Raw genomic sequence first — 143336 nt, forward strand, 5'->3', positions numbered from 1 at the left:
TCTAAATTAAACACAAAAATTAAAACTATCTTGTGAACACAATTTTTAAAAGGATGTCAAAATATTACACAGCCAGATGTACTAAACTGTCCAAATCCAAAATAACCAAATGAGTGTTCAGTGTCTGGTATTCGTTAAAAGCAATAGAATAGATAGAAAATAGAAAAATAAATACAAAAAAGAAGTTATCTAACAGACCTACTTTTAAACCCAGTGCAACTAATAGCAAACTATGACGTAACAGTCCAAGCAGGACGACGCTTGACGAATCTCTCACTTTTGAGTTATAACATTAACAAGTGTTGAGAGATTTTGTCTTTTATTGTATTCTACAAAACACGGTCAAATAGACTTTGCTAATCTCTAAATCTCTTTTAAGTTTGAAGTTCAGCTGCAATTGTTACCTCTCTCTGTCTCTCTCACTACACGGAAGCTCAGCTGCAATCTGAGGCACCTTGATGTTCTTCAGATTCTTAGACCCTCAAGTTTTGAGAGGAAACATTCATGCTATCCTTATTTTACTCATTGTCTGTCTCATAGAAAATGCTTTTTTTCGTAACTCTTGAAAAGATGCAGGATAGTTCTGGTCAACAGATATTTGCTGATCGCTCGTTGTTGACGACGCGATGCTTCAACCTGGGTGGTCTGAGTACGGACATGGAAGGTGTGAAATGGAGAAGAGAAGAGATGAAAGAGAAACAGCCCAAAATAAAAACCCACTCACCAGCAGTTGTGGAGGCCACTAGGGTCAGGAGCATCAGAGTTCTTGATCTACAAGTTTTTGTCATTGTTTTGTAGAAACCTTTTTTTGTTTTGATTCTTTTTGTCGTGTCCTAAAATGCTCATGTGCTCCTTGGCCTTTGGTTATGGTCTACAGAATGCTCTCTCTCTCTCTCTCTCTCTCTCTCTCTTTTTCTTTTCAGCAGTGAAAGTTCACATTGCAACAGGAAATGGCCCCAGCACTCAAGCCTCAGTCAGCTCCCTCTGGTGTCACTACAGCCTACTTCAAAGCTACTATCTCAGCATCCTTTATCCTCCCACCAACCTTCAAACCACTTCGACCTGTCAAACTTATCAAGCTTCGCTTGGCCTCTCGGCAACCATTTTAATCTCAAATTTTTATCCTCTTAAACTTCTCTCCTGTCTAGCTAATAAAACTCTAATCGTGCCAGCCAAGTTTCATTTTCTACATGACCTCTTGTATTTACTTTCATAGGTTCAGTAGTTTCACATTTGTCAGTATTTGAGAGCACGTTCAGTGTCAGTGTTAATATGTGAGATGATTTTCGGAAAAGTAGAACATGTTAAAATTGCATGTGTATTACTGATATGTTTTACTGCATTTGCTCCCAAGATATGAGCACACAGGAGAGGTAACAATTATGTATTTTGCTATACATTTAATATGCACACAAAGAACAAAACAACAAATGAGCCAAGACCCAAATCTAGTCAAAAATAGTGTAATTAATTCATTGTTAAAGAATTAACATTGCCGCTGAGGCACTCCCACTGAGTGTTGGTTTAAGAAGCTGAATCTCAATGTTTAAGGATAACTTTTTGAAATTGTTTGATCTTTTTTTCCAAAAATAAAACTCTCTCAAGGAAAAAAAAAACTGACACAAGTTGGAAATGTTCAAAGGAGACTTTGATGGAACTTTCAGTTGTGAAAACACAAACCCGTCTCCAAATGTCCCTGCTTTACCAGGGCCTAACAGTGCTTTAAATGAAAACCTGTGTCATGGATCATGATGAATGTTTATAAATATGGATGAGGGCTTATACATTATTTGCTTAGAAAAAAAGTATTACTTTAGCTACCTTAGACAATAATAAACCAATATTTCGTTAGAAATAACCTTTTAATTTAACTACTTTAGAAAATAATAAACCATTTCCTTGATGTATTTCCTTCATGTACAAACTCTCTATGTATGATGCTCTTTAAATACGAAACCCTTCTCTGTTTAGAATTCTGGACATAGTTACTCATTTGAGTCTTTTGGCATGTTTTTATGCTCTGTTTGTGGTAATGAATGCTTTTAACAGCTTTACTGAACATGACAATGTAAATCCATTTCTTTGAAACCTAAATGAAAGAAGACCACCATACAACCAGTCAGGAAATGGAGTGGCATATGCAGTTGCAAAGATATTTAGAACATAAACATAACTGCTGTTATGTTTGCATATTATAGTAATGGTTGGCAAATGTTTTGATTAAGAAGAAACTGTCATTCTGAAATCACACATCAAGTATAATTTTGATTTGCAACATAAAATAGCATTGAGTCAGTAATGGCTAGAGATAGTAGGAACAGATACATGGCATATGGTATCTATTTTAGATCTTTCGAAAACCCACTAACTGAATTCAGCGTGATCAAGGCATGGTAGAGGTAGGGTAGAAAGAAGAGGAGGAAACAACACAGCACCATAACATGGTCTTACATAGTGCTTCTATAAACTTTGTCCTTACTGATAAACTGTTTGGCTGTGACATCTAAATAATGAAATGTAGGACGTACTATCATGATTCTTCACATATTGCTCTTTTGCAACATGAACGCAACGCGAGTCAGCAGACAGGAAGAACTCCCTTAACCAACTCTGGTTGAGTCGTTACTATCAAAGATATTGCACAACAAACCACTTATAAAGAGACTTATTAGTCAAGATTTTAGGTTTATCAGTTCTTAAAGGCTTGAGGGGAACATCGATGTTTTAAACTGTTTCTTCTGTTAATGTTTTTGTTTTGCAATTGTCTCTCTGAAATAAACATAAAAAAGTGACTTTAAAATGTGAGTTTAATGTGACAAAACAGCAGGCTATATGAATCAGTAACAGTGCTTTCTTTAAACATAATTCAAGATATAAACAATATATACAAATAATGATAATGAGAGGCAACGGTGTCATTACACTCATGTTTTCACATTTCAACATTTTCATATTTCACATAAATCATTCAAATAAAACAAATAAGAAAATTAGTACCTTTCAGTGAAGTGTCTTGCCTAAAGGCACACCAGCAGCAGCCAGTGAAGATGTGGAGACAGTCAAACCAGCCACCTTCAAGCACTAAATCAGCATTCATCCTTTAGTCAACACCCCACTCTTCCCTTGTGTGGAGACCTAACTCCACTGAGCCACTGTCAGTCACACTGATCAAGATATTAATACCAAATAAAAAGAAGGATTTGTGATTGGAAGGCATTAAAAGTGTTGCCTTTGTCTACAATATGGCGCTGGTGAGGTCGGCTGCTGTCATGACTGCTCCGACCACATTTTGTGTCTGTTTATTTTTGAACCTCCCCTTTTTTCAGCCTCTTTTTCTTTTCACCATGGCTATTACCAGATACGACAGAAATACTCATTTCTATTGGTTTACATTTTTAATACTGGATTCATGCTGGCCGAGCAAGATCCTGAGGAGGAGGAAAGGACACAACCCAAACGAAGGCCCTGAGGGAAATGAGTTGGAGTCAGGAACAGGCTGAGGGCCCGCACACACCGTGTTCCCCTGCCTAGCATCCTGTCTTTGGGTCTTTCAGCCTTTGGGGACCAAGCTCGATGACCTAAGGGCCAGAGTTTAATTCCAGAGGGACACACGGGACTGCAACCTCCTCTGCTTAACCAGGACACGGCTGAACCCAGCAGTACCGCACCACACCATCCAGCCAGCCGAGTTCCTCTCAGTTTACTGCATGGACAGAACAATGGAGTTGGGGAAGTCAAGGGAAGGTGGAGTGTGTCTGATGGTAAACAGCAGCTGGTGCGACAGCACAAGCATTGTTCCTCTCACATGTTTCTGCACATCCAACCTGGAGCTCCTGGCCATCAAATGTCACCCTTTCTACCTTCTTCTAGAATTTACCTCAGTAATAGTCAGTTCCATTTATATTCCACCTCAGGCGGACACAGACACTGCCTTATGTGAACTACATGAGGCTCTCACTCAATACCAGATTCATGACCAGGACACTGCGCTCATTGTGGCAGGGGACTTTAACAATGTAAACTTAAAATGCAGTGTCAAACTTCCACCAACACATCACCTTTCCCCACCAGCGCTGAAAGGGTCCTGGAAACCAGACCATGCCACCATCTTCCTCATGCCTAGATACAAACAAAGGTTGAAACATGAAGTTCTGGTTCAGAGGGAGGTCGCACGTTGAACGAACCAATCGCTGGCTGCTTCACAAGATGCTCTAGATGATGCAGACTGGGACATGTTCAGGCGCAGCTCTGACGACATCAATGTGTTTACAGAAGCGGTTGTGGGATTTATCAGGAAAGTGGCAGATGATACAGTCCACAAAACCATCAGAATGTTCCCTGACCAGAAGCCATGAGTGGATAAAACCATTCACAACACTCTGAGATCTTGCACTAAGAGGCGGAGCCAGACGTTGTAAACATCCTGGGCTTAGCCAAAACCTAGCGGGTCTGGGGGCATTCCCTTGAAACACCGCAGATCAGAGTAAAGTGCTTGTCCACTGATCATTTACACTGAAATATTCACATTTTGCTAATTTACTTTTAAGGTCACACATTATGTACCAAAATATATATACATCCAGTGTATCAGCACGGTTGTGCAGAGGTGCAGTGTGACAGTTATACATTAGGCGCTTTCAGACCAAACAGTTCTAGGGTCTCAACTACATATGTTCTAGGGCTTTTTTTCTGTTTGCATTTGCACCGCCAGTAGGAACGCTGAAGTGACCTAAGCCGGTCGATGGTATAGCAACATCATGGTAAGAGCTGTCGTTTATGGCTAACCAGGATAGCTGTACATTTTTAAGTACAAATTTAATGACTTTTAAGACCTTTTAAATACCTCCAAAAGGAAAAAAAATACCATTACTGCCACAAAAGAAATCGACAAACTAGACAACAGTATACACAATTAATGAGTTTTATTGAATTTGAATGACAGAAATATTGAGTGCTCATTGGATAACATATGACTGCCTTCTCATTAACAAAAATAAAACTGTATGGCGATAGACCCAGTCCAATGGAAAAAAAAATGTCCCCCTGCATTTGCAGTGAATGACTCGATGGGCATAGTACTTTTCGGGTGCTAGCATAGCGCTTGTGCCTAACGCTCACAGCGTTGTGTTTTTGTTTTTTTAGGGTTTTTTTTCCTTTTTCCCTGCTGCAGCCCTCAAATGGAAAAGCTGGATAAACACATTCTTATTTTAGGTTAAAATGTGGATCACAGCCACACAGGCGGACACACAAGCACCCACCGAAGCGGACTGTACGCTACCTTTTCAGTGTACAAATATGCATTGGACGTTGCAGAAATGGTCATTGTTGGGGGATATAATATACCGGGAAAATAAAACATAAAAACCATGTCTCCCCTTCTACAATTCCAGACATTTTTAGACATGAATATCAAAAACTAAATGTAAGACGTTCTAAGACTTTATATTTTACACGGATCTTTAAAAATGGCGGTTGCAATCATCGTATACCTACGTTTGGACCAATGGCCGTAGACCTACATCACAAGGTTCCTATTGCGCTGCGAAAGTATCTACCCTGAAGTAGGAGCTAAAAAAGCCCCTCAAAACGGTGTTCTAAGAACTACGATCGTTCTAAGTTCCTGCGGTGCGAACACGCAAAAAAGGGTACTGTCTCCAACAGTTCTAATAAAACTATGAAAAAGTTCCTCTGGTGCAAAAGCGCCTATTGTGATCAGGGTTGCAAACCAGAAATTTTTTCAATCAGTTCGTTCCGAGCAGAATCGGTCTTCTAACGTTTCCGATTTCGCGTTCCACCTTAAAATTGTTGTTCCCGAACCGGTTAGAACCAAATGAAATACCAGTAAATAACGTTCCATGTAAGGTTGTTTGACATGACAGTATCTTACTTTTGGGCAGTATAAAAATGTCTGTTGATAGATATTTTACTCTATAGTCTCTATCGCTAAAGTCATCAGGAGCGCTGCACTCCAGTCTGTCCTCGGGCCAAATTAGTTCTGGCAACATTAGTTCTCTTTACTTGGTAGTCTATCATCAAACAAATTGCATTTACATGGAGGTGAATATTCCCTTAATAATCGGATTCAAGCTCAATCAGAATGAAAATGCCTCGTGTAAACACCTCAATCGGAATGAAATACCCCAATCCAATCGAGAATTCAATCAGATTTAAAGAGGTGGTGTAGATTTCTGATAATACATTCGATAGGAAAATATTTCATGTAAACGCTCAGTCTGATTGTCCTCTGCACTTGGAACTTTCTGTGCATGCTCAGTACTCGGAGTAATGATGCACTGATGTTTCACTATGCATGACAGAGTTTAAAAAGCATAATGGACAGTGCGAGAAATTTAACATGCTTGTGTTAAACATTCTCAAAGAATTTAGGATATTCGAGCGAGATGGGTGCAAATCCCGCAACAACAGGCTGTTTAAGCGAGTTAGGGACTGAGGGATCCAGCCAAGTCTCTGTGAAACCAAAGATGTTGCAGTCTTTAATGTCCCGATGGAAGGCCAGTCTGCTCCTTAGCTCATCCAGTTTGTTGTCCAAGGATTGAACGCTTGGAGTATGCTAGGGAGCGGGGAACGGTGTTGTCTGTTCCTAAGCCTGACCAGAACTCCAGCTCTTTTCCCCCTTTTCCTCCGCCAGCGACGCTTCTGCTCAGGTAGCCAAGGTAACCAAGGTAAATTAAATCCAACAGAAGGAAAGTCCAATGGTAAGGAGCTAGATTGTGGGTTTTGACTGATGTCCAGCAGAGTCTGTCTATCGTACATGATTAGCGCACTACAAGTGGTGAAGAGACTAGAGAATAACACTAAAAGAATAAGAAAAAAGCAAAGTTGAGGAGGACGCCAAGCGACAGCAGCCGTCGTCACTGGCGCCATCTTGACAAGTTTTTCAGCATGAATGCGGAGAGTGTCGGAAAAGGTAACGCTTTCATCAGCTCGGAGCACAATGTGAGGATGGCTTTCTGGAGAGTGAACACTAGGACCAGATGGCATCTCACGACGGGTCATTAGAGCATGTGCTGACCAGCTAGCACCGGTGTTCACGGAGATATTCAACCTCTCCCTGGCACAGTCGGTAATCCCCCCATGCTTTAAACAGTCCATTATCATTCCTGTCCCGAAGAAACCCCAGCCTGCCTGTCTCAACGACTATCACCCAGTAGCCCTGACCTCAGTCGTGATGAAGTGCTTTGAAAGGCCGGTTCATTATCTGACACCCTGGACCAATTAAAGTTCGCTTATCATTCCAATCAATCAACCACTGATACCATCATACACCTTCTACACCCAGCCCTGAGCTATCTGGACACCAGAAAGGGAAATTATGTTAAAATGTTGTTTGCTGATTACAGTTCAGCATTTAACACCACAATTCCCTCATAACTCACCACCGAGTTGGAGGACCTGGGTATTAGCCTGTCCCTGTCTCAATGGCCCTGTTTACACCTTGCATTAAGATCCAATTGGTGATCCGATCACAAGTGGACAGCTCTAAGCACATCTGTTCACACAGAATCCATGTCTCGAGTGACCATTTGAGATTGGATCTCACTTCTCCACTCTATATGCAAATAAACATGTAAATCTTTTCCAACACGTTGCCCCTTTCATTGAATTTCAGTTTTGCTTTTTTGATTGGAGATAGTGCTTATGACATATGAGCTGCCAGACAAATTAGGTGATAATTGATCACTGTTTTGGGACATTAAGGTATGTTAAGCTGCTTCCTTATAATGGACCTCAATGGAGAGGAAAAACCTTTACATGAGATAATGACCATACTCCTAGGATTTCGATTTCAATTTTTTGATAGGAGGAGGCGTTTCTGACAAGAGATGTCCGAGAGAAATTTGGTGATCATTGATTGCAGTTTTGGAACATTAAGCCACGTTAAGCTTTTTCATGTTAAACTTTGTTGTTTTTAATCGGCGGGAGGCATGAATGCACTTCCTGTGCCTAGTCTGCTGGAAATTAAAAGAGGAAGAAGAAGAAGAAATCAAAACAATATCCATTTTGCCTGTTGTTGTTGTTGCCTGTTGTCACACTTTGATATGATGCCGTTGGCGAGCGAATTTGTACGCACACGAATGAGTTTGTACTTCTGCATAAGCAGAGAACGTCAGTTGAGTAGACAGTCGTTCAATGTGGTCGAGTTCGCATTCGCGTTTACACTGCTATAAGAATGTGGTCGTATGTGATCCAGACCACCTCTGAATGTGACATGTAATTCTGTAATGATTTGTCTTCCATTTTTTTCCTGTGCCATAAAGTAACAAAAATACTTTGGATTCCCTGTGTTTTTTAAGACATATACTGTATCTATTTAAAGGTAAGTAATGCCACTTTTATACAATAGGCTTATTTTAATTTATAATGGAAAATTAATGTCTACATTAAACAAATGTTTAATGTAGAGATCAGATTGCATTGTATCGCATCACATCAAATTGTGCCCAATTGCATCGCACCGAATCGTTCGGCATTAAAATGTACTGTCCCCGAATTGTATTGTAGCCCATGTATCTAGATACGTATCGGATCATCTTATAAGGGACAGATGCACACCCCTAATATCTAGTACATCCTTGAACTGAGAATACACTAGTGGCACAACACATGTGGACAGCAAGATTAATAGATATAAATAATGTTTGGCTTTCATCTTTGTACTTATGAAAACTGATCTCCACCCAGACAATACGGTAAATGCTATTGTGCTAGAAGCAGTTAGTAGTTACATGCTTCCTGGAATTCCTGGGATTCAGTAAAGAAATCCCACCCTTAGATTATGTAACAATACACTTTTCTGCAGAAATATCACCTTGAATAATAACGGTGTGTGGGTGAGCGCATCTCCCATAGGGTTGTACCGAGTTCACTTGTTACTTAATCAAGATTTGTTTTGAATATTTAAATTGCTTTTCTTTTAATCACTCAGATGTAAACAAAAGGCTTACTGAGCACAACAAAACATTTTCCCCCCAAAACCTATAATGTGGAGTGCATGCAGTTTCGGTGTCCCCGTAAGTAGTGTCTAGAGGTTTCAGCCAAGAGTCACCAAGTTAAGCAAAGCTCTCACCTGTAGGCATGACTGCAACGTTCCCCATTTTCTCACTTCTTTCCAGAATTTTCTGCCATTCTTTTCCTCCTCCCGCTTGTCTTACCCACTCTCTAACAGTGCACACATATCCCCCCTGGTCTGTCAGTTGTGCCCCAGTCAAAATCAAGCTGTAAGAACCAGGCTGTCCTAGGTTCAGGCACAGTCCACCATCTGCATAGCGTTGCCTGGAGCTGTTTCCCACTGTCAAGTCATGGTCTGGCCCAAAAGTCAAGATTTCTTGCAGTGGGCCACTCTTCTTTTGGATGGACCAGGTAACGGACAGGAAGGTGTGTTCTGTAAAGGCTTTGCATTGGAGCTGTAATGGTTCCCCTTCAGAGACTACAGGCTTGGGGATGACTGGTTCAACTTTCAGAGTGTCTCCAATCACTGAAACAACAAACAAGGTTACAATAAAACTGACAGTCAGATCAATGTCCATTAAAGTGTCCAATACTGGGAAAACTGAACCATTTTAAGACCAAATGTACAATAAGAGGGAATTGGTGTTTTCTTTGTGGAAGTACACATATGAGATGCTCTCAAGATGTACTGAACAGAGTGAAGTTATCTTATGGGCTATATGCTAGTTTTTACTGAGCCGTTATGTCTTTTAGGAGGGAAGGAGAATTGTGGTCTCGAGTCTTCTTCAATGCAATGGATTTGGCTTTCCTTAAGGAGCTCCACACTGATAGCATGAGTAACAACACACAGGATGGGGCTGCACAATGATTCAATAATCACTCACCTCCCCCTGTAAGTACATTTAAACGTGTATAAAAATACAGTCAAACCAACTAAGGACCATCTTCACATTCCTGGCAGTCTGTATGAGGACCAAAAATGCTCCTCATGAGAAATAATTGCTAAGCATTCTACTGGGTAATTTAGCAGTGCGAAAACAGAACAAAGTTGGCCCTGCAGTAATCTGCAGCCATTGTGTGTGGAAGCCCCATGTGCAAAAATGGCCCCAAAACTCTAGCATCACTCTTCTCCTCCTCTTCCTGAACAATTCCCAACAAAATGTCCCTAAAATGACTACAAAGCTCCTTAAGCTCCCAGCTTTAAGATAAAAAGAAACGTTGCTATTCTTTGCGACACGTTGCTATTGGAAGTAAGTCTCCATGTTTTTGCTGAAGAACACAAGCAGATAGAAGCACTGTCACAGAATGCTAGGAGGTCATGTAAACTGTATCCTCATCCTTAGAAGGCAGAGAATAAGACTGGAATACCAACATTAAGGAGGGAGAAATGATGACATTGTTTTAGTAATGGAGAGAATTTGATAAGCTCTCACAAAACACTCCTAAAATAGTCTCATTTCAGAGACACCCAAATAATACAGGCAAGGCTGTAGTAGTAGTTGGATGTATAGTTTAACACCATTTCACACATACAGATATATCATTGCAGAGTCGGCAATACGGACACAGACCTTTCAGTTCCACGTCGGCTTCATAGTTTCCACTGGCAACAGAGTCTGTGCTAGGGGTGACGCAGCGATAGGTGCCACTGTCTGTCGCCCGCACCTTTTGAATTTTTAGTTCTGCTGCAGCATCACCCAGCTTGTTGACTGCGATGTCTCCGCTGTTGACGCGGTAAAGCACAGATTTGTCAGGGTACCTGGAGTCAAATGTTGAGACGAGCTGGATCGGATTTCCTTCTCTTGGAACCAGTAACCACTCAAAGTCCTGGTTTCTGGGACCCTCGTAGTTTGATACATCACAGCGAATTGACACGGCATGTCCCTCAACATAGACCAGTGGTCCAGGCACCACCTTAACCACCCTTCCCTCACACAAAGCTGGGGGGAGACAGAGAGAGAGAGTGAGAGAGAGACAGCTGTAAATACTGAGAACAGTCACGGGAGAGACATTTCTATCATAACTATCAGGGAATATCAAGTATGAAATTGAGACAGAGACATCATAAAACATATAATACAAGAAAGTGCCTAGACATCCATTCACCCATACACACTGTCCTGACTTTCACACTTTTGGACTGAGTTGAATAAGTACTAAATATCAGAAAGTCTTCACACCAAAATCAACTTGATTTATGGAATACATTTGTAATTTTGGATGTTACTGAAGAGAACATCGTTGCTTGTCCATATTTACACAAAATTTTGGAAGACACAAAGTATCATTTATTTAAAGTGTAGCAAATGTGTGGCCAAAAAAAGTATTCGTTATTAAGGACAGAAAAGTTGCGTCTATCACCTTTTTTTCATATAAATAAGGGTACCCTCAACTGAAAATCTACTTCTGCCAGTTTTGTTTCTCCTACAACATAAGGAGAAATGAGGGATCTACCTGTCACAGGGGGACTTAGGGCCCTCGCACTATGGTGCAAGAGTTAGCCAGGGCAAACTGCAAAATGGGTCAGAGGAGGAGCTGGATATGAATGGTTTTGGGGCAAGGTGTAGTGGGGTAATTTTGAGGCCCATCGTCCAAAGCAACACAGAGTTATTCCCACTTCCTGTTTGGCATGGAATCGTTCATCAGCAGGCAACCCTGAACAACACATCAACTGACCCTATTCAGCTTAATCTTGCACCTTAATTTGTAGGCTTTGGTGACTAAATTTGAGGCAAATCAAATAAACCCTCTGGTAAACCCAAAGAAAACCATATGGTAAACTCATATAAACCCTACCTCAAAGTGCAGTATAACTACTTCAGTATAGGTGACGCTATAACTATGACTCATAATTACCATACTGATGTAATCAGGAGTGGCCATTAGCAGCTATACACGATTTGAGGTTGATCAAGCCAAGCATCACCAAGTTATACTGACTTCCTGTTTCGGTGTGGCCTCTCAAATCAATTCTCTGTCGTTATTTCCTCATTTCAGGTATCCACTATTCCTTCGCAATTTAGCATCACATATGTCTGAAGTTCATTCAAACCACATTTCAAGGAAATCCGATGAACTCTTTAGGAGGACTTCGAAAGAGTTCATAAAAAATATGTGAAAAAATGCACAAATTCCAAAATGGCCGATTTCCTGTTTGGTGGAGCCACTTAAACCAATATTAAAAAATTCCGAAATGATGACAGTCATGCTAATGCCAAATCTAATGAATGTCAAAGCAACTGTGTCCTGATCATGAAGACCCTTGCATCTGGTGGTTTGGTATTATGTCTCAAGCAAATCAATTGTCCACCATGACATCCTCATTTGAGGCATCCACTATTCCTTCACGATTTATCATCACATATGACTGGACTTTATATCAAATACATTTCAAGGAAATCTGATGAACTCTCTAGGAGGCATTTGAAAGAGTTGTAAAAATTCTGTGAAAAATGCAAAAAATTCAAAATGGCCAACTTCCTGTTGGGCGGAGCTAATGCAAGCCAATGGGAAATATGTCTGACATGGTGAGGACAATTTGCGAAAATTGGATGAACTTTGTGGCAACCACAGCAATAAACTCATTCAGAAATGTTAGGGAGCGCTGTGGATACCACAGGCCACACCAAACTTTGATTAGAGTGCCAAATTTCCTGAGTGTTCAAGCATTCAAAAGGCGCCAGAAGGCGTCACATATGCAATTTTTAACTGGGGGCTATCAAGCCGATAAGGTACACCTATGCCGAATTGTGATATCAAATCAAAAGCTGGCCTAAGACAAATGCATGTGCAAAGTTTCATGAGTCTTCAGCTATTGTAAGACCCTCAAAACAAATTTGAAAATCCTGCATTCCATCCAACAATGCTGACTTCCTGTTTGGTGGAGTCAGATACAACGAAGTGAACTTCGTCTGATATGATGAGAGCGATAATCATACCAAATCTTGTGCACATCCAAGCAACTTCATCCTGACCATTGCTCGCGTTTGAGGGTGAGCGTGCTTAAAACATGAGTTCACCACTAGGGCCCCCAGGCCCCGCAGCGCTTCAAATGTGAGGCCCTTCAGTGCTTAAAGCATGAGCTGACCACTACAGCCCCTATGTGCTTACTGGAGGCGGGAGAGAAAAAACTGATACAGTGTAGCATTGCGATAATTTTTGGCACGATATTATATTGATACAGCAGTGCCAAGTATCAATATGTATTTATTTGATATTATTTTAGAACTTTTAAAATTGACTTAATATACTTTTATTTTGGTACATACATTTACTTTGATAATATTAGCTATTTCTCAATATGCGTTCTTGTCTCTACTTGCGTTCTCGTGGACTTGTGAAACGTCATTACATGGTATGTTGTTTAGAGATACTATTTCCTTATTTTAAGATACTGTCCCATTGTTTGGAGTTAGGCTGTGCGCATAAGAGTTTAGTGTAGCCTAAATGCGGGGCCCATACTGTTTCTGTAGAGCTTCCAACCCATGATTCCGTTGAAACTGAAGGACTTGCTGAGTGCATCGGCAGGCAGAATGAACCCGTGCCTCAACACCCGTGTATTGTGTGTACAGAATAATATCACTGTATGTACAGAGTGCACCAACCAAAGCCCCATTCAAAAACCGACCAAAGATCAAGCTGACTTGGGGCACTCTATTATCATCCTTTAATCAGTCAATTAACATAAGATTTTAAAACAAGGCTGAGCTTACCTACATACAGTCCTTCCCCTCGAACCCTCAACAGCTAATGGTGTACAAAAATCATCATTTCCACCTAAGGAGCAGTTAGGCAGTTCACAAGAATCAAATCAGCAACCAAGCCGTTCCTGGTGCTATGAGGTCACTAACCCTGCATTATGGCAAAGCACTTCCAGTGACATTGTTAAGTCAGTGCTTATTGAAAGAGGAGCAGTCCCCTTCAAAAACTTTATTGAAAAATACCCAGCTTCAGTCCGAGACGCTTGGTGGAAAGACTAGAAATTTCAAAAATGAACTTCTGAACTGTACATTGCCAAATGTGCAGAAGGTTTCCAGACAGTGGCTACTGTACTCACCCTCAACAGGTTGTGTGTACTGTTTTGCTTGCAAACTGTTCTCCAGCAAGTTTGGTGGCCTTAGTCAGGGGGTTTAGTGAGTGGAAGCAGTCTGAAAGAATAGGGGCACATGAAAAGAGTGCAGAACACAGATCATGCATGCTTGCCTTGCACCAGCAGACAAAGGGCAATGCTATAGATGCAGATCTCATGCAGCAATTTGATGAGGAACGTAAATACTGGAGGGACATTTTGAAAAGAGTTATAGCAGTGATCAAGGTCTTGGGTGAAAGAGGACTTGCGTTTAGGGGAAATGATAAACTGTTTGGGTCAACCCATAACAGTAATTTCCTTGGCATCCTAGAATTGCTATCACAACTTGACCCATTCTTAGGTGAACATATTAAAAAGTATGGCAGAAAAGGAAGAGGCATAGTGTCCTGTTTGTCATCGACAGTATGTGAAGAACTCATTGAGCTAATGGGACAGAAAACTCGCCAAACAATAGCAGATGAGAATCGGGATGCCAAATATTTTTCAATAATTGTTCACTCCACCCCAGACCTGTCACATGTGGACCAACTGAAATTCATATTCCGGATTGTTAACAGCAGCAGGAACGTGGTGGAGCGATTCCTGGGCTTTGAGCCGATTTAGAGCCGCACCGGTAAAAGTTTAGCAGACTGTCTGACTTTGATGGTGGAGGGCCTTGGGTTAGACCTCTCAAACTGTAGAGGTCAGTCATATGACAATGCAAGCAACATGTCTGGAAAATACAATGGGCTACAGGCCCACCTGACACAAAAAACCCTCTAAGAGAGTATGTGCCTTGTGCAGCGCATTTAGAGTTAACACCTTAAACGGCTGATGTCAGACTGACATTAAAACCGCTGTCCAGTACTCGGTGGAGTGCTCAGACAGAGTCAACCAAGGCACCGTGGAGAAATAACACCCACATTAGAGAGGCCTACAGTGGTATGTACAATGATGATAATGAGAAAAGAGATCCTTGAATTGAGGCCGCTGGACTATGTGCTAAATTGGACACCTTAAAGATGGTGTTCATGGCACATTTCTGGGATGTCATACTTGACCAGCTCCACGCTACAAGCATGCACCTACAGACAACTGACACTGACGTCTCTGTGGCAGCACAGCTTTTCTCTTCGTTGAGGGATTTTGCGGCAGGACAGCGAGACCAGTTTGAGGCTTATGAAAGGGAGCACCTTAAATGTGACAGGTGTCTCTCAGTCTCAATATAGGTGTCGCTCAATATAAGCCCGATCTTCCGCAAAAGAGGAAACGCAACACATTTGCAGATGAGAGCTCAGAGCCAGGTGTGACACTTGAGGGGAAGGAAAAGTTCGAAATAGAAACATTTATGTGGTCACTGATGAGCCAGTGGCATGCCTTGAACATCGCTTGGACATTACATTTGGATTTTTTTTTTTAACTTTGCCAGTGAAAAACTGCCAGGATGAGCGGACATTTTCCTTTTTAGGCAGAATAAAAAATGAGCTGCGGAGTTGCATGTGCCAAACACGTCTCAGCTCGTTGTCACCTATGTTGATAGAGTAAAACCTTGTCAGACAGCTAGATTTTGATGATCTAGTGCAGTGGTTAAATAAGACATGTGCGCAGGGAACTCACAGGACCATGATCCAGCCCTGACTGAGACAACAAAACGGACTATGTGCATTTTTAAAGCAACAGAGCAGCTACTCTTTGTCTGAGCACTGTCTGTAAAACACAAAGGTAAACTATGACTGTGAGTTAAATCTGCGTAATTGTACGTAGTTTTTGGATGAGCTTTTCTTTTCAGGGTGACCGTCCTATTCAGGTTGACTGTCCTATTCAGGCTGTGCTTGTTTAATTCCATGAGTATGACAGCCTGAAAGCAGTTTCTTCTAAATGAAATTAATGACATCAGTCTCTCTTGCAATCATTGGTAGAGCTGGCTTAACCCATGAAATGCTCGGGAGGGGACCACTTAAGGTTAAGGCATACTTTATTGTCCCACAGGGAAACTTGTCTTGGGGTCCAAGCCACTGCAACAAACAACACACTTGTCAACAATGATGCAATACACATGCATGCAAGTACATTTATCATTCATTCAAACTCATGCAAAACGTGCTTAAATTCATATATTAGGTGTGAGACAATGGTTCTTTAAAATAGTGAAGTAGTGAGAGTAGTGAAAAGTAATAAGAAATAAAACAAAATAAAAAACAGTAGTTTCAAATAATAAAGCCAGATATAATCAATCAGTGTTTCTTTAAAATAATAAAAGACAATAAGAAGACTGTAGTTTCAGATAATAAATAATAAAACCAAATATAGTCAGCCAGTGGTTCTTTAAAGTAGTAAACGATAATAAAAAGACAGTAAATACCAATAATAAACCCAGGTATAAGCAAGCCCGTGGTTCTGTAAAATGACGGAGGGTAATAAAAGACAATGGTTTCAATGAGTGGCCAAAAAAAAAGAAAAAAAATTATATAGTACACCTACTTGTTATTTAATATCTTGATTGAGGATGGAATGAATGAATTCTTGTATTGGTTCAATCTGCACTTTGGAATCCTGAACCGTTGGCCTGAGGGCAACACCTCGAATTCTGGGTTCAGGGTGTGTGTTCGGTCATTCAGAATCTTCTGTGCCTCCCTAAGCACAGATTTTTCATATAAAGACTGATGATAGTCGGGTTCTTTTTCCATATGATCTTCATGGCCATTTGGATGAGACACGTGTTGGGCATCGACGTTTTAATGTTAAAAATAGTAAACAGGCACGGAGATGGTTTTCAGTAGTAGTGTTCTTTATTGGAGTTCAATGACGATACAGCCTAAACAGGAGCAGAGAGGAGAGAAGACTCTCCTGCACACTGTGCACATGATGTTAGTCAGACTGAGTCATGATGTTACTGACTAAAGAAAGCAATTTTTCGTCCAAAGATGTACCCATGCTCCACAAGGCCTTTGACCTTGTCTGCCATAGATAGCAAATACCTTTAACCCATATCTGAGAGAAAATGAGTGATTTCTGGTCTTTGCTATGTGTGAGGGTAAAGAATTTGTGAGGACAAAGGCATGTAATTACATGTGTCTATTCTCTTGACCTTAATACCACAGAGAACGTTCTGCTAGGCCCCACACACGTGAGCTTAGACTTTAACTGTGCTGACAGGTTACCACACCGTACTTGTATGCCATATTGAATTGCACTCTCTAAAATCATTTGGTAAAACAAAGACATACGTGTGTTATTTAAACCATAAAATCTAAGCCTTCTCAAAAAGTATGTCCTCTGTTGCAGCCTAGAACAAAGGTTTTAAACATGAACATGCCATGAGAGCAAATTGTCAATGTGGACACCGAGATATCTATGTGAGGGAACCTGATTTATGGGTACATTGTGAATGAGTACTGGGCTGTGGTCACCAATTGACTTTGGATCGAATATCATCTCCTTAGTTTTATTTACTTTCACAATAAGGTGGTAAGCATCACACCAATCCACAAACTGTTTGATTTTGGAGCAGTAGCGTAATAAGTCTTGATCTCTGTGTAGCAAGCCAAGAATGGCGGTATCATCCGAGAATTTCACAGTGTAATTCTGTCAGGTTCTGCTCACGTGTATAATGTGAAGAGACCTGGGGAGCTCAAACAACTTTGGAGGGCCCCTGTGCTAACACATTTGGAGTCAGATATTGCCTTATTTACCTTTACATGTTAGGCTCTGATAGTTAAAAAAGAACAATACCATTTAATAATAAAAGAGTTTACATTCATCTGTTTCAATTTGTCCAGTAATAACTAAGGCTGAAGAGTATTAAAAGCTGAACTAAAATCAATAAAAAGTAAACATGCATATGCCTTAGTGTCCTCGAAGTGTTTAAACGACTACATAAAAGTAAAACATAAGCCATGCTTGTTATTATATTTATTATACTCACCTAACGTCAGACACAGAATGAAAATGGTAAAATGCCACTTTTGTGTTTCCATTTTTTTGAGGCTGTGTATGTTCTCCCACAGGATTTTCTTTGTCGTCCAATCCGGTCACAGACCAGCAGACATACTCTTGAAATTTCAGAGTAGTCAAGCGAAACCCTGTCTTTAAGATAAGTCCAATTTAATCCAAGTTACGTGGAACCTTGACTATTCGTCTCAAAAAATCTCTACGACACTTATGTCATTCTCTTCAGAGGATGAGGGCACGTATTCCAGAGCATGAGTGTCTGGAAGCGTGTATGTCTTCTCACTTCTGCTCTCATCGATTAAGAAAAAGGGACATGACTCAGTTGACTATGGCACAAGTGCTGTAGGGTAAGTAAGTGACCAGATACAAGTGAGAGATGGTTGTAGGAAGTGAAACGAGAAGCTACCACCCGAAAGTGGAGGTTGAAGCAGTGCTTATATCCAGGGATGCTGCAGATAATAGTTGAACAATGATTACAAAGCAGAGATGCAACAAATAATAATCAACAAAACAGTTTATCCCAGCTACACTGTGCAGTTTGAAAAAGAGTATCCCACAAGAGGGAGACAGATAATTCATATGTCAAAGAGAGCCAAGTAACACATAGTGCTGGGTAATATATGTTCTAAAGTGCTGGGTAGTAATGTTTCATAAAATACCGGGTAATACCCATCATGCACTGAAACAAGAATCATCATTTATCAGCTAGCCCAGAGGTAAGGAGTTAAAGGGTTGGAAATTAAAATTAGTCCAACTCCATTAGTCAGATTCGTTCATATTTTAGAGAGAATTTACAGGCTGTCGGTGGAGTCTTGGTCAAGTGATTGGTTCTGTGCTTTTCTATGTGCATCTGCAGTGGATCACACACAGTAGTTCCCATGGTCATTCACTTCTCCTTTTTAATATCAGCACACATTCTCAATGTCAAAAAACATAATGAAGTTCAAAAAGTGAAATAAATGCTTAAAAACTGAAAGAACTCCATCCTATCTACAAATCTAGGGTAGTATAAATATCAAAAACATCATCAAAACCCATATTGAGACTTTAATATGGGTTGTTCTGGAACATTTTGAGATGCTTGGTTTCCATCTGATCTCTCAGTATGCAGAGCTGTAGTCAAGATCACCTTTGTTAAGTCCAAGACAAGTCCAAGACCAGGACTAGTTAGGACAGAGTCAAGACCGAGTCCAAAGGGGTTTGAGTCCAAGTCAAGACCAAATCCGAATGAGAGAGTCAGAGTCAGGCGCATAGCTAACAGATGGGCCTAAAAGGCCTAGGCCCGTCAAAAAGATGCATAAGCCCAGAGTTAGGATGGAATTATTTAATTTAATAGTAAAAAATAATACGTTATTGTTTGTTAAACTGGTTGATAATACAACTAAAATATCATCACAAACGTTCCTGAAATAAAGAAAATGTGTTTCAATTTTTTATTTGTATAATGTATAATGGGTTTGACTGACATCTGTATTAGCCAATTAACAAGTTTGGTTTTGACTTTATAGTTCCAGCTATGTACACCTTCAACAGGAGATAGCAGCTGGTTTTCCACTCAACACATTCGCATGTTTTAAGCGCATTCATGAAAATTCGGCTAAGGAGATGTCTGCACATGTTTCCATCAGCTGTCTTATGCAGATTAAAAATGTACACTCTCCTCATCACGAGAGGAGTTGTGAACAGCTGTGGATTTGCCTATGCCTTTTTGCCTTTGCCAGTGTTCTCTTTATATTTAAATTTTCAAAATGGTGAAATACAGGGGCTGGGCAAAATAATGGAAACACCTTGTTAAATAACAATTTTATTAATTAATATCAAGTTGGTCCTCCTTTGGCAGCAATAAGCGCTTCAATACTTTGAGGAATAGATTCATACAACTTCAGGACAGTGGCTAAGGGAATTTTAATCTATTCCTGAAGCAAAACCTGTTCCAGCTCTCTCAGAGATGATGGTGGAGGGAAGTGGTTTGTTACTTGCTGCTCCAAAATATACCAGAGATTTTCGATTATGTTCAAATCTGGTGATTGTGGAGGCCAATCCAAGTGTTCAACTTCACTGTTGTGCTGTTCATGCCAGTCTTTAACGTGTGAATTGGCGCATTATTGTCTGGGAAGACAGAACTACCGTTTGGAAAGAGTGTTTGGACCATTGGGTGAATTTGGTCACCCAAAATTGACAAATACTCTTAAGAGGTAACCCTAACATGCAGTGCCAACACTGAACCAAGAGAATTCCACGATATTGCAGCCCAAACCATCACAGAACCACCTCCATGTTTAATGGTTGGGGTCAGGCAATCGAAATCAAGGGCTTCTTCCATACATAAATTCGTCCTGAACGAAGAGAAAGCGTGAAGGATGATTCGTCAAAGAAGATGACATTCTTCCACTGGTCCATTGTCCACTTCTGATGGTCTTTGCACCATTTTAGGCGTTTTCAAACATTGAATGGAGAGAGAAAAGGTTTGGCAATGGCAGTCCTTCCATGGCATTCAGCTGCATCAAGCTCTCGACAAACTGTTTTGCTTGCAATTTAAGATTTGAAATCTTTAAGACGAAAAAGCAAACATTTGTCTTCAGTCTCTTTTTTGATGGCCGCCTACGCAACTTACCCGTTTCGAGTGGTTTGCCATGTTCCATGTTGTTGAATGATAAGGGAATTCTTGCACAGAGTTTGCATTTAACTTTGTTAGGGCTGTCCTTCAAAAGTTCGAAATGCTGCCATACTTTAGACTTCTTCTAAGACATAGTTATTGCTAGCCTAGTTTACCAACCACTCCACCTCAGGTTTCAGCTTCTCTCATTACTTAACCAGTCCCTCCAAGATTTCACGGGTCTTTTTTTTTTGGGGATTGTTGCGGCCTAAAATGCCTGATTTCACCGCAGCTTTTCTAAAAGATGTTGCGATGTTCTTAGGCGTTTTTTGCAATAAAATTGCGGGACCAAGTGAAAATTACAAAAATAGTTTATTTATTTTTAAAAATAGCGATTTATTTTCTTTTTAATTATAAGTGGCTCCTCTGTTTACTACCTTTTCTGTCAGGAATTTTCTCAACGCATAGTGGTCAGTCTTAGAGAGCGGAATGTTGACTGCAGAGCAAGTGGCAACCCAGTCTTCACAAATCTTAAGGAAAAAGAAAAAAGAATATCATATGAAGATAGAATGCAATCACAGCTGGTGCACATTCCCCACCCCACAGCAGCCTACCCTTTACAAGATACTGTCTGAGTTACTTTCATTTTATTTCTCTCTGTCCTCTGCCTCACACATTGACGTCTCTCTCACACGCGCTCCCTGTCTCTGATTTCATCACAGGTCATACTTGATATTTTGAATAAGCTTTCACGTCATTTTGAAACATTTTATTTGAGACTTTTTTATTCCTAAACTATTTTCCTAATCACACATGCACGCAGAGTTTGTCACACAAACAGGATATCACTTCGTGATGAACTACACTAACGTTAACCATGCATGTGTAATCCAACTCACCTTGATTCTTTCAGCGCTTGCAGTAGATCTGGATGCAACAGCCTCTGTCACGGTCTTGTCTTTCTCTTGTCCCTGCGTTCCAGCCATTCTCCGGAGTGTTCTGCGGTAGAAAAGTATTTATCAATCAATGATTTCGTTTATGTTCCACCACAACGTTGCACACAGTGCAAAACAGTTTGCCGCCGCTGTCGTGCAGAACATTGGGGAATTGCCTTGCGCGATCTATAGCAGTTATTTTTGTTGATAAATGTGAGGCGTTTGTGTCACACATGTCTGCATCATCACATAAAACAAGTAAGTGAGTTTGGTGACGTATGGCTCAACGTTTTGCGCGAGGGTCTGCTATGGTTGGTGAAATTCGCGAGAAACTCCGATGATTGGTCAAATTTGCAGAGAAGTTGCAGTGATTTACTTTAAAAAAAAAAGAAAAAGAAAAACTGGTCAGAATCACGTGATAACCTGAAAATATCTTCTTAAAATATCTCTTTATTACGTTTCATGTTGCAACGTGATAACTTACATTGTTAGAACGTGAATTCGATCGCGAATTCATCCACGTGGATTTTTTTCAGCAAGCGCGCCAGCCGTAGCCCTGCTAGAATATAAAAATAAATTTATGATTCCCCTTATTTGTCATTTGTCATTGAAATGTTATCCCTGTGCATTTTTGGAAGCTTCTATCTGTTTTACCCTGTTATTGTAATGCACATTGACTGACCAAAAAACAACAACAAAAAAACAAAAACACAACTGCTCGACTTGAAGAATCTCAGTCGACTGACGAGTATCCGACAGATGATTGGACTTTCAGAGGGCAGCCCTAGTCCAGCTACTACAGCTCTGACGCCAGACGCAAGTGGAGTACATGACGCTGCATCACAAACTACAAAGGGAAAAACAGGGACATTGTTCATCCCACCACATAGCTCCTGACGAGCTCAACACCTTTTACGCTCGGTTTGATATGGACAACACAGCCCCTGCCTTGTGTCCACATGTGGGCGGGGAGGCTGCCACGCCGACCCTAGTAATGGCCGACATGAGACGGTCCTTCAAAAGGGTCAACCCCCACAAAGGTCCGGGGCCAAACAATATCCCAGGCTGGGCTCTCAGGGCGTGCACTGACCAACTGGTGTAGGTGTTCACCAACATCTTCAACCTCTTCCTGAGTCAGTCCGTGGTCCCCACACCCTTCAAGGCATCCACGATCATTCCTGTCCCCAAGAAACCAGCAGCCTCCTCTTTAAATGACTACCACCCTGTCACACTGACATCAGTCATAATGAAGCGCCTCGAGTGACTGCTCCCTGCTCCCTGCTCCTAGTGTGTGTGTATAGGATTGGTCAAATGCAAAGGTTGAATTGGTCCCACTATGCACTGTGTATAGGGCTGGGATGACAATAAAGGATTTCATTTCATTTCATTTCATTTCCTTTGTGAACAGCCAGCAGACCAAACTACAGACATTCGTATATTTTGGCCAGGCAAAACAATGCTAAAACTTGTAAACATAAGGTTTATCACAGAAATAGCCACGGCATTTTACAGCTTTGTACACGAATGTTGAATCAGTGTGACAAAACAGTTACTTTAGCAATGTACCTCACACGTCCATGTCATGCCTCTGCACTTTGTAACCAAATAATACAGCTTCATTGCATTTTACTAGTGTATTGGAGGAATAATGGTTATAACCATTGTCTTTACTTCACTAGTATGAAAAATGCACTGAACATTTCTGCCAATTTGATTCTTTAATGTCTTATCTGTGGATATCTTGATTATTCTCCCTATGAATCCCAACATTTTCCTTCTTTACTTAAAACCAATAACTTAAGAGAAGGAAGATTTGGTAGATAGGCAGAGAGGTTAGGTAGCACTAAACTGTTGAGGCATTCTAGAATACCCTCTAGAACAAAAATTTAGAACCCCCTTGTGAATTACTTTATCATGTGATCCAGTTGTGTTCATTGCCCTGTGGACCTTATCACCAAAACTCATGTGAGTGTTCATGCTTTGGATTCCAGTGCAGTGCGGGTGTGCCTCTGCTGGGTCAAGACCAGAGACAACCTCTGCCATGAGACACTGATACATCATTCTACTTTAAACATGTGCGGTGTCTTTTTAAGACGGTTGATTCAGATGAACTGTGGTGTTAATTCTTAAATAGGCCCTTGATTGAGAATTAGCAGCAGTATCACAATATTCTATTTTATTATGTGATCAAAATGTGCAGCTATAGGATAGAGACACACAAAGACAGGTTACAGATTCATATACTACAATAATAATAAGTTATCAATACAGAGCCCCCTCAGATAAAATTTTTGCCCCCTCGGTTTTAACTGTAACCTACTCATAATGTACTCGTTTGCCCCCTTGCAAATCTCAAATGCCCCCTTAGTCATTGCACCCTGTAGACGGCCCTGTATTAATATTGCGTGGTATAAATTAATACTATTCTGATAACCATTATCGAAACACAAGGTAACGTGTCAGCATAACTTTCTTCTTAAAACATGTCTGACATGTTTTTTTTTTGATGAATAAGATGACAAATAACAGGCTTCACATAAATAAATAACAAGCTTATGAGCTTTTCCAGGCATGAGTCTCACTCGTGCTCAGTTTCACGGTTGAGTGCCCACGTAGGTAGACAACAAACAGCAGCGTAAACATTTCAGATTACAGTACAATACCTCCTTGCGCATGCCCATATGCTTGGGTGGGCCAACTACTCACATGACATGTACTCCTTCCTGGTGCTGTGCGTCTCCGGCATGAGGTGGCTCAGAAAAACACTAACCGCTGTCATAGGGTCTAGCTTTGGCAAAAGTACAAGCTTTTAAAATACTGTTCACTTTAAAGACAGATAACAATCTAACCTTGAGGCATCGCGATCCAGAGAAGCTCAGGCACGTAACAGAGGACGTTTGCGCAATTACAAAAATTCTGTCGGCACATTCTGAGCCGAGTGTTTTTGTTTTCATTGCCGTCGTACCAGAAACATGACCCCTTACACCCGCAAACAACCTTTTCTCGCTGGTGCAACATTCGTAGTAGTATTAGGTAAGTGTTTCAGTGAAGGTCTCTATACGTCTCACTGTTAAGTGGCGAGAGCACATGTAATACTGCTGTAAAGTGACCCTGCAATTGTGCCAGCGAGTTAACATTTGTTTACTGTTTGTGCCGAAAGGGAGAATGCATGTGAATTACTGGGGTGCTAGCTCTGTGAAACGAAGGTCGTAGAGGATTAACTGATTTCCTTCCTCTTCAAAGTAACTTACTGCACGTAATTAGTAGTCAAACGATTGTCCTGTCTCTCTAATATAAACAAATCAAGCAACGTTTGTATTATACAAAGACTTTTTTAAGCAAATAATTTGGCCTGTACGTCACTGTCTTTTCTCAACAGTCAGTCTTTCTGGGTTGCTGTCCATCTCCCGTGCAAGCGCTCATTACTTCTCACTGTTTTCTCGATGCATGGTTAGCAACATTATTACTGTCTGTCTTAGTGTAATGTTCACTCAGATAGGGCGGTAGTGTTTTTCAGATCTCCGGTCGTCGCCTTTTACTTTTTACTAATATTTCAGTATCACGCATTACAAGAAATGAAAGTGCACTTATATGTAGCATGTATTTAAATCTCGATGGATACCAATGACATCCCATTTACATATGAAACGTTGCATCAGAGTTTATCTACTGAAGCTCTGTCCGCTGTAGATGTCCCTGAAAGCAGTGTTGCTTAGGACACTACCGTGTCTCCTAGCTAACCCGAGAGAAGTAACTACAATACGACCAATACAAACGGCACAGCTGGCTATCTAGTTAACAAACAGACAGTACAAAACTGGTGAATTTAATTTTCTGAACCTTTTTCCTACCTGGAATCAGAAGCAAACATCTATTTTGTGCGGTAAATTAGCTATACTGTACTCAGTGCATTAGATAGTAAAATCAGCCCAACTTAAGATGGCATATTCTGAATTTGGACATTTTCACTGATGGACTGTTGTTCATACGTGCTTTAACCTAGACAGAGACGTGATATATTTCAGACAGAGACAGAATCTTTCTGCATGTCACATGAGAAATGTTAGGCAATAAACACTATGTAGTGTGACTAATATCTAGTTTTGTGATGTATAGACTGTAATTTCCTCTGACACAGGCATTTATACATCTACATTGTTTGGATAACGTGAGGGTAGCTAGCTCACATTTCTAAGATGACTCATACACAGAGAAAGAACTGTGGTGTGTGTGTGTGTGTGTGAGTGAGACAGATATAGAGGTTTTGTTCATAATTCTTAAGTGTGTAAGGTAGATTTGATGTGATGGAGTGGTCATACCTAGCTAGCTAAATGACCCTAACCAACTTAGGAAACCCATTTTCAGCAGAACTGAATGTTGGTGAAGCAGCTTTGAGGTTTAGATGGCAAGATCACTTTAGCATTACAGGTGAATAATCTGACTCAATGACTTTGGTTCTATACAGGTTTATCACACCCAGGTACGGTAGAGAACTGTTAGCTCCACAAACTGTGACTTAACTATCCTCTCTATGATTTTATCTGTGGAACAGCTATGACGTTGCACCAGAGTTTTTCCACCGAAGCTCCGCCCACAGCACCTGCCTCCGTAACCAGTACCCCTCAGGTCCCCTCCGCATCTCCCAGCAAACCTGAGAGAGGCAACTACAATGTGACCAACAACAATGGCACGGCCTGTCTCATGGCAAGCATGGGCCTGCAGCTCAACGTTACCTATGTGTCCAGTTCTCAGAGCAAGGTACACAGAAACACCCACACTCTTACACGCAACTTATAGGTGTTGTTGATTCCAGCAGTATAAATTCAGTTTAAGAGTCCGGATTCGATTGTCAGCTCCATAGTGAAGGAGGGATTGAGCTGTGCCTTAGTGCATAATCTGATTTCCATAGACTTTTCTGGTCCACCATGATGGCTCTAAGATGAAGCTTAAGTTTGTAGCAGCAGTCTTCAACTGTGACATTGTTTACTGGACTCCCTAGTAGGGCCAGCGTTGGTCATGCCCCCTTTATTGACACGGTTGGTATCTGCCATTTAACTGTATGTTGTTTTGCTTATGGAACTGTGTCCTTGCTGTTTGTATAGCCTGTCCAGGAGATTGTGAACCTGCATCCTAACATGACGAAGAATATGGGGTCATGTGATGGGGACAGCGCCACCCTGATTCTGAAAGAGGAGAACACCACCCTCACCTTTATCTTTTCTCTGGTTTGTCTTTTGCTCTTTAGTTACATCCACCCAGAAATCTAGAAAGTATTTCTAAAGGAGGAGTGATGTTAGTACCTTCTGTTTTGCATTTTCAAAGGGAGTGCTTCTACTAAAGAGAGGAAAATGTCTGTTACTTAAGGACATTTGAATGGTCTTTTAAAACATATCATTCCCATATGTCTTTCTGGGATAATTGCTGACTTACCAGAAGGGGGCATTGATATGCTGTTTAATTGTGTTGCCTTTACATGATGTTATTCTCAATGTTACCTATTTGTTTCTGTCTGAGTTTGCTTTTTCATTGCTGTCTTTCACCTCCAGAATTCCACGTCTAGGAAGTATCATCTGAATGGTTTGGCTTTATCGGCATTCTGGCCAGACATGTCTGGTAAGTCGCCTCAAGTTAATACAGAGTTCTGTCATTTATGTACAGGGGCACTGAAACATATGAGTAATCTTGTCTTCAATGTGTTTCTACAGAGCCTTTTTCTGCCAGTAACACCACTTTGAACTACCTACGGGGAACACTGGGGCACTCTTACATGTGCCGTGAGGAACAGACTCTGAATGTAGAACAGGATTTTTCCCTCAACACCTTCCAACTGCAGGTCCAGCCCTTTGGCATCAACGGCGATCAGTTTGGAGCAGGTAAACGTTTTTTTCTGTCTCGTTTGCTTGTTCCTTCATTCCACTTTTCATTTTCATTCTGCCTATAGTTATCCAGTTGTCATATAGATGAATGTCCTCCTGACTGAATGTTTGCTGAAGAGCATTTTCACATCCTTTACAATCTCCTTATTTTCTCCATCTCTCTTCTTCCTTCTGTTTCTCATTCTCACAGCTGAAGAGTGTGAGCTGGATGAAGACGATATGTTGATCCCCATCATTGTGGGGGCAGCCCTGGCCGGCTTGGTGCTGGTGGTCCTTGCAGCCTATCTGATTGGGAGGAAGAGGAGCCACGCTGGATATCAGACCATCTGAACCTTCTGATGTGCCCTTCAAGCTAGGAGACATTACCCACCACCCCATCAAAACACTACACATCTGACCAGCCTCTGCTGACCTTGTTGCTGCTCATCCTTCATGCTGCCATCCATACCCCTGTTCGCTGCCTACCGTGGATTTGTGTCTCCTGGACTTCTTAATCAATTGTATAAAGAATAAAAAGGGAATATAGTATAATATGTATTCATATGACACTCTTGGCGGACTTAGGGTCTGGGTGTCATGTTCTGCATCAACATATGTATTCATATGACACTCTTGGCGGACTTAGGGTCTGGGTGTCATGTTCTGCATCAACATATTGTACTCTGCCATACTGTACTGTACTGTAACAGCCCCTACAATGCTCTGAGGTTAGGGCTGTCATGGCGTTCACTGGTGTTACTAGGTAGAATACATAGAGATATAGTTACAGTGGCCTATTTTTTTCTTTGTTTGTTTGTTTTGATCTTTGCTGTCTTTGTGTGAACCTCGGAAGATTTTTATCAACTCTAAAGGGAAAACTGTTATTGATATAGACTGCTGTAGAGCAGGTAAAGGTGAATGTAAGCTAAAGACTCTGAACTATGATAAACTGACCAGTCAGACACAGAGATTTGGCTAAACTGCTGGTTGGTAATGACACAAGGTGTAGAGGTCACAGTTCTAGGTGGGATATTACTTTTCATTGTTAAGTTTTAATGAAGTGAAATTCCACAAGCCTTCAACATTGCATTGGCTTATCCTGGACAGTGGTGGGGAATTTGCTGAGTCGAAGGGTTTAGGAAGAAGAGAGACGGATTTACGCGTGACTGATAAAAAGGGGTGTGTTTGTCACAGGACTTTGACAGAGCACAAGAGGTAGCCTTGTAAGTCGTCCTAAACAGCCTTTTCCTTACCTCTGCTTAGACTCTCATTAAAAGAACCGATAGATCAGAGGTAAGCCGATGAGGAGAGAGAGTTGGAGCAACTCTTTGGAACCAGCTTTTCGCACTCTGGTCTGGTTTCAACCATTTCTCCTCTGAAGCTAATGAAAATGATTATTTGACATATTTGGTGTGAAGACGTTGTGGAGGGTTTGTCATAGACTGACCTAGTACTGCTATGCTGATCTGTTACACATTTACATGGTGTTCCAAAGTAATAGAGAGAAACTACCTTCTAATCTTGAAAACTATAACTGTTTCACAAAGTGTTGGATTGCACAGGTAAAAAGGAAAGAATTAAAGATGACACTCCTCGTCATTCCTGTTTTACATTTCTGTGTTAAAATTGTCTCTCTTTCTCCTCAGTCTGGCAACACTATCAGGGTTTTAGAATGGAACAGCTGCAAGAAGGAGAAATAATCTAAAACCAAGGATTTGAAACTGTTACCATCCATTACTACTGATTTAAGATTGTTTTATTAGGTACATGTGTGTGTTAAAATGATGAATAAAAGGGAAGATTGGAATATTGCTTGATCTTGCACTGTTGTTTGGTCTTTGGCAAACACATTAACAAGTCACTGCTGAGCTTGTGAAACAAAGAACTGCAGTTACAGGAACACTTTACAGAGCAGTCACAGTTCCTGTGACAAATTAGCTCCTTAACAGGTATACAGCAAAAATGCTACATCTAACGTGACATACACTACAAGTAAAAGCTCTTTCATCATAACAAAACAACATGAGAAAAGCGCAAAAAATGCAAATATGGTTGATTGCTTTTATTTTTTCATAAATTATATATCATTTATACACTCAACTCACTGTTCCTGTGACAAAGCAGCTCTTAGATAAGTATACAGCAAAAATGCTACATGTAATATATACTGCAGATGAGAGTGCTTTAATCTTAACAAACAGCATGAGAAAAGGGTTGAGAAATGCAAATATGCTGGAATGCTTTTGATTTTTCACAGTTTACATAATTTTATACACTCAAAATTTTGGATGATCCCATCAAATAAAGATATATTAAAAGAACTAGAGGCAGTCCAGAAAACAGCTCAAGAACCTGATTTGTGCGTAGACGCGGTTTTGTCCACCCTGTGCAAATGAACAGCGGTTGTGATGGAATGCTTGCACACTGATCAGGAGTGACTTCCTGACTCCGCCAGTATGCGCTCTCGACATGTCTCTCTCAGTTTGGTGATGACTGCCATAGAAAGACTCCCTGGTTCCATAAAGATTTTCTGGAAAATAGGGTTAAGATAACTAATGAGATGGTGTTTTAAATACCACAGATCTTCATGAACATTCACGTGCCTCTGTAATCATAATGCGCTGCAGGAAAATTTCCTGCCTTTTCAGGTTTTAGTACTGCTAAAAGACATTTAGGATACATCATTTTCCTAAAGCTTTAGTTGACTTGACGGCTGTATCACCAGATAATTGTATCATATACAAATCCATCATTACAAATATTCGCAGTCCAAGTGACTATCTGGATTCTCTCTAACATGTTTTTACTGTTAACCTGTAGGGATGATCCAAGAAAAAAAATGCTGGGCATTGATCAGTTACTGAAAGTGGCACTAACCTCCATAAAGGTATGGCAGTCTTCCACAAACCTTCCCTGGGTAATTTGTTTGAAGCATTGGCATATTTCAGGGAGGCTCTGTGCCTGCAGTATTTGCGGCTGTAGGTGACGGATCAGTGTCAGAGCCACACGAAACAGGATCTTAGAACCTTCATAGAACAAACAGTCCCAGATCCGCAGCACTGTCTAAGATGGACAACAAAATAAATAAATAAATAAATAACAAAACAAAATGGAAAAAACACAAACACACACACAAAATGGAGATCCATAGTTTAATCTTCTCAATTATTCACTTATTATACTTTTCCCCCACTAGACTGAAACTTTGCTTCAAAACTACACTTCATCCTGATTCCTTCTCCTCGCTCCTTCTCACCTCCACAGGTAGGATGTCAATATAGAGGCAAATGAACCAACGGGAGACCACCAGAGTCCACATCACATCATGTCGTGCCATGGCCTGCCACACAGCGGGCACCTTCGCCTTGACCAGTTCCCCCAGAACCTCCTGATCTGCCTTCAGCCCCAGCATGGCTGGAGTATAATAATCTGCAATGAGCAGATCTTCACATTATCAGATTAAAAGACATTCATGTTTTTATGTGAAAAGATGGATAAATGTACAAATATAAAAAAAAAACCTGACCAGGTAAAATCCTTCTAAGTAAAGTGTCCAGCAACCAAAAGGATTTTTCCTCATCTTTTGTTATGATAAGCAGGTATCCTGCTATGAAGTTCATTCCCTGGAAAAAAAAGAAAGTTCAAATTAAAAAAAAAAGAAAAATCACACTTTTGATGCCATGTTTCGTCGAGACAAAAGATGGATTTTACAAGAACAGGTATTTGGTGGATACATAGAAAATACCACAGAATTTCCGATGGAAGAGTTTTGAAGACACAAATAAAGGACTTGGAGAACATCAGTAAAATAGGCTTACCTGGCAGTAACCAACGTCTTTGTTATGATTCCCATAAGCCAGCAACACGTTGTAAAGAGCCTTCTGCAAGCACTGATCAGAGGAGCTGCGGAACTGAATGTTGTCTGGGAAGGTTCTGTGCAAGTCTGAAAAATTGGGGAAAACCAAATAAACTCATCAAATACACCTCCCAAACTTCAAGATCTCATTTTGTGGTTGATCGAAGAGAGAAAAGAGAAAAAAAGAGGAAGAAAGAGAGAGAGAGGGGGTGAAAGAAAGTGGACAGAAGATTGTGAATGAAAGAAATATAATAAGAGGGAATGACAGATGCCCCAGTTGTAAATTGAGAAGTGAGGGGGAAAGCCCACCTGCCTGTATAATCTCCTTCAGATTGGTGTCACTCTGTGTCTGGAGTAAAGAGTGATAGTATCCAGGGTTCTCCTCCAGCTGCTGCTGAGCTCCACTGGCTGCCATCCAGATAACAGTACGATGTTCATTGGGCACACCTTTCCTAACATACCGCTTCACTGCAAAAAAACAAACAAGAGGATTAAATAGATGCAGATTCACTCTGTCAAAGAGTTTGCGAGTGTGTGTGTGTGTTTGTTGGTTGTGCTGTTGATGTACCTTTCTGGTTCTTCTCCACCTTGGCTTTTCCGTCAAGGAGTTTTGACCATTTCGTGGATCTTCTCTTAAGCACGACTAAATACTCTGACATCAATGCATCATGTGCGTCATGGGCAACATTTTCTGATCGCTCAAATCCATAGGAGTCCACCCTAATGATACAAACACATGGGTTCAAGCGAAGTTAATTTTGCTGGAAGCTTATACACGCCCTTCTAAACACACTGGAAAGGCTGGACCAGTAGCGTATTTTACGCCAAAAACTCAAGATTCTCTTTTTAACACACTTTACGCATATGACACGAAGTCGATTTGGAGATCTTCCACTTGACTACCTACAGTATACGATATAACCTTGTAAAATTGGACCTACATTTGACATTTAACAATCGTGCGTAGCCTATAAACGACTCTTATTGTCTAAGAAGCTTCTTTTAAACGAAAAGTCCTTAAAACAAGCCCATAAAGGACTTGTTAACCGAAATCGACACCACAAACATGCGTATTTGCGTTTTTCATGTAGCTAGCAGTTTATGGGATGTGTTTTCTCAGTGTTGGCAAAGTAAAAAAAGAGACGATAATACCTCCTCAGTATTAACGCAACAATCACCTGACACCCAGGTGGATGACAGCCGATGCGACCAGTGCACAACACAAAGAGCAAAGTGTCGTTCTGTCGTCAGTTAACTCCGAATTTGTTTGAAGAACTGTGCATTATTAAAAAATATCTGAAAGGCCTACCTTTGGCAGTCTTCTGTAATGATATTGGTGGTATTTAAATACTTTTCTGAAGTTTTCCCGTTCACTTGATCCTCCATTTAGAGTTCGACTTCTAGGGTTCGGTTTCATTCACAACTGCAAAGATTCTGTAAGATTCCAAAGTGATTCAAATCAAATGAAAGGTTATGTCCGATATTCCATATAATGCCCACCAGGTCACAACTTGAGAACGGAACCGAGATCCCCAGTAGGTGAGTATGGAATACACAAGAGTACAGCCTACTTTCATACCTTCAGCAAATAAAAATTAATTAGATGTGTATCCTCCCCTTCTCGGTCACTCTGCTCGAATGTAACGACGCTGTTCTTTGAGATCCCGACAGAATTTTTTTCCTAATGCCTATTAATTATGTTTCATATTTCTTGTATCAAAGCTTTTTATTACTATTACTAATGTCTACTTTTTGCAAAAACAGATCCCGAAGGTTTAGATGACACACATTTGTTTCATCGAATGTGCAACTGTAGAATTAACTCTATTCTAGAAGTAAATAATAACATTACAATATATGGATTCCCTCATATCTTTAAGTCGGGAACTCACAAGGACAGAAACTATAACAAAGTGTAGGAAAAGTAGTTTTGGACATATTATGGCACTGACATGTTTATATTTCATATTAACTTGCCCCAGCATTTGTTTTCTTTTACCGCTAGTAGCCTGGTGAGCCAACACACTTGCCAGTGTTTCAGGGCTAAACACAGCACTAAGCACATCTTTGCTTTTTCATAACTGTCATTTGTTTATGGTAAAGTCAAATGACCTTTGTTTTAGGATACCATCTTGTTGTAAATGTGTTCTCAAGAATGCGGTGGTTTTGCCTCATCTAGTGTTCCTGCTTTTGTTCCCCTCACTTCAAGCACATAGCATGGTTTCATGGATGAAGCATTTAACCACTGTAAAAAACAGCAGTTGGTAACACTGGTGAACAAAACTGGGTAAACAAAAATCGTTCATTGAGAAGTGTGGCAGTTATGCTTAACTGCTGTTTTCAAACAAAATTGAAAAAAACATGATTTTGAGTTGGCACTAAATGCCTCCAAGACCTTATCAGCGTTTTGACTTGTTGGAATTGGCCATGTTTACTTATTTATGAGACATTTGTTTCTGTGTAATAATTCATGACGTTTGTTTTTATGGTGATTCCCCTTAACCCCTTAGGCTTGGTTCGTCAGGCCGATTGGAAACGAATATGAACCATACAGCGGAAGTCTGTGGTCGATAATGCATAGAAAAGGGGCAGGGCAGCACAGTTGGGCAAAGGGGAAATTGGGCTGGGGCAGTGGCGCACCATGTTGTGTGACTCCATGTGATAAAGGGGGGATTGGTTTGAGGGGAGCCAGTGCAGTGCTCCTGTGGTGATGCCAAATGTCAGCTGTAACCAGAAACAGCCTAAACACTGAAAGGGAAATCCCTACCCTTCTGCTGTGCTCAAATGAGCACGCTGAGCCAATAATGGTAGCAGGATTTACCTCAAAGCGTGATATTAGTTGAGAATAGATGACCCCCCCCCCCCTCCCCCAGGCAATATCACCAGAGGCAGAGAAGAAGCACCTGGCATAAAATCTTGTCCCTCGCTTTTTGCATCAGTTAGGGTGGTAAATCTTCAGAATTTATTATTTTGTGTAACATTTTTTGCACTTTAGATTCAAATGAAACACTTTTGCATAGAATTCAAATGAAGAGGGTACACAGGGTGATGCAACCTCAATAGCATGCACAAGCTATGAATGCTAGGAGAAATGATCTGACAAGTTACAGGTTAGGTTTGTCTCTGTAGAAAGCTTTGAATGTACCCTCTTCCTAATGAGCTATATCATATTAAATATGGAAGGAATATATACACCCCCTGGTGGAGAACAAACAAAATTTTCCCAAATCCTAATTGTTATACACAGGAATGCTCCATGACATCCTTTTTTATTAAATGTGTCAATCAAGTAAATAAAGATGGTGAAATTACGTGGTACACGAGAGTATAATGTATACTCAACTCAGTCAGTATGTAGTGAATGAACAAAAAACAGTGTAAACTGATAATTCAGATCTACTAGATTCAGTCTGCTGGAGCAGGAAGCTCAAGATCCTCGTGCAGGTCTTCACTACAGTAATTTGCATGTGTAAACCAATAAATGTTTCCTTTGAGGATGTAAAAAACTGCCATATGATGTCAAACTCACAGTCCAGTTCCTCGACTGGAAATTTTCAGGTATAGATGAAATACAAGACACAGACATTAATTAAGCCTATCTGGGTTAAGTCATGTCAGTGTACATACCCTGTCAAATACTTTCTTGCTCCTCCTTACTAACTAATGTTGACACAATAACCATCATAATTATCCCTACAAAACAGGAAGCGATTTCTTATATTTACTCAAATGGCAATAATTTATTTTTTCAACATAAACCCTGACAGGTGGGAACGCAAAAATCGAGAAACACTGCACTACACTGCTGTCACTGAACCAAATTATAAGGATAAGTAGATGACATCATCATACACTTGACCTAAAAACAAAATCTTACATGATATTGAGGCATTACTTTTTCTTATATTTATAAATGTAACTTTGTTATATTATTTATTCATGATAGATTTCTCTCTGTACAGACCGCTACAGTAGATACAGTATTTTACAACTGTAACAATAGTGTTTGTGCTGGTGTTTTGAGCTTGCATGCTGCTCTGCTCTCCCAAAGGGTCTCTGGCTTAAAAAGTGGATTTGTTCTATGCATCCAGAAAAGCCCTGCAAGAGATTATGAACTAAACACCCAGACGAATGTCTTATGTGCTACACCATACAGTAGAAAAGGCCCACTGTATGGCTAAGAGGGATGGCTCTCTCCCTTTAAGGGTATGGCTGTAGTGTGTAGGCGGGGGGTTAGGAGGGTCTTTCCCTCATAATGAGACTGCTGTGAGGAGGTGCTGTGAAGATGAGGTACTGGGTTTCCAACGATTCCTCGTTATCCTGGAGAGCCTAAGGCTGGGATCGGTGAGCCAGTGCCAAAACGTTTGGCAAATGTTGCAGGTGGCAACTCCAGTTGGAAATCTCAAGTTGCTTTCCATACCTCTTTCTCTGTTTCACTAGCTCCTGTGTTAATACATGGTCTGAGTGTTCACTCATCCTCTTGTCTTCTTCTGATAATTGTGACATCTGGCAATTTCAAGTGTTTCTCTCTTTTTTTCCTTTCCATCACTTTTAATAAGTCTTTTTTTAAAAAAAAACAAAAAACAAAAACGAGGCAACAGAAGCACGTGACCTCCGTGGGCAAGGCCTTGATTATACTGTTTTACGTTTTGACCCAGTCACGATTGGCCGAGCAAATTCCACAAAATCATCTATGAGAACAGGCCATGCCCCTGAAAAGTGAGATAACAGTTACATAGTTAGAAGTCCACACTCATTCTATTGATCCACATCAAAGTCATCTGAGACTAAACTTTCACAGCACATCTTGTGAGCCTCTGCCACTCATAAAACCATAATAAATTATGGTCCATACATTGTCACCATCGCTTTGACTTAGCTATGTACCCAAACAGTTACACTCACCTTCCTCATCATAGTTTGACATATCATCCGCTATCATGTTGCCAAAATCAAGGAGGAGATTCCATGTGTCCTTGGGGATTGACCGTTTGTGGTGTTCCTATCCAGAATGATCAAAAGAAGGAAATCAGAAATTCATAGGCTTCCAACAAAATTTAAATAAATCTCCACCTGAAATTCACATAATGGCCCTGTGGTTACTGTGATAAAAAATAATAATGCGAGAAAATGTTACTATGTACACATTGGGTTTAAATTAAAGGTATTTTATGTTCTCTCCTTGTGAAAGCTGACTTGACCAAGACATACAGATATGAGAGTACCAGGTAATTTGTGAGTAACTCATTGTCACAAATACTGTTGCTGTAATTTATTTACTTGACTCCAGTTGCAATGTTTTATTGGTTTGAACAACTGGCACAATAAGGTAGGAGCATGCCATCAGGTCAATACATTAACCGCATTCTGAGAGCGAGACAAACCTCATGAATAACCTGACAAAGGTCAAGATTCAAAACTTGAAATGAGACAACTTACCAATAAAAACCTATTCCAGAGGTCAAGGAACTTGAAACGGCCTGTGAGAACCAGGTTCCAATAAGCTACCGCCATCTCTAAATCTGAAAAGATCAGATGACATTAATATTAATCACTCCACATTTCATCTTGCTGAATACCTTACTATATTATTCACTCTCTGGTCTGATTTCTTCAGAAATAATAGAATAACTTTTCACTGTTACCTAGTCCCTTCTGTCCAGGATTCTTGGCGAAGTTGAAAGTGAACTGGTAGAAGTCTTTAAACTTTGCGCTGTCTTTGAGCTCTTGTTCTAATCTGGGAAGTAAAGCCCTCAGTTTTTCTGGACTGTCACATCTGAGGGCAAGAGGAATACTGAATGCCTCCTTTGTCTCAAAACACAGAAAAAATGTCTCACACTTAGGTATCATTAATAGGGTATATGAAATTGGATGGCAATAATGTCAAGCTAAAGTTGGACAACAGCGTGTTTTCACTTGATGGAAGTAAGATTTCAGAAAAGACTATACTGAAAAACTTGATTAGGTGCCACTAGATATAAGGTGCCAACAAATAAGAGGATAGCCAACCCTAGCTCTGTCATGCCATCCAAGAACTCCTTCTTGCTAAACTCGCATTGTGTGGCTGCTCGGAACTTCCACGCCACCACGAGAACACTAATGCTGGCAGGGTCCAAATTGAGGTCATCACAGAACTGTTGAATCCCATCGATTCCAATCTTATTCTCATCCTGAGGATCTGAGAGACAAGAGGTGTTATTCTCACTAAATACCTACACACACAAAGAAAATATCAGACACATCACACGTACATTTTCAATGAAGCATATCCTAGACTGTATGTTTAAACATCAAAAAAAGTCATTTACATCAAAGGACACACCAAAATACACATAGGAGATCCATTCTGTATACTGTCAGACACACACACGCATGCGCGCACACACACGAGAGATCCCTTCTCTGCACTGTGTATTTGGCAAGCAAAACGTTATCCTAAACAAATTCAACACCCAGATACACTAATTTGAACAAGGCTTTTAATATCCAAATAATTTTAAACACCATAAGTGGAGGGGGGGTGAGCTTGCCTTTGTATCGGTTGTACAGCTGCTCCAGCTTCTTCCGATCCACTGAGGTTTTCATGGATTCCTTGTAGTATAAGTCTGGGTTCTGAAAGTAATTGTCAGTGGCTACCTCTAGTTTCCAGTCATTCTGAGTGAGGCAATACACAGCTGTCTTCTCCCCTGCTTGGGTGAAGGTCATGAACTGGCGAACTTTGTCCTTCTGCGAAGACTTCAGCTTATGCTGTACAGATACAGAGGACAGACCATCTTCACTAATACACTCAGACAGATGGAACAAGACGCTCAGGAGTGTGTACAAACAGAGCGTGACACAAACAAATATACACAGAGACAAAAATAAACACATTCAGACACACAGGACACAGGCCAACACAAAGACAAGGCTAGTATAATCCTGAACGCATACACATGATACAACTTCAGCAGACATTTGTAATGTGGCAGACAAAGATAGAAATGCTTTTCTGCCAAGCTTGAAGACTGTTAGCTTGTAACGCAAAGCACGTGCTGAACTTTGACAAGCCACCTGCGACAGAAACTGCTCTGAGAATGTAACATGAGAGGGCGGGCCTCTGGCTAGCTCGAGACGTCTCATACAAACAAACCATGTGGCAATAATGTTATTTGCGACGATGCCGGGTAAGCTTTTCTTGCAGGTTTATTTTTTTTAATCAGTGCCCCATTTATATGTGTTTCACGACAAATACGTGTTCCGCTTAAAATACTTCTTCTTCTTTTTTTTTTTTTATAGAGGCACATAAAATAGTGTGAAAAGTTGACTCTTCATGAAGTTTCCGATTCAAATTTTTTAACTGTGTTGATCAGTTGCACACGTCTGACAGGCACGAGTTTAAGCACAGCTCAGAAAACATTTTTTTCTTTTTCCAAATAACCAGTGGTAGCTTGGCGCATAACAACATGAGATACAATGGAGTGTGCAGAACTCGTTGGGTTTGCGCCGTTATATCTCCGCCACTGCGGCAACATGCGAACAACCTCAGAGGGCGGATGGCTGTTCCCTGTGCACCAAAAAGGGAAAGGTACGTGCGGAGCGACTGCGGACGGAGCTCCCTAAATATCAACAACTGACCTTCCTCACCGCGCTAAATTTCTAAACTAAAATCGTACTGTCAGCTCTACAGAGGCTGACAATGACTCAAGTGAGTAGAGGCGCGAGTACCCTTTTATATAGTCCACCTAAAATTAAGATGTCACAGCGATGTATGTATCGGCTTAGAATTATAATTGCCATATTACCTACCATTTTATCACCCGCTGTTTGACCAAATTGGTACCCACTAGTCCTTTGTACGGCTGCGCGGAGGCATCAAGGGACTGCGCTAGCGGGCTACTGAGTTTGCGCATTGAGGTGTTCTTACATAGGGAAGTGTAGTTTGGGTCTGATATACAAATTGTTTTGTGGTAGTTTTCATTTGTAGGCTCTAATTCTGTTTTACTTCATTCTGATTTGACGTTAAGTGGTTGAAGTGCTGAAAAAGTTCTGCTCAGACTCTAGGAACTGTGTTTATGGGATGAGAGGTTTTTCCGTCATACGGTAATTAGAAAAGCAAATTTAGGTTACTTAGGTCTGTAGAGATATGGGCCTTTATTCGCGATGAAAATGTAGTTTCCTACAAGAAAAATTATGGAAAATACTGTAATGTATTGTAAGGCACTGTAATGAAATAAAGAAATGGGTCAGTCTATTCTGCACAAAGTGAGCTAAAGACTTCATATCCCATATGACTCTTCGACTTTTTGATAAGTTTAAACTGTGTGACACGCTACTTTGTATATGGAACAAGAACACAATATTAGTTCAACTAAATCATTTTCGAATTACTTTCTTAAACGTGATTTCTTGCGGGAATACTTTAAGAATAGCTATCCGGTGTTCTTGATAGCACGCTAAGCTAAACCACAGATAGAATTATAGAGCACTTCTCGTCTCTCCAGCTACAACATACCACATGCAAAAATAGTTTACTTGGTCACAAAATGTATTAAAATATCGTACCTAGATATGTGAAAGTCTTCTCTCAAATGTGCTTCACAAGCAAGCGAAGTTATCGAATGGTTGTGTATTTGCCCTCCTTTCGGATTGGGCTCTCGTTTACCAGCCGGCCAGTGGCTGCGCTGCATTCAAGGAGGGGTGGCATCTCACAGAGGATTTGAATTCTTTGTGCATGGAGGTTTCCTTTTTTCCCCATTTTTTAACCATTTGAAACTCCACTGTGGCTGAGTCCTATTATTATTATTATTATTTATTTTTTGAAAGGTTATACAATATACCATCACTAGCCCTCACCTTTTGAGTTCTTCTGAGATTTATCAAGTCTATACACTTGTCCAGACTTTACTGGTTTAGAAGTAAAGCCAGCCGAAAATGGAGAACTCAAACTGTCAGACTCCAGAGGAGGTCCCATACTAAGTTAGGCTTAGATGTTCAGTATGGACCATGGTCACAGAAATGTATCTCAGAGATGTGACACTTTAAAAAACAATGTGATAGTGGTTTAGACATGCCCTCTCTTTTCTCAAGAAACTTACTCACCTCTGTTCAGAGCATATCAGACATTCTTTAATTTGCTATTTTGAACCATACAGAGATTCTTATGAAAGCTAGATATTTTGATCAGTTTCTCTCTCAACTTCAGCTTGTCGAGGAAGAGTGTGTGTAATGTGAAGGAAGTCTAATGGCCTGGGAGAGAGTCTTATCTCTGTCTCAAATGAACTGGAGACGCACCCTCTCAGAAGGCGTTGAGATCAGCCTTATTTTGCTATCTTTGATTAACAGGTTGTGTTCCTCTTTGTAGAAGCATACTTTAGATGACAGTTTAATTTTAAAGACAAGGCTGACACCACATCTTCATCTTAAAAAATAGAAAGCAGATGCGACAACACATGCGGCCCCCCACCCCCCAGGCTCAGTCATTAATAAAAATCAGATCATTTATTTATTTATTTATTTATTTATTTATTATTATTGTTATTAATAATAATAATAATAATAATAATAATAAAAATACTAAAGAAGAACTTCACCAGATTCTTGAATGACATCTTTTTGCCATATCCCAACAAGGAAGTGTAATGTAAATAAAAATGTTGTGTTGTTTGTTGTGTTGATCTAAGCACAAGTCTGCTGGATTAAAGTGTTTTAATTTCATTAAAGTATTAAATTGCACACTCTTTTAGTATTAGTCTATGGTAAGTATCCATTTTAGATGTTTTGTTTTGATCAATGAATACCATCCGAGCTGTCTATGTCAAACACAATTATTACTTGAAAAGAATCCTCTTTTTGCAACTGGCTACATCTCACAATTGCACAATACTCTATCATAACCAGTGGGTTCAACCACCGAGGTCTCGCTGCTTTTGAATTGGCATACACAGGGCAGATTGCTTTTACAACTAGGTGGATTGCTTTTGACAGAATATACTGTATTTGAACACTGTAAGAAAGGTCAGCGGATGAACCAATCGGTTTTTAGTAGAGGCGTGACTTAACAGCACGGCCCCTTAGCGTCATGATGAAGTTTGTCCAATCCGAGCCTTCAGAGTGTAGACACCGCCAAGCTCAGTTTGTGAGAGGACTGGAGAGGGAGTAGTTTGTACACTTTGCACAAAGATTGGACTGGGTAACGGTAATAAGAAGGGGACCATAGCAAGATCGGAATAGACGTTAAAACCTGAGCGTCGGACACCCGAATACTGAAACATTTAACCCCGTGTGGATATTTTTGGTCGACCGCTAATTAAAGAATTAAAACATAATGATACGTGTACTCTGAAACCATAAAGGTATTTCTCATTGACTTTATTAATTCGTAACGCATCTTGTGTACTCTTAGTAACCACAGTTACCTGTTAAATACGATAACGGTTGTAAGCTGAAAAACCGGACAGAATCGGTAAGGCTAGCGAGCTATCGAAGGTTAACGTCATGTACAGTTTGCTAGCAAGCGAGATATGCTAGCAAGGTAATGGTAGCTACTGCAAGCTAAGCACATTGTTCGATAGCACCTTTTCGGCGGTAATACTTGTGCATATTTTGATTGAGCATCACCAACAAATGAACAGAGCATGGGATTACAAGATTTCTTTATTTTAGTTGGTTATATTTTTGACAGTTCGCTTTGCTGCCCCCCAAAATAAGAGTGCCAGCTAGTAAACTATTCGCTATCGTAATTGAAGTGATCATTCACACAATTAGATTTAACGAAGGATATAGAGCACAACCAGATAACTTGGCGGTGTTTTCTATTTAAGTTATCCAATGTTGCAATAATAATTTGTCACTACTAAACTGACGTGTTGAGCTGCAGGCCTACCGAATGTGAAAGAAACCTGACAATTGGCTTAGCATGTAAAATGGCTGACTTTGTCAAGTGCTTTCGGCCAAGATTATTATCCTCATTGTCAAGATATACCTCGTAGTCCTTTCTCTATATTTAACTGCGATATAAAATTCTACAATTAAATATATCTACATATCAGAACCTTTATAAAGCTGATGTATGTCAGCTGTTCCTTGGCAGGTACTATTAGTAGCAAAGTTGCTTAACTGTGGCATAGTGATGGTTTTGTCGACCTCCTTGTCTTCAGTTTCAGAGATTTGTTGCATGATATTACATAAAATGAATCCGTACATTCTGAAGCATTATATGAATCAACAAGGCACGAAGATGTAATGCAGCGTCCCTATAATCGGCTAACTTGAATTAGCTAATGCTCCAAATGCATCCATTTTGTTGATGTGGCGAGCTCGGTCAAAACGACCAAAGAAAACGTTTGACGAACATTTGTCATTTTATACGTGACTGAAATGCTATTATGCATTTTGAGATTTTTTGCACAATTTTTATATTGTAATTTCCATGTTTCCTGTTTGGTAAGGGGATTTAGACCTCCTCTTCCTCCTCTGTCCTCTAGCAAGCTATGCCAACAAAAACAGGACTGGAGAAGGCAAGGTATTCAGTATTCAGCCGTAAGTGCAATGGACCAAATGTATCAAAAGTTACCCTCGAATATGAAATCTAAAACTTATATTTATTACTTGTAGAGATATAAGACAGGATTCAGTCGGATCAGCGAAATCGGATATCGTTCACTTCAGATGCTTGCTTCATTACAAAACAACGTGTTTCTACGCCAGCAAGCTAACTTTGCTAACATGCTTGGTAGTGCAATAGCTGGCATGATTGCTTTGCCTTTCAGTCGATTTGTAGCAACTTAAAATATACTTCATCTGCAGGTAATACACTGTGATTCAGTGTAGTGCTCACGTAATCCGCAGTCAAATAAGTTTTTGAATTAATTCAAAATTAATATCTAAAATGGGGGGCCCAGTAGTTCTGCATAAAAAGTTGTGCAGTGGAACTTTAAGTCAGGTCGATTAGTTCAGTTGCTGAACAATGCAAGCTAATATGGCATGAATGTTCATCTGTTTTATGAACTGGATTCGTTTAGTCTCCTTTGCATGGTCTGGCCACTGCTTTGTTTTAATGCAAGCTAGCAAAGTGCTGAGAAGATATCGGCGGGCCTCGCTCTACTAGCAGTCAAATTTGCGGCATCGTTTGGAAAGTACCTTGGTGAAAAGTTTAACTCTTTTGTTCTCGAGAAATGAACTTGGAATGACCATTTTTTCATTATTATTCTCCACTTTGTAGAAACTCATCCAGTGCGGCCTACTTTATTTACTCCTGCCTCACAGACACAGGCTTTAACTGTCAAGACTGATGGGGGGCTTATGGGCCACATCTATGAATGAAGCGTCTGTGTAACGAACGTGAAATCAAAGCAGCACACAAATTTACATCTTAACAAATGAGAATCTGGCATTGAACCAAAACCATTGAACTCTTTCTTAAATTAGAACCTTCATAGTACAAACTAAATGACGAGAAACAAAGCCGCGCCAGCAGGTGAACATGTATCCTTAGTTCCCAGATTTCAAGTACCCTGAGTTTTCAAGCCTAATGATTCTCCTTCTCCATTTCAGACATTCTGTTGTAAAAAATTGGCTCTGATTTTCAGCGTGGATTGAGCCATCATTCCCCATCCCTTAGGATCATGGCCAAAGATGTGAGTAGTTTTCGTCCCTGCACGTGTTTGTACTGAAATTATGCCATCTCTTCTTCCATGCTGATCAACTCAGACATTATGTTGATCTTGTCAGGAAGGTTTGACTCCAACCTTTATTATCTTTTCTTCTTTGCAGGCTGGTCTGATTGAAGCTAATGGGGAGCTGAAGGTTTTCATTGACCAGAATCTAAGTCCTGGCAAAGGTGTGGAAACGTCTAGGTTTGGGTTATATGGAATGACAGGGCTGTTCAGCCTTAGATGTCAGATTAGTCTTTGTGTCTAACAAGAAACTGATTTATATGAGTGAAACGTGTGTGCATTTCTTAGCTAGTTGGTAATGGATAGGTGTTAGCAGAAACCAAAAGTGGTAGGTCTGCAAGATTTGACGGCCAGAGCTGAACAATGCTGATTTATGGGTTCCTGACCTAAATCATCGCTTAATAGTTGAAGCTTGTTTATTGAAGTGATATATAGTCATTTTCAGAAACTTCAGATCCTTGTTGCCTTGAAACATGTACACAACAGCTCAGCTGGTTCCCTAAACCTTTTTGGAATCTCTGTTTATACATAGGTGTGCTGTCCTTAGTGACGGTCCATCCACAAACAGTCACAGTAGGGAAGCAACTGCTACCGAAAACACTGGGTCCCTCCAACGTCAACATAGCTCCACACATGGTAAGTGTCTGGGGAGACATTGGCCACAACATGGTTTCTCCTCTCACAAGTCAAGTATCTTAATTTGTATTTAGTATGATCTCACACTGCACCTGGCACTTGTAATGTGAGATTGTATCCAAAATAAATTGTTTGAGGTTGGACTTGCTCTACACTACACTCACTACAGCTGATTTGTAATAATAGTTAGAGGTCTTACACATTCTCAACAATTAATTAATGTAGAATCTAATTAAATTTGATGCTCTATCACCAGTACATCTCAAGCTTGTTCCCTACATCGCTCTTGACAACTCACCTCTTGTCCGTCTGCACGTAGGTGGTGGGCACGCCTCAGAGGCCCAGTGGGTCCAGTGCCATCCTGGTAAACAGCCCTCACACACCCAGCTCTCAGTTCCTCACCCAGACCCAGCCGTCCGATGCCTCGCCATGGTCCTCAGGGTGAGTATACCTCTGGATTCACAGCATCTTCAGTGTCTGAATGCGTGTCTTGTAATGTGTGTGAGTTCAGGCTGTGCTGCACCTGCAGTGAGACGTTACTTGTAGGAATGGTGGTTTTCCTACAACAACTGAAGGACAGTTTGAACCAATTGTTTGTCATACAGGGAGCTGCAAAACTGTTTTACAGAGTCACACAAGATGACTTCTGGAATGACAGCAGCGTTAAGAATGACTGCTTAACCCATGTTTTGTTATATCTGCTAGTTTCATTTGTCATGTTTTTTGACAGTATTTCCATTTTAACGTTTTAACTCTCCATCCAGTCAGCAGCCTACAAATGTCACACTTTAATACTGTGAAAGTAACACACTTATGAGAAAGATGATCTTCTGTTTTAAATATGCGTAATACTAACACATTTACAAATTTTGTTGAATTTATGACCTTTCTGTTAACCGAACCTGGAATATAGATTGTGAAATTTTAAAGATTTTAGCAGAACAAGGTGCCAGCTGAGCTTAGCCAATCACTTTGAATATTGAGGGATGTCCCACTTTTCAGTAGAAATACAGTTGGTAATATCGCAGAGATGTAAGTCTAGGCAGAGGTCACACAACATAGGATAGATAAAGTCCAACACCACTCCTCATCTATTTTTAATATATTCTCTCACTTCAGCTGATGTTTGTCAGTAAAGAGTACTTGAATATTAAGTCCCATTGTTCTTTGCTCTGTTTGCAGGAAGCGTAGTAAAAAGGGAGATAAGAATGGGAAGGGGCTGAGGCATTTCTCTATGAAGGTGTGTGAGAAGGTCCAGAGGAAAGGTGTCACCACCTATAACGAAGTGGCAGATGAGCTGGTGGCTGAGTTCAGCTCCACAGACAACCACATTTCGCCCAATGATGCGGTGAGTTCCCAGCAGTGTCCTGCACACCAGCCTGAGCTCTGTCATGCCTCACATACTCTTCTTCATTTAGTTCTAAGTGGTGTCCAAGTATCGTCCAGAACACCTAAAGGTCAATACAAATGACAGTTTTCAAAGTTTTGCACGTGCATTTATCTTCATAACCAGTCCAAAGATCAACCATAGGGCTGAAGGCTTTTGCACACCATCAGTGAAGTTTGTTTGGTTTGTTGTTGAATAGATTTATAGTTTTATTGACTCCTGTTTACACTTTCTAGCATGTGTACGATCAGAAAAACATTCGGCGGCGGGTTTATGATGCTCTCAATGTACTGATGGCCATGAACATCATTTCCAAAGAGAAGAAGGAGATTAAGTGGATTGGCCTGCCCACAAACTCTGCCCAGGAGTGCCAGAACCTGGAGGTGGGTGCCACACCTAATGCTTTGGGACTTTACTCCCTGGATTCAATATTTTTCTGACTGTAATGCTGTCAGAGAATAAGAACTTTGGTGCCTGCCATTACAATTTGGTTTAAACACCTTTTTTTCCCTGCCACAGGTTGAAAGACAAAGACGCCTTGAAAGAATCAAACAGAAACAGTCACAGCTCCAAGAGCTTATCCTGCAGGTAACAAAACTGACTGAAGCTTGATTGTCTTATGTTTCTAATTGCTCACGCAGCAGATTTTTATAGTCATTAGAGAGCAGTCATGTCTTAGGATAAAGGTTGAAATGAGGATAGATTAGGTTTGATTTCTTAGTAGCTAGCTTTGTTTGTCACGTGTGGATTGTTATCACTTTGGCCATGTGATTTTTGGAGAGAACCTTGCTGGTTGCTCAATTTGTAGATTCAAGAGGGGTTTTTTTTTCCTCCTAGCATGACCATTGTGTCCCTCTGTTCCTCTGCAGCAAATTGCCTTTAAGAACCTTGTGCAGCGGAATCGTCAGACAGAGCAGCAGAATAACAGACCGCCGCCGGCCAATTCAGTCATCCACCTGCCTTTCATCATCGTCAACACTAGCAAGAAAACAGTCATTGACTGTAGCATTTCTAACGACAAGTAAGGTCCCCCGTCCTCTCTTCAAAGTTCTTTCCATCTGATAACTGAGATTTTTACCATTTCTCAAGCAGCACAATACAGTGATGGATCTTTTGATGTGAACATTGTATCCAGAAACTTTTAGTGTTTGGTACTACTTCTCCAGTGTTTCATCATAAGCTACAGTAAGCTATTGTTGCAGTGCACAGGTTTTTCATGGAATGTTACAGAGAATTTGGACAAGCCAAGGATGATCAACCCCTGTCCACTGGAACCACATTGTATTCAGGCTTTGGCTCCAGGATTAACCCAGCACATGGGTCTCTGGTGTTTGGATACCTATCTGGGCCTTTTGATTTGCTGTGTTTTAGTTGAGTTGGAACAAAGGCCTCAGCATGTTGTGGCTTTATAGGAGGACTGCCGACCTTCGAGTCGACACAACTGCACATTCTTTTTCTTTTTTTTTTTTTTTCTTCACCTGGTGTCTAAAATGTGTGCTGACTGAAGAGTGGCCAAGGTGCTCTCTTAAACCATTTTTCTCTCTCTTTCTCTCTCTCTCTGCAGGTTTGAATACCTCTTTAACTTTGACAGTATGTTTGAGATCCATGATGACATTGAGGTACTGAAGCGTATGGGTATGGCATGTGGGTTGGAGGTGGGCAAGTGTTCCACTGAAGATCTGAAGACTGCCAGAAGCCTTGTCCCCAAAGCACTGGAGCCCTATGTCACAGGTCAGCCTTGAGCTGATGGTATTGATGCAGTGTTGACGGTTTCCAGTCACATTGTGATTTCAGTTGACCAAGCCCATGTCAGTCTTTAAATTGTACAAAATTTCTGTTTAGCAGTAGTCCAGGACTTTTTACAGGTTGTAAGGACTGTAAGAATAGCTTTAATTGAGAAAGTGATGCCTCATTTGAGCAATGGTAAATCTGGAGAGAACTTTCTTCAAGGGAAGTATTCCTTTGATCTGTTCTTCGGCTGTTGGTTTATGGTCAAAATACTGTAACTTTTTTTGAGAGTCCTGATGGTTCAGCAGCATACATACTAAATTTTAGTATGACATGAAAAAGCCTTGATTTAAAGCAGTATCTCCCTCAGCTGAATTGTCCAACTATTGTCTTCTTACCTTGATGCAGAAATGGCACAAGGTCCCATTCGAAGTGTCTACATGACCGGGGCATCAGCTGCCAATGGCGGTCGATATAATATGGGAAGGTGAGTCTCAGAGTAATTTTCAGTTACTGAAGCAAACACCGGGACACAAGGCAAGCTGTTCATTCAGCCTGTAAAGTCTCCCATTCGGCTTCCTGCTAGTACAAGTATGATCTGCATGCTCGTGATGGACAACTTGTGAGGATAGTTAAATTAGTCTGCCTTGATTTTTGGCTGAGTTTTATGTGAAAATGCTTAAATGGGCCACTCATTCCAACTTATGTTTTGTTTTTTTTTTCACCCCTTTTTTTGTTCATCCTTTTCTAGCGACAGTGGAGCAGATGGCACTATGGCATCCAGCTCCAATGACTCTCACTACAGTGGTTCACGGGTGGAGACCCCAGTATCCTACATGGGCGATGAAGACGACGATGACGATTACGATGAAAACGACGATGAAGACTAACCTCGCTCATCCCTACCCCTACCCCCGCCCTCCCACTTGTCCAGTGTGCACAGTTCTTCAAATGGCCATATCCAAGGGATGCATTTTCTCTCTCTCTCTCTCTCTCTCTCTCTCTCTCTCTATCTCTCTTTCTGACAAGGGCATTGAAGAGCCTGGGCTTTAATAGGATGTACTGTTCTCCCTGGATCCTGGATTGCCGCAGATCTTTCCTGTGCCAGGATCCTGTACAACCGTTGCCTGCTGGGAAGCGTAGTTTTTGTTCTGTTCCAGCAGAAGGACCTTGCTGTAGTGTAGGGAGTCATATTATTCCCTTTGGCAGCACTCCAGCGGGATTTAGTCTACTACTCTGCCTAGTGTGACCCTCAATGTTCCCTCCAGAAGAATCCCACCTCTCACACACAGCACACGTGCTGTTGGAGAATGTGTAGTGACCTCTGTGTGAAATAGTTCTCTTCCTTTTGATTTTTGTTTTTGTTTGTTTGTTTGTTTGTTTGATTTGTTTTTGGAATGAGCTGGCTAGTTTAACACGCTGAAGATTGACGACGGCCATCTACTCCTAGACTGTTGAATCAGAGAAGAGTGCTGGGCCAGCTGCTGTTGTTGTTGGTTTTTGTTTGTTTGTTTTGTTTTGTTTTGTTTGGGGTTTTTTTTGCCCAATGGAGGGCAGGTCTTTTGATGCGTGGACATGTTTTTTTGTATGCTGATTTCTAGCAAGTTTTTTTTTTTTTTTTTTTTTTTTTAAATCCTATCCTCCCTGTGTGTTGGGCTCCCTGCTGTTCCATAGGCAGCTGTTTTCCAGGGCTCTGTTGAGCAGTGTTTTGTTTTGTTTGTTTTTGCGTGTGTGTGTGCGTGTGTGTGTGTGTGTTTGCGCGCGCGCATGTTTTTTTTTTTTTTTCAGAGCTTTAGAGGCAAAGCCATCATTCAGACTGCCTTTCCCTGCCCTTTTTTTCGTTTACAAATAACGGGCATCAGGGAATAAGGATGGAAAATTACATTACCCACAAGCATTTTTGGGGAAAATGAGAAGCTTTGTTGTGAATGACTTATCAGGTCCTTGGAAGATTGTAGATTCTAGTATCCACTTTGGGTCAGTAATGCAACACAATATGACAAATTATTGATGTATGAAAAAAAGATGTGGGCAACAATGCGGACTTTCTGGAATCCCTTTGAAGATCTTTTTAAAACCTGAATAACATATGTATTGACTATTCCAAGTAACTTTTTTTTTCTGTAATCTAATATAAGTTTGAAAATTAAATATAGAGAATGTTTTAAACAGTTGGAACTCAATGTGTTTATTGGTGACACTAATGTAATTCTACTAATGATCACAATAAACTTTATTTTATATAGTTCATATGTGTGAGAGGATCCAGCTGATTTTGTAGGTACAGAGATTCAGAACTCATATTGAAATAATTGCATAGAGGGGTTCTGTGAAGTCATAACCAACATTTCATAGTTAATGTATTAGTAAGATTTATCTGAAGTTGTCTCAAAGATATGAAAATTCAGTCAAAATTTGTCATCTTATTTGTGTCCCTCTGCTGGAAGTAAAATGGAGGCATATTTAAAAGAGTGAGCTAGAGTAAGATTCTCTGTGCTGTTAAGAGATGCCAGGAGGTCCACACCCTACTTTGCTGTAAACAAGCAGCCATTTCCCCCCAGTGACCCTGAGTTAACAAATGGAAGCCATCTGTAAACAGAGGAGTACTACAGTTCCCAGAATGCTCTCATGTTGCTATTCTGGTCTAACATTAATAGGCAAGCATCCTATGATTGAATCTCACCCCTCCACTGGTGAAGATTAGTCTGTACTTGATTTTATGTCCAATTAGTTTACCCTTGGTCATATTGATACGATTTAAAGAGGGAGGTAAACTGAAAATTTTCATAAGTGGGCCAAATCAAGCTGCCCAGGACTAAATAACTAAATCTAAATTGAGTTTCTTGTCTCAAAATATAGTTTAAGCTGATGACCCTAAATAGAATTTGTCTTAGTCTTTGTCTCAGAAAACCAGCTCCATTTGTAATGTGTGAGTCAGGACATAAGACCTATGTAATGTCAGCATTAAATTTTCCTCAAATAATTCCACCTCTTTCTGTTTGCACTACAGATGGCAGCATAGGTCATAGTAGCTCACTGACTAAGTTAATGTAGCATTTCTTCTATGATAAATCTATTGACATTGAGACAGATGGCATTTGTGTCAAAGTCACAGCTATAAAGCCCTTTCCTCTGTCACAATCAGATTTTTCGGTTGCAAAGATTTTTCTATTCCGCTGTTGCACGGGGATGTCTTGTAATTAAATTTCCTGAACTGTTTTTTTTTTTTTCTCCCTCAGATCATTTTTATAACCGTATAAAGCCCCTATCATAGCTCTTGCTCTTTTATTTGTTCTGACAATCCATACTTTTCATTTTTAAGCATCCATCTTTTGATCGAGAATAATTTGTTCATTTTTCATGTCACTTTCATCTAACCAGTCTTTTTTCCATATGGCTGTGGAGTCCACCCTCTCTCAGTTCCGTTTATGGCTTTGGTGACTTTGGTGCCAGTACGGTGGCCTGGTAGATCTTCACATCTTCTTGTGGGATCTCAGCCAGCAGTGTGGTGGAGAAGGCATTCTGGAAGTTCTCAGTGAACTGCAGATCTGTTGGGAAACGCACCTAGAGAACAGGAAACAAAGTGACTTAAATTGTCTTCTTTTAGCCAATATTTGTAGCTGGAGCAGTTTACCATCACTACTATGCCTGCTGTCAGAAACCTCTGAAGTGTTCTTCATGCCACATGCAGGTGCACACTGGCAGTGATCTGTAAGGTTCAGGTTTTGGACCCATAAGCCTCCAGCTCCAGGGCTAATTTCCGTACCACTACATGTTCTTGGCAAGAAACCATGATTGGAAAATGGTAAAACATCACATGTGCAGCAAAATAATGTTACAACCAGATTAGCTTATAACATAGCCTTTCTAACATAGTATAAAACATTTATAAGGAGCGTTGGAGTTATGGGACACATGCTAGCGCGTAAACCCTTTTCTGGTCTCAGATCTAGCGCCTACTTTTACCCATTTCCGATGGGAATATCTCAATCCAAGGAACTCATGAGACTTCAGATTCTTTGTTCTTGTACAGCGGTAACACCCTTGACTCATCAAATCAAATACTCAGAGGAGGGATGATTTGAATGAAGTGTGCTTTTACGTATGTGTGCCAGTGTGCTGTGTGCTGGAATCCAAGCACTGGGATTAGGACTCATTCAGATGAAAAGAATCGTGCTGAAACGTGGTGGATTTTTTTTTTAACAAAGACGTAACTCTGTGTTAAGGTCAGTTTCTGACTACGTGACCGCTGTTGACCAGATATTATTTGGTTGGCAGATCATTCTCTACACGGCAGTGACACGGATATGCGGAAAAACCCCGGCAATGCTGTTGTACCTGATACACTCATACCAGCAGGATACACACTACCATGCCACTACCATGTCAGTTTCACTGCTGTCTAGAGAATGATCTGCCACCCAAATAATATCTTGTCAGCAGACACTGGTCAGACACTGACCGTTGATGAACAGGGTTAAGGACGGCTGACAAATTGTGCGTGACAAAAGATGGGCCATAGTCTCTAACTGTATGCCAGCATGATGTAGTTGCAGGGCAGATCTTTTTAATAAAGTGCCCGGCGTGTGTATGTTGTTGTGAAGATAGGGATATGTTTTAGAGACATGTTTTATATTGTAATACAAGCATTGTTGTACTTCTTCATCACAGAAATAGATTGATATCAGATAAGACAGACCGTTCTGATTCTCTGTTACAGCTGTTTCATTGCACCAATCATCTGTGATCTGTAAATATTTTACAGAATAACAAGTCTGAGATCACCTGTGAGATTTTGTCTATTGTTCATTGTCTCAGGTTTGCAGCTATCTAAATCCAATACTTGAATCTACAACTGTACATGTAAAGGCAGCGATGTCTATTCAATGGGTTGAGAAAATAACAGCTCCGGTAATGGCACTGATGTCATGATTGAAACAGAGCATGATGATCAAATGGAACATCGTCACAGGGCAGCATTGGCCACGCTTTTGGCAGCCATGCTCTTGGATGTGTTCAAAACAATTCTAATGTACAAAGCCGCTTGACGATTGGTCTCTTCAGTCACCTACTCATTAACCACTCAGATCCAGTATTTATGAACACAGCTGTTGAGGGTGGAAGCTGGAGGACTAACCTTGTTGGCCCAGAGCAGAGTGGTCCCAGGTCTGCAGAAATACCGCATGGTGAGTAGAAGCTCGTTCAGGCAGCTGTGGTGATACACAACATCAGCACACAGCACGTAGTCATAGTGATAGATCGAACGAGGGAAGTTCTCTTCAAGCTCCAGTCCCCAGGTCAGCTCGGCCACCTGGGGGGTGTACCTGCAGCGGCCACGTGTATTTCGGTGAAGGTTGAAGGTCAGGTTGTGTAGAATGTTGGGCAGATCAGTGGCTGTTACCCAGGCTCCTGTAATGCAGGATGGGCTTGTTTGTTAATATGTAGCTTTGAAAACTCTTCACCCATGCACCTCACTAAACAAAAACTGACATCTATGTCCATTCATACAAACCAGAAATGAACATTTAAATAGTTCTTTGTTTTCATCTTTTGGTCAGATCTGTTTGTCAACCTTCTTTTAGTCTCATTGTGGTCCCTATAATATGCTAAATTTGAGAGCCCAGAAACAATTTTGCAAGACTTCCTTTTTCTCTCAATATATCTGAAAGAACCCTTAGTTCTTTCCTCAATTTTGCCAAATTAACTTGTCCAGTACATAACTCACCTAGTAAACTAGCCACGATTGACACCAAACCAGTGCCTGCTCCAAGCTCCAGCACTGCCTTGTCCCTCAGATCAAACCGCTCTTGATTGTTTTCCAGATACTGACAGAGAGCCACAGCCTACACAAAGACACACACCTTGCATAAAGAGTTCTCATCATTTTAGTGGTACTTCATTGTTCTTAAGTCATCGTATGGCTTTCATGCTCTAAACTGTCAGAACACACCCCAGGCCAGATGAGGGCACCAAAGGAGTCAAGTGATTCTCGGATGTTGATCTCCCGCCCGGCAAAACAGAACATTTCCATGCCTTGGGAGTAAAAGACATTTGGCTTCCAGACATTCTGGCTCTTCTGTGTCTCTCCAACCATTGCCTCACTGTCCTGCACTTCTATAGCCACGATAAACACAAAGGTCCTCAGCACAGCAAGGCATGAGACAAATCCCATTATGTCTACAGGCAAATTCTCATCATTTAGGGCACTGTACTTATGTTGTCAACACATCACAGCTCTTATCATCAAATTAAATAGATGGCTCTCCACTGTGCAGGCAATGTGATACTTGCCTTCTTCTTTATTTGGAAGTGGTTTGATGTGGTCCGGACGCTTGATAGCTTTCCTTCTCTCTCCGTTTGCAGCTACCATTCCACCATTCATCTCTGGTATCAAATTCATGTCTGATCTCACCTTTATGGCTTCCATGGTTATACCTGGTTGATTGTGAATTAAGCTGTTGAGAATTTTATTCGAGGCTCGGCAGTAATCGCCAAAAACTGTTTCATTGTCTATCCTCAAGCAAAACTTCAGCCGTAACATGCCAGTTATCACTTTCTAAGATTAGTTTAACCAGAAATTAACTTCAAACCACTCACTTAACTTCATGAGATACTTTGCATGGCTCATCTTTTCCTCCTCCTCCTGCTCCTGTTTCTCACTGATCTCTTTTTTCCACCCATTGCTTTCTTTCTTTCTTTCTTTCTTACTTTCAGCTGAAATTGGAAAGGACTGGCTACGGCTGTCTTTTGTCCTATCTATTTCACCAACGAAACAGTCTTTTCATTGTTTTACTCATTCTAATCTAATCTGATCTAATCTAATCACCAAACTAGGCATCACCTAAAGTAAAGAAACCCATTTTTGGAAAAAAAATTAAATCTCATGGACACAAAAATAATTATGGATATTTATGTAACAATGAATAAATATAGCATTTCATTTTTCAGAACTGAAGATATAACTTTGTACTGCGAACAGAGTAAACCATGAAAATATAAAACAAGACTCACTAACCTGTATGCATCCCCCTCCTTTTCCAGCATCTTCTGTGTCAGCTCACAAAGCTAGAGTTTATACAAGAGGTCTCTCCCCACCACACCCATGGAAACACTATATTCACAGGAGAAAGCCATAGAAAACAGCAAAGCTGGCTAAAGACCACTGTCTGAAGCTGCCTGATCCATTGCATGGGAGCCAAGTCTCAAGGGGTTTGTGAAGTGTGTATGTATGTGCGTGCATGTGTGTGTGTGTGTGTGTGCTCGTGTGCATGTTTGTGTGTGTGTGAGTGTGTGTGTGTGTCTGTGTGAAATATGGGGTATGGGGTATGGGAGAGTAACTGTCATTGCTAATCTCCTTACTTTACACACTTCATCAGTCCAACAAATATGTATATCTGTGTTGAAGTGAGAATTTTACTTTATTAGAAACAGGTTGACGTGCAAATTGGCTGCATGTTTAAACTATAGTGCCTTGATAAGCATCTGCTGAAGCCAAGTTTTCCTGACCGCATATCATCTTCCCTTAACCACCTCTGCCCTCCGCCAGACATACTAATGCTGATTGCACAAAACTGCATTCCACCGGGTGCCTGCTGGATCAGTGCTTTCTGTGGTATAAGGTGGGGAGGTCCAATAATAGTTACCCCCTGAATTTGAGGAGGATGCCCATGCCCCCCTTAGAGACAGATGGCAAATTAAACCTGAGAGAATTTTCTTGCCCAGTAGGAATGTTTTGAGAGGGTTTTGGATTGAGAGCCTGAGCTCTCTTCATTTTAACGACCTGGATGGAATGAGTCATCGGAAATAAATTGAGATTGCACTACTGACCTGGCTAACATCCTCACACCCTCAATTACATCACTGTTAAATTTGGTCTGACGGAGAAAACCAGAACACGAATGAGTGAAACACTCATAATTTCGTTTCGTTGATTACTTTTTCTCAGTGCTTGGAATTTCATTAATATACCTCAGTATGATCAGGCAGGCAATTGATTTAACAGTAACAGGGGTATTTTGTTTCTCTTATATAATACTGAAATTATGGCTGACCTGACATCACCCTCCATCAGAGAGGTGATTTCTGTTGCCCTAAATAGTAAGAATGTAATGGTGAAGCCTAAGCTCATACTAACCCTAATATATTTTTCCTTTATGATGACACAAGAATTTCTGATAATCATTCCTTGGAGTGTCACATCAGGTCATCTCTGTTACTCAACGTGACATGGAACACCATGTCTGATGCGGTGATATGTGCAAAAAACCAAACAAACAAACAAAAACAACACAAACGACAAAACCTTTAGCCATTTCTTTTTGTCAGTTTACATGTAAACAACATATAAATATCAGTGAAAAATTATTTCAAAATCGAGTGTACTGTATACTGTGACACTGTTGTCATATACTAGTAGTTGGGCCCAGATATGATTTCAGAACTTTAGTGTGAACTTGGATTGGATCAAGATTGCTTTTTGAGTGGACACCTAAAATCACACCTGCTCAAGTATCTTCTTTCTGCTGACTAGTATGTATGTGTAGAGGAGCATGGTCCCCAAAGGACAGTTTATTGCTACCTTTTACTTCCCATCAACAATCTCACTGCATCTATTAATATCGGCTAGCATCACCGTTGGCAACTGATTAGAATGCAGTAATACAGAGCACGCTGTTGTGTCATATGACATGAGAAAACCATAGAATGACATAGAACAACACAGCTGTTCTACACAATAACTACTTATGAATTTGAACAATGGAGTGTATATGTATATGTGTGTATGTGTACGTGTATGTGTGTGTGTGTATGTGTGTGAGACACGAGGACAGACAGGGAGACAGGGATAGATAGATAGATAGATAGATAGATAGATAGATAGATAGATAGATAGACAGACAGACAGACAGACAGACAGACAGACAGACAGATAGATAGATAGATAGATAGATAGATAGATAGATAGATAGATAGATAGATAGATACATACATACATACATACATACATACATACATACATACATACATACACACATACATACATATCTCCGCTGACTGTTTCCAGACTGTTTCTTCCACCAGAGTTCTGACAACACATCTTACTCTTGCACTGTGAGTTACCTGCCTGTCTTTCAAATTGCTCTCAGAATCGAGTTGAACAAACTATAAAGACAGAAAGCTGAACAAGATAAAATTGGTTACGTGCTTATAGGATTGTCCCTCTGTTGTAGGATCACAAACTGATCCAACTGTAAATCATCGGTGAACAATCGTGTTGTCTGGACAGGCACCTGGTCCTAGAGCTTAGTGTTCTGTGGAGGGAGTCCCAAGGAGGGGAAATCTGAGATCCTCTGTGATGATCCAATAAAGTAAGACGGCTTGAAACAGGAGGAGAATGACTGACAGATGGCAGATATACATTGATCTGCTAAGCCTTGGTTTTGTTTGGGTTTTTTATTACTTTTTTAAAGTTATTTCTGATACACTGGAACTTCAGTTTACAAAAAGATGGGTCCAGGCATGGAATTCTGTTGCAATAAACTGTCTCTCCTGGAGGGTTCAGTCAGAGCTGAGTTGCGAGTCATCTTCTCCCCTAAAACTCCAATACATCAGAAACACAACACTGAGGAGCCCACTGAGACACCACTAGTCTGACAATACAAGACATTTTATCAGCATTATAGTTGCAGAGGATGTTGGTGTGTATGCTGGTGTATCAGTCAGTATGTTTGTGCAAGTTATTACGACTTAAAAGAATTTATCTCCTCCCAGTGACTAGGAGGCGAAAACTTTTCCATGCTGGACTTCTAGATAGGAACATAATCCACAAGACCTCAGAGTAACCGTTAGCTTAGCCTCACAACAGAACTTCCTGAAAGTGTAAACACTAGCTGCAGTGGATTTGATCCTTCTTTGATTTAGCATTGAAATCAGATGTGAAAACTGTTATGCTCCACATGATTACGTGCTCATTCCATTTATGTATGTTTATGTAGCCAAATTGTCTGTTTATAAATGTTCATACAGATATACATCTTTGAAACATACAGTTTTCACGATAGCTCATGGTTTGGGCATGTGTCTACACGTGGATTTTTTTCTGCTTATACGTGCTAATTTGTGATGGAAATGGCAGTGTTAGCAGCTGGGTCACTGCCGCTGGAAAGCTAACAAACAGCTGTTGAAATCAAATGGAAAACTGATTAAGCCATGGACAAGAATATTTTTGTGTGTCATACCAGGCTTTGTTCTAACACATGTGTGTGTGTGTGTGTGTGTGTGTGTTTGGGTGAGAGATAAATAAAGGCAGATAATGTATGTTAAGCCCCACACATGCCAATGAATGTAAGTATAAATGGAGAACAGTTGTAAATAAATGCCCACAGAGATAGATCACTCTCTCCTAAAGAAGTCAAGAAAAGGGATGTTTGAATGTACATTCAGGATCTACACAAGAGTCAAACTGCTACACTCTTGAGAGTAGCAGGCTCTAGGCTGATCCCATGGATGACACACAGAAACAGGGGATTGTGGGAATTCCAGAGTTGACTAGGCTTTGGGGAGTTGAATGTTCAGAAAGGGCTCACGGTGATCAGAGCTGACGACATGTAGCCATCGTCTTCCAAAAGCTCACATGATGCTCCAGCTTAAAGTTCCATGTGGTTTGTGAGCTAAGTGACCCTGTTCTGTCCGAATAGGCTCAGATGAACTAACCCTGGTCTCTAATGCATCAGAACAAAAGGATTAAGAAACAGAGATGAGTGAGAGGAGCTGGGGGTATTTACTAAAACCTTCCATTGCCTTAAAATAGCTCTTTAGATGGAATGACTGTAAACAACATCTCTGTATTTTTGCAATCAGTGATTTTATGTATGTACACTATTGTTCCGTGCTTAAAAGACCATGAGACCAAGTTGGACTGGAGAGACATCTTTATAAAAAGGCAACCTTATTTACAAAATTTGCCACAAGCATATTTTCAACTCCTCTGGGTGAACATGATGTTAAACGCTGAATAAAAGTTTGCTTATTGCACTGTAATACTATCTGTTTCCAGAGTTAATCAGTAGTGGTACTCACTAAATTTGTTTCCCCAAAACACAGAGTCTGTGTTGTAGCCACAACAACACTATTACAATATCACTAATATTGATTTGGTTGTACATTTATTTACATAATTACTCCACTAAAATTGCAGATTAAACATTGGATGCAGCAGACAGCTGGCAATGCATTCAGAAGAATCCATGGGTGACAAGTCATGGCTGCAGCTCCAGTGTGTACCTGCTGTCTTATTTTGCAGGATAGGAGCAGATGAAAGCACGCAGGTCCCAGCATGGCATGTCATTGAATTTCCCATTGCCTGAAACCCAAACAAATCCTTAACTGGTGACAGTGACAGAAGAGCAGGAGGGTAGTGAGTTAAACTGTATTCTAAAAGGTTATATCAAAAATGACTTGCCAGAAAGGTTCAACATTGCAAAGTATCACTTTCTTTTACAGAATCACTTCACTGAGGGCTTTATCTCAGAACAATTTTGTACTGATCTCAGTATGAGACTGTATCAAATATTCAGTCGCTTGTGACTGGTTGAACCACAGTTAAAATGTGGTGAGACAAACTGAATTATGACTGAATTAAAATGTCAGGTTTGGGTCGGAGCAAAAGACCACATTCTCTGTCCTTCTAACAAATAACTTCAAATTAAGTCTGGATATATCCAGAAGGAGCAGAATATATAAAAAATGATGATTTTAGTATGCTGAGATTAATAAAAATTTATCATAATAAAGGATCACAAATCCACAGTGAAATACTGTTAGTGGGTACAGGACTAGGTGTAGTTATTCTTTTGGCTAGCGGCAGCAGTTAATGATAAAACAAACAAACAAACAAAAACGCAAACAAACAAACAAACGAACAAAGGAACAAAAAAGCAAACTCACTGAGTAACTCAACACAGTCCTCTACTCCAACAGTGTCATTGGGCTCTCCTGGTAGCCAATCAGCATAGCTCCAGCGAGCACCATCCAACCAAATGAAACGTCCAGTCTGTAAGAACCATAATTCCATTCACTAGAATAGCCGACTCAAGTCACTCATGCAAAAGGCAAAGTGCAAAGAGTCACAAACAAAGAAATATACCTTGAGATATTTGAGTCCGCCAATCCAAGTGCGCGTCCGACCTCCATTTTGGTCCATGAGCGCCATCATGTGGTTATGAATTGCTCTGCTTGTTACTGAGGCTAAATGGCCATTTTTTACATTATTTTGGCAGAAGAACTGGCAAGACACACAAAAGTAAACAGTTAGCACATGGTAATGAATCAGGATTAATTTTTGTATGAATGTTTTTAACCATCTTTGCACCCACTACTGGATGAATATAAATTCTTATCAGGTAATACCAATCAACTGACGCAAATCTAGTGTTATAATTTATCTTCAACCTCTGCAACTTTATCTTCATATGGAATGTTACCTCTGCATCATATGCTGTTTTTGGTCCTCTGAAAAACTGATAACATCGGCCATTGAGAACCACACCACATGCTGGTGTCCCTATAAAATGATTAGTTCGACACTTTGTTAAACTGGTTGAATTACACGTTCATGCAATACATGTCATATATATGCATTACACATATGAAAGATAACAGTTTCAGATATGACTTTCTTTCCCTCAGCTTTGTGTTTCTGCATATGTTCAATGACAGTTTAACCTCATGTTCAACCAAATTGGAATTGCTATCACATTCTCCAGTTTAAAACTGACCAAGCTTTCTCTTCTAAAATTGAATCTAACTGTGTGCAACTATTTATTTTTTATATTCATCTGTGTTCTATGTGACTATATCACTCACGATAGACAGCATCCTCATTAGTTGCTCTGGCAGCCAGAGGCTCTGCTCCATATTGGTTCTCCTGGTCCTCCAAAGGGAGATCCTCTCCTAGGAGAAAATAATCATTTACATAAGGGTTTTCACCAACAGGACTTTCCCATCTGTGGTAGAGCCCTTCTTCAGGCTCCTCTTCCATCATTGCATACTCCATAGACAAATCATCCACAAGAGGTGCATCTTCCATCTGAGGGTCTTCCATTACGGCAGGCTCCTCTTCAGACAGAAGTCCCATTTCCATGACAGGCTCCTCCCCCTCCGAATCCTCCTCTCCAATCACATATTCACCCTCCATCACTGGTCCCTCCTCTCCCATGAATTCCTCTTCCTCCTCCTCCTCTTCCATCATTGGCTCATTTGGCTCAGGCACATTTGCCAACGTTAGTTCTTCCTCTGGTACAGGTCCCGCCTCTGATAGGGACTCTGACATCATTGGTTCTTCAGCTACGAAATTGTTTTTTTCCTCAGCTCTCTGCATAAGAAGTTCCTCACCCTGGAATGCCTCCAGCGCCTCTTCAGGTGCTCCTTCACTTTTAGAGCCCTTTGAATGAACCTCCTGCATTTGTTCTTCCTCATCCAGAGGTTCTGGTTTCATAACAAGTTCTTGAGCCTCCAGATATTCTTCCTCAGGTATAAGCTCCTCTTCACTGACCGATGCCTGGTCCAAGAGCTCTGACTCTGCCAATAGTTCCTCAACCATACCTGGATCAGTTTGCTGGGCATTTGCCATGTCTGAGTCCTTCTCCGGGGGCTCCAGTTCTATCACATTCTTCTGAGCAACCAAATCTTCATTTTTCTCTTCCACATGGGTATCCTGCTCCACTGGGCTCTGTTCTGCTGGCTCGTCCTCCTCCATTGGGACCTGCTCAGCTGGTTTCTTGTCCACTACTGGGGCCTGCTCAACTGGTTTCTCGTCCACTACTGGGACCTGCTCAACTGGTTTCTTGTCCACTAATGGGACCTGCTCAACTGGTTTGTCCTGCACCACTGGGCTCTGTCCCACTGGTTTCTCCTGCACCTTTGGCTCTACTCTCACCACTGGTTTGGGGTCTTCCTGTATTACATGACCCAGTACAGGTAGCATATCTCCAAATACTGGATTTATGTGATCCTGTGGGAACTTTTCACTCTGCACTGGAACCCAGTCCTGCACTGGCAGTCCAACCGCCACTGCAGAGTAGAAATAAAACATGAATTAATTTTTAAATGTAGTATAAGCAACCCAATAACAACACAATCTCATCAAGCCATTAGGTGATCATCCAGGTGTTTGTTGATCTTGTAATTCTTTTCACACACTTGATCTGAAAATGATCAGCTCTACAAGGTTTACTACAAGAGAGCTGGAAGAAAGAGAAATAACATAATAGCCTGGAAGTAACATTTCTAATTCAAAAGTATGAAAAGTAAATTATAATCAATATTTTGATATGTCACATTGTATATATTTTATTAAAATGTGTTGTTACCGGTCAAAGTCAACAACAATGAAAGAAAGGCCCTCATCTTTCTTCCTTCTGGAAAACAGAAAAGTGATTTTTTCTCTTTTACAAAATATGAATGTAGATTAGCAGCAGTTGTGTACATGAAAAAGAAAAGAGACAGCAAGTCACTAACAATTGTCGAAATGTTCATCAGATACGTTTTTGTACCATTCAGTGCAAATGCTGTGTGATATTTGTTTAAATGAAATAACATAAAAGGAACCAAAGCCCTTTGTTTCCCCGCCTTTCGCCCTATGTGCGCTGGGATAGGCTCCAGCACCCCCCGCGACCCTAATCAGGATAAGCGGTTTAGATAGTGAGTGAGTGAGTGAGTGAGGTATTCCACAGTACTAACCTTTTTCTGACAGAAATAAAAGTGAAAACATGTAAGACATGCCTCCCTATGAAAGAAGCTATGCCTACTCTCACAAGGACAAAATGAAATAATAAAAGATGAAACAGAAAGAAAACAATACAATAGAGAGAAAGATGTTGAAAAGGAAAAAAAGTCAGTGACTTACTTGTGTATTAGTGTCCAGAAATGTCTCCCTGTGTGTTCTCTATTTGGGGTATTTTTTTGTCCCATGTGCTTTTATAGAACATCTTGTGGCCTTTTTTTTTTTTATGGTGTCTGTCACGTGTTCAATATTGGGTCATCCAATAGCGTAAACAACCACTAGCCTTTGAAATCTCTGTTTTTATCAAAGTAATAACTAACTGTTTTCTAGTTGTTGCTTCCAGGTAGCACTTTGTCCCGCAATCTAATCTCAAAGTCCAGAATATTTAGAGTTTAAAGCATAACACAAACATCTCATTTTGTCTTAGTAAAGAACTGTTGGTGTTATTGGTTCTGAGTGGTATTCTAGATCATATATCTGAAAACAGGCCTTTGACTCGGAATCATATGGCATAAGAGGTTTTTGCCTTTAAACCATATGATACTCTCTGGTTTAAAATGTGTTTATGAACAAGTGTAGCACAAACAATTAGTGAATAAGTGTAACACAAACAATTAAAAGTTAGATATTTTCAACACATAACCATTGATTCATACAATTTGACAGCCTTTCACTTGTAATTTCGTGATAAAAGTCTGCGTAGAGCAGTTTTTATCCCACTAGATGGCAACCATGTCAGACTCCAGACAGGCTTCACAGTGGCTCAGTGGTCAGCAAGAGGGCACTGAGTTCAAATCCCTGCTGTCCCAGGTCCTTTCTGTGTGGAGTTTACATGATGTCCCTGTTTTTGCGTGGGTTTCTTCTGGATAGTCCGGTTTCCTCCCACCAAAAAGACATACATGCTAGGATTAGTACTCCTGTCAGTGACCTTGACCAAGGCACTGGCAAAAAGACCGGTGGCAGCAGTGGCAGCCCACTGCTCCTAGCTCATAGTGTGTGTGCTCACTGGTGTTAGGATGGGTTAGACGCAGAGGCTGTATTTCACTGCTCAGTGTGTGTGTGACAAGTAAAGTCCTTCTTCTTCTACTTCTTCTTCTTCCTCTCCCTCACTGTGAAATTAACTCAGAAGGAAACACCTCAGCACCTGAAGTCACAGTCTTTGGATGAGGAATTACCTTGAAAATTTGGTATCCACTGGCAGCGGCAGTTCTAGCTTGTATGACGATCTTGGGCGATCTTGGGAGCGAGAATGTATTTCTGTTCATTCTATTTCAGAGTTTATATGGATCAACTAAGGAATGGCCAGTAACCCCCCCTCCCCAACATTTGAAATAAATCTATCTGCACAAATCGACGAGACTGTACTTTAGAAGCTAGCAAGGTTACCGTTGCAATGGTTGACTTCTCTGTCTTTTCTTTTGGCATAACGTGGACGGTGCTGATTAACATAATCTGAGAGCGAAATGTCAGCTTTCGGCGCTCCAGGTGCGGACTGCTTTTACATTATTCTTAACGATTTCGCACAAACCAGAAAAAAGGCAACAGCATCTCTGTGAAACTATATATTCATAGTATTATGAATGAATTGTGGTTTCGTAGTGTGACTGATTTTACCAATTGCATTAGTACTGTACAAAGTTAGAGGTGCGCTTTTTGATAGATTACCCCACTCGCCCCACCTCGGGCGTCCAGTGGTAGGCTACCTAGTTTACAAACTAGAATCGGGGCGCCCACTCTTACAAGGTTAATTGGCCGACACTATGACACGATATCACTGACGTGACGTGCAAATGAGCGATAGAGAACTGATAGCGCAAATGTCACAATTCTGAATTTTTTGTGGAGGCGATCCGTGCCGCCCCCGGCAAGATGCCGACACGGGCGGCTGCTCATGTCTAAATCCGTCCCTCTCCACAGGCCTAAATAAATAAATAAAATTAACAAACAAACAAGAAATACTGTTCTCTATTTATACTGAAACTTTATCATCACGACTAGAATAATTAGCTTTGTACTTTGCACTCATGTAATGCACAATGAACTACAGGCAAAAAAGTGTGTTCATGTGTCTGGGGGTATATGCCTCTGTTATTGACTGGAAACATGTTTACCAACTGGTTAGCAACAAATTGAAGCATGATTCACAAGAAAGGGAACTCTTTTAAATGTGTCATTCACAATGTAACACATGTCAGTTATCCGGTATGACCCCTGTGGCAGCATATGATGTGTAAATGTGTGAGCTTCTAGGTTCTCCATAACACAGATGTACAGATTTGGGGGGAGGGTGGGTCAGTTGTTGAGCCTATGCTTTAGGGATGTGTGCAGACAAATGGACAAATGTGTGTAAGTGTGTGTTTTATGGGAGAGGGAGAGGGAGAAAGAGAGAGAGATAGATAGAGAGAGAAAGAGAGAGAGAGAGACTGCATAGTGATATGCAGAGATGTATATACCATGATTTAACACATTACATATTCATCATACTAAGAAAAGCTGGTGAAATCATATTGTTTATTCGAATATTTCATTTTACATTTACTTGAGTATGAAAATGGCACCTCTTAGTGATTAAATGTCATATATGCTTGCCATTGTATCCATCAGATCATAAATCAAAAAGGAACATTTTTGTGCATTTGTTTATATTATGCGAATGTTATGCGTATGTGTATGTGTTTGCCTATGGGTATGTCTATGTGTATGGGTTTGTTTATGTGGATGTGGATGTGGATGTGTATGTGTAAATCTTCCACAGGGGTTGCATCTTCCATCTGAGGTTCTTCTTTTACAGCGGACTCCTCTGCAGACAGAAATTCCGTTTTCACGACAGGCTCCTCCCCCAGGGGATCCAGTTCTATCACAATCTTCTTACCAACCAAATTTTCATTTTTCTCTTCCACAGGGGTATCCTCCACTACCGGGACCTGCTCAGCTGGTTTCTCATCCTCAACTGGGGTGTACTCAACTGGTTTCTCACCCACTACTGGTACTGGATTTATCAGATCCTGTGGGAACTTTTCACTCTGCACTGGGACCTGGTCCTGCACTGGCAGTCCAACCGCCACTACAGAGTAGAAATACAACATGAATTAATTTTTAAATGTAGTATAAGCAACCCGATAACAACACAATCTCATCAAGCCATTAGGTGATCATCCAGGTGTTTGTTGATCTTGCAATTCTTTTCACATACTTGATCTGAAAATGATTAGCTCTACAAGGTTTGCTACAAGAGAGCTGGAAGAAAGAGAAATAACATAATAGCCTGGAAGTAACATTTCTCTCAAAGTTAAAAATTTTCTGTAGAAATCAAATTTGACTGCCAAAATATGTTTTATGAGTAGACTTTTCCAAGTGAAATATTTCTAGGGGCATGAAAAGTAAATGATATTTGATATTTTGATATTTCACATTGTATATAGTATATTTTGATGAGTTGTTACCGGTCAAAGTCAACAACAATGAAAGAAAGGCCCTCATCATTCTTCCTTCTGGAAAACAGAAGAGAAAAGGGGAAAAAAAGATTTTTTTCTTTCACAACATATGAATACAGATTAGCAGCAGTTGTGTAAGTAAAAAAGAAAAGAGAAAGCAAGTCACTGACAATTGTCAATAGGTTCATCAGATACGTTTTTGTACCATTCAGTGCAAATGCTGTGTGATATTTGTTTAAATGAAATAACATAAAAGGAACCAAAGCCCATGAATATTGCCTTCCTTCCTCCAACCACCTGCTCTCATAATGTTTTTTTTCTACAGCATATTTAAATAAGTGGAAGTCAATGAGCTAATTTCTCAGTGTTAATTTAGACGTTACACTGCTGAGATTAATAAACCATGGTATTCCACAGTACTAACCTTTTTCTGACAGAAATAAAAGTGAAAACATGTAAGACATACCTCCCTATGAAAGAAGCTATGCCTACTCTCACAAGGACAAAATGAAATAATAAAAGATGAAACAGAAAGAAAACAATACAACAGAGAGAAAGATGTTGAAAAGGAAAAAAAGTCAGTGACTTACTTGTGTATTAGTGTCCAAAAATGTCTTCCTGTGTGTTCTCTTGTTGGGGTAATTTCGTTCTCCTTGTGAAGTCTGTATTTTCTTGTCCTGTCCCCTGTGCTTATATAGAACATCTTGTGGCCTTTTTTTTTATTATTACGATGTCTGTCACGTGTTCAATATTGGGTCATCCAACAGTGTCAACAAACACTAGCCTTTCAAATCCCTACTTTTATCAAAGTAATAACTAACTGTATTGTAGTTGTTGCTTCTGGGTTGTAGCCTACTTTATTCCGTAATCTAATCATGAAAAGGAGCTCTTCTAAATGTTTTGTTCACAATATAAATAAGAACACATGCCAGTTATCCAGTATGACCCCTGTGGCAGCATATGATGTGTAAATGTGTGAGCTTCTAGGTTCTCCATAACACAGATGTACAGATTTGGGGGGAGGGTGGGTCAGTTGTTGAGTCTAGGCTTTAGGGATGTGTACAGACAAATGGACAAATGTGTGTGTGTGTTTTCTGGGAGAGGGAGGGGGAGAAAGATAGATGCATAGATAGATAGAGAGAGAGAGAGAGAGAGAGAGAGAGAGAGAGAGAGAGAGATACTGCATAGTGATATGCAGAGATGTATATATCATGATTTAACACATTACATATTCATCGTATTAAGGAAAGGTGGTGAAATCATATTGTTTATTTGAATATTTCATTTTACATGTATTTGAGTGTCAACATGGCACCTGTTGGTGATTAAATGCCCTCTGTGCTTGTCATTGTATCCATCAGATGCTAAATCCAAAAGGAAAATGTTTGTATCTTTTTTATAACAAAAAGATGGAGAAGGCAGAAACCTTTAACAGTGTGAAAAAATAAAGTACCATGACATTTGTTCTCTCGCAGAGAGACAACCTCTGTGTATGACTTGACCGCGCTTTCCCGCGCCGAGAACGCGCGTATTTAAGAACTTCAGAAGACCAAAAATGTTATCAGTCTTGTATTCACGCTTCACGGAACCCCTCTACAGAACTTTGGCTTCAGAACTTTGACAATGGCCAGAACTCGGCTGTTCGCTCTACACCTTTTTCTAATGTTGCAGCGTAAGTATAATGGTAACAATTTTATTGTATTTCGTGCAACAGGTTAAGAAGTTCATTGTATTAGGAGATTATTTGTTTATCTTCTATAGACTTAGAAAGCTGCCATAATGTCAAAAACACCCTGAATATGTTTCACAAATGCCTCACGATTTGCAGACAAACAGAATGATATTTATAAATGCCCCACGATCCGCAAATATGCACACCATGCTTTACAAATACAACATACGCCTCTCAAACAAACACAATGTGCTTTACAAATACAAAACATCAAAAAATACAATGTGTTTTGCAAATACAAATGCTACCTACTAACAAATAGGCTACTTATATATCTGTATTCTTTATTTCCGTTTGTGGAACCTGACCTGCATTTGTTGGTAAGTAGCATTTGTATTTGAAAAACACATTGTTTTTTTCTGTTTGTTTGTTTTTTTGATAGCCGTATTTGTGCTTTGCAAATACAAAACGCGGCTATCAAAAAAATATATATTTGCCAATCGTGGGGCATTTATAAATCCCATTCTGTTTGTTTGCATTGCGCATTTATAAAACATTCAGTGTGATTGTGACATTTGGGCAACTTTCTAACTCCATAGTTTGAGAGGTGTTTGTTGTATTTGTAAGGTATGGTGTACATATTTGCAAATCGTGGGATCTTGATACATCATATTCTGTTTGCTTGCAAATCATGGGTCGTTTATAAAACATATTAAATATCTTTGTTACATTTTGGCAGCTTTCTAACTCCCTAATCTTCAATCAATTTACGCACCTACTTATGCGCACAGTGCCAGTTGCAAATGATAACACACGGTAAGATTATACAGTGGCTATGGAAATCTGTGTTGTAAATTCACCAAATTTTGAAATAAATTATATGTTATTTTGCTTTCAAGCGGAAAATATGCTTGAGGAACGCACGTAGAAAAGAGGCTACATGCACGTGTCTGGACAAAGTGTGGACATAGCGGAATGTAAAGCACAGCCAGTTATAATATGAACTGCTTAGCTTTCGGAAGTGAAAATTTGAATTGTCCATCATTTTAATTTTCATATTTTTCGTAACTTTTGTAACTACTTTACCACAGTCAGTAACCGATGCAATTTTCCAAATATAGCGATCGCCTTAGTCTGCTTTGGAAACTACATGGGCATGGTCACTAACCGACCTGATAAGTATGAGTTTAGTTGTATCACATTATAGCCCAGAATAGCGTTTATGTTCCTGTACGAATTTTAAGTACTACACGAGACCACATAATTGTGTTTAGGGGCTGTTTGTGTTTGAACATGGTCCCAGGGGTGAATGCTTTGATGGACAGCGCTGGGTGGGGGCCTTAAGAGACTGTGATAAAACGATGTTCTGAAATGATGTTTGAACTGCGGAGATCCTGTGAGTGATGGGAACGGTTCTAAGGTTCTGCGGAATTTCCACTCACTCTGAAGCAGAGGCAGATCGCATCGTTTAATGTGGTTGATGCCCTCTGCTTGACTCTTTTGCGTAACAAGTCCGCGAAAATAGTTCACAATTCATTCTCATTATCTGAGTTATTATTCATTCACCGTTCGTTCGTTGTGAAATACACAGTCTTTGCCGAGAGTTCGGCAATTTTAGTATTTGTGTTATCTGACCCCATGGAATGGTAGGCTAGGATAACTGCTGTTGAGATTTTGTTAACCAGTTGTTCTCTATATTTCTGGGTCATTCTTTCAATGGCGCGTGTGCTGTGTTTTAACGATGCATTACTCAGTTTTAGTGACACCAAATGGTTCCTTTAAGAAGAATATTATTTCATGGAGCCGTGTGTGATTTTAACTAAACCTCAGATCCATCTGTGCAAGGCTTGGGTTACGGCATACAGAGGGAGGCTTTGTCTGGTGTGGAGGAGGGATCCCCATTAAAACACACACACACACACACACACACACACACACACACACACACACACACACACACCACGCAAATGAGCTCTGTTTCACTGCACACATACCACTGAGATTAAGGACAGAGACCTTAAGTGATAATGGAGAAACTCCAGTTTCTCTCCTGTAGTGTCTGTGCTTGTTGAGACAAAGATAGAAGGAGTTAAGAAAGAGAGAGAGCGAGAGAGAGAGAGAGCTTTGTCAGAAAAATAGTCAGGTCTTGAGTCATTTTCTCTCCTAGCAACCTGGCCCTGACCCATCCATCACCTACATTCCTACACATCCCTGTTCCTGGCACAGCTAGGGGGAAACATAGATGTTTGTGTGTATATGGGTGTGAATTGTACCCAGGCTTTACATAACCATTTTAATGATACTGAGCAGTTTAATATACAAATAATAGTAAATTCAATACTTTCCTTTTTTATATATATGTAAGTTTTTATAAAAATGCTTCAAACATTTGTGCTGTGGGATAGGATATGATGGATAATTTTATATGCCTGATTTACTCTTTTGTCTTAAACTGCTGTTAACCATTTTAACTTCTGTTTTGACAGACCTGTTTCAATGCTTGTTTCCTTTTTCTCTTTTTGTTTTTCAGTTCCATGTGCTATTTCTGTCACTGTGACAACTAGCAAATCCAAAGTAGTGGTTCACGAAAACTCAAGTAAGTGTTTTGAGACAGGAGTGGAATGTAGGCTGGGTTAGCATGGCAAGGTTATTTACCCGTCTTCACTGTCTCTCTCAGATGCAGTGCTACCTTGTGAGTTCAAGACAGAGAAAGATCACAATCCTCGCATTGAGTGGAAGAAGAAGGGAAAGGAGGTTTCCTATGTTTACTTTGAGGGCAAATTCAGAGGTGGGCTGAGACCACCATCCCCTGTCTACAAATACTCTTCCTTCTTTTACCCCCCCCCCCCCCCAACTCCCTCATTCATAAATTCTTGTTGTATATGACTAACCTTTAATATTATTGATGATAAATGACACCCCAACTTTTTTGTTGAGACAAGACTGTAGTTGGAAATATTTCAGCTCCATATATGTTAAACAATGCAGACAGCAAAGATTTACATCATAAACTATAAACTTTTCTTGTATAACCCAGAAAAGAATTCTCTGTTTAATTTTTCTTTTAATTGGTCGAAAATAATTAAAGCTATGTTTATTCGAACAAAAACATTCTAATTGTTGGCTTTCTGCTTTATGTCACAATTCTGAGCTAGGATTTGATGTCAACTTTGCACTTTGTGATCTTTCCATACTCTTTGCACAGAACTGAACCACTGTTTAAACTTGTAGGGTCATTTAAAGACAGGGCCTCGATTGATGGTGCTACGTTGACCCTGCGTGGTGCCACTCCAAAAGACTCGGGGGTGTACCGCTGTGAGGTCAGTGCTCCTCTGGATCATGTCATCCTGGGGGAAATCAACGTCACTCTCACTGTTCTGGGTAAGTGTGTGATTGTGCTCCAGAGCATTTAAAAACCGTTTGAATCATATAGTTTTATCATTTATCAACATGTTGCCTGCCCTGCGGTACACTGGCGACACGTCCAGGCTCCAGCATCCCTCGCGAGCCTAATTAGGATAAACGACTTAGAAAATGAATGAATGGATGAACATGTGGCCTCATTCATATCTCTTACAGAATGATAAATTCCCTGTCATGACTTTTATTTTAAACGTGTTTTTGTATTTACATCTGAGGAGAGAAAAAAAAAATCTAAATCGTAACAATTTGTATTACATACCTTCATATCTATGTGTATACCACAGATGATGTGTTGATAAGATCAGTACATGTATCTGTGCTTTCTCCGGACAGTGCCTCCCCACACGCCTGCTTGTACTGTTCCTGCCACAGCGATGAGTGGCACTGCAGTAGAAATGAGCTGTAAGGACAAACACAGTGACCCTGCCCCCACTTACAGCTGGTACAAAGACAACAAGCCCCTGAGTACCTCACACCCCTCCGACATCAACTACAGCTTCGACCCCAAAACAGGCACTCTGGTCAGATCCTGGATCAGTTCTTGTTCATTCCTTCTTCCTGTCTCACTTCCAACAAATTACACACAGATGTTAACACACAACTAACTAACTACCTTTTTGTTATTTGCTGGTGCTTCAATGCTTGTACTTTCACGGCATCAGTTCCACATAAACACCTATACAATATGCTATTGTCTTCATGTACTTGGAGTTCCTGAAGAGGTATTGGTCATTGCTGGGTACAGAACATATTCATCCTTGTACTATTGTTTGTTTCTTCTCATGACCAACATAAAATGACAGCTAATATGTTGACTGATTTTCAGATAAATTAGAAAATGTTCTCTAGCTACTGGTCCTCTCAACACTGTTTCACCTTGCTATTTTTTGTTCTTTTCCTCATTTCCTTTGCTCTTGGACAGAAATTCAAAAGTGTGTCAAAAGCAGACGCAGGGCAGTACCGCTGTGAGGCTTCCAATGGCATTGGGGCGCCCAAGAGCTGTCCTGGGCAAACTATGAAGATTACAGAGTGTATGTAACATGCATGTTAGTGTTCTGTAAGTGTGTAGTCTACAGTAGATGTAAATGGGCCACACCCTCTCTTTCAGTTCAGCTGAACCTGACTTTAGTGAGTGTGGTGGGAGCTGGTGGTGCCCTGTTCATTCTCTTGTGTTGTTTGGGGATTTGCCTGTGCTATCGACGAGGCTGCTGTTGCTGCTGCCGCCGACGCAGTAAGTATATGTGATGTATGTGCCAATGTATGAATTTAACACTCTAATACCGGCAGCTGTTCCATTAACTGTTTTGATGTGATATCACAAGCTCAGTGGTCATATTACTCAATTACGTCTGTTATCAAAAAACTGTCCTCTAATCTTTCACTTTTTATTTGCTTTTCAGGAAAAGAGATGCAAAAAGAAAGAAGGTAAGTGCTTATTTATTGTTTGAATTTTGTCTTAAAATTAAAAGTAGGGTTAACTCAATCTTCTGACTTATTTGTATCACTTTTTCAGAAATAAGACCAACCACAACCCCACAGTAGATGTGAGTACCCTGCCTCCTTTACAATATTTGAATTTGATTGTTTAAAGAAAGTAGTTGTCCATCCTTAACCCCACTAGGACAACTTCAAGTGAAATGTAATCCAGTTCAAGTTTCAGCATCTTAGACTGATTAATTCTATAATGACTTGTGAATCTGTGACTGATTCAGTACAATTTCTTTCCCTAGCCCCGCCATTATAAACACACCCAGTCCTTCATGTTATAAGAAGGTGAAACCTCATGAGTATAAAGGTCCTGTTTGCTTCATAACAACTGATTTACATTAAAAGGCAGAGCAAACCTGACCTTATTATTGAGCATGGACACTGCTCTGCCTTTTGGACCAAGACTGTGGAAGACTGTGAAGAGAAAGCCTCAGGGGACCATGCTGGCAGCACTGAGAACAGGATCACATCTTAGCCACATCTTATGTAGTCTGTCTACTAGTGCCTCACTGACCCTCCCTCCTCTTTGTGATGTTAGTTCTCCCTCTAGTGGTAAAATGCTATTAACAGCTGAAGTATTCACTCCCTGCTGAACGTCTGGGATCCATCACTCTTAAGCTCCTCCTTTAAGTACCCTTGTATCCAGTTCACCTCATCATGATATGAACTTCCATGTGTGTTGTGTATTTTGTGCAGGCAAATGTTGTAAACTATTCATAACTCTTTTCTCAGGAGAACGGTGCCAAAAGAACACACGTGGTTTTCAAACTGTGGATGTGAAGCAATGTGTGCACTTATTTTATTACTTTACTGTTGTTTTGAACTTCCCAGATGATGAGTATAATTGTTTGTAAGTGTAAGTGAATATATATATATATGGAGTGTTTCACACTTATGCCAACACGATGCAGATTTATGATTTTTAAAACCAAGAAACAGCTTTTTGACAAGATTGTTCTCTTGTTCTTTTAAACATGTTGTTCACAGTAACATACAATACTCATCCTACAAAATGCACTAAGAAAGAAATGGACAAAGGTTGTAGTTATCAGATTCACCGTCATAAAACCACAGAAATGTATGTCTATTAATGGCTATATAGTATTATAACTTTGATAACAATATTTGAGAAAACAACTTCAAGTCAATAACAATTCACAGCACTTCACAGATGTAAAAACAAACAAACAAAATGAAATTCAGAAAAAAAAAATTAAACTCGACTTTACATACAAAACGCCTAATTGTCATTTTCCCAAATGCACTAGTTGAAATTGGATTTTGTTGGCCGCAGGGGCAGCTAGGCCTCCTCCACATCCCCGCCCCCAATGCAATGTTCACCAAAAACTAGCATGAACATTTAGTCAAGTTAGCCCACACTAGCTAGCTACTGACTACAACCATTGCATTTATTACTCTTCGTAAACTGTTTGATCGGATACAGAGGTATGTAAACTACTTACGTTCATTCTTAAATATATTCTACTCTTCGAGAGCAAAAATACATTTTAAGAAGTAATGATTTTACCATCACATATTTGCTTGAGCACTGTTCCCGCTTTTTGGTGGGATTCTAGCTAACCTAGTGTTAGCTGGTTAGCTACTAGCATCTTACCATCGCATTGAAGTGTGGAAAAAGGAACAAACTAGCAAGCTAAACACGCGCCATCCACTAGCCGCTTACTCTGAGCTGGCTGGTTTTTACACAACTTTGATTGTACAGTCAAAGAATTCAACAAAATCAAAGCAGTCAAATCCTGGGACATTTAACAGATAACTGTCCATCTATCCTCCTAGTTTGGTATTTCAGCGTTGCTAACTGGCGAAGTGCCTTGACTCGAAGTTATTCTGGGTGGACAGCTAAGTTGCCCTTACTTAGCTTGTAACGGTCGACAAGCTAGCAAACATTGGACAGTTATGCACTTTACTCATCTGAAAGAGAATTACCTGAGCTAGAAATACAGTTTAAACCACGCTTAATCCAGTCATTTACAACGTTGTTCCGTCCATTTCTTCAGCCCGTTTTTCGGAAGTCTGACTGCACCGTGACTTTCGCCAGGATTTCCGGCTGCTTTTACATTGCCCTTCTGTTGTTTTGTTTCCGTTTCTTCCATTTCCGTTTTAACTTTCCACAATCAAAAGTCTGTCAAGTAGCGATCATTCAAAAGTTTCTAAAGTTAACAAATGTTTTCTCGATATTATTTATTTGGTATGACACGGAACTCTAAACGAACCCCCATACGGCAACGGTGTTTCTGTCGATTGGCGTCTCCTCCCTCTTTAGAATGTCGTCAATTTTAATATTATTTTTCCACATAGAGCTAACTAACCGACGGTATCGTTCAAAATATGTGTGGCTCTGCGCTGTTAAACAATATTTTACATCCGGTGGAATAACAATATTGGCTCATGTATTGAAAAGTTCACCGTGGGCCTACAGTCTTGTCAGGCCTCGGTGTTGCGTGATGTTTGTATGGGCCTGCAGATCACTGTCGTTAGCCTCAAAATCTCTCTGGAGCTGACAAAGGGCTCAAGCATCAGATGTTAAACGACAGAGGTATCAAATCTAAGGAATGCTTCCTTAACACGAGACTTGGCAGTGTCTGTGAAATTTTGGCCCCCTTAATTTTCTAATATATTCTGTTTAACTTACTCACTTATTACATGTATTTCATGTATTGTGCAAATTGAAATAAGCATGGACTGTTATGACTATAAGTGTAATTTAGCTTTTAATAATGATTCTTTCATCTGAGTATATTCTCGTGAAAAATTTTAAATAGAAAAAAAATAATTTAAATAAAGATAGTCGGTGTTTTCAGTGAGTTGTCTGTGGATCTGTTGTGTAGGTGGTTAAAATAAAAAAGGAGGGATGTCTAAAAGTGAGACTGAGGAGATGATTGAGATTGAAATTGATGGCCAGGAAAAAACAGAATGCCTGGAGGAAGGGTAAGTTTCTTTGCATTTTTATTTCTTTCACTGTTTTTTGTTTGTTTGTTTGTTTGTTTGTTTTGCTGTCCCCTGTTTTATCCTGTTTTTATAGCTGGGTAAAGACATGATCTATGTAGACTCAATGGATTCTCTTGTGTTCTAGCCATGCTCTCTTCACCATCAGTGCGTTTGTGTTTTTTTTTCCCCCTCAGGGTTGAAGAACAGACCATCACGTCAGCGGAACTGATCACACAAGACATTGATATCAATGAGCCCATTGGCAACTTGAAGAAGTTGCTGGAGCCCCGTCTCCAGGTTGCACTGGATGGATATGAAATCTGTCTGCAGGACATTCAGGTACATTATCCCCTGTCCCAACTACAGTATGTACTACCATGTTACTGTAGCTGAATCACAGTTATTGGGTTAATAACTTGCCTTCTTTCCGCGTGTGCAGTTACATCCTGATCACAGCCTTTTTGATCAAGGAGTAAAGACAGATGGCACTGTGCAGCTCAGTGTACAGGTTATCACCAGACAAGGTAAAAACATTTACATACACATACACACAGACATACAGATAGACAGATGGTGATACATCACAAGCAAGAAACAGTGTGTGCTTCTGTGTTACCAAAATGGTTTGTTGGTGTCGTAGATTACAACTGTGAGTATTTGTATAGGACAAAATCACAGAGATGCAGTTTCCTTACTGTAATCCTCAAACATACCTTCTACCTTGTGTAGAGATATTGCAGTAATTGGCATTATTTAGCATTAATTTGTAGCTAGTGTCGTGATTGAAATAACATGCATTAACTGCAGCACGTTTGGCATGCCCAAACACTGTATTAGCAAATTCACTGTATCTTTCAACATCAGGGACATTTAACTGTTCTAACAAGGATAACAAAAGATATTTAACATCGGTGTCTGCTTGAATAGCAGGCTAGTTTAATTGTGTTTGTACTCTCTCACACACAGTCAGGGGTTAGTTATGATCATTATTAGTCAGTCTTTAAAAATGCCAGTTGCCCTTTGAGAAGTCAACCAGACGGTTTGACAGGGAGAAAAAAACAAACAAAGGAGGTCTGGTTAAATAAGCTCAAAGCTGAGCCATGTACATCAAGTGGAGTGTGCATTTAAGTGGTGCTTATTTTTAAGATGAATGTTCTGTGGCCTCTACCTCAATGCGCTTTACACAAGGGAGCATTTGAAATGGTTTGTTCTGCTTAGGGCACAAGTGGCGATTTCTGTATGTGATATGTTGCATAATTAAGTCACAGAGAGAGTGAAGATCATTATCTTTGAGTGTGTGACTTATTTTGTTCTCTTACCATGTTAGCTTCTCCCAAAACTGAATTACACATCCACAGGCCTTGTGCTGTTTTGTCTACAGAACGACTTTGTTCTTACAGTTCATCCAGCATTTATGTACTGAGACGTAGTCTTAGTTTTGCAGATGCAACATAACATGGACTGAAACATTGCCAGCATGCAAAGGCAGTTTTAAAGAAAGAGGTTAGGGCACTGATTGTCATTGTTAGATATCAGTGAGATGGTATCTAATTTAATATACCTTTACCTCATAACTAGTTCTCTGGCAGTATCTCCAGGTCCCCCTTTTTTCTTATTTTGGAACCGTATGTTTTTCTCAAACTCCAGAACTGATCTCTCTGTGCTTGCTTTGTGCTGTGCAGGAGAGGAGAAACTGAACATCTTGGAGATAGTGAAGCCAGTGGAGACGGTGGAGGTGGTGATTGATCCGGATGCAGCGGCCGGAGAGGAGGCCCATCTGGTGGAGGACGGGCAGGTGATCGCCGTCGAACGTTCGGCCATCTCTGATGACACGTCAGAACAGGTGACCCGCTGGGCAGCCGCCCTGGAGGGCTACAGAAAGGAACAGGTCCGCTTAAGCATTCCCTACGGTGAGCAGTGAACGAATGCCAGTACTTCATAATGAATACACATACAACACGTGTGCGCTGATCCACCCCGAATACAGGACTACACTGTCAAAATAAATCAGTTTTAAGTTGTCTCCAACGTGGGTAACTTTCCCGTCAAAGATCCTCTCAGTTACCAACCTATGTCTACATGTGTCTCAGTATGATCTTTACGTGGCATGCAGACATATGATTGTAAAAAAAAAAAGCGAAATTATGCGTATGGACTTAGTGGTTTCTTGTACACCCCTTCTTGCCTAGACCCTGTACAGTGGACAGCAGACCAGGTGATCCACTGGGCCGTGTGGGTGATGAAAGAGTTTGGCATAGAGGAGATGGAGGTGGGTGGCATCCACATCCCCGGCCGACAGCTCTGTGCATTCACCCAGGAAGAGTTCCTCCAAAGAGTGCCCAACGGAGAGATCCTGTGGAGCCACCTGGAACTCCTGCGCAAGTGTGAGTCCAACAGAGTGTGTGTGGTGTGTGTATGTGTGTGAGTGTGTGGTGCGGGCTTTGCTTGGTTGCATTGTTGGGGTGAATAGTTTCTATGAACTTAGAGTTTTTTTTTTTTTTTCATGATATTAATGTGCCGTGTTCATTTTTTGCTGAATGTTTCATGTAGATGTATTGGCCAGTCAGGAACAGGGTCAGGAGGCCACAGTCACTATTGACCAGCGTGAGTATCTTTATGCTCTCAGATCAAAAACCTCTCAACTCTCACTACCTCCCAGTCTTTTTTCATTTTATTTCCTCTTGTTTTTATGTATTTTTTTTGTGTATCCTTCTTTAATTACTTGTAAAATTATAGCTAATCTCAAGTGACTCTCTTCCTCAGTATCTGTTCATCTTTTTACAGTGAGCATTTGCTAATACTCTATATCTGTTGACATTGTTTTCCAGCGGTGCAGATAATCCCCGCCCCTGTTCAGCAGGCCACGCCCACAGCCATTAAAGTACTAAAGCAGAATAGAGCTCCAAGAGCTCCTCGCATCTCTGGAGAGGAGCGCAGTTCCCCTGGCAACCGCACAGGTACCCACACCGCACGTTTATTAATAATGCCTCCTTTGGCTTTTTGTATGTGGAAAGATGAATAATTATACGTGCGTATTAACGAAGTGCAGGATCTTTGTAATTTAACTGATCAGTGTGATCATGAATATCTGGTTAACACCATAAATGACTTTGACACGAGATGTGTGAGTAAGAGCTTTTTTGAAGGCTCGGCAATGACAGTATCAATGTTTTTGTTTTTTTTTGTTTTTTTTTTAAATTCAGACTTTCTACATAGTGCGGGAGGGAGTTGATTTACGGGCTGAAAGCCCATAGCTTATGATTCCATGATGACTAAAATGATAATATGTGACAAAATAAGATACAGAACTTAAAGGAAAAAAAAACAGCTGAACTGATATACATTGGTTGTTTCAATCAACATCATCAATTTCAGTTTTTTTTTTTTTTAAATGCAAACCAGTGAACATGACAAAACATGCAAAAAGCCAACAAAGGTTATTTGCCAGAAAAACAAGTCTGTGGAAGTCACATGAAACCGCATATCGGGTTCATCTAAGGATTCTCTGGTGTTTAGAGCACTGGCGGCCTATTGTTCTGTCTCGCTTATGATCGAAATCTGTTGGTCAGACCCAGCTGTTGTGTTTATGAATTTGGCAGGATCACACCATGCACATAAATCATCTTTTGTGAAAAATATAATTTGGATACTGATATGACACTTTTCTTATCCTTCTGCATGTTACGGCAAACCATGATATTTCAGCCCATCATATTGAATTGCTTTGCATATTTCAATATCTTTTTTCTCTTTCTCTTTCTCTGTTAGGTAATAATGGCCAGATCCAGCTTTGGCAGTTCCTGCTGGAGCTGCTGACTGATAAGGATTCCCGAGACTGCATCTTCTGGGTTGGAGAAGAGGGAGAGTTCAAACTCAACCAGCCTGAGCTGGTGGCCCAGAAATGGGGCCAACGTAAGAACAAACCCACCATGAACTACGAAAAACTCAGCCGTGCCCTCAGGTGCGTTTCCTTGTACCGCTTCCAATAATTGATTAATTGTGCGTGAGAGTGTCAGCCTCATCTGAGGATGTCTTTTTGTGTAACCACATCTTAGGATGTCTTTTTGTGTAACCACATCTGATACTTGTCTCCATACATAAATGCCCCATCTGGAACCAGTATTGTAAAGTACATCTGTTCAGTTGGACACAGAATTTTGAATGTGTATGTTTCATTATAATATGTATAATATTAATGTCTCTCAGTGTTATATAAGAGTTAATTTCCCAGATCATATGTATGTCTACTGTATATTATGCATGCCTTTCATCATCCACAGATATGGGTCAGTATTTATACAGCTTATCTCTTGAAAATACAGGTCACAGTAACACGTCATTTCAAAGACATTGTTCCCATGATTATTTGTCCTCTTATGAAATATTTGTACCCGTGGTTACGTGTACTCTTATCAAATATGCGATTAAGAGTTCACACCTTTCTTCACATCCGATTGGGTTTCAGTGTTGCTGCATGTCTTGGTATTCAACCCTGTGTCTTGTCACCTGTGAGACGGAGCAGAATTCAGATAATAGGCTATTTTAAACCGAAAACTTCCCCTTATCTCCACAGGTACTACTATGATGGTGACATGATCAGCAAAGTGCAGGGCAAGCGCTTTGTCTACAAGTTTGTGTGTGACCTGAGGACTCTGATTGGCTACAGCGCTGCTGAGCTTAACAAACTTGTAACTGAATGCGAGCAGAAGAAACTTGCCAGAGTGCAGCTGCACGGGATTGGTCAACCCGTCACCACGGTGACCCTGGCCACCGCCGCATTGGAGAAGGATAGCTGAATGGTTGGAACTAGCTCCTTTAAGCCAATCAGACGACGTGGCTGAGTCGTTGGAGAATGTTGGGATAACAGATGTGACTTTGGGCAGGGTGGCATTCAAGTGAGGTTATAAGCATCTGTTTGCTTTGTTAATGAGAAGTGTGTGAGAGCGTGCGTTTGTATAAAAGTGTGAAAGTTTCAGGGACGTCATAGTAAGTTCCCTGAGAGAGTGAGTGTGTGGATCCTGAGTGGGAGAGTGAGAGAGATTGTAGATGGTCATGTATGAGCTTTCTGTTTTTGTATGCTTGTTCTCTAACTGCAGGGTAGTGTTGGCTGCATTTCCATTGTATATACTCTATGTTTTTGATAGCCACAAGGGCAGTGTATTTTGATATTTTCCATTTGTAAAGGATCTGGTCTTTTTTTTTTTTTTTTTAATTTTGAGTGTCAGATTCCCTCAAGATGTGGTACTTTTATCCATCCACCAGGGGGCAATAAAGAGACAGGTGGTTTTTGAACAGCAGTGTCTTTTGGGTCTATATGCTTGCATACAACACACACACACACACACACATATATTCACCTTCTCTTTTTAAAGTAACACAAAACAAGATAGCTGTATGTACATTCAAAACTTTATTCATGGGATACAGTGTAGAAAGCTTTTCCCCAGTCTAAGCCAATGATTTTGTACAGATACACAGAGATAGGAGAGGTCACAAGAAATGGAGAACCTTCACTTTCTCCACTGCCCCCTACTGGCCAAAGCAGACGCTCATATGTGAGTGTCCTAATTGTGAGACCATGGCTGACTTATTTAAAGACCTTTCTCTTTGTCCACATGGAGAAGGGAGTGCATGTAGTGTCATGTAATATGTCTGATAATTGCACATAGTGTGGGTCACATTCATTTTGGCTGTAGGTTAAGTCTTGTCTTTTGTGAAGTATTTCCAGGTAAGACATTTTCCGTCCATTCTCTTTCTTTTTACAACCTAGCTCATGCTGAATCCTGAATCCTGTTTTAAATCGGGTTGGAGACGGAGAGGCAATGCGCGCCGTAGCTGAGAGGCGGACAGACCCGCTAAGAGCAACGGTGCACGAATGCTGCGCATCTTGAGGAGAGAGGGAGTGAAGGAGAGAGAGTGTTGCTGTATGTGTGAATGAAAAATAAGCAAAGAGGTAACGGAGCAGATCTGAACGCTATGTACTGTAGTGTATTCATCCCAAGTGACAATAGATTTGTCACTGGACACTAGCGTTCCGCCTCTGTCAGCTTGTCCCGTCTCACAGTCTTCATAATCACCAGCTATGCAGGCTGCACACCATGGCCATAGAGTCTGAGTGAATAATGACCTCAGAGAGACACATCGAATAGAGAAATGAGTAAGAGAGGGCTTTTCTGTCCCGTTTTGTGCATGTGAATGTCACAGACGTATGAATTCAAAGCAAAAAGATGAGATTATAACTCAAAATAGCAAAACAAAATTTCAATAATTAAAATCCCATCGCTTCCATTCTCCTTCATCTAAATCCAAACCCCATCCGGAATCCCAGTAAGGAAGGAAACTAACAGAGCGTAGGGAACAGATTCACTGACAATGAACGCAGAGTGCATAGGATGCCGTAAAAGGAAGAAAAAAAGGGCTGATATTACACATCATATTACTCTTCATACAGCTTCTCCAGCCGCATGCAATCCGTGTGTCTATACACGTGTCTGTGTGTGTGTGTGTGTGTGTGTGGCATGGTCTGAGAAAAGGAAAAACAAAACAAAACAAAGCACTTCATTTAAAGCACGTGAGTGTGCAGACGAAGCTGAATGAATTTTTGACTTTCTTTAAAACCACGTGATCACAAGGACACTAAAATGTACAATCCTGCTAAATCTCTACAGGAGAGAGAGAGAGAGAGAGAGAGAGAGAGGTGGGGAAACCATGTGCGAATCCAGAACCTTCCCTCAGTCATATTTGCCATGCACTAAATAGGTACAGCTAAATTTTTGCCTTATTTCATTACAATATTACACACAAAATAAAATAAAAAAAACATTCATTTCTCATTGCTGTAAGTGTTTAGTTACTTTCTTTTTCTTTTCTTTTCTTTTTTTTTTTGTTATTTTTCTCTTTTTCTTGGAAAAACAGACCTTGTTTAACATATTCTGAAACGAGAGCTCGGTGACTAGACCATTCCTCTGCTTCTTGCTGTCTTAACATTTGGTGTGTTACATTTATCAAACACGGTATCACTGTCATCAGAATGAAAAAAGAGATGGGGGAGGGGGGGGGCGCAACGCTGGGACGAAAATGGGCAAGAAATGACAGAATCTAGGAGGCAACGGGAAGATAAGACGAGAGATAGAGAGAATGAGGAAGGGGACAGAGGGATGACTGGGGGGAGAGAGAGAAGGTCGGAAGAAGAAGTTGTAGCTGACAGCAGTGTGCTGTGGCGGTCACTGACAGATGCAACAGCACAGATGGAGAGACAGAAAGACAGATGGTTTGGATGAAGAGCAATGTGACATCGCTTTTTATGTGCAGACGACGTGAGCACTCATCTGTGATTGGATGAGATGATCAGGTAATGGAAGCCACACTCATCTCCGTAGCAACAGAGCTGACCAACAGTGTGGATGATGGATCAGTCTATGAGCTCTGTCCTTATGTGGTGGAGTAGAAGGTGCGGGGGGGAGGGGGGGGGGGGGGGGGGCAAGGGAAAGGGGGTGGGTGGGGGGTTCACAAGTTCTGATATGGTTCTTTAGTTCTGCATCTGCTCAAAGAACTTGTAAGTAGGGTTCTCATAGCCATTCTGCTGCATCCTGGTCAGGTGACGTTCCTCTGGGGTCACTGCAGCGTCCACCTAAGGAACACAAACATACTTTAACATGCTGTGCACGTATGCATGTATATACTAGATGTGTTCTGATACAAACCCACAAAATTACTTTAACAGGCACCATGGACAGCATTATAGTACTGACGCGCGCGCGCACACACACACACACTGACCTCTATGACACCATGGTGAATGGATGTGTACTGCTTCTTCCTCAGCATAACGAGAGTAATGACGATGATTGTTGCTATTACCACGCCACCCACCATCAGCCCAATGATCGCTCCCTTATTGGTGCTCACGTCCTCAGCAAAGAACACCTAGTCCAGACAACGCAAGTCAATAATCTGAGCGAGTTAAAACCGAGAAGTACGCACAAACTTGACTTTCACTAACGTTCGGATCTCACATAGCTTGTTTGCGTAAAACAAAGTCTGAGACGTTATTTCAGGTATGTGCATTATTATATAAATGTGAATTATCTCTAGTAAGTGACACTGTCGCATTCCATCCTCTGTTAGTTGTATATGCGTGTGTGTGTTTGTACCAGTTTCTGGTGATGAACTTCATAACCAGCGCTGTGTCTTTCCTCGGTATCCATCCGCACCTCCGGCATCTCCTCTGGCTTTAACCCAGAGCCTGCACAGGGAAAGGCTGATATCACACCTGCACATACTTATGTGCCACCAAAGCACAAGACACACTATCACAGCAGAGCGGGGAAAGTGATAGTGTATGAGGAAAACACAGGGACGTATGAAGACACACTCATACTCACCAGGACGAGTCGGGAGCCCTCTGTCTGGAGCGGGACGGGCGTCGACTGGTTCAACTGAGGAATCAGAGTCCAAATGGTAATCAGACATGTTTCAATTCAGCACCGACTCGATATCATAAAATCAAGGGGGGGTTTTTGTGTTGATTTTGAAGGTGTTGCTGCTGTAGTAACGGTTACCGTGGTTATCGGTGTTGGCCTGGTTGAAGCTCTCAGGGTGGATGAAACCCAGGCCGTCCTGCTCTGGGGGCAGCATATCCAGAGGGGTGGTGCTGTCTGGCAGATCAGGCATCAGAGCGTCATTCCCGTAGCTCACCCTCATGTCAGACTGCAGAGAGGACAGCTGCTGAACCACCTCTGCCTGGTCCCTCTGGATTAAAGCCTCTGGACAGAGAGAAAAAAATGTGATACATACATCTATGCATCTTGAATTTGGTAAGCTGGCCTCAATGTCCCCTACACTCTAAATAATAATAACAGCAGCAACAACAACAACAATAATACTAATAATAATAATACCCAGATATGGATATAGATGTTAAGTGCTGTTTACGTGTATAGAAGGGGAAAGAGGGCCTGTATGTAGAGGTTTTCTTACCTACTTGGTCTTGGATTTCATTGGCCACTCTAGGGACCTTGTAGAGGAACCCAAGAGATTGGTTCATACGCTCCTCAATCACACGCAGGTGGGTCATCACCTGAGTGCAGACAGGTAAGAGATACAGGGTTATCATTCAGACTCATTTATCACCCATGATCCTTTCTGATGTAGTTCACATAATGTTCTTTAATAATCCTGTTACAAATGTATTATAAAAATATCATACCAAATTTAACAGCGTCACAATCTTATCAGAATATTAATATTTAAGACACAAACATTTCATTCTGCTGTAACTACCAGAATGACACGTGAAATGATAGTGACCGACATAGCTGGGGTCCCTTTTATGAACCAGTGCCTGTGATACGTTCGATAGCTTGGTGGAGTATAATTTGCTCTGTTCACCTTGACTGGCCAGTTTCAGAAGGATGTAGCTGCACACACGTACCTGGGGTCGAATCTGAGCCGCTTTCTTAGGATCGACCATGCGAACGTGCTCAAAGTGTTTGAGAGTGTGTTGTCTGTCCTTCTGCTCGGCGCGGACGTACTTCTTCAGCAGGCTGAAGACCTGACGAGGCTGTGGAAGAAGAAGACCAAGAGAAAGGGTGTTTAGGACGCGTGCTGAGAGCACATGTTTAAAATGTTACGGGCACTGAAAAAGAATGGTGGTACACTAAAACACGAAACTGCCTGGACAAAAAAAAGATCATATATGATATATGTTTGTCTGAGCATGCTGGGGAAAAAAAAAAAGTTTTTTGGTCACAGATACAATAAGAAAGTGAAAGTGTTTGTTTATGACTGTGCTTATGAGTGTCTGATACCTAGGGTTGTTTGTCCTGCAGGGCTGTGTGTGTGTGTGTGTGTGTGTGTGTGAGTATGTGTATGTGTGTGTGTGTACGTGTGTTACCCGGGGCTGGTCTGCCTGCAGGGCGGTGAGGTAGCTCTCTAAAGCCAGGCGACGGCGGTCATTGAGCAGAGCCTCTACACGAGCCATGTGAGTTTCTACCAGCTGCTGTCTCTCATTGGCTGCCTCCTGTTCCAGAGCCTCCACCTTCTCCTGGAAGTGCTGCCCATCCACAAACACACATACATACATATATATATATATATATATACACAAGTTACAGTCACAGCTCATTTCATGACACGCCTTGCTATGTCACAATCACACTGGCCTGCTCTAATTGCAAAACACAGGCATTCATACAAACCCTGACGTTTAGCCCATGTTCCCATGTTTCAATAAAACCACTGTTTGTGGATGCATACTTCATATTGGACTTGATTGGATGACTGGACTTGATTGATTACCTGGATGACTGCTTTCTTGTCAGCATGAGGAAGACTCTTAGCCTGCCTCTCTGCCTCCTCCCATTCTCTCATCACCTGGACAAAAGAGAGAAAGAGAGAGTGCATGTGAAATCGCCATGGCCTACGCTACATTACATCAATATCAGTCTCTCCCTCCTCTCCTTTGGTCGGGATAACTTGCTTCTGAAGACCTTACTCTCTCCTTATCGATTTCCTGTCTAGTTATTCCCAATTTGCTGTGATATCATGTCACAACTTTGACAGCTCCAATCATCTGTGCCACATGCTTCATAATCTCCTCTCTGCTCTGGTTCTGACCCACAGTGTCCACACTGAGAAATTCCCTGACCGATGCTGGCCTTTCAGGCTTCTCAGAAACCCAGTCTCTCCTCTGGTCTGGTTCTTACCTGAGACATTCTCTCTCTGTGCTTGGCCTCAAGACTTTCCTTGGCCTTCTGGAAGTGGGTGTGCTCGTTCACGTCCCCTGGGGCCTCCAGGTACCGGTCCACGGCATCGGGAGGGCTGGGTGCCATTGTAGGTACTGCAGATCAGTGGCGGTGAGGATGGGAAATGAAAAAAATGGGTCCAAAGAACAACGACAAAGATATTACTTGCTGATCTTCAGCTAAAGAACTAGATTAAGTGTTTTCAACAAAAGTAACAAACTCCAAATGCCAAGGATGGCCTACAAATAAAAAGGAATAAACTTAAAAAAAAATAGTAAATATTTACGCTAAATGAACACAGGTATACTACATTAGTACAGGTAAAAACACTTTGTAAATCAGGTTCCTATGGAACCAACCCATGTCTGAATCCTTAGTAAGAGGATGTAATGGTTAGACATGCCAGCTGCACAGTGGTTAGTTTAACATGAATGCGGGTGCATGCAGGAAAGAGGGTGTTTTGAAGGGGTGCTTATGCTTATAGCTCCAATATTTAAATTGATTTCGGTGAAAAATTCTGGTCTTTTTCCTGAAGTGTAAGAATGGCTTTGCAGCCATGGAATATAAGGCAGGACAGATACCAAAGATGGTAGATTTTTATCTCAAACACAGGTTCACCAAGCGTTTCAAACAGGAAGTAACAAGTCCTACAACCAAACACAAAACCAAAAACAAATATAAGGCGGGGAAACACCCTGGATAGGTCACCAGTCCATCGCGGATCAATTTAATGCTTATTTTATTGATGTTTTCTGTAGCAGATGCCGCCATTGCGGTTTGTGTTTACCCCTGTTCGTCTGCGTGTTGCCATGCCGTGCAAACAGACGTCTTTTTAAACTAAGCAGTGAGTCATTAACTTATTAAAATCATTCATTTATAAAAACAGATGGTAGCTTGTTACATAAGGAGAGAAAAAACCCTTCACACATTACTCCAAAATCCAGGACGATAAACCAAAATATACACTGAAATACAATTGTGCTCTTTACAGGCACTGTGAACCAAATGAACCATTGCAAAAACAGTATTCCAGTGAAATGAGACTGAAATGAGACGTTCATGGGAAAATGAGACTCTGTGCTGGCTGTGACTGGTTGTGTGTCTAAATACAGCATGTACACATCAGCAGGAAGGCCGATCAGCTCTGGTCCACGCCTGATGGGAGCACACGTATGACTTAACGCGTATGTTGCACTTGTAATTGCATGAAAGGCGATGTGTTAAACCTGTGATTTATGTGTCTCGTCCTGTCCGCGTTAAAAGCAGCCAGCTGCTGGGATGTGGAGAGACAGAGATCAGATGGAGAGATAACATTCGGTCAGGATGGGGGCCAGTAGCTGTGCCACTCTCCCACAAAGCTGCACATTGTGCTTAATTGAGCGGAAACTGCAGGCCTGCAGGCCTCTGTCACATGCTGGTCAAACAGCCCAACCCCTCTCTAACCCACAAACAGAGAGAGAGGTGGAGAGGGAGGAAAACAGAGAGGCACTGACTCACTGCTCAGTTCAGCAGGTCAGCAGGTTCAACGGGTTAAGCTGTGAACTTAACGGCATACAGGTGTGCTCAGATTGCAAGGTCAAAGGAACAAAACCACGAATGTACACGCCTCAAAACACAAACACTTGTACAAAGGTGTCTCAGTTATACATTTGAGATGTGGTTGAGGTTAACAAACATGCATGCACGCGCGCACACACACACACACACACACACTACCCATGGAATTCTTCTGGACATATTGTTCATCTAACATGAACAACAAACAGTTCTATTCAATTCACTTAAACACACTGGCATCCAATTCTTACTCGCACAGACACAGACACACACACAGACACACACACACACACACACACACACACACAAACGCAAACACTACTTAAAGGCAACAGATCAGAGATAGTTAGTGATAAACACAGAGCTCAACAGTGCCTCTACGAGTAGCCTGAGAGAGACCTGTAATCCATGCAGACTAATAGATCCAGCCATCTGTTTGAGCTCGAGTGAGTCAGGCAGACAGCGAGAGAGAGAGAAAGTGAGCGAAAGACTCAGGCTCTCAGACGAAAGGAGAGGAGATAAAACAGCGAAAGTCTCTTTCCGACCCTCCATTTAAACGTACCACTGCTGCCGCACACGGACATGCAGTACTCCTCCGACTCAAAGTTATTGCGGTTGCCCCCGCAGCCCCCAAAGGTGAAGGGGGCGCAGCGGCCTTTCCCCGCCACAAAGTACCAGCGGGGCAGCTTGGCCCGACACGGCCCTGTCCTAGCCGGAGCCCAGCACACCGCTGCCAGGAGAAACACATAATGTCGGTGGGAAGGTGATCGTCTTCTCACACATACACGAATGTGCTCAGACACACAAGCTCTCACACACACTCTCATTCACACTCTCCCTCACACACACACACACACACACACACACACACTCTCTCTCTCTCTCTCTCACACACACACACACACACACACACACACCCTCACGCACAAAAGACTGTGTACTGCTCATTTCAGTGTGCCTCACCCTTTGAAATAAACCATCTCAGGCTATTCTCAAATGATTGTAGAGTTAAAAGTACACAAAGCAGCCTGTTATTTTGTGAATAGATATGGGTACTGAGGTGAACCGCGGCTTCAAACAGCATAGGGCTTTGATTAAAGGTTTCTAAGACTGTCTGAAAATGTTCCTTTCAAATCTTCTTTACAAATGATTCCAAGGCAGTAGGTTGAATTTTCTGCTGTAGTAAATAGAGACGTGTAATATTACGTAAGATGTGGTAAAACCCTAGATCGTGTGCACGATGAGATAAACATTTATTCAGATTATTCGAGTACATGCTCATCACTGACCACTGACTGTGGTCAGTGATGAGCATGAGATAAGCTGACTGATACTGATTTCATGATCAGAGCCCATTTTTCAATTAGCTGAATTTTTCACAAATCAAATGATATTTTTCAGAAAAGAATACAAGCATAGCTAACTTGTGTATCTTTGATGATGCAAATCATTTGGGAACATTTCGAGATGACTGGTGTGATAGTACGTGATTAGAGATGGAATCACCCTTATAAAACAAGCTGCTCTGGAGTCAGCAAATATTTAAAAATGAAAAAAGAAATGAAAGAATCTATGAATGTCCTTAATGTGCGTGTTTGCATGTACTTGTGTTGTCTATGTAAACATTCGTTACCTCGCACAACCTCCTCGACAGACTCTGTGGTCGTGGTGGTGGTGGTAGTCATGGCAACATTGGAGGTTTGTTCGCTGGTGTCGTGTTCGCTGGTGGTGTCTTCGTCCTCCTCCTCCTCCTCATCATCATCAACTTCATCTTCATCCTCCTCTCCATCACCGTCCTCATCGTTATCCCACTCCTCTTCATCATTGACGTCCTCATCATCCTCAATCACGGCAGGCTCCTGTTCGGCGGGTTCTGTGACTGCTGGCTCTTTGGGCATGCTGATGAAGACAAGTGTGTGTGTGTCAGAAACTGCACTCATACGTCAGCCAATGATGACAGTGAAATTGTGTGTGTGTGTGTATGGGTACAAGTTTCGGTTTGTGTATGCACTAGAGTGTGAGAGGGTGTGCGTGGTGTATAGGTGTATGTGTATTTATGTGCGACTGTAAGTTTGAGCATGTATATGTGAATGGACTTAAGTATAAAAATATAATTTGATCTGCGTTTATGTGTTAGTATGTGTATGTGTGTCAGAACTTGCTATGAATGTGTGTTTGTGAACTAGCATTTCTGAAGCATGTGAGTGTGTGTGCATCAGTGTGTTTATATGTCAGTGCCTTTTGTGAATGGATTTGATATTGTGTTTGTTTGTGTGTGTGAGTACCTGCTGTCTGCGTATTCAGCCTCCGCACCTCCCCACCACACATCTGAGTTGGCCTCCTCCAGCTCCTCACTGTCTGATTCCCGCTGCGCCTCCGCTGGGCAGCATACAAACTCAACTCCCCGGAAACGGTCTATGCCGCATGGCAACAGCATCCCATAGTCATGGAGATTCATGGAGCGCTCCCCACAGGACTGCACAAAATGAAAGGGAAAGAGAGAGAGAGAGAGAGAGAGAGTGAGAGAGAGAATAATGAGTCATCACAGATAGAACCCAAAGCTGTCAAAGGCAGATGAGAATGTTTAATATATGTGGACTCTCTTGGACAATGTGAGATTTGACTCTGTATATACTGGGTATTGGAGTACTGGACTCTTACCTCCTTGGCTACTGTGTGCCAGTGCAGGTGACTCTCACACATGTCCATACGCTCCTGATGCAGAAACTTACACTTATCAGGGACCAAGAGGGCATCGCTCACAAATTCTCCAACTGAAAAAGGCACACACACACACACACACACGCACACGAACACAAACATACAGACAGGTGTATTCTAACATTAAAATGTACCAGTACAATGCTTACAGATTCTTACTCATTGCACAAGATATGAAACACGTCACAGTTCTATTAGGAATACCATAAGCAACAAATATACCGCACCCATAACCTATTTGTATGCACACTGGCACGTAGCCCTGGGCTATGAAATGTAGCTGAAATCGTTTTGAAACATTAAAATGAGACAATTTCACAGGCAAGTACACACAGGCTCACATATCATAAATCCCCTCATGGACTTAAAGGCTGATGCACTCTGACCAATATGTCCTAAAGCACCTATCTCCACCCCCCCCCCCCCCCCCCCCCCCCCCCCCCCCCCCCCCTTTATCAACATGCCTCACTGTACAAAGAGATTCAGGCTAAAACTTAACGTCCATCAGACCACAGCATGTCACGCCGGGGCACGCTTCTTACATAAAACCATTAAACACACACACACACACACACGTTCCATACCCAGACAGCGGTAGGGCACTACAATGTGTACATGACTGCGGCACTGCCTGGGGCCTTTCTTGCACCAGTTCTGGATACTGACGGGCTGGTTGGCCTCCACCACGTTAGTGATCTGCAGGTCAGGATAGACCTGAAGGAACAAGGAAATTAGATCTTCATTTCCAAAATCGAGGAAGTACGCTCTGCACATTGATTCGATAATGAAGTGCTCTTTCTTAGTTTGCCAGCTCAACCCGCTTTTATGAAATTCAATCATGTGCTTTTCCTTTCATTTAGTCATCTTTCTCTCTTTATCCTTCTTCCTCTTATTCTCTAAGCTGAGTTCTTACTTCACTGTCATTCTTTTCCCTGTTCTTCCCCTTGCGTTTCCACTCTCACCTCCTGGCAGTAGTGCAGGATGCCTTCCTTGGTGCCAATGCAGCTCTTGGTACCAGAGGGGTCGGGTTCCCATTTGCCATTCTGGACGTTGATGTGCATGTTGAGTTTACCACAGAACATGGCCACTTGAGGTTCCGCCAGCAAACCCACTGAGTCATCTGATGGCACCTGACAAGAGAAGAGGGATGAGCCAACTATTTGCAATCCAGTGGTATTAAAAGGATTTGCTGGTGGAGCATTTTAACTACCCACTGATTTACAGAATCTGGTTAAGTATTTCTCAGGAATGATCTCTGAGGTCTTTTAATGGAGCACTCTGCTCAAATACGTGTGAAAACAAATCTTCCTGTTTCAGCGTAATTGGTCTAAAGGTCTATAATAGCAGGAAGTTTAACTTGGCTAGAGAATAGGGATTTTTGTGAGGTGACATATTCTGATTTTTGATAAACCAACATTTTACTCAGTGCTTACAACACAATACACATTTACACTGTTCATGTTTAAACATCTTCACATTCTTATATATCATATTTCAGCTATGAAACATACACTGTTTTTCAACAATGAAACAGACATGGTTTCTGATCTAAAATCACTGGCCATTATCAAAGATTCTGTGAAAAATAGAGTTCTGGAAAATTTTCCTGGAACTGTAAAATGGACACTTCATTTTAGAGTGGAAACACACACACACACACACACACACACTCAAAGCCACAACATACATGTGTACGCATACACATGCACACACAAACACACTAATCTACTTGTAGGGTAAGAGGTTCAGTTATGTAAGATAATACACTAACACCATCCTTTTCAGCTCTGACAGAAAAAGCCTGAGAAACAACTCTAATCTCCTGGAGCAGCGTAAGAATGGGAATAAAAAGAGGTATTAAAACGAAAGAGGGTTGTAGGGTTGGTGAGGGAGGGTGAGGGAACAGAGAGTGAAGGGTATGTCTTGAAAGAAAAAGTGTGAGTGTGTGTATCTGAGAGAGAGAGAGAGAGAGAGAGAGAGAGAGAGAGAGAGAGAGAGAGAGAGAGAGAGAGAGAGAGAGAGAGAGAGAGGGGTAGAGGGAGAGAGAGAGGGAAGAAAGCATTTTTCTCTGAGTGCCTGTTATGTCTCTAACATTGTAGTGGTCTGGCCTCAATCTTCACACTCACAAAAGACTTCTCCAAAACCAGACCCTCCCATTCAACCCAGCACATGGGATTGTGGGATTGTTGTCTTCTCTCCAGTTTTGTTCTTTGACACAAACGCAGGAAACACTTGTGTGGTCTGACATCTAGGTTATGCCTTCTGTCTTATAATACCACATGGAGAAACACAGAGAGAGAAACACAAACTATAAGTTCTTGACCCACAAACAGCTTGCTGCTGTACAGAGTATTCCCCAGAACATTTCTGTGGTCCTCAGATATAAATAAAAACCCATAGGTTAATTGCTTCTGCTGCAAAGCTATATGTGTTTCGAGGAAAGCAATTTTTCCTTCCAGTCTTCATCTCTGCTGCTTGGAAAATCTACTGACATACAGTACGCATTTTAATAAATAGCAAGGGAAGACAGATCTGGTATGTATTCTTGGGTGTGGTGCAGAAGGGTAACCGTATTGGGTTGTTAAAGGTAGATTTAGCCATGAACCTATTCCATCCAGGGAAAAGGGTTTTTTTGTTAAGGTTACATATGCCCATTCTGCCCTTCTCTCCTCTCCTTCTCTCTCACTCTCTGGTTATCTGAGTATGGCCACCATTCCAGAGTGTTCCTCTCAAAAATGCTGTCTCACAGTAAGGTTGTCATGGCAGCCAAAGCACAGCAATGCAGTAGGTAGATAGTGAACTCAACTGACCAGAGTGTGGAACGTACAGCTCCTTCTGTCCAATGCTGTGTACCTATGAAAACTCATTATTCTGAATGGTTTACAAGGCTGATTTGCCTGACAGACGTTGTCTGTTCTGTAATCCACTATTGTGTTCATTTTTCACACAGCTAGATTCTGACACAGACCTGCGCTTCATGATCCGGTCTCTGAAACAATCAATGTTATGAAAAGGTGATGAAAATCTGCATCATTTCCTCTCAATCCAAACACCTTCGTACACACCTCTGCTTTAAGCACTGACTAAACAGAACCAAACAGAAGAGGCCTTTTCTCCAGCTAGGTCATTAAACGTACAGTACATCTGCTATATGTACCTGGTAGCCTATTACACAGCAGGCAATGAGGCCTTTCAGAGAAAACTGCTTTCTTAAGGGGCGGGTTTAGTTCTGTGTGGCCAACGGTTAAAATTATAATAAACTCTAAGGTGGTGGGACATTTCATATAGCACCCTTGCATACAAAAACATTCCATATCAATTTAGGCTGAGTATATTGTTCTGCAAAGGCATTCGAGGGACTTCGGTTCTTATTTTTGCCCATTTTCTAATGTTATCTAAGAACCAACGGAGAAAAAAGGAGTTCAAATAAGCTTTTCTCATATAACGTTTCTGAGGCACAAATTTGCTATTAAATATCCATGCCCTATACCATAAAGCCACTGGCTTCTGTGACGGATCTTCATGCAGAAAAAAAATCGAAAGCAGAACGAAAAATCCGCTTAATATGCATTTCTACAAAAACACTCGTATTCTTACTCGTAAGACAAATTGTTTACAATACCAAAATCCTAGTTACAGGTTTTGGTGGAAATTATACCAGTCTAGCGTAATTTGACTCCCTGTCGTGACGTGCAGATAGTTCGGTGCGTCTTACTGTCAGTGTTTTGATATATTAACTACAACATATAAACATGGAGTTACGTATATTATAAAATATAGATATACAAACTTAGTAACCTGTATGTTACAATCTTGTTTGGTTTGTGCATCGTTCCTCGGGTTCAAGCCGCTGATTTAATAAAACGCCGCAGTTTGCCGACGCCATCTTGCTACTGTCAAGCAACATCTTTTCCTATTCACAACACATAGTCTAAAGGGCCTAAACTGGAGCGAGTGTTTATCAAAAGGAAAACATTAGTCTAAACCCCGTACTGATAAAATGTAGGTTTCCTTAATATAACTGAAGCAATAATCTATTTAGATCGAAACATGACAGAAAGCAGATGTATAAGAAAACCTAACTGTCCACAACGACCTTAAACTGGTGATTCTGGCCTGATGTTAAATCCACACATACAGCATGTACATCATCATGCCTGTAAAGTGCAAGATATATTTTGAGAAGCCGGCTCCACCTACGAAAGCACACTGTTTACACTGCATCCTCTGACCAAATGACAACTTACAGAATACCCTTTTCATCTTTATGTGAATCTACTCAGCAATGCCATTAACTGCCGTCTCCACATATTTGTAACTGCGTCTTGACGGTAGGAGATAAAGGAATATCTAATCTACAACCGAAATGCGTCCAGTCTTCATGAAAACACGTAGTCGCATCATTAGGCTGCGTAAAAACACTAGATCAGCATTTCACGATTCGCTGGTGAAATTTAGTAGATCCAGTTGATTTTCCAAGTATTTTTACACAGAGACATCAATCATGAGTGTAAATCATGAATACCCCTTTATTTACAACGATTCACAATGTGCAAAATGTTTGATTTTTCCGTTAACGCATGAGGTTCTATAAAATCATCCTAACGGTGCTGAAGGGAATCCAGTGATTCTGAAACAAATATCTCTTCTGGGTTCATAAATATACCTAAACCAAACTGTTTTGCCTTGGCATAAAACGTAAGAAGAGAATATATTCCCCCCGATAAAATACTGTCCCTGTCAAACTGTTCCCAGAAATAATCAATGAGTTCCAAACTTTTGAAAGACATTACATAACACGGAGGCATGAGATTGGAAGCTCCATCATTAACGAGCTGGCTGCGGTCAAGTATTAGCAGCATGGGTCCGTCTCAAAACCTTCTTGCGTTTTTTTCTTAATCTCTGGCCACCTTAAGCATACAGAGCAGGGTGAAGTGGGTCCTCAAGGGTTTCAGATATGCTCGTTCACGAAGTCCGTTTTCTTACCTCAGTAGCCAGCGACAAGGTCGCCACCATCAACATTAGCAATACCGTTTGCTCGCCCATGTTGTATTCCCTTTGGCAGCACGTCCGGTACGGAGTGTGTCAGGGTTTATACTGCGGATTCACTATTTTGTCGTCTGCTCCGTTTAGTTGTTAATGTCTTTTCAAATGTATGATGGAGAGCGATTGCGGGCTGTGCCGATTCCTCAGCAATAGTCACCTGACCAGACGTCGAGAGACTAGGAAAGGAGAGAGGAGAAGGAGGGGGAAAGGGGTGGGGTGATGTGGTGTGGGACTGGCATCTGTTTAGAAGGCTCCTAAGAGTCAAGCTGCATGCGTTTTTTTGTATTACTGTATGTGGTTGCTGTTGTAGTTCTCATCATTTGTAGAGGAGGCATACTTTGACATACAATGAACACTATAATACACCTACGACCGACACACACACACACACAAAGAATTTAATTAAATTTATTGATCATTTGGCCCTGTAATTAACGTACTAAAATGAGAGAAACGACATGGCCGCTGCTCCGATTGTGCCTACATTAATAACCTAGAGCATTATGTGTTCGGAAAAAAAAGAGGACAGTATTTCCGGCGCCTCTGGAAAAGAATATTAAACAGTGAATAGAATGTCACAACATTTCATAGACATATTTGATTTCTTAAATCACTTAATCGATGCATGGCACATGAACGCCCTAATTTACTCACTCTCAACAGAAATGGGCATTTCCCGGTTACATTTTCAACTGTATGAAGTTTTACACATACGATTCAAGAACAACAACATCAGTGCTCTTTTTATAACCTCTTGGCAAGTGTAGTTTCTGCATTTTCTTCTTCATAGCCTAATTAACCTGCTCGGTAGTGAACCAACCTGCGTCAATATTTGAAAAATGTTCCTCGCCATCCCTTTCCCCAAAAGAAAATGAATCATTCAGTTAGAAATCGTTTTTTTTTTTTTTAAGATATCCAGTTATATATAGGCCTATAAGCAGTTAATTTATTGGTTGGATTAAGTATACTTTGTATGTATTAACTACTGTGACTACCTCAGTTTCAACAACTGTTTGCTGAAAATGAAGATGCACATAGCACATTATTTACATTCATAGTTTGAGGTGTGAGTCTATTAATCTTTGAACAGTTTGAAATCCATTGTTATAAACCAAATGTGTTACAAATGCTGTTTAATATTGATCACATTCTTTTATTGCCACTTGGTGATAACACCTGACAAGACTGATAATTGAGAAGAACTTTTTTCCTTGAAGGGCACCAAAGCTCTTATCTATACATGAGAGGGCAAACACATCCGTCACTGTCTACTGAATTCGCTTTTGATGGTCTTTGCCTAAACGTATTCCTGAAGACTAGCAGTGTGTGCACTTGGCCACTTTTTTTTGGCAAGTTCTTTGCCATGTGCACTTCAGTCTGTCAAGAAAAACATACAAGTCTGCCATCATCGATAAACTTTGGATAAGCCTGTGGTTTACTCCTCGGAATATGATGATCTCCTTCTCTCTGAGTGTCCAAATCCTGTACTGCCTCTGTTAACTCAGTGATCGCTTTCCTCTGCTCTGAAACCACCATCAGAACATGCTCCATGATAACTGATATTCTCTCACTGGATTAGAGTTATACTCCAGCTGTATGTGCACATCTTTTACTTTTGATGACCTTTGCATTAAAGAAAGATTCTTCAAGGATCTATGTGTCAGCTCTCTCACGTACCTACAGAGGAGACGATTCAGGTTTATTTCTATCACATATTCAAAGCTTTCTTCTATAAGAAGGCTATCCAACTCCCTTTACAAACTGATCTTTGATCGACAGCACCTTGTTAGCTATATTATTGGGAGTTTGTTTTATTACTGCGTTAAGAGCTTGTGATAGAGCATGTGAATGGTCATGTAAGTAATAAAGGTCATATATTAGTACCAAAGCTACGTAGTAGTTGAGATCTAGTGCATTTAACTCTGAACGCTTCTTTAAGGTAACCAAACAAATCACTAACTTGCTCAGTTTCACTCTTACTCTGTAAACTCACCTGTCTTTAAGACAGTCCCTCTCAACAGTGACATAACAAAATCAAACTGATCCGTGGCAGATTGGTTATTAGCATGCAAAGCATGCTCAGCGTCTTCAGGAAAATCTTGTGCTGATCTTCCATCTCTAACGAACCACTGAATGGGAAGATATGACATTCTCTGGGAACATATGCGTAAACCACAACTGATGCATTACTCATGGGAGCAATACTGACTATGACCGATTTGTGTTTTCTACTCAGGTGCCTAGTTTGTGCTTGAACACCAAATTTAATTCAGACTTCTATCAGAGGAGTGCCCCTCCTCTGCCAAATATATTTTATTAAAAATCTAGTCCATGTTATACACTTGGAAATGGATAATGTCCTTGCAGCAGCCCACGGGGATGGGCCAGAGCAGTGAAACAACAGAGGAACCTTGGGCCTCTCTGTATGAGTTTACCTGTCTGGTCTGCAATGCCCCAGCACATTCTCCCCTTTGCGCAAAAAGATCCTGCTATATTGCTCTTCATGTAGATTTTATACAGTGTAATTAAAATCCAGCTGACCTATCAGGATGACCCGCTCCCAAAATTTTTAGGGGGTTGGGGGGGGGGGGGGGGGGGGGGGTGGTACATACAGTACAGCAAATAACCGCTTGGGGTCTTTATTCTGATAGTTTTTTGTTTCTCTTTCTACATTGAACGTATTCTCAGCATAAGCATACTGGAACATCTGCCATGCTCAGAAACTGATCTCACAATGCTATTCGAGATGCTATTTTCTCTCTGTGACAACAACTTGAACAATAAACGTAATATACAGAATGACCGATTTTGTCACATTTAAATCAAGCAAATATAAGATTGGTATAGTCAGAAATGAAGCATCATGTTAGATGATGATAAGTCAATGTTGTATTTACCAGTTAATTGTGATGATTACACTAGAGGGAGCTCAGCATCTAGGTAGAGTTGTCAGTACCTGTCATACAACAAGATTGTCTGGTAGCCATTTGTTTTAGATTTAAGGATGGCTGCCCAGCCTAAAGGATGTAATGTACCATGTTCCTGATAGTAAATTTGCACAAAAATTCATTATTTAGACTTTTATTTACATTGTTTCTTTTATATTTGTCAGTGATAAATACTTGGTAACATACCAGTCAGCTCACAAGCAGTCAAACCCACAGCAATTTACTCAGTTTCCAGTTGAATACTGATGTCACACACTTCTCAACTCAGTCATCAGTTTAGTGTTAGGCTTGCCCAGTCTACCTGGAGACAGTTATCATATCACCCACCATTTGGAGTCATCCGGAATGTTTTCATTCTTGGTCTAAATGCTCTCATTGCTAAATGCGCAAATGTGCTTATAATTTTAGGGTTTATTAATGCTTTAAATGAACTCAGAACTCCCTGAACTGAACCAAACTGAGACCATCTCAGGAGGTGGGAACACAAAGTGTCCTTAGTTCTCTCCGCATTTTCATGACATTTAATACCTCCAGACACAGCACTGCTGGAGCACTGAAAAAACAGAAAAAGAAGGAAGCTTGGTTAGTGGGGGAAAACTGGGTTTCTCAAAGTGAGGAAATCAACTGTGTCAAAATACATACAAACATTTTGAGATTCAGCAGAGAGTGTGCACAGTCAGCTGATGTCAAGGACAGGTGCCCTTTTCTTTTCTTTTCTTTTTTTTCTTTTTTTACAGTACTATAGATGACACTGTTTTTGTAAATAGCCTCTGTTTCCTCATTCTTCTTCCTCATACTGCTCCCCCTTGGTGCCTGTCTGTCACTTTCTCTTACTTTCTCTTCCAAAGGTAATGAATTTGTGAATTGTAGTGGTCTGCTACATTCCCCATATAAGTCAGCAGTGTTTGGTGAGAATTCACAGTTCAGAATAGTTGATGTCTGAGTTCCCAAAGGCTACGAATGGCAAGTGGACTGACACTCTTTAAGAGCAAAACGAGAAAAAGAAGCTGTTCTTTTAAGTCTTTCAACATCTTTCAAGTGAATAGACAGCATGAACACAAAGAGAATGAGGTTTTTTTTTTTTTATTTAGTTCACATTTTGGTAGACCTTGAGAGACGTGAGTTTGCTTCGTTTAAAAAGGACTACACCTGAAAAACACCATAAATCGTTGAAAATCCTGTGGTTTTCCTTTATTATGTTCCACAATACGCAGTAAACTGAAATCTCGTGGCAGCTCTTGACTGCCATCTCATGGGGTAGATGTAAACTACAAGACCAGAATATCTATACTGGACCTGTCCTCTAAAGAAACTAACCTACTGTAACAAATATGAAACAGGACATGTCCCACAATATGCGATATGTATGGAAAAAGATACGACGAGGATCACTGGTTTTCGCAGGAAATGGAATAAGTAGTATTTACTGCTGACGATAGTGAGGGTTTCACAATAGGAGTCAGTTTGACACGAAGTCATTTCGCTGTGAGTGGGTGTGTAAAAGCGAAAGGAGAAAAAGCAATCATCACCCACTTGTCCGACATTCAGACCAGCGAATGTTACAGACAGACGGATCATACGGTTCATTCTCTCACTTGTGGATCGACCCACGTATTCGAGTTATTCTGGAATGGAAATTAACAGGTAGAACGCATATAGTGTTCTTAACTGGCGCATCGTTATGGGATACGAGATCTTCTGATTTTCGCTCAAATTTTCAATTTTAATTTAACAGCTTTCAGAATATTGAGAATGTATGTTTTCCAAATGTTCTATATGTCCGGGTCAAAGTTTCTGAAGCGACGAACAGTCTAAATTCAATGGAATGCATGTGAAATCCTGAGATACTTTTACAGTATCAAGAGAATTTAGGAGCCAGGACAGCTTCAGTGAATTTCGTAGGATTCACAGCAGTATGAAAACGAAGAACCAGCTGGTAGTAGTTAGTGTCCAGTGACATATGAATATAGGAATGCGTTGCATCCGATTTTCTGAGACAATTGTTAGCCGACTGCTAAGTGCAGAGTGTGTTAAACTAAAACTATATATGCAAAAGTATTAATCAGATTTTACAGTGGCTGAATTTTCTGTATTGCAGGACAGGCACAACTCTGTTGGTAGTGGTTGCTTCTTTACTGCTCCTTGGTGAGTCTTTGGTTATCCTTTTTTGTCACTTTCTATGTTTTGAAACGAGTAGTTATTTCTATTTGTCTATATTTGTTGCTAGTATTTGTTCATTACACATTAAAATTTTCGTTTGACAGAAGCATGGCAGCCGCTTGAACTCAGCCCTTTATATATTTGGTCTCTCTGGGTACTTCATGTGGTCTGTTCTGAGCAACAAAGTTAAATGTGACAGTTCGTCATATAACCCTTTTTTTACTGCTTATGTTTCCACCTCATCTGTGAATATTTATGATAGGCACTACACCTAGATGTAGGTGTAGTGCCTAGCAATCAGATTTAAGCTTTTGGATGTTTATCAGAACAAAGCCATTTAACCAGGATCTTTGATTGCTCGAGGTGATTCATTTCCGCAAGTTAATATCATAAGTGTATGACCTAGAAACGGTCAAAGTGTTATTTGGCCAAGAATAGGTTCACATGAGGTGAGAGATTTTCCGTGCGTGTGTGTGCGCGCGCGCGCGCGCGCGTGTTCCTCTTTCACTCCTTTCTGAATAAAGCAAGTGGAGGAAAAGCGGAAGTGAACCTCTGTAAGGATGTCAGTGTATAGATGACGAAAATGACATGGTTTCACTTCCACCATCTTTGTCAAATTGAGGGGAAAAAATGGGCTACGTACGTATATTATGAATGAGGAAAAAATAATTCATGAAAAAATGAATCAGAGAACAAATGAAAAGATCGCCTTGTAAGATGAAACCTTAAATGTGTGTGACACAGTGTGAATTAACTTGCATCTCTTGCTTGCAGGGAGCTGTGCAGTGGAACGAGAGAAAGTACATGGCATTGTTGGGCAGTCTGTAGAACTACCCTGCAAATGCTCCGAAAACTTTTCTCGGCTGATCTGGCAGATTGGTGAAGAAACTGTGCTCTATGATTCCATGGACAGCAAGCAGAATGACCAGGTACATGACAACATCCAGAGGAGGATTAAAGTCTCCAAAAGTGGATCTTGCTCTCTGCACCTCTCTGACGTCTCTCTGGCTGATGTGAAGACATACACCTGCTACACTCTTAGAGAAGCCCTACTTTTGAGTCAATATGAAGTTCAACTGAATGTGTCAGGTATGTTGTCTGGATTTTGAGGTTCATTTATAAGTTTAATGCTCTATTTTATTTCTTTATTTTCTGACTGTATGCTGTGCTTTCTTACCCTCTGCCACTATTGTTATTACCTTCTCTTTTCCACTCCTGTTAAGTACTTTCCTTACTGATGATGTGGTAATATAGCCCATTTCTTTCTTTCTTTCTTTCTTTCTTTCTTTCTTTCTTATGTTCAATGATCTAAACAGTACTTTCCATTCCATAGCGAACTACACCACTCATGCGAATTGTACTGGAAGTAACGCTGCAGAAGTGGTTTACGAGTGCAAGGCAGCTGGAGGCTTTCCAAGGGGTACTATCTCGTGGCTGCTGAACAACGAGTCGTTGCCGGCCTCTGTAACTTCCTCCAGTGACGTACAACAGGACAAGCAGACGAGTCTTTACACTTTGACCAGTACTCTGCGTATGCAAGACAGAAGAAAGGGAGTTCAGTGTGTTTTGGAAAACACTGAAACTGTCCCAAAGGAAATCTTTGTACTAGCAGTACACTGCCCGGAAGGTAAGCTGCATGTCAAGTTCCAACAAGAAATGAGTTGAAGGGTTGGTTTAAGCTGAATTTCAACTAAAAATGAATAAAAATGAGAGTGAATTACTGATTGGTCTTTGGTCAGGAAGTTAGGAAAGATTCTTCGTGAAGAGCTTAAGGGCTGGATTGCTATCATCTTACTCTATAGTGAACTCTGAATGGCACTGTAAACACATGCCAAAGTCATATCAATCAATCAAGTCCAGAACAGAGTTTATTACAGGACAGCATACGTTGACAGTCTTCAAAAGCAGCGATGACATTAGCGGAAAGCATGTGGTTAGACCACATCAGCTTTTCTGGGTGAACGACATTTTCACAACTCAAGTTCCTCTTCATCACCTACCATACGATCTCCTCTTAGGGAAATCCCAGTATAAATAAAGCTAACTAAAAAAAGAAGATGTGGTGGAAAATGAAACAGAATGTGTCTTTTGACTTGTAAACCACTAATGCTGGGCAAATGTCACAAATAACTGTTATTAGGTATTAGATTAATTGCTTCTGTTGGAAGTGTTGTGGCCATAGATCCCATTATATCAGGGGACTTTGTCCAGTAGGGAAAGTGCTAAATGGTTCAACCACCAGTAAATGATTGTTTGAAACTGTTAAGCAGAAACTCGCTTCAACTAGGGGGTTGAACACGAAGTGTACAAGTGATACTGTTGTACATGTTCATAAACAGTTTTAGTTCGTAATTTCATATCACATGTCCCTGTCAAAGAGAGAAATGGACCAAATGCTGAAGTCCTTTCATTAGTCTCCTTTTTTTCTGAGCTGTTTGTTTCAGCTGAAACAAACGGATGGGATCTTGATCTATTTGAAGTTCTCATTTGATTTCTTTTTTTTTTTTTTACTTCTAGCTTTTATATACTCCTAATTGTCATTCAGAAATTAATTTATAGATTCTAAACTGTGTATGTATAGATACCTTGATGTGTTGTGATATGTACTCAAACAAAATTGTTGCTATTTCCAGATGTCACTCACACTTCCACACCGGGGCGTTTTATTGACAGTCCTGAAAGCATGCGTATTGGTGTTCCAGTAACAGTGATCATCCTTCTGGTGGTAATACTGGGGGTGCTGGTATTGCTGAGGAGATGGCGTCAGAAGAGACAGGTGCAACAGGTTTATCACTGTTTGTTGTATTTCTCTTGCGACATACAGAATTCTACACCTCTGTTTCAAATTATTTATTAATGTTGGAATTTTGTGATGCTTAACTCGACCAAATTGAAAACATTCTTTCAGTAACCTGTTGTCAAACTGTAATTTCCCATGCCACTACATTTTTCTCTCACTGATGTCAGTATCAGTTATATCAGCCTAATCACTAGTCCATCAGTTTAGATCTACTTGCTGAACCACATCCCGAGGGGGTGTATGTGTGTGTCGTGGCATTCTCATCGTTTGCTGTGCTTAAATCTCCTGTTGTGTTTGCATCATAGTTATTCAGTGTATTCTTCGTTTTTGGTTATAGATAGAACCTCCTGTGGATCCGGCGGTAACTCGGTGTCTGACAAACGTTTGATATCTGATGGAGGTCTTCAGTTCCTGAAAAATGCTTGACTTTCCTGATGCCCAGGGATGAACACTGCAAGGGGAATCAGCTGAGGCCGGAGCGGTAGTGAGAAAAAAAGAAGCTGCGAAATGATGGAAAAGCACACAGAGGGAGATTTAATAAAGCACATACTGAATACATCTGGATTACTCTTAAATTGCAGACTGTGTGTGAGCCACAGTTCGTATCACGGGCAATATAAACAGATGTATGTTGGTCATATTTCGTAACTGGGTCTATATACTATATATACAGTATACTTCATACTCAATCTGTTGTAAATAAGGCTGATTGACTCATGCTTTTACAGAACTTCTTTAGCTTACCCGTGAAACACTTGTGGTCTAATGACAGCAGGTTCAGAAAAAGTTTATAGTGAGTACAAAGCTGATAGAACAAACTTTACTGTGAAAAAAGTTGCTTGTGAAAACATTGGCATTCTTAGGAACTGGCTTGTGGTTTAAGTGACCTTCAGTGTTTTCTTAGAAGTAAGATCTGTAATCTGTAATGTTTATCTGGAAAGATCAACAGTTGTGAATATATGAATATGTCCATTTGCAACCGTTAACTTGTCACCATATATGTGAAGTCATTTACAAGCATCTTTTTAGATGCTAACTACTGCTGGACGGTGCAAATATTAAAAAAAAATTGTGAAAGTTTGGCCTAGTATAAGAGTTTTAAAAAGCTTTAAAGTCATTTTTATTTCATTTTTATGTTTTGAATTGTTATGTAGTTCATTTCATTGGACGATTTTAATTCACTCCCTATGGGATTTTCTACTTTAAATTTTCTACTTCTACTTTTAAATGTATATATGTATATTTGTATATATTTGGAAATTTTGTGTAAACATGGATCATTCCAAAATAAATTTACGATAATATTCTTCATCTTGGAGTACTACTGTTTTTTACTGTTTGTTATTTGTTATCTGTGTAATGAATGTAATATGTGGTATTCTAGTGAGATATTTAAGTCCATTTACCGATTCTCTAGCTATTAAGGTATGTGATACGGTTTTAATTATTGGAAACCTACATTAACTACATATGACAATATCAAAACTTGCTTATTTCTTTAGTAACAGCTGTAAATCAGAAGAGCCATTGGTCTGGTCACAGAGCAGTGAAAGTATGTACAGCAAGACATGGGGCATTGGCTCCTTATCTTGTTAGGACACGTACAGACACAGCCTGTGTAATGAGTGACAATATGAGGAAGACCTAAGTGTTAAAACGTATATTGTGTGTTTGTGACAGTGTAGTTCTTCAGTAAACTGGCTAAGCACAAGCGGAGGTGACAGCATCTGTTCAGTTAATTTTCCATGAAACTATGGACCTTTGAACCTTCCATTCCAAAGCCTTTATTGTTGTCTGCAGAAAAACTTTGAAACCTGCCTACAACACAAATATTGGACACTGATAAAATGGTTATAATTGTGAAACATTGTGTGGTAATCACGCTCCGTTTTGCCTCTTATGTTAAGAACTGCATGCCCGCGTGTCGGTGTCTTGTTGTTTTATCATTCATTTGATTAGACTGCTGAGCTGTTTGCTGCTGCTATTTCTTTATCTATCAAATGATTTTAGCTACCACAAGAATTTTCACTAAAGTGAGGGGACAGCATATTAAAACTGATGTTAATTCTAAGCTGTGTGTCTTTGAAAGTAATCTGGTGGAAATAGTCCAAAACGCCAATGAGACATAAACACACAAGCACTGGTGTTCTTCCTCCTAGTCTTTGTTTATAATGGCACATTTTCAAGTCGGACTGTGGTCGTCCTAACCAACTTCCATAGGGAAAAGATTTTGTTGTTTGACGTGGCGGAATACATGTCTAAATGAGACACCTGAAAAATCCATACAAAACAATATGGGTTGGGTCAACATGCATAGATGCTTGCATGAAACATGAAACATTGAGGTTTATGTAAACTGATTTTTCAGCGATATATGTGAAATTCACATTTTAAAGTGAATTATGTTCACAAAATCAGCAGCAAGGCGAGAATAATGACATCATTGTTGTCATCATTTTGACATCATCATGATCATCATCCACGGCAACAGCTACATTTATGCAGCTCCTTTAATACGATACCAGCAGGCAATGGGCCATCATGTGGTCCATTCCATTAGAAGGATGGTTTATTGGTTTAGGTGCGCTGGAGAGCTTTGCCAGAGGAACCTCCAGCCCCCCAGCAGGGTCTCTTCTACTGGACTGGTTAAAGGAAAGAGACCAAAGAATTATTGATGTTTCCTGTTTGGGGCTTTTTAGAGATTGGTATGGGCTAACAGGCCTATCTGGAAAAAAAAACATGACAAAAACATGATCAACGAATCAAAAGCAATACGAGTGAGTGAAGAAGGACCTTTTAAAACAAAGGAGTATGACACTTTACAGCAAAAAACATGCTCTTAACTTGACATGATGTAAAGCTAATGAATCAGAGTTGGGTGGGTTGGGTCAACATTAATGGCCTACATTCCTCACAGTGATTGACAAAAGTGAAGTGTTGTACAGTGCAGAGAAAGAGAAAGCATGAATTTGTAAAAAAGATGAAAACAAAAACAAAACAGAGTACACTGCATATCAAATGAATTAAATTTACCTAAAAATTTACTGCATTGATTAAAAGAAGTAAATATTAATAAGAATATTAGTAAATACTAGTTAAACTCATGTTTAATTTAATCATCTTTAAACTCATTCTTTATATGAATTATGAATGTCATTGACAATTTATTCAAGGCAGTGGGTTTGGATACTTTCAAATGAACTTAGATTTCACAGTATATAAATAGAATTAAAATGGAACACAAATTAAGGTGTATGCAAGAAGTATACAACAGAACACAGTGAAAGACAAAAGAAATATATAAATATATAAATATAAATAGAAAACCCAATCTGTAAAGTCAAATAAGTGACAGATAAGCCACTGGAGTACAATGATTTTGCATAAAAAAAATAAAATAAGCACAAAGCTAAAAAGAGGGCTCTCGCTTCTTTAGAATCTCTATACCACCTGCTAATCTGGTCTCTCAAGGGATTGTGGCCCTTAATGTTGTATTATAGTCATAGTTTCTATAACTTGTGTTGACATGTGAGACACTGAAAAAAAAACCACATACAGGGTAGTGTAAAAAGTTCCACCCTGGAATTCAAAGAAAGTCAAAGGATTTCAAAATCATGCTCCGCTGGCGTGGGAGCAAGTGAGGGATTGGCAGTAGAGCTGTGACCTGTTCTTTCTTGTAGTAGTTCTAATGCCCTAACATGTAACAACAGTAAATACCTCTCTCATCCATGAAACAACTGTCTGGCATTTTGTTTTCTTGAGATAAAGTGAAAAGCCAGAATCATGTGATCAAGTTGACGCTTAAAATGAAAGTCTGATGTAAATAACAGTTTGTTCTCTCTTATTGGTATGCTCTGAGTTGTACAGTGGTCCTTTGCTTGGGCACAGACAGTAACAGTAACAGTAACGATTTATTTTAATCTGTGGTCAGGCAGCTCGCCGATTTCCTCTCACATACATTTCCTCATGCTTCCTGTGTGAAACCATTGCATAATGCAAAAAAAAAAAATCAAAGACTTTTCATTATTTCTTTGTCAGCATGCACATTTGTGTGTGATTCAAGGCTCTGACCACCAAACTCGGTGCTGCAGAACCACACTGAAATTTTAAATGAAAGAATCTTACAATGCGTAATTGAAAACGGGTATCATTCAAATAGAGGTCTTGTTCGTAAATTTACTGCGTTTACTTAACTCGGTCAAAGATACTCAATTCAGGCCATAAAATGCGCTAATCCCACTTCACAGCTTTGGCCGCCCTTCCGGTGGGACGTGGTCGTTACAGCTGTAGCGCATCAGTGTTTGTCTTGCTCAGCTATGAGACAACTTCCTCGAGTCATGTTTTCCTATAAAGTCCTGGCCACATTAACAAAATGTTACACGAACGGCAATTTTAACTCAAACATAAATTTCTACCTGAAGGTGTTTGGTAGCGCATCAGAGACAGGCAATGGCTTGGGCCTAGTGAGCGCCCAGTCAGACCTGGCATATTTAACACTGTAGCTTTAATTCTATGTACTGACCTTGGGTATTCCCGCAGCTGAAAGAATGTGACTTTGTGGCCTCTCTGCTCAAAAGGTTTTTCCAAGGGGAGTAAAATACCAACAGCAGGAAATAGCTGCTGGCTGCTGTCATAGTTTTGGTCTATCATTCTCTTAATTGAGAAAACCCCTAAATTCCTTGTGACCTCTTTTGTACGAATTTGTTTATTCTGGTAACCTGTTTTGTTCAGGATTTATTACATAAAAGTTACACATTGAAACATCAAAAATTTGAGATGTGTGTATGCAGGTACTGTATAATACACACAAGACAACAATATACAAGAAAATCCTCTACACTATAAGTTTTAAGTTTATATCCTAGATTCTCCCCTCACTAATCATGAAATACCTTCATTAGCAGGCATGAGAGCTTGAGCCTATCCTAGCCTAAATAAACGACCGTACTAAAGATAACTAAGCAAACTCCAAAATTTAGAAGTCAGGGGCTGATCAGGGGAAGAACCATCAGCAGCCATAAACTCTGTGCTCATGATTAGGCAATAAGGGAAAGTATGGGCCTGAACCACTATCGTGAGGCTTAAGCAAAGCTACGTGCTGAAATGTAAACCTCAAACAGAGACCAGTTATACACGTCCTGCCAGCAACCTCTCTCCCTGCACCACACACACACACACACACACACAAACCCCCACAACATTAAGATATTTGCAAAACACCTTTTCCCACAGCTACAAATCTGAAAGTGACAGTGTTTTGTTTTTAATTGCAAGGTCTATGAAAAACAGATATGAGCTTAATATACCATACTACAATATATAATTATGGGAGCATTTTAAAATGCTGGCAACCTTCACCGTGCCCAACACTAACAAATGAGTCTTTCTTTCAATTAATTTTATCAAAACGCTTTTTAAAGAATGTTGGATGTCATTGTTTATCAGACAGAGGTGTCAGGTAGACAGCTTTCCACGGAATATAAAATTTTTCTGAGATGTAGGCTGTTGGTATGTAACATGAGTCATCTCTCATTTCAGACAAAGAGAGAAGAGAAACTTTCATGTCAAATGTCATTGTACCGTGGGTATGAAAGCTAGACATTGTTCTGAGAACTCAAAAAGAAAGTTTTTAAAATATATTTGACATTATAGTTGGAATGAGTTGAAATGTTGTGTCTATCTTAAAAATCCCCCTCATCTCATTGTACCACTGAAATATAGCACAACAAATATCACGCCGTCGAAGTTCTCTCATCACAGCATATTTTTCCTTTCACCCTCTCAAGAGGAAGGAAAAATTTGGGGTCCGCAAAAATTTCTGTAATCGCTCCCATTTCATTCCAGTGTACATCAGGTTACCAGTGTAAATTGTTAAAATCCAGTTCTGTTAGAGCAGGGATCAGTTTTACTTACTGACTTTGCTTGCTGACTTTTACCTGATTCTGCAAAAAGTTGTATGGAGGAGACTACTCTTTACCTGCGGATCTTATTTGCACTCTTATGCACTGCTCAGGAGTCAAACGTAAACAAGTTTGTAAATGTATCTGTTAATGTATTAAATGGTTCAGGGAAAGACAGAAAGTGTTGTCTGAGAACCTGGATGTTCCTGTGCATACTGCTGTCCATTCAAAAAGATCTGACTGGTATTTCAAGAGGGAAGAAAAAGTTTTGTAACAGGGAGATCATGATTCACAGGTCTGGTGGAGGGATTTGTAAGGGATTTGTAACCAAAAGAACACACTGGTAATTTGATATACTAGAGAGAGATGGGAACGGTTCCAGCAACTTTCCCTCTTCCTTTAAAGGGGCTTTCTATGAAGGAAAGGGACCCAACAGAGGTTTGTTTATTGTATCTTTGTGCTTTACGTCTGATAAACTGTATTTAAACTGTACATACAACATACTGTAAATATTTTATCTATTATGTATATTCAACCAATACATATACACTCCTCTTCCTACTCTGTCAGCTTCACCTCTGTGTATAACATAATTAATATATATACATGTACATATCTGTATATATTGCTCGCCACTGTCTATACTGCTGTATATACTATAAGATATAGCATCACTACTGCAGTACTCACTATATCCTGCACTTATCTGTAAATAACACTATGCTTTGCACTTCTGGCTAGATGCTACTGCATTTCATTGGCTTTGTACCTGTACTCTGCACAATGACAATAAAGTTGAATCTAATCTAAAAGACACTATCTGAGACATTACCTACAAAATGTCTCAGAAACATAGACTGGATCACAATGCACACACAACAAATCATACACATATATTACCACAAAGAATAGCACAACAGTGTGAATTTCACTTACATACATCACAGTGGAAACAATATCTTTGAAGTATACACATTGTAAAATACAGGTAGCACATGTTTCTCTTGTGCATGAGTGTACACTAAAACTTTAGAACACTGCTATAAACATTAAAGTTAAAATTGACATTAACATTAAAATAGCAGAGGAAAATGAAGTTTTAAAATGATCTTTTGAAGAGGAAGTAACACCACTTGTATGCTTCAGGTAGGTCACATAAGGACAAGTGAAACAAGTTCATAAATTGTTGTCATACCATTTTCAACATGCTTTTGGAGAAGTGACAGATAAACAGCAACAAATGGTTATATAAGATCACTCAAAAAAATTTCCCATCTCCTTGATAAATGGGTAATTTAGTTGTACCATTACAGAAAAGGTTAATCTGAAGGATCAAACTAATATGAATAGATGAATGGCACAATATGAATGGTTCATTTTTATATTTGGAATGTAATATCATCTAACATTTGTTTAGTAAAGGTTGAGTTGTTATCCATTCTTGTTTATGACTGTGCCAGGCAGGTTTAAATGTTATGTGGAGCATAAGCAAAAGTGACTTTCTAATTTCTGGGGAAAGCACTTTTCACAACAATGAAAGAAGGAAATAACTGATTTCTGTCCTTTACATTCTGAACAGGGCAATATGCACAGATCAGCAGGGTCTGGCGGTGGTATAAGTGGAGTGGAAATCTCGTGCTTCATCCGGCCTGCCTCTGAGTGTCACCCTAACATTGCTCAGTCCTGCATCTTTGAAACCCCCCCCACCTCCGATTACTGCCTGTTTTCACCGGCACGGATACACGAACGATGTCCGAATCGTGTCGTACTCTGAACGGCGCTAAACAGACTGCGTCCAGGATTTAAGAATCATTTGGCAAGAAAAGTGAAATGCTACATATGGGAGGAAAAATGAAAAAAAAAATGCTTTGAGAAAGAAAAATAGTCAGGGGAAAAACGCAAACTGTCATACGCTGGTATGGCTCTGTACGTTCGAATAGATCTACAGCATGTATTGTGATGCTCTTAGGGAAATGTTCTCAGTAAGTAATGGGAAACATGTTCCAATGTACTTGTTCTGGAAGTGACTGCTACCACTCACATGTCTTTGTATAGGTCGTTCCCCATGTGTCTGGGTGATTAGGGTCATTTGCTGCTTTGTAGATGAATAATCTCAAATAATTCACCTTTTCCAGGATCCAGCAGGTTACTCCTCTCTCACTCTCCAGTTTGTGTTTATGTGGTATTTGCTGGAGGTTCTATTTTTAGCATTTTAGCATCTACTGTTTGTTTGCTCGTGAAGAAGCCAATCAGGGATAAGGTTGGAGAGAGGAGATTTGCGCATATGTCAAGTCTGCCTCTTCGTTCACCGAAATAACCTCAGTTACTGAGAGGTGGGTCTGATGCTACACTGTTGAAAGAAATTGTTCAGTTACCTTAAAGATGGTGGCAGCTGAGTTGTGGGAACACATACTGTAGTGAGAAAGAAATGAAGTGTTTAGGTATATAAAATGCATTATTTAATGTCTTCCTCTATAAACTGTAATTTACGGTAGTACACATGAGAAAATTATGCGAGGCACTTCTGGAATGAGAAGTTATGTAATATTTTTTTTTTTCTAATAGCATGTGTCAGTGTGTCTTGATATCATTTGTTTTCATGCTGCTATTATTTTCCCACCCAGTATTACACTCCCAGAGAGGCTTTGAAACCACACAATCACTGCTCTGTCTAAAAAGAACCAGGCAGCTGTTTTCAACACAACAGTGTCAAATACCGATCCTGGCTTTTCCCAACATGAGAGATACAAGATACTCATTGGGCACTCAGAGTGGCTGGGGTAGAATAGCCTTTTGACAGAGGAAATCCAACACAATGAACTAATCTCTTCAAGAAACGCCTGTTTTTCTCCGGCAAAAGATACTTAATTTATTGTAAAACCGGTAGTGCAGCATGTAAGATTTGCACGCAAGACAGAGACGTTACGCTAAAGTGAAATAACAGAGAAAATCTTCGGTTACATGGTCTAACTCTTGATATATCACTTTATTATCAGATGAAATGCTATACTCTGACACTTACATCGTACTCTTATCCAAGAATTCCTATTGAGCATGTGCATCTGCCTGAGATTAAGGTTAAAGAGCACGTTTAGTAACTTCTTTGCCTCTGCTTGCAACAGGTCATTTCTTTCTGTGAACTGGATAAGGATTTAGACCAAGCTGCCCTTAGGGTGAATCAGTGGTAATTAAATGAGCTTTAATTAGCACACCATACTTTCGCATTAGTATTGATATGGAACTGGAACGGGTTAAGACTCTGGGTTATGCTGAACACTTTACAGAATGTCAGCCTGCCAGAAGGGAGCTGTGCAAAGCCAGCTACTTTGTGCTGATGTCATGACTTCCACTTTACCAGGCTCCTTTGATTATCTGACACTTTCCACACGTTTGAGAGCTTTGAAAATGATGTGGCAGAGTGTTCAGAGTCAGATTAGCAACTCACTCTTGTAAACAACTAGGCTTAATACAGAATACAAATGTCACAGAGTTGTCTCACTTCCACGGCAAAAAGATTCATCTCTCCTCTTACGAGGATTTTGCTTTCATAGTGGTAAACAATGGTACTACAGTCCCAAAAGAAGTCAAGGTATTTTTTTTTGGCAGGGCACCAGGCGAGAGTTAAGTTTTGAAATGAAATTTTGACATTTTGTGGATATGACTGTGGCTTGGCAAATGGAGTGTTTTTTTTTTTTTGGCTTTTGGCTGGTGACTAGTGCCACTTTGGAGAAGGAAGTGATGGGTGAAATCGAGACAGTGGGAGGTTTGTGGAGATACATGCCACCTGGCTGCCAAAGCATTCAAAGAGTGGGAAAAGATAGATGGAGAGGGTGATTGAGGCTCAGTTTAATGAAATCAAATGGTGGGTAATATGGGAAGTGCCTGGGATGAAGGGCAACTCTAAACTCAGCGGATGAGGCTCAAGTGAAGCGTACCCTCTCTGTGGGCTGCAACTTTCCGATTGCGACACAGAGTGTGAGAAAGGCTTGACTCAAGGTTTTGGCACCAGTCACAGACTGTGAAAACACCACACTTTGATGTTAGCATGCATAAGAATGAGACCCTGAAATGTCTCACTTATTGAAGTGTGTGACAACTATGATTGATCCTCGAATGTAATCCGACTTTATTGTAGAAATGCTGTACTGTTCTCCTCGTGTATCTCTGCACATTTCAACAGTAAGCCAAACTCCACTCAAAAGGCATACATGGCAGAAAGGAAAGAGGTTCCAGACCAGTGCTTTACTTAGCTGCCTGTTTGTGTTGACTGAATGATAGTAAAATCATAAAAGATAAGACCATAAAGATGTTCAATGTGACCGCTATGAGAAAGCTACTAAAATAGGGGCTGGGAAAATCTGGATGACCTAGAGTAGAAAAACAGTAGATACATTCACTGTTTGCTCTTAGAAATACACATACTTTATACCTACACTCACCGGTCACTTTATAGATAAGTATACGATTAAGGACAGTAGCCCGTTTATTGCTGTACATAATATAAAAAATGTTATCCAAGATTTACGCGGAAATGAGTGTGACATGTGAATGTTTGGTTTGTCATCATGTTCCCTCACACAGGAAGCACTGAGATTTTTTTTTTTTGGCAGGGTATTTGGACTCAAGTCAGTTGGTGTTAAATTTCAAGGCAGGGACTTTTTGTCTGGCTTATCTGGCCTATGCTTGGCTCTCGGCTTGCATGACTGAGTTATGTGTCAAGCCACAAGCTGCATAGTTCTGAAATATGAGTTTCTTTACTGCAGTAGTCAGTTTATAAGTTATTAGTCTTTGCATTATGATTTCAGGAAAAACAGAAAAAGATTTACAAAAACTGGATTCAGACAGTTTATTTTAAAGAAGTCTGGTTTGATCATTAAGGAGCAAAGAAATTGTGTGTGTATACATAAATATTTTTGTCTAGCTGTGATCAGATATTTTGGAGACAAATCATTACAGAGCAGAGGCTGAAGAAGTTATATTAAGCCTTTGAGGATTATTTTCATATTAATTTCCCCACTAGTGCTAATTGCATACTTACTGTCTTGTTCAGTTTAATGCAGAATGGCCTACTTTTTCCACATTTTGAGATATGTTTATTCTTGCTATATTGAAATAGCTCAAGAGAATGATTCTCCTGTTTGGGAGAGGGATGTGGGATCTGTACAGATTTCACCAAACACAGAATCTGAAGAAGTCATTTCTGTGTAAATATTCCGGCCTGATTCTAAATCAGCTTAGTATTTCTGGCACAGGTGGTAACAGACTGGGTTAACAGGAATGATACAATGCAATAGCACAGTCTGTTGTTTTTGTGTGGGTGTAAGTTTATGTGTGACTCATTATTCAGTTTCCATTTAAACAACTCATCTTTTCCATATTATCCGACTGAACGTTTTGGTGACATAGATCTTTTGCTCTTTTATCTACGGTCACAAACATTGTAATTAGATGCAGCTAACTGAACAGTGTTGAGGTGAATCGAGCTGAGAGACAGACGTGTCTGACTGGATGTAGAATCTTGATGATCTGCTTTTTCTGCATACCTTCGACTTAACACGGCAGATAAAAATCGTAGCAAGAAGCAAGAACAGACTTATTCTTAAATATACAAGCTACACTTCACACACAAACACGCACGCACGAATGCGCGAATGCACACACACTGTAAATTTCAGTGTGTTAAGTAAACTCATTGCCTTGAATCAAACAAGTAAAGATACTTAATAAAATCAATATTGTTTTGTTTTAAGTTTGAGCGACTTGATATTTTTCAATAACCCACACCTTCACAATGAGTAATATTTACTTAACACAGTAAAGCATTTTCAACTAGTTCTAGCCAACTTAGCAATACTCAGTATTTATTAGTTTCCAAAGCTTGTACACCTGGTATTTTTAACACTACAGATGTAAGCACTTCAATTAGTTTCAGATGAGTTGACACTACTTTATACTCTCTGGTAAAGTATACAGTGGCAAGCTGGATTGTCTCAGGAATGATGATTTCTTTTGCTCTTTTGACTACAAGCTTTGTATTTTGCACCAGCACCCACCAGAAAATAACATACGACGTAATACAGCAGGAGGGAGGTACATCATTCACGAAGACAGTTACATTCACAATAGTTGTTAAACTATCACTAGACTTAATAACACAACACAAAGACTAAATGATGAACAATACACATACAATTCTACTAGACACAATGGGAAAACAAAAACTGAACAATAATGAACTGGGGCTTGGCAATAGTCCATCGCCCTAAGGCACGCTGGGAAGCTCTGCCCATGTGATAAGATGACCCACTGTGTGCACGTCAAAACAGCAATAGTTCACTGACCACAAATATTTGAGGTAATACAAACTTGAAAAAAAAAAAGTGAGTCGATATTCCTAACCCAAAAATAAAAAAAAAGGTTGACATAAATTAGTAAAATGAACAACTGGTGAAAAAATGAGTAAGGTTTACTTTCATTAAGGACATTTACTAGCTTTTACAATGTGCATGCACACAGACACACACACACACACACACACACACACACACACACACACACACACAGAATGACTGTGTGATACACTTTAAAGATAAAACGTAACTCTCGTTGACCTGCGTTTCTTTCTTGCTGCTGTTAACACTTCAAAAAGTAGCAGGGGAGAAGTGTTCTGTTGCTCCAGGCTGTATCTGTTTGCACTCACACATGCTCTGCATAAATCTACTTTGATCAGTAACTTTAGGTGAAATGGCCCACCACTGAGCTAGGCCCGCACCTCATCAGCACCGTATCAGGCTGTAGTTTCAGTCACAGACATGCTTTTCCATGGAACTTTATTTGACAGTTTTTAAGCCTGACGTGACTATGACATAAACACCACTTTCAAATAATGTGATGGCTCATGTCGTGTGCTCAGTGAAAGGCGGTGACTTGACACCATTAAATCATTTGTCACCGTCTGATATTAGTTGTTATTATAGTGAAAGCCATCTGTCATGACATGTTTATTCACGCCTCCCTTATGACATGGGAGTCAAGTAAAGTTTTACTAGCTTTTCTGTGTCAGCCAAGGCTTTGGACAACCCAGCGTAACTTTCAGTCCCACTGATCTCAGCCTGCTATTTTAGAAAACAAAAGGCTCTTCAAAATGAAGATTTCTACAACATAAACAAAATGCTCCACTGACTGACCTATTGTACAAAACATTTTTCCTCATTGACTGTGAGATCTTGAGGAATGTATTCAGCTCAAGAACACTGTTGGACTGTACACGGTGCTGTAACGCTACGCCCACGATAAAACTTTGTGTGATATGAGGGAGGTATCGCCCGATACCACTGCTCAAATGGATCAGCCCCCTGAGACATAGAGGGTGACGCAGACAATCACGTCCTGTGGTTATTTGTTCATACTGAGGAATTTGCATGAGTACAGCGGTATAAAACAGATCAAAAGCCACTGTGTTCTAACTTGTTCAGTCACACAAGCACCAGAAGTTATGACTACTGCGAATGTTAGAGACGGTTAGAGAAGTTTTCTCTCAACCCCTCAGATTCGCCCAAGCATCACTCATCACTCCTCACATTTTCATCAAGAGAGACTAAGAGAGAGAAATCACATATGGACCAGTAGAGGGAGTACGTGTGCTCTTTGTTTGGGAGTTTTTTCCTCTGCGCCCCTGAACCCCCTGCCCACCTCCACCCCCCAGCCCCCACCTCCACCCCACCCCACCCCACCCCATCCCTACCCCTACCCCTACCCCTACCCCTACCCCTTTGCGATAAATTCAGACATTTAATTAGTGCCAGGTTCCTTGTCTATTAGCAAGTTTTATATTGGGAGTCCCAGCGGGAGAGGTGTTTTGTGCTGAAGAACTTGAGAACACACAGAAGCCATAGGCTGAAACCAGTGAGCCGTCACTCCCTTGCACACCCCCAACAGAGAAAGTGTCCTCTGATGGCTGAATGTTGACAACTCATTTTTGGCCTGCACCATGCAGGGATACAACCGGATACTGTACACAATGTGATACATCAACAAATCATGCTCAGTAATGAAAAGAATGAATAACTTGGGAAGTGGAGAGGAGATGAATGTAACGTTGAGACAGGGTAAAGCAGGCTGATTTATTTTAATAAGTCTTGACTGGGAAAGGGAGAATGTATGCTTTTACTACAATGATTTGGTTAAGTAGGTAAATTCTGCGCTTACTTTACACACATGTTTGCATACTTGCATTAACATGTTAGCTTTAACATTAAACTTTACAAATCCTGCCAAAGGCCGAATAAAGGAAATAGCGCAGCTCAGCAAAATACTATTATATCCAAGCTCAGTGGATTTTGGTAACTTCGGATCTCAACGAACTGTTGTGATACAACACCCCAGCAAATTATTCTCATATGCCCACTCAGTAAGACCGTAATTCAGCTCCCATAATAAAAACATCACCCAGAAACACAGTATTTTGTTTATAAATGTTGTGTATAATATTAGTATTGTCAAGCAGAGAGTTATTGTCAAGGTAAGCTAGTCGCCCAGTGGGGTCTCTGTTGTAGAAGGGCTGTTATGCTATTGGGATTCCTGTGTGGTGGTCTGACGGTGGGATACTGCACAGTGTGTCCTTATACATTACAAAAGAATTGTCCTCCAGAGGGGAGGTATGACTGAACTGAAAGAAGAGGACTTGAAGAGCTTCTTACTTTGGGTGTTATCTGTAACTTAAGACAAGGTGCCCTTTCAAAATGGAGAGAAATCTTAATTTGAATGAACCCCTTTTTGTTTCCAAGACATCTCAGAGATCTCTGGACGTGAATCTGTTTTCCACTGGAAATTTTTGCCTCATACATTTATACTCTACAACTGTGTCTGCATTTACAGCATGATACACGTTAGTGCTGGCTTAAAATACAAATTTAAAGAGCACACCTAACATAATGCTCTTCAGTTAAATGCACCGTACACCCTGATACTGTTAAACAACATCATGTCATGATGAGGAACATTTTTTCTTGTCATTGTTCTTGAGAGAATCTAGCCATAGGGGTTTACTGAAGAACTTTCCAGAGTTGCAAGATAATTGGTAAGATAAGGAGTCCCCATGACAACACTGTGTCCAAAATATGTATGAAAATATGAAGAGCATTCACGTGACAGTGACAAAGCAAAAAGTGAAATGTGAAAGAATAAGAAGATATGATCTTATCAGGACATTCAACATAAGACATATATGTCAGTCAGCACGATTCACATGCGGAAAACTGAGGCCACAGTTACTCTTTCCAGGAGAGCTTCAGGCACATATGTAGACTTTACACAGAGTCAAAAGAGCAGCATCTTACAGGAGTTTAGTCTGGGGACAGGTGCTGCAGCTATTCCTATCCACAAGGTAGAGGCAGACTGGATGAGAGTGAAACCTCATGCTGTGCTGCTGGAAACCTGTGATTAGTCTCTGCGGTTGAGCCCTGCAGGAAAGAGCTGCGATCATCAAAGCTATTTACTGCACACGCCCTATAGAGAGAGAGAGCTTAACACACCAATCAGAATTACAGTACTCCCATCAGCTATCCTCTTCCAGGGCACTAAGGACTCAGTACAAAAAACCTCACACAGTTCACGGCCACGAAGGCAACGTGCCGATACTGACCGTGTCAGGTAAGGACATGATTAATCATAGACCCGCCTCTCCCCGAGCGCCGACCTGCTTTACCGTTTAAACTTTTTAACACGTTCAGATTTGGCAGGCTAATGCTTAATTAGCAAAAAGGAGATTTAAATTTGCATGTAAGAGTCAATTCACATGATGTAAAAAAAAAAACCAAACAGACAAAAAAAAGCATGTAAAATGTCATCACATAGTCCCTTACAGATTCAGCAAATGCATTTACTGAGACAAATTTGCAGACGGAAATGAAGATCATAGAGATGAACTGTTCTCATAGTCGAGAAGCTTTTCAAGAGCGACTAAGAATCTAGACGTGAATGGAGAGCTCTCTTATTAAGTCTTCTAGCCTTATTTAGACAGTAATGGGACTTTTTCAGAAGAGAATGTTTCTGACCCATCAGAGCCGTACTGGTTGGTCAGACTGGTGGGGTGTGTGTGTGTGTGGGGGGGGGGGCAGTATAATTTCCTTCCCCTGTCAGCTTTAACACCATCTCCACTCCGGTCTCTCAAAGAACAATTAATTACCACCCTTGTGAAGGCCTCTTCAGAGTTCACCCAGACTTGGCAGGGGGTTTTGCCATAGGCCATAGACAGGAAGTATTGTACATGCAAGAAAAATAAAAGAAAGACAGCTGGTAATTGACAGCACAGTGGCAGGGGATAAGAAAGAAAATTTCATAGTATTTAAGATAGAAACATCTGCAATAGTAAGCAAGGGTGCCTATTTTGTTTTACCTACTCAGACCCCTTGGAATGCTAAAAAAACAAAAAAAAACAAACTAAAAAAAAAAACAACAACCACCAAATTTTGAGGGATTAACCTTGTCAAACTCAATTAGAAAGCTCGACAATTTTGTATCTCTCTCTCTCTCTCTCTGCCCAATTATAGAGGTGTTCTCTTAATGCAATGAGTGCTAATGAAATTGCAGTGATGATGAATGGAGGATTGGGAGAAACGACAGATGGAAATGTAGTAAGTGATGTTTGAGGATCTACCGCAAGAGACGGTTCAAGAAACCATGGCAACATAATCCATCATAAAACAGATACCTGATAGAAATTAAATCAGTTTCTCTTTTAGTCTCTTGTGTGGTGGCATTAAACAGGAGTGACATTAAATTAACCTGTTCTTCTTCCCATCATGAACATACAGTAAGTGTCCATGAAACAAAATAAATTTCATAATTAAAAGTCATACTCATGATAGCCACATTGGAAAAAAAAAAAAGAAATTTTACAAACACAAATTAGTCACCACAGACGGTGCCACAACTCCAGGCAAGTCCAGAAGTAAAACGCATTTTTTTTTTTTCTCAGAAACTCTGGAGAACATAGGTGTTGAGTTGTAACAGCAACGAATAAAGAAGTTTGAAAATGATTTAGTCTTGAGCTTCCAGGCCTGTGAGTGTGCTGACACTGAGCGGAGAAGACAGCTCTGGTCTCTCTGCGTATGCAGATTCTCTCTCTCCTCATTACTGCTGCAATGTCCAACAGATGCTGCTGGTTTCTCACCAAACACCTGTCCATCACCACATGAGGAGATGTGTCCTCATTTCACCTTCTTTTTCTCACTTCACTTTTAATCTCTCTCATACGCTCACACATACACACGCACGCATGCACACACACACACACACACACACGCACACGGTTTGTTACTTTTTGCACGCCAGTTTTTCAGCCGTTTGGCTGATTAAAAGTAAACGCATATTACAAAGCCCAGGTGACAGGAATGTGTGAGACAGTATATCAGAGTAATAAAACACTAGATACACAGATACTATCACCATCATCTTCAACACATTAACAGTAAGTAAACAGTTGCTTTTTGCCTTTGCATTTTTGAGAAAAAAACAAAAAAAACAAAAACTGAGAGAACGCACACCTGGGGGATAAATCACTTGTCTAATTTGTGAAAAGCTTGTCCATTAACGAAACACAGAAGGCTTCTGAAAAAACACAAAATGTTTTCAGTAATTCATAACTGCATGGAGTTGCCGTGGACACATGTAGGCACCGGTGTCACGGTACCTCTGAGAGTGTTTACATACTCCACAGTGCTGTATATTTGATATGTCTGAGGCTCAGAGGGAACGCAAAAACTGAATTTGAGAAAAAAAAAATGTGCAATTTTGGTAACAGAAAGAAAGTTAGACAAACAAACTTTTATATTAACACCTCATAACATTTTGTGATGTGATGTATGAATGCTTAATTCTGCTAACAACAACCTTTGTACCATTACCTTTGCACAGAAGCTCTTTGTGTTACAGTCTTTTTTAATGGTCTGTTTTATTAGCATGTTTAACCTATCTGTTTTTTTTGTTAACCGCACCCTTGTTGTTTTTCACCTGGTTTTGATGACTTGAGTTGGGACTGTGGGAGATGTCCATATAAATTCCAAATCTTGTATTACACTCCTCCTTCACTAAACAACATGGTGTGGAAATAGAAGGAAGTCCTGTTTGAAGATTGTGTCATTTAGAGACGCAATAACTTTTGGAGACACTTTTGTGATAGGTTTGACATGCTTTTGTACACTTTTGTTAAATCTCTCCCATGTAAAAATAATACTACATACTCTTGTAGACAGCATTTTGTGACTGTACAAGGCTTTTTTCCCCTGTGCCCAACACATTTGTAACCATTTCTGTGTTGTAGCTGTAACTTACTTGGACAGTTCCAAACAATATTTTCTGTGATTCTGTCATCTGTTTTGCAGCTCTATGAATAGTTAAGGACCCATTTCATTATTAGGCTTAATTAGTTTTGTTTTGGGGTTGCATTTGTTCCACCTCATAGTGACCCTTTGTTTCATGTTCTTTCCTCATGGTTTTGATTTGTTGGCAAATTTTTCTCCACTTTGTACTGTTGTAGCGCATTCAGAGGCCCTGGATTATAGCTGCTGGGTTGTAACACTTTAAAAGAATTCATTAATTTTCATATTATGACAAGCTTCTGCATCCAACCAAAACCTTATAAGTAACTGAAGAAATAATGTTGAAGAGTTGAGTCCAACATTAACATAAAGTTCCGTTTATTTCCGAAAAACTGAAGAGGAAAAAAATGCATAACCCCATAGCTTTATATCTTAAGACTGCCAACTTGAAATTAGAGTAGACCTTGCTGAGAGATACGTTATAGTTATAACACGAAGCAGTTATGTGTTATAATAAGTAACATTTTTTTCTGATCATTTGCGATGCATGTGAACCGTTCAATATGTACATCAATTAGATACAGTACACGAAAAGGATTAATGTTTACATATAAATGTCGCCATTAAATCGATCAAAAAGAGAGGACAGAAAATTGTTTTTATTGGCGCGCATACACTTTTCTAGTGGCTCTCATTTAGGCATGTTGGTATCTGAGAAGAAATACCAACATGTGTAAACACATTAAGTGTTGTCAATACTGTTATCTGAAGCTTAGCTGTTGCTCTAGTCGATACAGGAATCCTAAGGACTTACCAGTTCAGTGAATTGATCTTAAGAAATTTCTAATTTCACATACAAAACAAAGCATAAATCCTGTCTCTCTCTCTCCCTTTGAAGGCCATGCCAGTAATAGAGCGGAGCTGAGCTTTGAACTTGGCACTGTAAAACATAACCCACTTCTCCTCGAAATCTGTGAATAAACTTAACACTTTGGTCACTGCACTCTGTGATGGATCAGTCATATGCTTACTGTGAGAATATACTGCAAGCTTAACAGATGCTTTATACACCTGTAACCTTGCCGAGCCAATGTTTGTTCGCTTCCGCTTGCCAAAAGTGCTGTCTAGAACTGAAGCCCTCCTTGGCCAAAACACAGTGCTGCGTCTTAAATGTAACTGGGTTATCTCAGACATATTCATCCCTCTGCCAGCTTCAGAAAGCTTTAGCTCACATTCACTGGTGTCTAGGTCCAGGGTTCTCTCTGCTTAAGAGAGCAGAACACAGTGGAGTAGAGAGCAATACCTCTATTGTTCCAACCTGGAGAGTCTGAACATTTTTAAAAGAGAACAAAATCACACTGCTAGCAATGTTATTCCATTTATTCTATATATGTGAACAGTACGATTAAAAAAAATAAAAAAAAATAAAGGAGAGTTGACAATTGCCATGAGATTCCATCACAGTTCTTAACTTGGCCCTTTTCATATTTAATCAAAATAGCTGATTTACTGGGGCTTGAATTAGCCAGTGTGTCCATAGTTGTGAAATACTGAATAATAACTACACACATTAATATTAGAAATCAGGATGATGAGGACAACCACAGACAGGATGTATTTAGAAAACAAACTTCAATTTTGCCTGGAAATACACTTTTTTCAACCGTTACCTAATTCCATTTGGCAGCTGTAAATGGTTGGAGTGATATGTATGTACAGTGTAACTTCACTTCAGACATTTTTCTGCAATATTTGTGACCGTATACTGGTCAAGGACACAGTCCTTGCAAAAGGATTCAATTAAGACAGTGGATTCAGCTTCCTAAGCAGATGTCACAACCTACATGCGCAGGTCCAGCGCTGTGTGTGATCAGCCCAGGTCTGACAGACAGGTCTTTTTAAACCAGAGAAAGTCTTTTGAATTACGTGGAACATTGTGAACCAACACAGTCTCATCCATGGTCAAGGTTGGTCTGGAAGGTGGTGATACACAGACTGTAGAAACTGGCCTCATACAGAATACTCACTGGATCAGTGAGAATACCAATATACACCTGACACTAGGCGTGGGCCATAAGTAATATCTTTGTTTCAGGAAGTATGGCACCAATGATATTCAAGACTATATAGGTCTACATAGCTCATATCTTCTTCCATTTGAAATGTATGATTCTGGGTTAACTAAAATAGATAAGAGAGTCATCATGTTACATTAGTGTTACATGTGAACAAATGAAAATGACAAAACATGCATAATGCAAACGTTAGACTTAATATGTGCTGTAGCAGTCTGGAGTTAGTAGCACTTGTAGCCTATTGCTCTGTGATTGAAATCCACTGTTTAGTACTGCTCCTTTTACGAATTGGGTAAGAATAAGAATTGTTTATGTTGAACACTCTCATAGTTTTCTGAACTTGAAGCATCGGTAAAACTGCTTGTGTAAGAAATACTGCTTATGTAAGAAATTCATCACTTAAGTTAGTGCTTATGTAAGAAACTGAGTTCATCACTGAAGTTCTTAATAGCAACCCTTTTGCTCTTCTTGCCAGGGGCATTTGCTGTCCCAAACTGCTTGTTATGTTTTAAAAAAGCAGTCGCTTGTTTATTCTTGTGACATGCTGTGTTCCCTCGTGCAGTATTACTCTGTGGAATGCACATTATTTCACTCCCTTTTTTCTGCCGTTGCCCCAAACACAAGAACTTGCCGAGTCATTTATGACACACTGGGCTTCACACACGAGGTCTAAAGACAAATCAGATAAGTACTATAGTAGTTTGCTCAGACTCAATATCATAACTTTTCTTAATCTAATCCTGTGATTTGTCTTTTAGAAGGAGTTTTAAAGTGTTTATAATGACCTGAGCTGGGTATGTCTTCCACACTGAAGTAGTGCTGTGTAACATTCAGTACACACAGATGTGTGTCTACATATATTTGTACAAGAATTCTCACTTGCTTTCCAAGCCAGTTATCCAAATTGGGGGAGGAGGGGGTCTGGAGCCAAACTCCACACAGAAAGGAGTTTGGCCACCCGGAAGGGAATCAAAGCCAGATCCTTCTTGCTGTGAGGCAAGAGCACTACCCACTGCACCACTGTGCTGCCCTGTACCACCCTATAATTTGGCCCCTGAAAGTTTATACCTCAAAATTTTGCTCCCAAAATTTACACTTTTGACACCTCAGTCAAGAGCATCTGGATATAAATGGACTTTGTAGATATGTGTGTGTGTGTGTGTGTGTGTGTGTGTGTGTGCATGTGTGCGTGTGCATGTGCGTATGTGTTTTTGTGTTGTCTGGACAGGGTTGCAATCAGCATTGCAGGACGGGTGGTAGACCCAAGCCTCCCCTGTGAGAATGTGTACTGACCATTACTCACTAGAAGGGTAGCATCATTCCTGAATTTCTTGCGATGGAGATGGAATCAGTAATGAACATTCACAGGTGGTTAAAAATCGTATACAGAGGCAATGGTGTTGACTAAGGCACTGTAACTCTTTGAGCTCCAGAAATGATGGCTTGTGGAAAAGGCCAAACTAGGTTCATTGACATGCCTGACTCCGCCTAGCCAACGACAGCAGTCACTCTGGCGTTGCTTCAACGTGCCGATGAACTCATCTCAGAGGGCTGACCGATTACGACCAGAAAGACTCCAACCGAGCTCTCAGTATCTGAGGGATGTGTGGGCAGCATTAAAATGCTTCAGGCGTTTCTAAAGTGTGTGCATGATGGCTTCCATGTCTGTATGTGAACAGAGGTATGTTAAGATTGGCTCTCCCATTGTTGGGTGGGGGCTAAAAGCTTTTAGTAATGGATCGTCGTTGGGGACGAAACACTTATCTGTCACTTTGTACCAGAGAGCAAATGACAGTCAGTGGAACGATGTCATCCAGCCACTGCACCATTCACCACACATTATCTACAGGTAGTACAGATTTTTTTTATTAGTTCATTTTGCGTGCGCACACACACACACATGCATACACACACACACACACACATGTGCGCGCACACATGCACACACACGCATGCAGTAAGAGCGAAACATAAGTAAGAAATGCATACTATTTCACTCACTTCTGAAGAATGACCCTGCTCCCTTTACACTCCCCAGAAACATTAGAAAACATTGCTAGATATCACTGGCATAAAAACAAGCAACAAATCAAAGAAAATATAACATCAGTTCAAAGTGGCAGCCGGTTCTTTTACAAACATAAGCCTTCCTACTCACTCTCACCGCCTCCACTGAGCTGAAATGATGCTGGTATATGAACAAGGTCATTTCTGTGCTTGTGATGTATAGCTGTGACAGAAACAAAAGGGAAAGTGCCAACACATGCTATAGTCATACTCATAAGCTGTTTTATCGCTCGATACAACCATTCATTAACTTAGTTATATTATTTGATCAGATTTAATTAAATGGGAATGTCATTCCACTACAAAGACACTCACTGTTGAGCACTTCCTTGTTAAAGGGATTTAGGAGTCTTTTGATGATACTCTCATCTGCCTTTGAATGGAGCAATGCTACAGTGACGGTGATTATGATTTTTATCTTGAAACATTCACTGTCTTATTTCAAATATATGTCGTGAGAGTCATGATCATTAAATATTCAGTAAAAACATCATCAGTAAAAGCGGCAGCACACTGTGTTTCGAGACACACCCTCAGAATCAACAGATGTGTCTCAACAGAGTTAGAGTCCAGTACACGATAAACGGAGTCAGAGTCCAGTACATAATAAACAGAACACAGAGGGCAAGACTAGGAATCAGTGACAGTAAACAGGCTGTGGTCTGTACGTGAGAATGGGTAGGCTCTCTGGAAGAAGAAGGGTAAGAGGAATAAGTGGGGTAATCAGGAACAGGTATGCTAAACAGGAATACCATAGCTCAGCAAACTCAAGCTTCTGAGAAACTTCACATAACACAAAGGGTAAATCAGAAGTGTATACATACTTATAGGTCTAACAAGTAAAGGAGGAAGAGACAGGTGTCCATGTTCATCCCAAAACTCAGTTAAAACAGTGAGGAGTCAGCTTTTAGTGACGATGGCCTCCAAACCAAATTCCATTCCAGAAATCATTTGAGCTGTGTCCTTACTGGGCATGTTTAAAACGAATCATAAAACATATCTGTTTAATATTGCTTTTGACTATGCGCTGTTTTAAATGACTCTTTCCATTTTATTGTGTCCCCAATCATTTGTTCTTCCTGTTTTTAATTTCTCTTTCATGTGTTTTATTTCCGTTCTACTTTCACTTCTCATTCCTCTTTTTAAATCAATTAAAAAATTTCCACTCTCTGTAAAGAACTTTTTAAACTGCTTTTTGAAAATGATGCTATACAAATAAAACATATTAAGTGGCGGCTGATCAGCTGATAAAACAGAGCTCTGATTGACAAGAAGAGATGGAAGGTGAAGATGGAGGCGTGACAGATCTATCCCCTTTAGTCTTCGGTGAGGACGTTCAGATTCTTTGGAGATTTGTCTGTGAGGACCAGAGTATTCTTTTATTATGTTAAAGCATTAGCTCTGGCATCAGCGCTAGCAACTCTAGCTCCAGAAACTTTGAAATATACTCTGGGACAAAGCTGTTCAAATCTTTATAGGCAGCTGATAACATTTTAAAATCAATTCTCAAAATAATGAGGCAATGGTAAACAGTGAAGGAGGGATTGGAAAATTGGTGGCTTCTTATTCCTATTCATTAATGCTCTTGTGGATACATTTTGAGCTGGTTGGTGGTAAGAAAGGGCATAACTTGTGAAACAGGAGTACACAGAGATATGGCAGTCTCAAAGCAAAAACAAATAAAAGCTTGAATCACCTCCCTGGGGGGAACATGATTCATTACTTAATGATGTTTGTGTCTTTACATGTAACGCCTTTGTTGCCAACTCCATCTGGTTCCACCTATCAGTGTACATCTTCCCCTGTCTACCAATCATTGGACTTGTTAACTCATTATCACCCACACCTGCTCTGAGCATTCAAACCCTTTCGCCTCTGCCTATTTATACTTCCTGTTTGTCACTCTACCATTGATAGAGTTTTCAGTTCTGTTGAGTTTCTGTGCCACATCTGGTGGATCTTTTGGTTTTAAGACCTCTTTTTCTGCGTTTGTCTTATCTGTGTTGCTTCTATGTGCTTTGGTTGTTCCTGCTACTTTGGCTGTTTGTCAGATTATGTTGTTGCCTTGCCTTTTCTACTCTTCAGCAGTGCATGATCCAAGTTATTCTGATCTGGGCTTGCCTGAATAACTCCTTGTTCTGTCCATGCATTCAGCTCCTTCATCTGTTTGTGGCATTATTAGCACCACTCTTATGTTTTGTTCTGCTCAAGATGCTGTGCTTGGCGTTTTGGAGAAAACGTTGACATTGGCAGCACTTGTCTTTCTGTATAGGCAGGGTCTGGAACTTTTTTTTTTTTTGCTTTGTTTTCTGGGTAATTCAAGCCAGTGCGACCGGCATTCGGCCTGCTGGGTAGTTCGTAAAAGCTTCACTCCTTCAGGAGAGGGGTAATGAGATTGTTACTCTATTTAATCTAACCCTGGCTCTGATGGTGAGAGGGTGTAGCGTGGCTCCATCCATCTCTATCACTCTGCCTGTGACCCTCTGTTGGCTGGAAGGTCTCTCTGCTGTCAGGAAATAACTTGGTGCTTTCACCTTTCTTAAATGTGTCTTCACTCAACACATCCATTCCTCTGGACACATTTCAAATACTTTCATACTTGAGTACAATCTGAAAACATATCATTAAAGATGTCACTAAAAGACAACAACGAAGCACTCCAGAAACTGAAAAATCCATCCCCCTCCTTTTTGCTCTAGCTTGTACACATTGGATAACAACAATAACCATTCAGATTTGTGGGAAATACAAACAAGCCATCAAAGCATGAAAAGCATCACTTGAATTGTGGCTTGTTTACGTTTTGCATATGCAAAGCAATTGAAAGTTGTGGTTTGAAAACTGTGTCTGTGTTGAAATGCCAGAATGATCTCTGTAGAGGTGAAAATAGCTCTTGAAAACTACCGTTTTTGCTTGAAACGAAACAACCAAAGTAAATGGTTTTGGAAATTTTCTCTTAGGTCTGGGGTGAACCACTATTTGGTGGAATGAGGGTGTGCTTTTTTTTGTGTGTGCTGAATTACACAGCCCTGGGTGGAGAGCGAGTGAAGTAGTAAGTAAAGGATAGAGTGACGATGAGCAATACGTATCCAGAGGCACTGTACACAAGTGTCCCAGAGCAACTATTTAAGAATATGCGTTCCTGAGCAAGGAAGTGAAACATGTTCGAGCATGTGTTTAGGAAATGTATAATTAACACCTGTAATGGAGCTCATTTGAAAAAAAAATAAAAATCACCAGCATAGTGCTGTAAAACCCACGCTAATGGTATTAATCATGTAACGCATATTATTAATGCTCACTCGGTGATAAATTCTAAAACCAGACACTGTGAAACAGATGTATGATTAACACCATGAGTTCTGCTTAGCATGCTAAACATATATATATACACACAAGCTTTACAATATCTGCAACTGGGGTTGTCGGTGAACACTATCTAAAAGCAAGCTCAATTAGCAAGTAAGGAACACCTTGGATTTGAACTTTGAATACCAGAGGAACCTCTGCACTGGAAATACATTCTGTTTGGGTTCCCAAAGGCTTTACTCCTGATCAAAACAAAGCCTGTCATAGCCAACCAGCATGTCAACGATGCCTTCATCCTCAGTGCCGCTGACATGGAAATATCGGCAGCAGTGGCCTCAGAGCGGCTATTGGAACTGACGTCCCCTCCCACTGCAGCTGTCAGAGCTCTGTGCAGGAGCACTGGATCTGCATACATTTCTCTGGATCTCTTAGTCTTTGGAAGAAATACTGTCTGCTACTATGGGTGTGAGATAAAATGAGATGGATGGACATGGGCAAGAAAAATGCAGTGGATTCAAAGTATGTTTTCTGACCTAACAAGACGTCCCTTTATTTGTGGGAAACGTACATGACAATATGCCCCTTCAGTTATGTGTACACCACGAGAGCAAGGCCTTTCAGGACTATGACATATCTATGGTACTGTCTTTCTGCTCGATTAAAGAGTACTTTTTTTTATTTTACTGTGAAGTACACTGACTCACTGCAGTAGTGACATATTTCCATATCACATACTTCAACATGATATAATCAGCTTAGCTGCATTTGTTAATACAATCAGTAAACATGGCACACTGACCTTGACTATGTTTGGCTGGATTTGTTTGTTAATGTTGTAAATTGGTGAAATATAGGTCAGTTGATTAAGAAAGCATGAGCAAAGGATATGTGTTTTGTTGAATGCTGTGGTTGGTAAATAGTTAAACTGGATTCATCTATCCTTCATATTCTTGACTGGGCAGGGGGGCTTGCACTGTTAAAGTGGTGTCATTAATCTCCTGGACCCAATACTGGATACAAAAGTGGAACATATGATGAACGAGAAACACGCCCTTGTTGAAAATAGAAAGAGTAAAGACTGATGGTGTGTAGGCCTCCTCCCAAAACCATACCCATGTATCATGAGACTAAAGAACACTCAGCTAGTATGAAGTCCAAAGGTGTTCTCTTGATGAATTTGGATAGTACTTCTTGTCTCTGTAAGTTTAAATCAGCACAGTAGAAATGTGAAACTATATGAAAACCTTATCAGAAAGAGAGAGAGAGAGATCAGTTTAGGAATCATGACCTTAATTTGCAACTGAATTCATGTGTTCATAACACCTAACCATGAAAAATGTCCATTTCCCTTGTTGTAGCAACAGTTATTTTGATATGTTTGGCCTCCAGAGAAAGATCAAAGCTAAGAAAGATAACAGTGAGATAGAGCAACTGCAGAAATATGAGTATGTTTATGTAACTGAGAGATAGTGATGTCTTGACTTGTTTGTTGTGTTTCTATGACACATGCTGGATGTCACAGCTTCAGAAGTTTCTGCACAAGTGCCAGTTTTTGGAGATAGGATCAGCTTCATAGACCGTAGTGTTCTTACTGATGTAAATGACTGAACAGTGTTGAAAAATGCCAGTGTAAGATCTCATATTCCATATTACTACCATGGCAGCATTTCAGTGGAAAATTGGAAAATTCTTGGTTGGTAACGATTAAAGTGGAGAGTGCATTTCTGCTTCAGTGTCTGAAATTGCTTTTTGCCTCTTTGCTCCAAGTTCTGTTCAACCAACAACATCAAAGCCCATAACATTCAGGAAAGCTAATTCATTCAAGAGGGAAAAAAAAACAACAACATGCAAGCAAAGTTGGCCTGAAAAAAAGTCTGAGAATAAAACTAACTGAAAATAGATGAAATGGTTCCTCTCTCAAAGTTCTGGCACGGCCATCAGCCAAAACCTTAATGAAAATCCATTTGGCAGGGAAGCTGAAGACTCGAACCCCATAGACTAGAGGAATTAAGAATCTTAGTTCTGCCTGGACCTTAGGCCAAATAAGCTGATGCCAGCGCAACAGATGTGTGGTTTAAGCGAAACACATGGAATAGCTTGCTGATAGATTAGCCAAGACTTGTCCCTCCTGAACAAGTGGTATTATGTGGATGACAGACGTGTTGAAAGCTGGAACTGTGCTGTCCTTTGAGAGTGTGTTTGTGGATCACTGGCAAAATTCTGAAGGTACTGTTGTTCAATGGAATGGATTTCATCTCGGACTACAAGAATGCATTTTAGTCAGAATTGTTTTGTTTGTTTAATCTTGTACAAACTTGGCGAAATAAATAGCACTCCTGACAAGGAAAATTTCATCTGGTCCAAAAAAAGATGCCTCTTCAATTGTAAACCATGTCGAGGTGGTAAACAGAGTGAATAATAGTCATTCTGTAATTTGAAGTACATTCCATGTCCATTCATGATAATTATATTTATTCTAACAATTCTCCTCAATAACATAATATTTTACCTATTAATGGAAAGCATGTTATAATATCAAACAAACATTATGTGCTTCCTATGCTTCATTTAACTTGATGTTCTCAAATTGACAGTTTTTGCTGCGTCCGTTTTTCAGTTGATAGTGTGTTGGTTTCAAAATAATGAATAAAAACCATTAAAGTCAACCACAACTATTTGTTATCTATCTCAAAAGTCTAAATACTAAAGAAAAATAATATTACATCATCAGTTATCCCTGTCAAATCATTATCAGTCTACATATGTCACAACACACATTATTCATATGGGCACACTTTCCCTTTCTCCCTCATTAACTCATTAAAAAAATCCAATTGTTTTAAATAATAATAATAATAATAATAATAATAATAATAATAAATAAACAATAGTAGTAATAAATAATAGTAATAATACAAAGTAGTAATATACATACTTAAAAAATCAACAAAATTGTTAATGTTATGTTGAAGGAATATACTAACTTGAACCACTCATCTATTGAGAAAGAACATTGTTTTTGCACTTTTCTGTTGATGTGAAATGTACCATAAATTTGAGAATTACTCAGTAATTTGTTTAATTATTCTTACTCTAACGGACCTTTTCTGTGTTTGACTGAAAATTGTTTGGTTGGTTGAACTTTCACATGTTGAGTTCAGTTAGTCACAGCCAAAGGAAGTTACAGCAGCATAAGGCTCTGCATGGCTTGTCAGAAAAAAAAAAATCACCCAGAAACTGACTGTATACTCACGTAAAACTCGAAAAGAAGCTTTTATTTTTTCAGCATAGCATCCGTTAAAAACAACATTTATTTGTTAGTTTTTTCTTTCTTTCTTTCAAAATGGCATGAGTCGCAAATTAATTTTGAAAGAGCAGTCATGCAAAGGAAAGTCAAAGTGAGCTATTTTAGCTTTTAAATTAAAATCGATAAATTTAAACTCTCCTCGATCTGACACTGCTGTTCAGTATCTAGTATCTTGAATAGCTCATTCTAATATTCAAGGTAGATTCTGCTTAAGCTGTCAACTCCATACTGTGTCACCATGGCAACCCGATCTCATCTAAAAGCCAGCTCAGTGCAACAACTTGAGACACTTTGGGCTCAAGGGTTGTGCCTTAGGCTTTAAAAAAAAATAGACAAGCAGATCTAAGAAGACTGCCCTTTGTGAGATACATTGATCTGCCAGAGAGAACAAAGTGAATTTAAATGTGTAATTACAAGACATGACCAGGAGCAAAAACTAATTTTCTGTGGATTTGGTTGGAGACCACACGATCAGAGACAAAAAAATGATCGCAACGAGGCTGAGGACTTAAAAGAAGCGCGTGTTTACGTTGAGCTAGTGTACAAAAGCTATGAGGGTCTTATTAAAGTCACGCGGGCCTGCACCACTCAGAATACAGTTGACAGTTTAATCATACAATACACCAGTTTCTCAAAGCTATTTTTAGCAAGTGTCTCCACGTTCAGTCATTATAACTGTGGTGTTTACAAATCGTACATCTAATTGTTACATTTACTTGCACAAATGCAAATTTATTGCTTTGACAAAATTAAAGAAATGTAACTAATTTAACCCATGTTATGTAGGTAAAATGCAGCAGTCATATGCATGGATGTGATGTATGTCATGCATCAGCTTACACTGGATCTGAGCCAAAACGTTTTTTAGCTGATATAGAAGTATAAGGCTTACATCACTTTCTCACATCCTTTGATCTAAATTTCCATGACCGTTTACGTGAATAGAGTGAACACAGCTTGACAAAAGAGTCCCATTTAGTTCACTATATGAGTTGGAGGTCTAAAGGGCAACTAGCTGTCTGGAGAGATGGATGCATAGTTAATAAATCAAAAAGCTATTGCAAATATGTTAAGTTAAAAGTTCCACATTCCAATTTCATAACCATGGGTGAATAAATCAGGCATGGATATCAACGTTTCTGCAGACCAAAGGTCACCTTTTGAAGTGACTGCATACCATAATTATCTTTCAAACAATAAGCACACAAATCTGAGAAAGGAGGTTAAAGTTCATTTTAGTTTATTTTGGCGAGCCTCAGATTTTATGAGTGTGTGTTTGTCAGTTAAATGACAGCCACTAAATCTTATTATTGAGTTTGTACTGCTCTAGAACACTGTCCGCAGTCCAAGCACTCTAAACAGTCAGTTTGATGAAATAAAAAATGAATGACAAACTAAAAAATAAAACCAAAACATATAAAATAAAGGCACACACTCAAAAGGGTTCTTGCAACTACCTCAGAAGACCTTGATTCTTGCAGTGACTCATTACTGATTATTACTGATCATAATACCGATCATTATATTGTATGAATTTATCTGACTTCGTGTACAGTTGCCCACAGATGAAAAACACTGTGCGATGTGGATACTTCACAGGTACTTAGAGCACAGCTAAGAAGTTAAATGGCTGTGGAGGGAGGCTAGCTCCAGCACCACAGTATGGCTACCCTCTCTGGCAGTAGGCCTTCCAACACTAGGAGAGCTCCATGTGGTTTAGAGTGCCTTGCTGGCAGCTCCTGCAGCTGTGCTCATCATACTTTGCCTACAGAACAAAAAGGCCAACGTCCTTCAAATCCTTTTTTGGACTCTAGTGTTCTTCCTGGATATGTTATTGCGAGAGAGAATAATTTGATTCAGGTTCTTTGTTGGCTTCCTACAAAACATGAACATTTCACCTGAGCTTTCATGCTTTCGCAATAGGCATTAATCTGTTCGAAGACAAATTGCATACTGCCTCTTTTAACTTTTGAAAAAGGAAGTGTTCTATTTACGCCCTGTCCATATGAACAAAAGTGGTTAATATATCTGTTCTTTGTTATTGTGGTTACCGTCGATGTTCAAGCAATGTAGGCCTTAATTTGAAATAATAGCATGGAGTTAAAAAATGGCCCATGAGCTAGATGTAAATTTAAAATGTGAAATGAGACAAATCAATGATACTAAAGCCTGTTACAAGCTATTAACAATAGAATCAAGATTGCTGCTGAGATTGCTCCTAAAGGTGAAATCCTCAACAGGAGTAGCATGAGTATTAGGAGTCACAAAATTGTTTTTTTTTTTTTTGCTGTTGTTGTTGTGTATGACAAAACCTCCTATCTACAAAATCTTATGTACAGAGCTTTAAAAGAGAATGCTTGCTTACTTTGTCGTCCCTGTAGAGCAAAAGAAACAGAATTATTAGTTTTCTCTCAGAGAGAGAGAGAGACATTTATCAGCAATGAGCATTTAAAATATTTAGGAGAGCACAAATGAGTCAATTCTTATTGAAGGATAACGGCTGTTGATTTGATGTAATGCAAGGTTATAGTGAATACAGCCATGTTGAGGATTCTCTATTTCTGACTTTTTAACTGACAGGGCACACACGGGCGTGCTTTAGACGCCAGCCACTGGAGAGGTGCCTTGTGGATTCTGCAAGGCAATCGCCTTGACCCATTACATCCAGAAACAGCTGGTGCCGTCGACTGACCTCATCTCGGAGCAGGTGGTCCTGTCACGTCTGACCGCCCCATCCCTGACCTTGGACACCTGGATACCTAGCTGCCCAGGGCCGTGTGCTGGAGGGAAGACAACGCCAGAGCCTCTGCACTCCCGCAGACTAAAATAAAATGGGCTTAAAGGGAATTTTGGATTTTTAAATGTTCCATTATTGCGGTAAAGGTATAGCAGATGTTTCCTGTTGGTTTTGACTCTCTCACAACCTGTAACGGTTGAACAGTCAGAGAGTTACAATAACACACGTTTCCTCCAGAAATTCACGACTCAGTTGTTTGCTCAGCTCACTTGAGTGTGTTCACAATACACCCACTTCTGTTGGGTACAAGAAAAATATGTTATAAATAATATTTATGATGATGATGATTATTATTAAGCTTAGGTTGCAAGACATAGGTGTATGTAACAGACCTGGCAAATGCTGTTCTTTTGATGAGACACGAAGGGCACCTGGAAGGGTGGTCAGAACCAGACATGCCAGACTAAATCACTGAACCTTTTACCTGAAATTAAGGAGCACGTACTGAGAGTAAACGGACTGAATTTATTCCCGTTCAGAGTGCTGAAGTGCGTGATACTACGTTGTACTATAATTCATGTAATGCAGTATTAGCCTTTTTATGTTAAATAAAAAGGCCTGGGGCACACATGTTTTCTTGAGATCCCTGTTTGTCTTTGTGTGTATAGTTATAATGCATGTTTGTTTATGCCTGTGGTCTCATGCAGCAGTGAGCTTCTAAGTGGCAAATTTTACAGTGACGCTCAGTCATTATGAAATATCAGAGATCAGGGTATTTTCACCCAAAAGGAGAGGAAATGACACGTGGCACTAGGGGAAAGGAGAGGAGCAGGGAAGGGAGAAAGCTGCAAAAACAGCAAAAAGCCGGATATGAGGATATGATCAGTGGGCTCAAAATATAAAGGACAAAAGTGATGAAAGTATAACTCTCAAGTACTGTAAAAAAAAGTCCAACTTATTAATTACTCAACAAACTAACATAATACATTTGTCTCAGTGTGTATGTATGTAATCTATCATGATATAAACATCACAGGAGGTAATGCTCTCCTGGTGAACAGTAACCAGTTTGTGCAGAGGTTCTTTTTTTTTATTTCTTTCCATTTATATAATTCTGCTTAATTAGAATGTGGATGAATGGATGAATGTGATAGTTTGTTGCCTGGAAAAATGCCATAAATGCCATAAAAGAAATATAGGTTGACTGTGTCTTTTCAGAATGTTTTAAAGGTGGCTGACAATGACATTTTGTGTGGTTTTCTAGCGATCTCGCACAATGAGTCACTAATGGGCCCCTCCAAAATGGCCTCCCTTCCCCTCATGGCCAGTGTGGTTTAATGGATATATTGTGTTCCAATCTGCTCTCAAGAGCTTTTGTAGCAGGTAAAAATTGGCCAGAAACAGGGGTTTTTTTTGTTGTTGTTGTAAGAGAGTTCTACTTTGAACCATTGCCATGTTTATCACGTAAGGCTAGGGCCATCGTGGCTTTCAAAAGACACTGTACAATATATAAAGCCTTGAGGAGGACGGTGCGTGCGTGCGCGCGTGCGTGCGTGCGCGCGTGCGTGCGCGCGTCTGTACTTTATCTTCACTCCCTGGGTTGCATTGAACCTTCATAGTGTTTAAATGTGATTAGGTTTACCCTTGGTGACAATAGTGCCAGGCAGATGGGCGGAGTCGAGAGCTTTGGCTGAACTAGAGGACCTCTGCTGACTGCAGCCAAATAATAGTGATCAGTCTTGACAGGATCATAAGTGCCCGAGCACCTTTCATTTTTCACTGGTCACTTTACCCTACTCTGCTCCACTAAAAGGGCACCAGAAAACCAGCAAGGGAGAGGAATAATAATGGTCCTAGGATAAAAATCTGTCGTTTCTCCATGGGTAGGAGCATAGGTGGGATCCATGATCAACCTTCAAAATCCATGGGTTTTACTGGAATGTTCCTGGCGCTAGATGAGGCAAAAGACTGTGAAAAGACCCCACCCCCTCTCTCACAAGACTGCCACTCAAAACTTATTAATGTCAGAGATCTTCTGTTACTTCACTGACGTGTGGTACCTGTCAGATCTTACAGTGAAACAGCCTTAAACTCCACCCGGTCATAACATGAGCTCCAATCAAACCTCACACCAATCCCACGTCGTTCTCTAAGCCTATAATCCACGCATCCTCTCCATCACATCGTACCATTACGGCTGTGAATCACAGCTGAGCCTTGAATGACATTTTAGATATGGACTTAAAGTCTCCAGCGCTGACTTCCATCCTGGAGCAGCGTAATTCTTAGGTAGACAGTGAGATGAGAGGAGTCAGACCACGTATCAGTCACTACTATCACATCGTTGTACTGGCATCACATAGCCCTGTTCTTCTGGCTTGTGTAAGGGTGAATGAGGCGTCCATGTGATAAACCTGTAGTAATGGTTTCTCTCTCTCCCTCTCTTTCTGCCTCTGTCATGGAATTGAAAAGATGACCCCCGGTGCGGTGAGTCATATTGAGGGATGACAACGATTAGTGCTAGGGAAGCCTGCCGGTGAGGATTACAGCAAACAGTGGGAAACTTTACCGCTCTCTCTCAAAGAAAACGCTCTACACTTCCTCGACAGCAGCGTGTAGAAATTCTTCTAATTCCTCAAAACTAAATGTATATTTGTGTGGGTAATTAATATAAACTCTTACTTGAGCTAGTAGTCATTTATGCATGCTACTGGTATGTGCCATAGTTTTAACCATGTTAACAGTAGTACTGGTATAAAGGGGATGTGTGTATATATAAAACAGTATGATCTCTTAATGGAGCTTTTGGAAATTAGAAACTATGCCTCAGAAACAGAGGGTAAAAATGATGGTCAGTTAAGTGTCAGTTACGATTCCCTCAACAATGTTTCTGACAATAATGTTTCATTTTCAAATTTATTTTCCAATGTATCATCAAATTGTTTTACTGATGGTTCAATGCGTACACTCATAATGTTCGCATTTCAAGAGTCTTGCTTAGTTTGGATCATTTTTTGAGTCATTCTTTGTTTGTGGCAAAATTTGGTGGCTCACCACAATAAATTGATTAACAGCTTGATATGTTGCTAATTCATATTCTTCCCTTTTTCCCTCTTCTTCCTCTTCTTCTTCTTCGTCTTCTTCTTCTTCGTCTTCTTCTTCTTCTTCTTCTTTTTTATGCTCAGCATCGTGGCGCATTTGTAGAAACCCTGAATAACAGTAGAAACGATGCCATTTTCAGTGTTGTCTTGCTTTCAGCAGCAGTTCCTGAGCAGTACTTTCTCCCACTCTACCACTTACTAAAGCATCTAAAGTGTATGAGGCATGATATTTACTGTAAAAGAACAAACAGGAAGGGTGTTTTGTTTTTTTTGTCTTTCCTCCCAGCAATACCTTGTGCAGTTTGAACACTATGTGTTTCTTTACTCCCCCACAGTTATTGATGGCCTGCAAGAAGATCAATGATGGTGTGTTTGTTAGAAATCTCAAATAATAGAAGAGGCTGAACTCTGCACTGTGGAACACTTCTAACCTTGGCAAAGGCCTCATTTATTTGATTTATCGACTGAGTTTTGCAGAAAGCGGAAATGACAGAGTCAGCCAGGCAATTACGAATCACAGGAGAGTGCTCCCTTTGCCCAGACACACCGACCACAAGAGATGACCCCAGCGGGGAGCAGCTTAAAGCGTCACCGTAGATGGGACAAAACATGGAGACCAATATTACTAAGAGCAGAACTACATGCATTCCTTTTGACATATTACTCTAAAATGATGTCACATACTAGTAAATTCTACTAGTAAACTCACTGTAAGAAGAACAGTTGTTTCAGACCACAAAATTCTTGTATTTTGTATAAGATATATATTTTTGTATTTTTTTTGTAATAAGATTTTCTAATTTGTATAAAGTTTGTCTTTAAAACAAATGTAAAACAACATACATGTGTATTTGGAACTGAAGCTGTCTGACTGGTAATTACCCAGTTACTCAAATTAAGCTCAAATGTTTAATCTCTGAAAACTGACGATGCTCTTCTTATATAGAACTGCACCTGTCAGTCCATTATTACAGCTGTCATGGTAGCATACACACACACGCACACACACATACATACAATGGCCCGTCGGAAAGAATGAAAGAGCCTGTTATCATTAATCATGACAAGAACACAGTGTCTTCAGTCTACTTTACTGCTCATTACCCATTGACACCGGTTTGCGTATCACTGTGCCTTGTAGCCGCAATCAGAGCTAATTAACATATGCAGAATCCTTAATTAAAAGCAGACAGGCACCAATGAGCCATTGTGGTGCTGATAACCATTGTGACGGGAATCCTCATCAATCAGGATGACCTACGGATAACCTCCGTGGAAAGTGTGATAGCCGGACCGGATGTTTCTATGTATAGAGCTTTTGACTGACGCGGGATTTGGATGCCTGGCTGTTGACTGCATTGAAGTGTTATGACAATGAAGGTTAACAGCGTGACTGAGAGCGTCTTTGATCTATTAATCCGCTAAATCTTTTTCCTTATGAAAAAAAGCCCTTAAGGCAGAGAATGATAAGTTGTCGTTAAATCCTTTTTTAATTTCAATACAAGTGTTAGTAAAGAGGAAAAAAGACAGAGAGCGTGAGTACTCTCTAACAGGTTCTTTTATATAATGAAATCTTGTTACAGACATAAAACCTTTGTTAAAATGTGACTGAGGTCAAAAGATGTGTTATTTAGTGTCACATGTATTGTGTGATAGAGGAAGATGTTAGTGGAAACAGTGCACATACTATTTAGTGACGGCATTCAAAGCAAATGATAATTTTTTTTTTAGACTGAAATATTGAATTTTCAGAATTAGGCCATCAAGCATTGTAGATGTGTTGATTGCGACATTCGCTTACAGAGGGTGTATATGAAATAGATATTTATGGGGCTTCTGTAATGTTTTGGTCCTTGTTTCTTAAACCATGTATATTCATAAACCATGAGGTCCGCCATAAGGTTATTATCCATAAATGTCAGCCCATAATTAATTAGTGCTGTCTATGGGTTTTCTCCCTGACTCTCATTAGTGAGGCATGGCTAGATTCCCTTATTCATATTCACACCCGAAAAACACTGCTCCACTGCCTCCCTATTTGTGTCTGTCCACTCATTTGTCAGCTATGACATCAATCACTGGAGAGGAGGTCTGGGTCTAGATGCGTTTAGTCTCTCTTGTCCTCTTGTCTGTCTTTATTTTACCATGGCCAGTCCAATCTAGTAGATCTTATCAGAAAGGGAACAAGCACCCTCTTGGAGGTCTTTTGAATGCCATGCATACTCATTGTTCTTCAAAGCTCTATCTGACCACTGCACTAGAACTATCTTAATTGTTGCAGCAAAGCAACAGAACAATTACGCATTAAATTGCCAGTCTTTAGGAAACTGATTGTTTCAATGTACACTGGGGGCTTTTCCATTGCTGTCCCGTTTGTATTATTCATGTTTTTCAAAATACTCTAATAAAAATCCAATCTGTGTGTGTGTGTGTGTGTGTGTGTGCATACGTGTGTGTGTGTGTGTGTGTGTGTGTGAGCGTGTGTGTGTTTGTTTTAATGTGTGTGTGTGTGTGTGTGTGTGTGTGTGTGTATGTGTAAATGGATAAATGTATGTGAATACTAGCCAGAATGTGAAAGACCAGATCTGAATGCATTAGTCTACTTCCAAGGAGTAATGACACCAGCAAAAGCAAACAAATTGAACCAAAAACAAACCAACAGCCCACCCAAATAAGCAAACAACATAAATGTTTGCTTTTGACTTCTGCAAGCTTGCTCATTAAGATGATGCGCTATGGATTCTAGTGTGGGAAGGAACCCTCTCATTAACCCTTGTGATTAGTTCTGATGAAATAAAAAAGAGTGAAACATAAGCACACATTAACATTTGCTCACTTGCTAAATTGACTTATCCTCAGGAAACAATAAGACTTTTTTTTCTATACTGCATCTTTACAGAAAGTGCATCTCACCTCCCTGCTTACTTCTGACTCATACATAACCTCATAGATAAAATACACGTGAACCATTTGACATCTCCTGCAACGAGGTAAATGATTATAGGCGATAATCGATTCATCCTTTCTCTGTTTGCTCTGCATTTATCGACTGAGTCGCTTGAACCTCCTGCATGGTGCTGGCAGATGACTGCATCCTACTGGAGCCCTGCTCCTGGCAGCCACTCAAGCATTAGCCGTGGCGCACCCCTGACATGTCTCTCCGTCTCTTTAATTATGAAGCATTATCTCGTTCTGTCCCACCACAGTGCCTTATCACAGGTGAGGAGGTGCTTAGGAGTGAGGAGGTTCTCCAAACAGCTCTGTAGCATCAAGGGAGATTCTGCGAGAGGACAGATTAAGGAAGGGGAGCACCTGCCAACAGGCTTAGCAGCAGGATTTGCTCACTGGAGTAGCATATGGGCTCAGAGGTCTAAGGCTTGAGCTGGAGTGTAGAGTTTGTGAGTATAATGTGTACGTCTGAAAGTGAATGAGGAGGGCTATTCTACTGATGGTATGTGTGCACGTTTGTGAAGTTCATAAACAATCAGGGGTAAAGGGCTGTTTTGTTTTTTCTTTCTCTTTCTTTTCCCTGCATGTACACTTTTAAAGCGTGAATGTTTTTATGCTCTTTGCACTCTCAAAGTTCTGCCGATATCTGAAGAGTGAAGTCCCAAATGGCTCATGACTTCACAGGGAGATTCTGGCACTGTGTAGATTACAGAGGAGCACTCTTCAACCTGCCAGGCTTAGACGTGGATTTGTTCAATGATTGTGGAGTCTCACTGTAGCGTAAAATGATTGTGTGTGTGTGTATGTGTTTGCATATGTGTGTTTGTGTGACAGAAAGATGTAGGTTTTGCTGATAGGCTCTTCTCCACAATCTAATGGACAGAGGAGCCTGTAGAGAGGAGTGTACCCCCAGTCTGGTCACAACAGAAATGTTCAAGCAAATTTGTGGACAAGGGGTTTCCAAATCATGGTAGATATGCAGACGTTAGCGTCAGATTATAATTCTGCAAACATCTTTCAAGAACATTTATCAAATTGTTTGACTAATCCATAGATGTGACATTAATTATTTCCCTGCTATTAACCTATATCTCCACTGAAAATTGTCATTTCAATAACTGTCAGTCAAAACATTCAAAGTAACGCATAATTATAATGTTGTATCTGTTGTCTTTCAGTGTATGTTTTAGCATACGGAATGTTGTAGCAAGGGAATATTTTCCTGTCTTAAAATGCTCAGCATTTTAATCACTGTGTCAAGTCCTACAGAAGGTCTGATTAAAGCAATTAATAATTTGCATTTTCTTAATAACTGTAAACAATCAATTAGGAATACAATTATGCCGCAGTATCTGTTAGTGTCTTATTTAGCTAATTACAACATGCAGGGTTTAATCAGAACACCAGCAAACATGACTGAAACTCCAGAAAAAGGTTCTGAAATTCCTCCCTCACTTGATGTTTTCTGACAACGTGTTAATGAACAACCTTAATAAGATGCCCCTGCATTTGAAACATTATTAAGTCTGATTAGTTCCCTAATGTATTAATAAACATTTTAATTCCTTTACGGTGTTTGCACCCATAATAAAGGATATGCAGAATTTGGGATGAGGGCTTTCCAGCAAAGTGCTGTATCGGTGCACTTACATAGATGCCACATTTGGAATGAAAGTGACAGTTTGACGGTGATAAAATGATTTTACTTAACACATCTACAATATCCCATTATGTTCTGTTCTGTTGTAGGAAGAGATAATGCAAGAAAAGATAAAAAAAAAAGTTTCCATTTCACCCTTTGGACCCCTCTGCTTTTTTTTGGTTTTATATCTCTTTTTTGTGTTTCTAGGAGCTTATCTCTCAAAGCCAAAATGTGGTCTCAAAACACCTAGAATTGGATCCAGGGCAAATCAAATATACCAGTACACTGAGGCCTGGTAATATCATACTGAGGATACTGCAAACTGAAGAAACCCAATAAGACTACCTGAGACTGTCAATAATCTGGTACATTAATGCAAACAGACTAGAAGCACTATAATAGGATTTCATAATAACAAGTGCCTCAGCTCCACGAAGCCTCTTCTGTAGGAGCTAACCACTATCTGTTTGACCAGTCTCCATAATGGGATGGTCACGATATGCTTTGCTGATGGATCACATGAGTTTTAAATGGTTGTTTCTGGTCTGTAATGGTGGTCCTGGTCA

At 40.3% G+C, this 143336-nt stretch overlaps 9 protein-coding genes across 12 annotated transcripts; 4 read left to right on the top strand and 5 right to left on the bottom strand.

Annotated features, from left to right (window-relative positions):
- Positions 1-24393: 24393 nt before the first annotated feature.
- On the top strand, positions 24394-27867 carry lamp1b (lysosomal associated membrane protein 1b). Its single transcript, XM_030787227.1, has 6 exons — positions 24394-24553; positions 26073-26278; positions 26623-26745; positions 27067-27133; positions 27226-27393; positions 27587-27867. Exons 1-6 carry the CDS (start codon positions 24493-24495, stop codon positions 27724-27726), a joined length of 765 nt encoding a protein of 254 aa, XP_030643087.1. The 5' UTR covers positions 24394-24492; the 3' UTR covers positions 27727-27867.
- Positions 27868-29803: 1936 nt separating this feature from the next.
- On the bottom strand, positions 29804-32617 carry grtp1b (growth hormone regulated TBC protein 1b). The gene is made up of 8 exons (XM_030787561.1): positions 32541-32617; positions 31800-31951; positions 31541-31699; positions 31194-31318; positions 30902-30998; positions 30632-30804; positions 30253-30438; positions 29804-29905 (listed from the first exon to the last, which is right to left on the bottom strand). The coding sequence occupies exons 1-8, from the start codon at positions 32615-32617 to the stop codon at positions 29804-29806; spliced, it is 1071 nt and encodes a 356-aa protein (XP_030643421.1).
- Positions 32618-35842: 3225 nt separating this feature from the next.
- Positions 35843-39830, bottom strand: dcun1d2a (DCN1, defective in cullin neddylation 1, domain containing 2a). Of its 2 annotated transcripts, XM_030786895.1 has the most exons (7): positions 39776-39830; positions 37762-37978; positions 37241-37409; positions 36877-37007; positions 36671-36753; positions 36137-36233; positions 35843-35943 (listed from the first exon to the last, which is right to left on the bottom strand). In XM_030786895.1, the coding sequence occupies exons 2-7, from the start codon at positions 37934-37936 to the stop codon at positions 35864-35866; spliced, it is 735 nt and encodes a 244-aa protein (XP_030642755.1). In that variant the 5' UTR covers positions 37937-37978; positions 39776-39830; the 3' UTR covers positions 35843-35863. The 2 variants fall into 2 exon arrangements, with proteins under 2 accessions (XP_030642755.1, XP_030642754.1); XM_030786894.1 differs by lacking the exon at positions 39776-39830 and having other exon boundaries at positions 37762-38104.
- Positions 39831-42684: 2854 nt separating this feature from the next.
- Positions 42685-49107, top strand: tfdp1a (transcription factor Dp-1, a). The gene is made up of 12 exons (XM_030786502.1): positions 42685-42751; positions 43766-43848; positions 43985-44051; positions 44420-44523; positions 44843-44964; positions 45706-45871; positions 46147-46293; positions 46430-46498; positions 46780-46931; positions 47475-47641; positions 48047-48125; positions 48390-49107. The coding sequence occupies exons 2-12, from the start codon at positions 43837-43839 to the stop codon at positions 48526-48528; spliced, it is 1224 nt and encodes a 407-aa protein (XP_030642362.1). The 5' UTR covers positions 42685-42751; positions 43766-43836; the 3' UTR covers positions 48529-49107.
- A 1957-nt stretch (positions 49108-51064) lies between these two features.
- mettl21cb (methyltransferase 21C, AARS1 lysine b) lies at positions 51065-54065 on the bottom strand. Its single transcript, XM_030787562.1, has 5 exons — positions 53930-54065; positions 53589-53752; positions 53364-53481; positions 52776-53047; positions 51065-51202 (listed from the first exon to the last, which is right to left on the bottom strand). The coding sequence occupies exons 1-5, from the start codon at positions 54063-54065 to the stop codon at positions 51065-51067; spliced, it is 828 nt and encodes a 275-aa protein (XP_030643422.1).
- A 4833-nt stretch (positions 54066-58898) lies between these two features.
- LOC115822091 (galactose-specific lectin nattectin-like) lies at positions 58899-59846 on the bottom strand. Its single transcript, XM_030785750.1, has 3 exons — positions 59784-59846; positions 59585-59690; positions 58899-59000 (listed from the first exon to the last, which is right to left on the bottom strand). Exons 1-3 carry the CDS (start codon positions 59838-59840, stop codon positions 58930-58932), a joined length of 234 nt encoding a protein of 77 aa, XP_030641610.1. The 5' UTR covers positions 59841-59846; the 3' UTR covers positions 58899-58929.
- A 4778-nt stretch (positions 59847-64624) lies between these two features.
- Positions 64625-72912, top strand: jam2b (junctional adhesion molecule 2b). Its single transcript, XM_030787563.1, has 12 exons — positions 64625-64650; positions 65323-65491; positions 66842-66878; positions 70057-70122; positions 70204-70314; positions 70758-70907; positions 71283-71470; positions 71872-71980; positions 72058-72180; positions 72350-72374; positions 72463-72493; positions 72841-72912. Exons 1-12 carry the CDS (start codon positions 64625-64627, stop codon positions 72910-72912), a joined length of 1107 nt encoding a protein of 368 aa, XP_030643423.1.
- Positions 72913-73811: 899 nt separating this feature from the next.
- Positions 73812-80578, top strand: gabpa (GA binding protein transcription factor subunit alpha). Its single transcript, XM_030786411.1, has 10 exons — positions 73812-73883; positions 75287-75386; positions 75581-75725; positions 75826-75910; positions 77069-77296; positions 77576-77770; positions 77937-77990; positions 78215-78343; positions 79155-79347; positions 79960-80578. The coding sequence occupies exons 2-10, from the start codon at positions 75310-75312 to the stop codon at positions 80180-80182; spliced, it is 1329 nt and encodes a 442-aa protein (XP_030642271.1). The 5' UTR covers positions 73812-73883; positions 75287-75309; the 3' UTR covers positions 80183-80578.
- Positions 80579-82893: 2315 nt separating this feature from the next.
- appb (amyloid beta (A4) precursor protein b) lies at positions 82894-95577 on the bottom strand. 3 transcript variants are annotated; one of them, XM_030785784.1, is made up of 18 exons: positions 95396-95577; positions 91372-91539; positions 90994-91123; positions 90350-90462; positions 89974-90164; positions 89322-89587; positions 88251-88418; positions 87919-87921; positions 86093-86226; positions 85686-85760; positions 85282-85440; positions 84820-84948; positions 84366-84465; positions 83948-84151; positions 83771-83824; positions 83540-83631; positions 83166-83312; positions 82894-83016 (listed from the first exon to the last, which is right to left on the bottom strand). In XM_030785784.1, the coding sequence occupies exons 1-18, from the start codon at positions 95453-95455 to the stop codon at positions 82915-82917; spliced, it is 2295 nt and encodes a 764-aa protein (XP_030641644.1). In that variant the 5' UTR covers positions 95456-95577; the 3' UTR covers positions 82894-82914. The 3 variants fall into 3 exon arrangements, with proteins under 3 accessions (XP_030641644.1, XP_030641643.1, XP_030641645.1); XM_030785783.1 differs by lacking the exon at positions 87919-87921; XM_030785785.1 differs by lacking the exons at positions 87919-87921; positions 88251-88418.
- Between the last annotated feature and the right edge of the window lie 47759 nt (positions 95578-143336).

This window comes from Chanos chanos, chromosome 10, assembly GCF_902362185.1.
Source record: "Chanos chanos chromosome 10, fChaCha1.1, whole genome shotgun sequence".
NCBI lineage: Eukaryota > Metazoa > Chordata > Actinopteri > Gonorynchiformes > Chanidae > Chanos > Chanos chanos.

Excerpts from the sequence above, each read along its gene's own strand:
- mettl21cb (XM_030787562.1), bottom strand. The coding sequence starts at position 54,065 with ATGGAAGCCATAAAGGTGAGATCAGACATGAATTTGATACCAGAGATG. Across the intron at positions 53,753-53,929 it reads ACTTCCAAATAAAGAAGAAG|AAGTGCAGGACAGTGAGGCA; the intron begins GCAAGTATCACA and ends TCGTGGCTATAG. Across the intron at positions 51,203-52,775 it reads CTCTGCTCTGGGCCAACAAG|GTGCGTTTCCCAACAGATCT; the intron begins GTTAGTCCTCCA and ends CCTGTTCTCTAG.
- jam2b (XM_030787563.1), top strand. The coding sequence starts at position 64,625 with ATGACCCCTGTGGCAGCATATGATGT. Across the intron at positions 64,651-65,322 it reads CCTGTGGCAGCATATGATGT|GGGTATCCTCCACTACCGGG; the intron begins GTAAATGTGTGA and ends TCTCTTCCACAG. Across the intron at positions 66,879-70,056 it reads TGTACAGATTTGGGGGGAGG|TTCCATGTGCTATTTCTGTC; the intron begins GTGGGTCAGTTG and ends TTTGTTTTTCAG.
- tfdp1a (XM_030786502.1), top strand. Across the intron at positions 46,294-46,429 it reads AGGAGTGCCAGAACCTGGAG|GTTGAAAGACAAAGACGCCT; the intron begins GTGGGTGCCACA and ends TCCCTGCCACAG. Across the intron at positions 48,126-48,389 it reads GGTCGATATAATATGGGAAG|CGACAGTGGAGCAGATGGCA; the intron begins GTGAGTCTCAGA and ends ATCCTTTTCTAG.
- LOC115822091 (XM_030785750.1), bottom strand. The coding sequence starts at position 59,840 with ATGGACCAAAATGGAGGTCGGACGCGCACTTGGATTGGCGGACTCAAA. Across the intron at positions 59,691-59,783 it reads GCGGACTCAAATATCTCAAG|ACTGGACGTTTCATTTGGTT; the intron begins GTATATTTCTTT and ends TGGTTCTTACAG. Across the intron at positions 59,001-59,584 it reads GGACTGTGTTGAGTTACTCA|GCAATGGGAAATTCAATGAC; the intron begins GTGAGTTTGCTT and ends TTTGGGTTTCAG.
- appb (XM_030785784.1), bottom strand. The coding sequence starts at position 95,455 with ATGGGCGAGCAAACGGTATTGCTAATGTTGATGGTGGCGACCTTGTCG. Across the intron at positions 85,761-86,092 it reads ACAGAGAGAGAATGTCTCAG|GTGATGAGAGAATGGGAGGA; the intron begins GTAAGAACCAGA and ends TCTTTTGTCCAG. Across the intron at positions 83,632-83,770 it reads AGGGCTCCCGACTCGTCCTG|GCTCTGGGTTAAAGCCAGAG; the intron begins GTGAGTATGAGT and ends TTCCCTGTGCAG.
- gabpa (XM_030786411.1), top strand. The coding sequence starts at position 75,310 with ATGTCTAAAAGTGAGACTGAGGAGATGATTGAGATTGAAATTGATGGC. Across the intron at positions 77,991-78,214 it reads CACAGTCACTATTGACCAGC|CGGTGCAGATAATCCCCGCC; the intron begins GTGAGTATCTTT and ends ATTGTTTTCCAG. Across the intron at positions 78,344-79,154 it reads TTCCCCTGGCAACCGCACAG|GTAATAATGGCCAGATCCAG; the intron begins GTACCCACACCG and ends TTTCTCTGTTAG.
- lamp1b (XM_030787227.1), top strand. The coding sequence starts at position 24,493 with ATGACCCCTTACACCCGCAAACAACCTTTTCTCGCTGGTGCAACATTC. Across the intron at positions 26,279-26,622 it reads TGTCCAGTTCTCAGAGCAAG|CCTGTCCAGGAGATTGTGAA; the intron begins GTACACAGAAAC and ends CTGTTTGTATAG. Across the intron at positions 27,134-27,225 it reads ATTCTGGCCAGACATGTCTG|AGCCTTTTTCTGCCAGTAAC; the intron begins GTAAGTCGCCTC and ends GTGTTTCTACAG.
- dcun1d2a (XM_030786894.1), bottom strand. The coding sequence starts at position 38,104 with ATGTGTTTATTTTTGTCTCTGTGTATATTTGTTTGTGTCACGCTCTGT. Across the intron at positions 37,410-37,761 it reads GCTGTACAACCGATACAAAG|ATCCTCAGGATGAGAATAAG; the intron begins GCAAGCTCACCC and ends CTTGTCTCTCAG. Across the intron at positions 37,008-37,240 it reads GATGGCATGACAGAGCTAGG|ATGTGACAGTCCAGAAAAAC; the intron begins GTTGGCTATCCT and ends TCTTGCCCTCAG.
- grtp1b (XM_030787561.1), bottom strand. The coding sequence starts at position 32,617 with ATGGAGGATCAAGTGAACGGGAAAACTTCAGAAAAGTATTTAAATACC. Across the intron at positions 31,700-31,799 it reads GGTGGAGAAGAACCAGAAAG|TGAAGCGGTATGTTAGGAAA; the intron begins GTACATCAACAG and ends GTTTTTTTGCAG. Across the intron at positions 30,805-30,901 it reads ACTTAGAAGGATTTTACCTG|ATTATTATACTCCAGCCATG; the intron begins GTCAGGTTTTTT and ends TGCTCATTGCAG.